The 144,179-nt window shown below is 29.3% G+C and overlaps 3 protein-coding genes across 6 annotated transcripts; 2 read left to right on the top strand and 1 right to left on the bottom strand.

Moving 5' to 3' along the window:
- Positions 1-32,906: 32,906 nt before the first annotated feature.
- LOC136973254 (putative uncharacterized protein DDB_G0274405) lies at positions 32,907-84,233 on the bottom strand. Its single transcript, XM_067267966.1, has 18 exons — positions 84,114-84,233; positions 70,832-70,915; positions 65,391-65,506; positions 65,109-65,211; positions 64,738-64,925; positions 63,344-63,400; positions 63,182-63,256; positions 60,587-60,854; positions 60,358-60,423; positions 59,629-59,691; positions 56,050-56,109; positions 53,120-53,191; positions 51,837-51,893; positions 51,129-51,185; positions 50,961-51,026; positions 50,817-50,873; positions 44,754-44,854; positions 32,907-33,775 (listed from the first exon to the last, which is right to left on the bottom strand). The coding sequence occupies exons 2-17, from the start codon at positions 70,900-70,902 to the stop codon at positions 44,797-44,799; spliced, it is 1,434 nt and encodes a 477-aa protein (XP_067124067.1). The 5' UTR covers positions 70,903-70,915; positions 84,114-84,233; the 3' UTR covers positions 32,907-33,775; positions 44,754-44,796.
- A 2,305-nt stretch (positions 84,234-86,538) lies between these two features.
- LOC136973246 (serine/threonine-protein phosphatase 2A regulatory subunit B'' subunit beta-like) lies at positions 86,539-143,600 on the top strand. Of its 4 annotated transcripts, none has more exons than XM_067267955.1 (18): positions 86,539-86,596; positions 88,219-88,273; positions 88,494-88,633; positions 90,550-90,615; positions 93,801-93,880; positions 108,682-108,720; positions 109,892-110,116; positions 113,497-113,600; positions 117,358-117,460; positions 119,493-119,567; positions 126,167-126,253; positions 127,752-127,908; positions 128,872-128,920; positions 132,778-132,864; positions 135,400-135,544; positions 136,437-136,586; positions 140,019-140,125; positions 142,085-143,600. In XM_067267955.1, exons 3-18 carry the CDS (start codon positions 88,498-88,500, stop codon positions 142,233-142,235), a joined length of 1,761 nt encoding a protein of 586 aa, XP_067124056.1. In that variant the 5' UTR covers positions 86,539-86,596; positions 88,219-88,273; positions 88,494-88,497; the 3' UTR covers positions 142,236-143,600. The 4 variants fall into 4 exon arrangements, with proteins under 4 accessions (XP_067124056.1, XP_067124054.1, XP_067124057.1 ...); XM_067267953.1 differs by having other exon boundaries at positions 132,769-132,864; XM_067267956.1 differs by lacking the exon at positions 108,682-108,720 and having other exon boundaries at positions 132,769-132,864.
- On the top strand, positions 98,811-103,052 carry LOC136973245 (enolase-phosphatase E1-like). The gene has a single exon (XM_067267952.1). The coding sequence runs from the start codon at positions 99,398-99,400 to the stop codon at positions 102,908-102,910; it is 3,513 nt and encodes a 1,170-aa protein (XP_067124053.1). The 5' UTR covers positions 98,811-99,397; the 3' UTR covers positions 102,911-103,052.
- Positions 143,601-144,179: the final 579 nt, after the last annotated feature.

Here is a 144,179-nt window from a genome sequence, read left to right as displayed (position 1 = left end):
GACGCAGTCTTTCTCTTACAAATAAACTGCACTGACACCTCTGCCGTACATCTCGCAAAGTGATGACATGATTTCAAACTTGCACGTTAACAAGCCGCAACACCTGGCAATGTTGCAGATGATTCCCTCCCCCGACAATAGCAGCCAACGGATGGCGATTCAGCAAAAACACGTGCACGGGATAAAATATACTGCTTGCACATGGAAGGAAATATACGAACGAGGTCAGCCTTGTTAACTGTAACTGTTCGCAACGAATGCTTCTCTCGTTTTGCCCATCTAAATGAAGCGAAGGTAAGTATTTGACTTATTCGTTTATAATAATGATAGCGCGAGGGAGTCAATGGCTTCCAGTCATGTTTATTCCAGTACCGGTCTAGAATATTTTAATATAATCTATTTTAATTATTTAAACGTCGTCTATGTGTCATTTTGGAAACGAATTAATTTAGCAGTCGACTGGGAGTGCCTAAGGTCTAGAGATTCAAAAAAAAGTTTGATGGGTGAGGGACGGCAGACTTATCCCCGGGTAGTTTGGCCTGTGACCCCTACCAAAATCACTGTGACCGGACCTCATTCCTCTACAGGTCCCACCCTGTCTCATCTCTCTTCCCATTCATGTTCTCAATAAAGCCAGTCGCGGAACTAGACTGCCATCAATTAGCAGCGAGGTGACAAGTGTCCTGGTCCAACGGCCACAATACTCCCCCGTGTCAAATAGTTTCTATGGGCTCAATTATAACTCCCTCCGTACGGTTCGTTCCGTAAACCTCTATTCATCCGGCTTAATCCCCACACTCTATTCTAACTCCATAGATCATTGGAGATTCTGTATTATTCTGTGGCTATAGAACGTAGCGTGTAAATGCCTCTTCACACCGGGTTGGGTTGAAGAGCGCGGGAAACTTTTGTCGCCGGCATCTGTTTTCCTAGATCTTGACTCGGGCAAACAGCGAACATGTTCGCCTGTTGTTACATCCACTAATACTGGTAAGCTAGTGCGGCCCCTTCCAGAGATGTTGTCAGCTGTGTACACAAAACTGTCGAATAACATCTTTCGGTGTCATTCTAATAGTGATTCGAAGGACAAACATAATAGAGGAACAATCTCGCGTCTTGTTTTTATTAGTACCTGATTATTCGGAAACCAATCCCTCGCAGAAAGCAAATATTTTTTGTTTAAACTCGAGCTAAACACTAGTCAGACTTTGCTTCTTCACTTCCAATATTTTATTTCGGTTAACTCATTTTGCTACTAGTAAGGCCTCGCGGATGATTTTTCGTCGCAGATCTTTGTTTATTGTAAATGAAAGCCAAGCAATCAGCATAAGTAATATATCGCTGAAATGTAATGGATAGTACGAAGTTTGGAGTAAAGTTGCGATGTAATGATGGATGTTAATTACCTGTCACTTGCACTTGGATACACAACTATACAGTTGTAACCAATGATATCACTTGTCAAGATAAATTCAAAATTATTTAAAGTACACAATTCTTATACAGATTCATTTCTTTCGTTTCTCTTACGATGGCAAACAAAATAAATACAGAATTGCGTTTTGTTGTATAAGTTTATTCAATAAATTCTCGTGCACAGAAAAAAATAATCCATTTTCCCATATGAAAAAAAAAATCATTTCGAATCATAATTTCTATTTTGTAAGATAAGTCTGAAAATTATGTTTTAATCGGTTTGTGCTTAGTGATTAATATGGATTAAACCTACAAAAACGCGTATATTAAAAAAAAGAGATGGTATTACATTCTGAAATATTATTTCAGCATAATGATAGTTTATTTATTTATTTATTTTCAAAGAAAAAAAACGTGATGTCTCGTAGACAATATGAACCTCCCCTGGTATAACAATTAGATAACATAACGAATTTTATAACGAATGTAAGGCTTAATTTTCTTTTCTTGAAAGGGTTGACTCTAAATCGATTCTCTGAAAAATTCTGAAAATTCCTAATTTATTAATCGAAGCGAATCGTTTAAGAAAATAAGTTTTAAAAAATATTAAGTTTAAATTTATCAAAGAAGTAATGGTTGATTCTTCCGGAAACATTTCTGCTACATCAACGGCATTGTATAGCTTCTATAGTGTCTGACGGCCGTTGGTTCCGTCTGCAACGGTCGACCACTACAATAGAGCTGCACGTGTCTAGCGAGTCTGTTCTTCCACCAAAATTTATTGTTAGCTCGATACCATGTCATACTGAATCATTTTGGTAGTTGAAAAGATCCGAATAATCGTCAAAAGACTTCTCAGTGTTATCGCGGGAAGCATCACCACCGGAGGACATTGATCATGGAGGGATCAGATCTGCTAACGATAGCTGCTCTTCTCCATACACAACCATCCCACTCCAGACTCCATAATACTATATTTTTTCACGAATTTAACAATACCTTTAATTATCGTTATTCTGTACAAATAAGTATGAATACTAGTAGTTAGATTCGATCAGATAGAGAGTTTTAGTATTCAGAACGCGCTCGTTTGTTCCGGCTTCTGTTACGTCCGGTCGAAAATGGATAATACACTCTTGGTGTATCGAAACGCTTCGTAATAAAAACTAACATACATACACACATTCTGGAAATATGTCGTCTAGAGAAAATTCTCGTATATCTAACAGGGAACCAGACAGACACGAAAACTCCACCTCCTTAACGAAAGTAACACCTGTATTTACAGTCGAGGTTTAGACGCCAGGATCAGAGGTCAGAGGGATGGCCACACTTTTTACTATCTGACAGGTGTGAGTCGTAAAGAAAGGATCAAGTCGAAAGTTCATGGTCTCTCTGGCTATAAAGGGGTTTCCTAGAATCTCGAAAGTAAACGCGCCTTTCTGATAAAACTGCGTCTGCCATCAAAAAATCCTAGCAGGCGAGACTCGAATTGGGAGTTATATGGGACATACAAGTCAGACTATTTATGAAGATTTTCTCTCTATCCGGTTATGTCATCTTCCAGCACAAAACTCGTTTACGTGACGGAACCTAAATCTGATTTCTCGTCACGTTCCGTTGGCACAAACTTTGTCCTGTCAAGTAAGTTTACTTAAAGGCTATATATATTTCTCAACTTTCGCTGGATCGTACAATAAATAAGAAATATGAGGAATATTTTCTTTTAAATAACTCGATTTTATATATATGTATATATATATATATATATGTTTTATATACATTATATTATTCATTATCTGATTATCTGGAAAGAAAGTATTAAAAATGTTTACAGAAATTCAAGAATGTTAAAAGTTTTAATAAATAATTAAAATAATGAAGAAAATAAGAAAGAAAATAAACGTTATATGTTTTAATTCTTCTTTCTGTCTGTCTCGCAAAAGAAATTACAATTTGGGCGGGTGAAAATTCATAAAACTGTCTACAAGATTGTTTATAAACAGTTTTGGAAGATTTACACCATTCCTATTTCCTTAAAGTGACCATCTCGGAGAGATGTTTTCGGACTGCGCAACGACACGTGCTAACAGCCTACGTGACGCAATCCAGGCCCTCTTCCAAGACATGTCACAAGTGAGTGACATACTGATGTTGGTGTTTAGTAATTCCGCTCGTAAACTACTGCAGTCAGTGACTTAAGACAGAGAAGGCTTGCATTCTTCTACATCAAAATACAACATTGGAAGGAGAACAAACTGGGAACACAAAGGTTTTTCAATACTACCGAAACGTATCCGATTGCCACGTCTACTTATCAAATAATATATCTCTTGTATATTTTCGAGTATGACCGCACCTTCGATCGAACATCAAAGAAATAGACGAAGTTATTTACAGTTTTTGTTTTTATTTTCATAAAACGATAATAACACTGAGAACAACTTAGAATATTTGTATTATTAAATTACGCTTTCATTAATGATCATACTGCACAACGAGCAAATGTACAAAATCAATTAAGATATAGGCCTATTAACTTATGCGTACGTTGAGACTAAAATGAGACTTTTATGTTATGAATTGAGAGTTTATGCAAAAAAATAGAACTGTAAATGAGAAATTTCAGTTTAACGCAATTTTCTACATACATTAGCAACTAGTTTTGATTTTTTGCGTAATATGTTATTTTAAATACCGCATTTTTTTCTTTAATTTCTTCTTTTGTTCTGGATTGAGAAGTTACAATTATTAATTAACATTTTCGGATCATTTTAATTATTATATTGTCGTTGTTTTAAATGGGATTTAAATATGTGATCGAGTCAAAACTCAGAGAAAAATGTTGCTTTTTATTGGATCTTTAACTCTCTTAGAAGAGGATAAATTGCCCACTTCTATCTCTTCCTTAACCTATACATTTTTGAGAAGCACAATAAACAATTGCTTAGAACCATACTAAGATAAATATTGAACAAAACATACCAAATTTCACAAGCTTTTATAAGCTTGTGAAATTTGATAGAAAGTTTTCATTTGTAGGGCGAATAAGAGATCTAATTCGATAGTTAAATAGTTTAGTTTCAAAAATGGGTAAAATTATGATAAATGAGCCTTTCACGAAAAAATCTCTTATCCGTGTTAATTATATGTAAAAATTAACATTATTTTTAAGCATTTATTTAGTATTATATATATAGTATATAGTATATATATAAGTATATAGTTTATAGTATATTAACTAGAGACGGGCGCGTACTATCCGCGAATACTCGAATAGTAGAAAGTATTCGAGATTTGATATCTTGACTACTGAGTTAATAAAAAATAAATTCGGATACTACGAATACCTCCAATATCGCGCCGTACGTAGTCACAGTGGCGAATTCAGAAGTTCTCAATCCACTTGTATACGCAACTGCGTACAGACATTACAGCATCTCTGGTTTAATTTGTAACAAGAAAAGAAACAGACTAGATCCTGAATTTTTGTTTTCTTAAATAAAAATAAGCAGATGAAAGAATGAAAACAATTATTTGTTAATCCATTGTTGCTGAGATAATAATACATAAAAAAGCTACTTTAAAACCTCAAAGTTTAAAATTAAAAGGGGGCTTATCACATCAGGACGAGAAAGAATGCATTAGTTAAATGACCAAACTCAAATATTCGATAATAGCTTTATGAGTTTGGTTATTTAGTGATTGTAATCCTTCTCGTCTCGATGTGATAAGCCCTTTTAATTATAGCTGTAACTGTAGACTAACAGTTTGATTTAGGGCTACAAGCATATGGTTTATCGGATCATCTTCAATACAATCGTTGTGCACGCGTTAATAAAAGATTTTATTTAAGCATTTTTACTTTTTGAGTTAGGCATCCTCTTTGAGTACTTCGGGATTCGCTACTGTGACTGTACGTTAGGTTCGATATTGGAGGTGTTCGTAATACAGTATTCGAATTTATTTTTTACAACTCGATATTTGAGATCTTGAATCTGGAAAACTTTCTACTATTTGAGTATTCGAGCATAGTATCCGCCCATCTCTAGTATTTATATTAGATGCACTGCCACAACAACAAGGAAAGACAAAATTGCGGTCGATGAATTCGAATAGCAGCAATTGTTAGTCATTCTTCTTCGTTGTAGAAACTGTCAGCGGGTTTATGACATCTGCAGTAATGTGGTTGGCGGATATCCAAATTAAACGACGGTCGTGCTTCACGTTTAAATGCATGGTGCAATATTATCAATAAGAATACGATTTTCCTCGGGCTGTTATGGGAGCAATTCGAATAAATAACACGTCTGCTATAATTCTAACGTTGTTGTTACATAATTTATATCCGGTTATAAAAAGTACGAGCTTAGATTTTAAGGACGGTGACGTTTAAAAGTTTTATTCTAACATTTACATAAATTATTTTCAGAATGGCTTTAAACGACCATCTCAATTTATGTCAAGCGGGATGAATAGATGGGCGAGTGGGTGCCAACCTAGACCTATCTCAGGTAAGTGTAAAAGTTAGCTACTATTTCGGTAATGCCCCGCCTTAACTCCAGCTCATGCCCTAAAAATCTGAACACCATCTGGTGTTGGAGTTTCTCTACACAGAAGACGGGGATGGCCACGCCAATAGACACACATCAGCTCCGCACAAAAGAAGCAGCAGTTGGCCATTGACTACGCTAAACAATACTCTAGATTGCTTGGGTGGCCGTTTACCGCTCTCAATGAGAGAAATTCCCGATTTATGCTAAAAATGCGTACAATGCGTAATTGTACAAACAGCAATAGAAACTTTAAACATGCCGTGTTAATCAAAAAAATGATATATTAGCGGAGAAAGCAATTTATAATTCGAATCCCAGAACTCGTCGCACGATGCCAATCGAAATTTTGACATTTTTGATATAAATGTCACGTTTTGACGTGGGTTACCGTGATGTTCAGCACTATAAAACGTCACTATGACAACTACTACGTTTTGCAACGACAAGTTGATTGCGGGGTTCAGCAATTTCCTGACATAGATGCCAAAGGAATATTAAAATTTTACTTTTTAACCAACAATATAACAATTTGTTTCGATATTTCCTAAAGTAATCTTCAAGATTTAGTAATCACAAATCTTCAAGATTTAGTCATAAAAGCATTTTAAAAAAATGATCATTAATCAAGTAATATTTCTCGAAATACTTCCGACTAATTACATTTATTTGTATTATATAAGCCTATTTTTTTTATGAATTTTATTTTATATAGTAAGCCCTAATGCTCACGCTAATAATTCACGAAAAAATTTATTATGCTATTTCCGAGTTATAACCTTTTTTTTTTTACTGCATATAACGCGTTTACACAACAAAAATGGCGCATTTTACAGTCTTCGTGTGAAAAGGCCAAGTCTTAAAATGTTTATAGATTTTTATCTGTCTGTTTTAATCTATAAATAATAATCATACAGTGAAATGATATTATTATCTCAGTGGGACCACCTCTTTGTTTTACATCTTATTTGTTATCGGAGATCTATAAAGTAAATTTAATTTTATAACAAGATTTAAAGATATGACAGTAATTAAAATAGGCTATATCAATTAAAATAATTTCAAACATAGAAATATTTATCGCTTTAAAAGCATCTATGAATTTTGTACCATTTACTTAAAAATCAGACTAACTTGGGTCTGTTATCTTTCTAATTCTATGTTGACTTTCAATAGTGTAAAAGAGAAGCCATTGAAGTGAGACCAAACACCGATAGATAAGATCTTTCTATTGGAACTTTGGCTTGGAGCATTGTGGACTATCCACTGTTTCATTGACTGCCACAATGACAAGCTGTGATCCAGACAACTTGTCTCCTACCTTAAGCGGTCCAACAATGGGCAAACCAAAAGAGATGATCCTCAATAAACAACACCATTTTTCATAGAAGTAATGTAAAACTTTCATTTTTTTAAAAAAATGTAAGCTATTCGTAATGTGAAAATTCCAAGCAAGTTTTTATTTTTCAAATCTACATATTTTTATTGTTCGTATAGGTCCTCCTACATTAAAAAATATACGTAGTCTATTCTTTTTTTCATCATATTTATCCTCATAAAATATCATTCTTTATATGTTATCTCTTCTATAAAAATATTAATTTAATTAGTTTTCTACTGGAGCGCAATTAAATCTTGTTATAAAATTATTATTATTATTATTAAAAGTTGAAACTGCAAATTTAAAAATAATAAGATTCGTTATAACTTTTTAGGTTTTGCTTCTTTATAACTCATATTTCCCTTCTAGAAAACACAGTTTCTCATCTAGAAATCTTTCATCTTTCGATAAGTAACACTTTACAGAACATCAAACAAAAACTAGTTTTTCTCGGATTGTCCGGTTATTCTTGTTTTTTTTTTAGAGAATAGTCTTGTTTCTAGATAATTAATTTGTAATGAATTTAAGAAGAAAATTTTAATGATTAGCACCATTGAAAAATTATATAAAGCCTATGTTAAACATAATTTAATTACAATAAACGTTTCGTTATATTACATAGACCTGTAGGTATATTCATGAATTAAAGAAGTTTCTAAATTCGATTTGAATAATTTTCATTATAGAATATTAAAGAAGAAAATTAACAAAAGGCCAATTATTCCAACCATCCGAGGCGTTTGCAACTAATCTGAATCCATACAGAAAAAATGCAACTCAGTTACCTAACATTCACATGTTGATTAATTTATGAGTATTTTACATCTAGATAATCCTAATTAGAATTTTTTACAGCCTTCCATATGTGCTGTCATGTTTATTAATCGCTTGATAAACTATTAACGGGAAATAATATTCTAGTTTGATCCACAATCTTAAATAAAACTAAAAAAAAAACATAATATATCACTGTCATACGATTAATCTGTATTAATAATTCTTTACTTTCGATAATATTAATGAAAGAGATCTTGATAGGTTTCAGAAGATAGATTTTTATAGTTCTATTTTGCATTCCTCCATTGCAATCAGGTTATTACAACAGTTGAATTCAAATTATTCCATTAGTGCGTTCGGTTTAGATTATTATTAGCATACATATCATTTTTCTTTCTTCCAGATTAGGTAACTTATTAGTTTGAATTTAACACGAATAAAATTAAATCGAAACAAAAATTTTGTTAACAACGTTATAAGTAAAGCTTGAAATTTCTCTCCGAATTTGGCAGTAACATGATTTTTGAACGATGGCCAACTTTAGGATTTAAATCAAACTCTCTCAAAGATAGAGCTAATGAAAATAAACACAACCGTCAAGTTTTGCTACTTTATAGACCTATCGACCTATACAACTACTTGGAAGAAGATTTATAGATGTTCTAGCACCGACTTCTGCAGGAAAATAAACGCCCGCACCGCTTAATACAGGATAAAGCCGTAAGAACAGCCGGAACTAGAAAAAATAAATGATTTATTAATGGAGATAAATGGATAAAAATACGAATTTTGTAATCTATACGAAATTGAGATCTTCATTTACCTACTAAATTACATTATAGAAGTAAGACAATTGGCGGATTTTGAAATATCCTGAAAATTTCCGTTTCTATTACAAATCTCTACATTATCTGAATTTTTGCAATATCCTTTTTTGTTATACAATCGGATATAAAACTAGTTTCCCGCAGCTTATCCTGTTTACAAATTTTTCAATTTGTTCTATCCATTAAAACTTTTCCATCTACGTTGTAGATTTAAGAACAAGCTATTTTATAAGTTAGGACGAGGGACGTAATATTTTTTATGAGCGACGAAGCAACAATTATCTCAGTCAATTTTCATCAATATTGCAATGCCACGAAGCAGTATCCATCCGACGGGAAAATTGCTATAAATGTTACGAATAATAAAATTTTTGGTACCTGACTGCAATAACAGGTTTACTTTATGCTTACAAATAAGCACAGATAGGATCATAAAGCAGAACCAATAGAAAATAAGTCTTTTTAAAGACCGACTAATTTCCTCTTTGTATTATCACCGATAAAATTGATGTAACTTTTATTTAGTCCTTAGAAAAATAGAATGACGTGACGTTTTGTTCACTGCCGCAGTCGGTGGGGAGGTGCCAAACTATTGACAATGACAACCCACTGTTTCGGTAGGACTTTCGAGCACATTCTTGAAAATTGGTTGCGGATGTCCCGCAGATCGTTTACAATCGACTTTTAGGGCTGGAAGGATTCCGAAGGGCAGTTTACTTTCAGCCATAACCTCGGATGAAAGAAAGACATAGTGTTCAGTTGGGATGTGGTCATTCTTTACAGTAGGCTCTATTTTGCTCTTTTACTTTACAGAAAACTGACAAAATTGCCGGCTTTTACTCCAGCATCTTTTATCTTTGCATTGGTTCGGGTTTGGTTGCATCAATACTGCATTTCAAAATACAGTAATCGGCGAATTTTATCACCTTTCCTTCGAAGAATTTTGCATATTTATGCAAATGAATTTAACTTAGAAGTAAATATGCAAGTATTTCTTATTAAAAAGTATTTACGACCTACCTACATACACATACCGACTATTGCAAATCATTAAAATAATTTTAATATAGTAGGCTAATTGTAGTTAGTCTTATTTCTATTGGAATACCCTATTATAAATACCCTACTATTAAATATTTCATTTATGCGAGCGATAAGGTGGCTTTTCTTTTTCGCTAGACTTATTAGGCTATATCAACAATAAAAAGGAGGACAAGCTTTAGAAAACTTTTTTATTTCTTTGAGTATGCATTTCGGACAATTATGTCCCTTTTCAACTCTTGTGTTACAACTATATAGGGAAAATTACACACAGGTTAGCATAAATTTATTGTAATGTTACAAATATTGTAAAAGATCATTAGGAGACTTACATGGATTACGAGAGATCCAGGAGTTTGTGACATTAGATAAAATATGGATGGCGATTATTGATTAACAGGTATACGCTAAAATAATGATTAAATTGGAAATGATTTACAAAAGGGAAAAACTAACCTGTATGTAATTTTCCTTATATAGTTGTAACACAAGAAATAAGGGGACATAATTGAAAAGGGACATAATTGTCCGAAATGCATACTCAAAGAAATAAAAAGTTTTTCTAAACCTTGTCCTCCTTTTTATTGATGGTATAATAAGTATAGCGAAAAAGAAAAGCCACTTTAGCGCTCGTATAATTGAACACAAGACTAGACAAGAAGCGTATCGCATAAATATTTCATCTTTCTAAATTTTTATTAAATATTTTATTATAATTTTAAATTGTTTAAGCTCAAATAAAAATTCAAAACATTTTATTATTTTAGGCGGAACTGTAGATGAACTGTTCGGAGTAATTTTCAGCAATCTTCACTAATTCTGAAACATTTCGGAGTGATTCATTGAATCTTTAGTACATCGCATAAAAAATGGTAAGTGAATTTAATGTAACAAGCATGAAGCATTTTCTATTGGTAAAGTTAGAGTGGAAAGTCCCTACAAAATTGGTAAATTTCCTCAATCTGCTTCTTAAATGGTTGACTGCCATTTTTTATTATCTATTAATAGAGTCGATCTTCCTATCCATTTAATAGTGCTATAGGGCTTCCGGACGACTACTTCTTCCGTTCATCCCTCGATAAACATAATTAGAGTGCATTATATTCGTTGCCACAAAAGGGATTTCACGGCTTATTGACTGGAAAGACTTTAATCTGTCCCGACTCGCGACGGAATCGACCGCCAATAGTTCCAATTGTTAAGAGGAATACATCTGCCGCAAAAATTCTCATCAAAATTTACTTTTAAAAACTGAAAAAAATTCATTCTCCGTGCTAAAGGATGCGATTAACTGAAAAGGCACTGAAACACTATCAGGATCGATCGCAAGAGATGCCTGAAGTTAACTGAGTTAGCGTGAATAAAACCGTTGGTTGATAGCTTTAATTATTCAATTTATCACAATTATACTTATTATAAAAGTTTTAAATATTTATTGTAAACCATTATACTTTTTTAAACCATTTTTTAAAACTAGACTTTTTGAAACATTTTAAATGGCTGAGTAATTTCAGATATGATTCTGAATGGTCATTGAATGCAATATAATAAGATTTTACTGGATAGATCTCTATTACAGACGAAAATGACTTTTCAACTCAAGAGTAATCGAATGACGATGAAGCAATTTTTTGACAATGAAACCGGGGAAATCACGTGTTTCCGAATTAGTTTCACATTTTCAAATGAGACATTCAATTAGATGCAAAGGAGAAGGGAACTGCATCTGACCAGCCGAAAACAGGTGGACTACTTAGTTCCGGCTTAGCCAGGAGTTGTCAGTAGGGAACAAACGAAATTTCCTTGTACTCGATGATGAACGATATCACCCGGAGTGGTGCATGAGAAACCTATTCAGCACACAAGATCGAATTGCCATTGCGGCCGCTAATGCAATCGAACACCCGGGGTGACTCAACAATTGACACTTCCGAACGCACCGAATGGCAACCACGCGCCATTTCTTCCAGGTGTGGTCTGCTAAGCACATTTCTTCTCTAATCCCTTCATCAACAACATCTTGGACAGCTACCACCCTCTTTTGACCTCCGCCTAGACCAGCTGATTGGTTTCTCTCTGATCACTTTCTGGATGTAGAATGGGGATTGGTCAGTGAAATGTTTGCCCGCAGCTGATTCTCAGCAGGATAACGATTGATGTGCACGCCAAATATAATGAATGGATCGCTTCGTCTCTGGTTTTATTAATTTGTCATTGCCATCCATAGTTCACTGCTGTTCCGAGGCATTTTCGCGTCCGGCTCCAAAGAAACCAGATTGAATGTACTGCCATCTCTGCTGTCCTTGTTTCTTCCTTATTAAAACAATTATAGCTTTATGCAATGTGACATTAACTCGATTACAAAATAAACAAGTGACCAGTTGATTTACGGTGTTGTTTAGGGAGTAGTGCAGGTCGAGATCTATTCTCTGATATGTAGTTGCTCGAGGGAAGAAGACACGTAAATTTTTTTTTCTTTTCAGTACACGTTTATTGCTATCGGCGTTTCGTTTCGAAATGTATCGAAAAACTATCTCTAGGAAAAACAGAGCTTCATTTATCTCGGACTCGATATGAAGTGATACATGAATAAGATACTGAAAATACACGTTCTATATTAAATATGTTAGCTAGTGACTAAGAAAACCTACCCAGCTTTTGGACCACCTACAGACCTGCTTGAATATAAGAACACGAAGTGGCAGGTCATAAGGCCTCGGAATCCCTTTCTTAATCTTTTCGCCCGCCCTGATATACGGTTTATTCGGGGTGGTCATTGAAAGCGCTTTATAGCTTCATATTATATATATAATATAGTCCAGAAAGAGGGCCTTAGCTTACGTGAGAAGCATTCGATGTTGTACTGCCCTTGAAAGTTAGATTAATTTGAACGTAAAACAATAAGTACCGATTTTTTTTTCCTTCTAGTGGAGAAAATCTTAGTCGTAAATTATAAGCCTTGTGAGTGGATTACTGTAATTCAATAGTTTATCTTTGAAAATAATTCTGTGTTGTAAATTAATTTAATCAGTTTGCATTTTTATTAATAAACTAAAATTTTTCAATTCGTCTACCAGAGTTTGCTATTTGAATAAATCCAAACTATTTTCGAGTTATGACGATGTAACATTAATTTAAGCATTTAATATTAACAATAATTCTAAAAGCTATGCAGTACGTCAACGAATTCGCATTAGAGTAAAAATTAAGTACAGGAGCTAATCAGAGGTTAAAAAAAATTAAATTATAACTGCTTCTTTGCTATTAAATATCAACATATCTCCAAATAATCTACAGATATAGTGGTGATGTTTTTTCGTTAAAATTTCTCGAATTGTTACTTAAGTAAGTACCAGTTTTAATCTTTAATAGTCGAAAATTATGAAAGAATTAACATTCGGAAAGAGCGAGGTTACATTAAAGCATCCAATATTCTTTCCGCCTATTAAGCATTTCGTCGATTTCCTTTCAGGCGACATTTTACATTCTTCTTTTCCAATAAATTTCCACCTCGGAAATCGTTAACGGGGAATAAAACGATCGCCCCACCTTTCCAGCTGTGCGAGATATTTCCTCATATGAGAAGTTTTCTTTCCTCTCAAAATTTGACTCTGTTTGTTCGCCTTTGTATACTTTGTGTTGTAGATTGTGCAGCTCTGCGTGGTCCCATCGAGTCGGGACCGAACAATGCATCTCGAATAAGGAAGGCAGAAATGATTGCTTGCTTCCAATACTCTTTAATTTGTAAGAGCCACGATATTTATATAATAATTACAGTTTTTTAAATGTCTCTTTAATTCGGAATAAAGCCGAAAGACGTGAGATATTACAAAAGCCATCTATTAGATTCTTTAAACGTGATCGAAATGTAATTAATATTTGAGCTTTAATAATAATAGATGCGTGTCGCGAATGTTTTAGTGTTTTTGTTTCATAATAGTTATTAGATGGCCTTTGAGGTCTATGTCTTTCTTCTTCTGTCCTCTGATTTGACGAGAGGTTGGAAATCTGTCACAACGATCCGCCCTGTCTCCCCGCTGTTGATTGATAGAATATCTCCCCTCTAAGAGTTCTTAGATAACTCCTGCCTCATGAAAATAACTTATGCATGTTTGCAATACATTACTAAATGGATATCAATGAATTTTTGTCTATATGTCAGAAAGTTTTAAAACGAAAAAGGAGAGGAGAAAATAGATAGAAATGATTAATGATCAGATTACGTGTTTAATCACGACAATCTGATGGATGGAAAAAAATAAAAAAAATGACTCGATCAAAAAATTACCTCTGCCCAAGATTTATTTGAGTGGGTTAGAGTTAAAAGAACAACTTTCTTTAACGATATTAAATAATTCAATGTTATCTATAGCAGTTCTATGAAATTAAATAGTAATTGCTTTTATTTTCGTTGAACAATATTTATGCTTATTAAATAGTTTTTTGTGGAACAATCCGTCAGAATCTTGAAAATAAATCTCGGGTGGTGATCCAAGCGTGTCATGCAGGCAAATATTGTATACGGCAGCGTCAAGTGGAACTATCTCCACCCTAAATGCATCTGCATCCCTGTCAATAGTTCCCACTTCATTGAATTTCCGAGAAAATCAACAGTTGCTTCAGTGACCGAATGGGGGTGAACAAATATTGTCACCGTACGCTCTTTCACGGCCTTAACGTGGTAGAGGGGATGGGAGAGACCGAGAAAACTGGTACTTTGCCGCTGAATGCAAGGTCAGCCCCAATAGACGCACTGAGGTAGGGACCGAGTGGCAACAAGAAGTAGAAAGAAAGACCCACGGCAGTGTTTCCACTCCATTTAAATTTAGGGCGATTTTTCAGGGTCTGTTGGCCGGGGAGAATGCATCAGTGCAGAGTATACTATGCTATAGTGTGCCTTCTAGGACAATAGTGCGCGGAACGCGCACACCGGGGTCGTCCTCTTCTATCCTGGTGGGGGAAGAGGACAATGGGCCAGGATTTCACACAAGGAACCCAGGTCGTTGAAAAGCCGTCGAGAACACGTTGAAGGATGGGACTCCATGTTATTTCTCGGGCTACAGCTATTTCTGCCCCCGCTGTGGGTCACAGAATAGCCGTTTGCTGCCCTTTCTCTAATATCACTTGCCTCTTTCGTCGATTGTGACCGGTAAACACTTCGGGATGTTTCCCTCGGCTCGTGCCATAAACTCACCGGGAGCAGATATTATTGGGTGACAGTTGTCACGTGGAGAATATTATCGCTGCAGTTGCTCACATAGGACACTTGCCATTACCGAAGTTTTGCATTAAAAGGCTGCCTCCGATATTATATCGCTAACTTTTCTATTTTTCTGCATATCTACTTTTTACATCGCTTTTTAAAATAAATAAGTGTTTCAGACAGCGCAATCCTTTTCAAGATTGCTTTGAAATACGATCAATTAATTAAAAATGTAAACCTATTTGATAATAGGCCTATTATACGTATTTTATAAATGGTACAAAATATATATAATAGCTTATAAAATCAATGAAACTTATAGAAATGTGATATGTTTAATACTAGTCTTAGAGGATGACCCTCCCCCTCTAGAGAAGTTCACTCCTCATTAGCGTGGCTTATCCCAACCGAGAGTTATCTTATGGTCACATTGATGCAGTTGGTTAGTAATGTGCAATCCTGTCAAAATACGATGTAATTGACATTTCGGAGAAACAGTGAAACATTTTAGAAGCGTAGAAAGGAGAAAGGCTGCCACTTGATCACCTCACCTGTCAGTTTGTTTGACGCAGAGGCTCTGCTGTGTTTACCCGCCTCAGTTAACGTTGGGGATCAGGTTCGACTGTCTCTCGTTTTACGAGGAACAGTTAAAACTGTTTATTTTGGGAAATAAGTATTGAGGGGGATTTTGCCTGTCATTCGAGCGATTGTAAGACAACAGTCGACAATAAGCGAACATCCGGCTGATAAAAATTTCCTAGATATTGATAGATGACTGTGATGTGAATAAAAGAAAAGATAATATATAAAGACACTTCTAATTCTTCCGTTGCAGTTTAACATTCGAACGATACTTGACTAATTTAAATAGTATTAATATATTACTTTGTATTCGAATGTTAATGTTATTAAAATCTTGATTCAACGACACGATTTATCAAAATTGCAGCTTAATTTAAGTACTAAAGTTGTTAGTCATATCTGCTTATTTTTTAATATATAACGACAATAAATAAACGATCTTATTCAAAATTTATTCGAAATAGTTTTATAAATAAGATTGTTATATGAATAAAATAAATTTGCTTCCTATCTAGAATAACATTTACTTTATCATTTCATTATATTTTCAGATAAATCCATAAAGAAGACTGGCTCGCGAAGCGATGTATATTTTTGTATTTATTTATCAGAAAATTCCCAGTTCGTAGGAAATCTATCAATTCTCTATATGGAAGTGCACTCGTCACTAGACTGACCAAAAGGAGACTGCATCAGACACGCCTTCAGGCAGGCGGGGGTGGAGCAACTTCAGTTTGAAGTCCTCCATTGGGTTATGGTTGCTTAGCAACCGACATCCATAAGAGGAGGAGGAGATCTTACAAACATTTTATGGAACCGTAAAATGAAAAATATTTATTGCTCAACGAGTTACACAAAGTCTATTTTACATCCGATGGCATAAAATAGCTATTTTGAAAGTGGAGTCGAGTCGCGCATACCGTTCGTGTGTTGTTTCTTTTCCGTCTCAGCAAGACACTACGCGAAACATAAAGAACTTGTTGAACGAATCCGACTTTGAGTAGTTGATGCGGAAACACAAGCTTCCAGACAGAAATCGATCAAGGAAATCTTTTACTCTTCGTAACATTAATTATCGTATAACATAAATATACTCGAAAACATCAACATATAAATTATAGTAATTTAATTAATAAAGAGTGGCTTTATATCTACAGAATTTACATTTTTCTATTTACTTATGGAAAAATTCTAAACTTATAACCTTGTACTGTAGATGTTAATTTTTGTTCAGATAAATAATGAACCACTTAGAGTAAGTAAACAACTTCCATTGTTCTAAGAAAAGATGTCATCAATCGATATATAATTGCATGTAAATGTACAATTAGAAATTGATAAAAGCGGAAGAATCGATGAATTCTCCAGTATCGATTCATATTTACATTAACAGACATATTAATAGGGACTTAAAGTTCTATTAAGTGTTCAATGTAGTGATGAAGTAAATAAACTTAGAGGAAATTTTACCACTTTTTCATCTTTATTAAAATTTTTAAGTATAGATTGTTTTTGTTAAAAAAGTACGGAAATATGACCTTATTTTTTACGTATTATTATATTTTATGTTTATTTTATAACAGTTTTAATAGTCAGTATCATTAGTCTATTTATATAATTCCTTATTAATTAATTCAGGACCAGATTAACTAATTAAGTTTCAGTACAAAATATTTTCATCGAAAACTGTAGGCTTGTGGCTAGATAGACATTAAAGATGAATTTTAGATATTTTTTATAATAATTAAAATAAATTATCTTAAACATTAATCTATTTTTTCATACACATGCAAGAATTGAATTTTCATAAGAATAATGTATTTTCGGTATTAATAAAAAAAGATCATTTCATTTCCAGTTCGTTATAATATTTTTATAAATCATATTATATTAAATATATTTGAAATTAAATACTGATGAATTTTGACTTAAGAAGTTAATTTAAATCCAAAACAATAACTAAGTAAGATAGGCAACAGAAATAATAGATTATATTTCAGGTCCAAAATAGAATCAATGATAGAAGATGATGTCGTTTAGATAGGGTCTTGGATTTTATCCAAGAATTTTGCAAAAAGTTAAGTTTATATATAAATAACAAGCAAAGATTCTCTATGAAATTAGTAGTTTAAATTCGGTGAATGCTTATTATTTATTTTTTAAAGTGAGAATACTTTATAAAAAATAATCATATAAGTCTCAAATATATGAAATTCGAGCATTTAAAACTTTAAAAATTAACTGTAATCTCAACGAATAAATATATTTTTAAATTAATATTAAACATCATAAGGTTTTAATCATTTAGAATGCTCGATATATGCTATATAAAATAAGAACAATGATATATATTATATATCCAGGTATTATTTTGGTAGACGTCATCTCATAGCTGATTAATATACTGCGTTGCTAGAAAATTATTTTTATTTAAATTTTTCAAATCTACTTGTTAGGAGACATTCTAAAATATTATGCTGTCATTAATGTTTGAATTAATTATAATTTATTATCCTCTGAATTTTCTACTAAGGAAATATAAATAACGTGCAATTAGGATAATAGGAAACCTGTCATTTTCCTATTCCAATAGGCCTAATATAGCAATTGAAAAATGAATTATGTCAAAAATTTCAATTATTAGTATATAATTCTGACTCCATGCAATTTATTTATCTTATAGAAATATAACATTTATTATTTTAAGACTTGATAATATATTTAACTTCATTATTTTTAATTTATTACAGTTTAGATTTATCGCTTTTTCATAGTAGAGCCTATGAGAATTATAATATATATATATATATATAATATATATATATTATATATATATATAGAAAGTTCATTTTCTAGTGAACGGTTTTCCATATTATTTAATTAAAATGTTACTTCTTTAGAGATCCTAGTTTCATGTAAGATAATTAGCTTTTTTCTTAAATCTAAAATAAGTTAATAATATTGAAAAATAAACTGTTGTACAAATTAATTGACTCTTGAGAACATCCGTATAATATATCTTTTATCATTCGCTCTTATATTGTGAGATAATGAGGTGAACGGCATGAGAACCTCAAATCGGAGATTTGGTGGACACACGGTGTCGATATTGTATAGAGCGCGTGCGACCAAATTCTATCTAAGATGGTATCGGAGATAGTTTCGCTTCGTTGCTCCTCCAGACAAGAATCGCTTTTAGATGAGAATATGTGAACGACCGAATTTTATCGTCTTGGTATAAAAAAAAATCTTGAGAAAAGTTGATCCGTGTGATTTTTACATGGTCAAAAGGAAAACCTTTGAAAGAACTATAGGCGGCCTAACAAATCTACGTTGATTATTTACTAACAAGAACTCTAATAAATAAGAGGTCGTTAGATGAAAAGACTATAAAGCTTAATAAAATGTCTTTTTGAAATTAGTTTATTAATAATAGATAGAATAAGAGTAACAGTAACCTATGAAAGTTTAGATGTAATTTTATTAAAAATAATTACGCTATTTATAACTTAGATAAACTGGAAATAAATCAACATATTCTGTGTATTATGTGTTTTACAGAGGTAGTAATTACCAAAATCATTTTTATAAAAAACGCATTAACATAGTAGACTACTACATTAATCTTATATGGACCTACAATAATTTCATATTTCAAATAAATTTTAGATATTTTGCTTATTGCAAATAGTTTAGAATCTATTTTTATTAATTATTGAACACGGCAATAAGTAAGTAATTTTTTCAAATATTATAACTATTCAATTAAGAGAAAATTTGATAAATTTCTTAAAATCGAACTGAATATGTTTTATTTAACATTGAACATATTACATAAAATAACTCTAACGTTTGAGATATATAATAAGCTACATTTAATGTAAAAAATTATTAAGTTTATAAATCTGGTTAAATCCCTCTGCAAGCATTCAAAATACTTGATTGTAACTTTAATATCATCCAATTGTTAGCAATAAAATAGAAAAATCTAATAGCAACCTGTATAAATATATTTCATCTAGTTGATAAGTTTGTGTGTAGGCCTAAAGCTCAATACTATTTTAACCCATTCATAAGTACTGTACAGTACTACCTACAATCTGAAAGCAGTTTTCTTCTGAATAAGAATATATTCTTTTTCATAGTCCCTTTTAAACCTAAAAATAATCATGTAACTAATGATAAGGTACAGTAAACATCTTTCAGCAGGATATAGTTTGGTTTCCTCGTGATGTCAGTCAGAACACATGTCGAGATCCTCATGATATTCAATACACACCTTTCCTCAACATGTGGTTAGCGCTATGAAATCCCAGCTGCACATTTGCTGTACAGAATATTAATGAAGAAATAAACCTGGTTGTATCAATATTTGTGTTCATGTAATTTTAATGGTGCGAAAATTATCGGATCCAAATATATTAATGATATATATAATTAGTTTTTCTTTAAAAAACTAATTAAAAAAGACAATTTATTCCTTTATTTATAATTTAGCTTATCATTATTATCTGTTCGAAATAAAAACAATATTTTATGAGAACACTTAATTACAACTTTATTTAATATGCAAATTTTCTGTTGAATTAATATAATTATAAATAAATATAAGTTTTAATTAGGATATTAAACTAGTTAACTATAATTTTCTTCTTCCTGCTAAAAGAAACAAATAATCTCTACATTTCACTTGTAAATATGTACAATAATTATAAATAATTTGCTTTATGTAATTTGTTAACATTTTAAAATAATGTAGTTACTTGAAAGTAATGTTAAATATCCAGCAATTTTTAAAACAATTATGTTGAGCTTTTAAGTTATAAAAAAAAAAAAAATTCAAATCTTATGTAGGATTTATGACAATTTCTTTTAACTATTATGCCTAAAAGTTTAAACAGTTAACATTTTTAATTAAATAATTAGTGAAATTAACATAAACTTCTGGGCTGGATTTAACATGATAATAATTTAATAATGAGATGATTTAACATCTTCAAAATAGAGTTGTTTAAGAAAAAGAGAGAGAGAAGAGATCCTCACGTTCAGCAGGTTCACAGATGTGGACGAAGCTAGTTTTAAACATCCCTAAGTATCAATGAAATCCGATCACACTTTTTATGATATTTGGCTTTTATGATGATTAAGTTCTTAGTTCAAGGAAACGTTTTAAAAAGGAGAAATATCTCTCTTAGTTCATTCCTGATTATGACGGATGATAATTTCTCTAGTCTTAGTAAAATGCGATATGTTTTTAATACTTTCTTAGAAGTCACTACATTATGTAGTTCACAATCAGATCTTTAGTTTATTAAAGCTTATTATATCCAGAGCTACTACTAGTCTGTAATTTATTATAAATATTGAACACTTAATTTTAAAAATGATCTTGTAATTATCGTAATAAATAATGTTTTTAGGCCTATAATTGAAAAGTTTAGAAGAAATAATGATTTTATATAAGTTTTATAAACAGTATGTGACGTGAATATATTAAAAATCAAAATTTCGAAATTTTACATTTTCGCTTTCATCATAAAACCTGGAGGATAAATATTATAACATGATGATGATAATAATAATAATCTCCATCAAATGCATCATTTTAAAGAATAGTTAAAACATGAAAATATATATCTCGATATCAAAAATGAGAGGATGTCTACTTTTTATAAATAATAGCCACTTAATTAAAATTTGATTGAGACGTATTACTGTATCTTTTTCGCACATCCCTGTTTTTCATTAGTCCCTACATTTGTTTTATTAATGAACACTGTTAATACTGATACACGACGATAAAGCAAAAGATACACGAAAAAATACTAAGAGAAAGGTCATTATCATTTACAAAGTCTCTTCTAAACAATATAAACTGAATTAATTCGTTTCCTGTCTGATGAAGCGATACACCTACAGGAAATGTGATATTTCCATTTAATAAAACAATTAAATTCTAATAAATAAAAGAAAACTAACTGTAAAATATATATACACAAAGAAACATTCACGAAAAAAATCAATAATTTTTTTACTAATTAAATTTATTGATGTGAATATTTCTAGGCATAGACTATATATTTTTATTAAAGTTGCGATATTACAGAGAAGTTCAAAAGACTAAGCTAAAGTTATTTTTATTCAGTTTTTAAAAATTTTGTCTCTTGTCACGAATGTCTGTTTTTTTACTAAAAAAAAAGTTAATTGTTAAATAATGAAGCTATTGTGTCACATAAAAAGATTCTGACTTTTTAACCACTCTACACATTACCTTTATCTGTAAAAATTATTTAATTATCTAGCGTTTTCGGCTGTCAAGCACCATCTTCAGATTACGTATAAGAGATACTATAGAACATATAATGGATTACTTAGATTTGAATTCGATCAGAATACACAAATTAGTATATAGAATAAAACATATCGGGACATTGGCTAAATTATTATAAAATAAATATAAAATATACGAATAACATAAGATGAATTTAACGGTTATATAAGAAAATACAAGTACAGTACAGTACAATACAACGATAAATTGACAATGTCGAGTCTCCTTTTAATGCATTTTACACAGTACCATTTATTTACAGCAGGGATCTCAGATTCGATGAGGGCCGTATTAATTATTATTGCCCTAAAGGCCTTTTTTTGCCAGGCCTATGATTTACGTAAACAGAAGTTTTTTTTTCTGTTTTAATCCCAGAAACATTGCGTTTAAGAAAAGAAATCATCACGGGCCGGGTAAGCTTCATAACCGGCCCGCGGGCCGCCATTTTGAGAACGCTGATTTACAGTATATGTTTCCATGGTGAGAAGAAGCATCTTTGTGGTTTAATTAAACGTTCCGTTACTGGTTTTGTTGTGGATTTTAAAAGAATTAAAAACTATTGGCTTTTAATTCTTTAAAAATCTTTGTGGTTGATACAGAAGTTATACATGGTTTAGGCTATATGTTATGTATATATGGCTGACACCTCTGGTTTTTCCTTTTGTTTGGTCTCTACTGTCGTTATATTAAATTCTTACTTCATTGGCTTAATTGGCCCATCAAATTTCTTACTTGCTTAGCCACGCGTAGGCTTAATTAATTAAATTTTTTAGGCCTAATCAAAGTAAAGACAGACGATAATCATACTGCCGATGTCAAAACTTTCATTAAAAATATTACTATTTTATAAGTTTCAATAACTTTTATAATCCCAAAACGATTACTTACATGTTAATGAGTAAAAAACAAGTTAGAAGTAAAGAATAATTACAATATTATACTTACATAAACTTAAAAATTTTCATTTTTCTTGAAAGATTGATTTCTCCATATTTTAAAGAAACATCGTTACCTTGGTAACGGGAGCGATATTTAAACCAATCAGAAAAAAACAGACGATAAACTTTCTATGATCTCGATGTCTGCTTTCGAAAATTACTTAAAATTTTCGCATTTTTAAAAATGAAAATTTAGTTTTCATTTAAGTGTATAATTTTATAAATCTAAATAAAATTTATTAATACATTATTTATTAAATTATTTATGACTAACGATGACAAAAAAAAATTTAATAATCTTTCCCGCCGTTTTTTCGTTTGACTTGCTAGGCCTAGTTTGATATCAAATTTTTAAAATGATATTTGTTTAAACAAATTATTCATTACAATCGCATCTACTTTAACTTTTTAATTATTTATTACACGCTAAAGCCTGCAATTACTGACGAAAATGGTGATATTGGGAAAGTTTGAATGGAAATTTGATAGACTTTTATAGTGAAATGAGTGATTATATAACCAATCCACAATTTTTTAAACGTTTTATTAATCAATAAAATTTAAAAATATCACAGATTCAAAGTTCTCTGTTTTACCATCTTTAATACAATTTAAGTGTTATTTTTGGCGGTAAATAAATTTTAGGAATAAATGCGAAACACAAAGAAAAAAATTAATAAATTGTTGTAGTATTTACTTTACAAACTTATTATTACATCGCTGGTTATAGTAAATACATAAGCTTCACTTTAACAGCACTTTTCGGTAATTGTTTCGATCAATGACGCCAAACTTTTCGATTGGCGGGCCAATTGCGCAAATGCCGTGAATAGACAGGCCACAAAGATTTTGTATATTGTAAATAATATAGGTGTACAATAGGCCTACTTCTATCATTTATAAGGGATGCGACACATTATATACATATTTATTATTTTTTTTAAATGTGTATATTGTCTAAAAAATTAAATTTTTATTCGACTGAATAGCAGTCGAACTAAATTATTCTATTACGTGAAATGCTACCGACAATATCTTAATTAAATGAACATGTCGATATTAGGTTCGTTGGTGTGAATCGGGTAATCATTTTTTTGTTTTTCTTTTCGTGATAAACTAATTGATAAATTCGCATTAGCTAAGTAGAAAAGATTTTGACGTAATTATCTAGAAGAAAAAAGACGAAGTAGGCGGAAAAAATTAAAAATCATACTCGGTAGCAAAAATCAGTAGACCTAAACGGTAATTTTGGATCCTCTTCGCCCGTTTCGCCCACCAACAAGAGCGACACGTGACAGGGAGAACGTGTTTTGCCTGGCAAGTCGAAATCGGGCGAGTAAAAATGCAGGAAAATCGTTCGATTCGCTAAATTGTAGCTTTTCGATTTACTACGGAATAAAAATTAACGAACGGCAGAAAGGTACCGGCAACGCTTTTATTTTTATTAAAGATAAAAAGTATCCTTTCTCACATCTTCTTTTCGTAAGTTATTCCCCATCCAAACCACCGGAACTAAACACCAATTTACTCCCTCTCGTACATTCCGGCGTCTTGTCAGGCAGCCTAACCACAATGGATGACGACAATGAAACTCTGCACGATATCCATCCGAAGAAAGAAATCTGTCCTCCGGAGAAGATTCTTCGCCTGCATACCGCGCGTGGGATCGACAGCTCTAAACCCAATCCTAATGGCCAATAAAAACCAGTTCAAAGACGAACGTCTGGAGAATGACAGCTCATCAAAGACTTCTGTAGCTTGTGGAGCAGTTATAAAAGCCAGACGATCCACCGTTTACGACGTTCCTAAGCACCCACGTGCCAGTAACGCACCCTGAGACTTTGACGTACGACGGCGTTCATTTCCGGCGAGGCGGGGATTGCGTCGTCTACAGAAACACTACCGTTCTCCACTTCATTCGGAGGGAACCACTTTAAATGAAAGTAATCCACTCAATGAGAACAAAAATGATACCTTTCCGCCGAAACGTTCCCCGGGAATGTAATTACATTCGCATTTCTCTACATATTTACCATTCTCCGATTGAATCAAAATCCCCATCTTCTTTATCTAATACTAAACTTTATCATTAAGCAGTTTCGGGCGTAATAATAAGAATATCCGAACCTTTTCCATCCTAAAATTTCTACCAACGTTTAATTACTATCAGCAAAAAAGAAACCGAATTTCGAACAGCCAAGTCAACGTACCAGCTTCTTTCATCTAATCTACTGAAGTGGAAAGATCTTGACATTTCCTCATCAAAACAAATACACGTTATAAATCATCTTATATCACGTATATTTAATACACTTGCATCATTTTCAATTAGTCTTTCGAAACAAGTGTTGGACCGAATTGACACGGAGTTAATAAGTATTGATATTTACAGATAGGCCAAATCAGATAACGGCAAAATGGAGAATTATAACGACTCCTAGATAATAACCGAAGTCATTTATCGTGCCAATTTTTTCTTTTTCTTTTTTTTACCTTGTCGTTTTATATAGTAAAACAGAAGACATCTGCTAGGAATATGGCAATTCATGCAGCAGGTGAATAGCGATGTGACGAGATGAGATGTAAGATAGAGAAACAAATACTAATTCTCACATCCCTACTTGTTTACACAGGTTCGGAACGCAGGAAACAGCAGGATAATTTCCGTTCTCCAGCCCTTTCCTTCCGTTCGCCACACACTACTAATTAACAAGGATAGCTTTCACCTGTCCTGGTGAGACGACAATTATCTGTTGTGTATCCTCCATCCCGTTTCGTATCAGTTCTATTATCTAACCAACTTAAAGAAAAATATGGGAAAACGTTATTTATTATTATTTTTTAATGCCACTTTGTTATTTCATCAAGGATAGTTCAAAGTTCACTCTTTAAGAGTTATTTATTTTCATTAGATTCAAATTAAAAAGAAGCATAAACATTCCGAATTGAAAAAAAAAATATGTACTTAAAATTTCCTTAACCGTCCATCATTCAAAAGTTTCCGTAACCATAAAGACTACTGTCAAAGATCATTAAGAATGTTTTTAGAGTGTGCACGAAAAAAGAAGAAACGTTATCAAAAATATGAATTTGTTATTAAAGTGCATCTTAAATTACAAGCGTTAACAAAGAGCTTTGATGATGACCATAAATTTCCAGAGAAATATTAGAACCGAGCCTATTTAAAAGAAGCATATTGAAAAGTTATATACGATTTTTTAATCTTTTGCTGTAAAAATATGCAGAAATTTCATCATAATATGTTAATAGATATGAAATTTTAATTGGAAGAAAGACTTGCAACAGCTCGAAAATAATAACGAGTCGAAGTTTGTACGCTCTTTAAAATATTTTATTACGTAAATGTCATTAAAAATTCGTTTGAAAAATTACAAAATAGTTTTCTTTGGTAATTAAAAGAAATGTGTAATTGACATTAGAGAGTGCCGCAACTCTTAACTTTTCTCATTCCGAAACCAATTTGGACTGATCATTACCGTATGATAAATAATAATCTCGTAGGAGATTAATTATTTTGTTTAATCTTTGGGTTTTCCATTAACCGACTTTAGCGAGTCTACGGATATTTATTAAAGCTATTTCGGGATGGCAATTCCAATAACAAGGTGAAAAGGTAATTAAACACGGTTTACTCTATATGAGGAAAAAAAACCCCACTTTGCTTCTACACGCCGTTCATACATGAATAACTCGCTCATTTGTAACTTGGATGACCTCCAAGCATAAATAGCAGAATGCCAATTAGGCACTTGTGTACATATCGAAAATTGGCACAATGTCATTAAAATGTTACACGATGTCTACTCCTCCTTATTGGCTACACTCGTCCATGATTAAAGCTAAGGGCGTATTCTGGTCATCGTACTTGATTGGTTATTTTTCTGGTAGAGATTGACGCAACATTTCCTGACGGTAACGATCCACGTGACAACTTTGATTTACACTCCATCAAATAAGGTGAGATACGAGCGACACGTCGAGCAAACAACTTACGTTATACAACCCTCTAATACGTCTCTCGGGATTCTTCTTAATGCAGATACGCCCCTGGCTAGCAACATCGCCTTTAATAAAACAAAGAAATAAAGTAGCGACATAAGTCCCATGAATTTGCGTCAGCGTTTAAATTTAGATAAACTACGTTCGATTCGAAACGTAAATCTCTGTGATTGAGGCATCATTCCCAAAGAGTTATTATAGCTATTTTATCTGTTCAGTTCATTATTTACTTGGCAGGAACAGGTTATCTTCTTTAAGATTCACCGTTTACCATACTAGGTTCTTTTTCTCGGGGACACCATAAACTTACTTTTAAGTTTGGATAGATACGTGGCATCATACTTAATATCGAAAAATATATTATAAACACGATGCAAATTTTTAATATTCATCGATGTTAAGACAAATTAACGAGAGTGATGCGAATTCAAATTTCCGTGACAAGATTTAGCACCTGTAACGTGTAAAGGAGTGGTTGTAAATTAATCAGACACGTGACGCCATTTTTTTTGGGCGCAAAGGCAGCAGATGAAAAATGCAAAATGTATACCACCTGTTAGAATCGATGTCGGATAATATAACGGTATATTTACAGGCAAGAAAAAACAAAGCGAAGAAAAATTTCCTTGGGAATTACCATTGGAAACTAAGGAAAAGATAAACACGTGTCGTTAGATTAAGAAGTCCTTATCTCAAAACATTTACCAATCAAAGTACATCTCGTGTCACATTTTGCACCTGGAAGGACCACACCCACGCCTTATAGTTTGTACCACCTGCACTCCCCATTCAGTGCATCTGCCTTGGAGATTTGTCTGACAAAATCCTATTTTATACGGTTAAACGAGTTGAAAATCAATTTCTGGGGAGCAATTTTAATCGATTTTAAAAGAATATATTTATTAAGGATTATTGTAAGAAAGAGCGACAAGTGGCAGAAGCAAGAAGTTCAAATAGTAAAGTCGTAAATTAACTTAGTTAATAGATCGGTGATAGCAGAAGACACGCGAACCTATAATTTTCTAACCCAACATGCCTGTTAGCGGTAAGTAGACTTCTTAGCTGACGCTAATAGTGATAACAACTGACATAAACATAGCTTAGTTACAATTTCCGCATTAGCTTCAGGTATGGCCGTCAGTGAATGTTTATTCGGGTTGGCACCGACACAAAAGTGACTCAGCCATTCGAAAAATACAATTTTAAATTAGACACCTATATCTTGGACCAGCTACGTGCGGTGTGATTTGCTGGGTAATTGGCATCCGACTGGATTCCTCGGGCCTGTCGATGACAGTCTGGTTGGTGTCCCGCGGTGATGGGCAGATTGGGACAGCTACCTCTGTCCATTGTCGCTGGATGCAGCCGGATATAGACTAACGAGTTTTTGCTAATGGACGGATTCGTGTGCCGATGACAGCTTCGTGTCCAGCTATTGTCGTCTAAGACTGGAAATGTCACCGGAGTGGCCAGGTTTTGTTGCCAGACAATCACAGTTAGATAACAGCTGTTTCTTCTATTTTTCTAAGCGAATCGGCCTTATTGCCCACACAATTCCATCTTTCACAAATGAGAACTTTAACTTTCACCAAAACATACCAAAAACTGGTGCATCGGATTTGCGTTAACGATACGGGTCGTTAGGGTTCTCCTTAATTTTAAGTGGCACGGAATTGAGGTATTCGATGGAGCCGGCCTAAATAAAATCCTAAAAACGCCTATCGTCCATTTCGTAATATATGTAAAAAAACATTCAACTTCATTAAGTACTCCAGGGATTGCATCCCGAAATCAGTCAGCTGTGGAATTAGAGGGAGACGCCTCCATGAATTCGAATGAATTATTAAGAACAACAATATCGTTCGCGTGGAGCGTAGGGAGAGAAAGTATCCCTAGATATTTACTAGCGTATTATGCAGTTTCGCAGATGACAACTTGACATATGTAAATTAAGTTTCGGTTATTACACTTTAGCTTTTAAAATATAGCCATCGATCGTGGTTTAATGTCTCCCGCATTAAAACTTTTACCGGCACACTAGAAAAAAAATCACACTTGAAAATCATACTAGGTGTATTTTTTGGTAAATCCACAATGTCCCGAAGCGATGAATTCGAAGAACTTTCCATCCCACTTGATGAATTATTTGTCCTTTGTCTCGAAGAATCAGAGAATTAAAGGACAACGATTGTATAGGGCAACACTATTAGCCTATCAGTCAGAAAGAGGGACAGGCCCTACCGACCAGGGAGGTTTCGTGATCTTATCGCTTTGCTTGCTGGGTGTCAGAATTGCACGTGCAGATTAACCCCAACATGTACAACAAGATAAAGATAATGCCTCGGGGTTGGCTTTACACCCACACCGTCACGTGACACGAAGAAAGTGTTCTTTTGTCTTGCTGGATTCTGAAGTGGTCACTTCAACAATAGCCAGTAGGTGGGGCATTTGCTTCCAGCGACATCTGTTGGCTGAATTACTAGTGGCTTCTTTTCAAGATTTGTGAGAAGGAATTCCAAATTAAAACTCCTAAAACTACTTAATCTTTCGCGTTTAAACATAACAATAATTCTCTTAACGCACGTATATATATATATTATAATTTATGAACTAGTGAAGAAAACGAGTAACACCATTCTGGAAGAAAGAGAAGAACGAAATACTGCGCATAATTTTTCTTTCCGAATTTAATTACGAATGTTAATTCGGTCAACAGATGCAAACATTAAGCAATTATCATCGAACATTTGCTCATGTCATACAATAGCGGAGGTAAAGCGATGTACCTTATGAATTGCGTAAAAAAAAATATGGCCGTGCCAACAATAGTTCAGACGTTTGGAAAGACTAATGACTACTTACAACTGTCTTAGTTTGCTATGTGTGAGAGTAACCTCGATCAGGGCGTGTCTTTGTTCCATCCCTGTGGATGGCACTGCATCATTAATCTTGTCACCAGAATGAATGTACCTAGAGGTTTGGTTCCGGGAAACTAGGGTTAAAGCGTTTGTGTTAAAGAAGATAGACAGCTGTTGGTCCAACTAAGTTTACGAGCCACACAATTTTCCGAATCGATAATCTTTCTGTACATTCCTAATCCTTTTACACCGATTGTTTTTTGAGACGGATAGCTTCTTTTTATTACATAAAATGACAGTATTTTCCGCCATTTTTTGTTTCGAAATGTAACTATTGCACACCAAAACAATGGGTCTAAAAGATTTCCAACACCATGATATTGCTCGGAATGTGGATTTAGAAACAACAGGTAATTTTAGTAGCAAACTGCATTTCGTTAGGAATAGAATCAAAAGTTCTTATGCTTTTTTTAAAGCAGAGAACGATCTTTTTTTTCAATCATCAATCTCGGGACTGTCTCGAGTCTGTAGACAGCGTGGCGGGCCTCGTCTCCCGCCGGGATACTTAATGAAACGTCTTGCCTCGGGCATACAGCATTGGAACGTAAAGCACGCTATGAAGAAGTCTCCACCAATCAGACGGACAGACGGTGCAACATGCATACCATGTTACCTGTCCTGCCAGACCAGGGTCAAATATTTTACTGGACTCTGCTTTCTTCTTCCTGAGGAACGGCGACATTGTTAGCTCCCTCATACTCCGAGTCGTCATTACACGACACGCTCGTCTGGAGTTTTGCAACTTAAAAATTCCTGGCGTGTTTCGCTCCACCCTTTGTCTTGTTTAAGTACAGATTTACTCACTCCGCATCACTTTAAAAATGCATTTTTCCTCCCTAACGTTCCCTCATTAAATAACGTCCTCATTGCGATGGAAGCAAATTTTGTCCCTTTTTTTTGTTGTTTTTGCAACCATCTCGATCAATCGGGTCGCAAATCGCCTTAATCATTTTAAATTTACCCGAAGCGTTTCCTAAATTCGATTTAAATCCACCCAGCACCGCATATTAATACAAGTGTGGTGCAGACCGCCAATTTCCGATAGAACGTCACAATGGTTGCGGCTATATTGTGGTCATTTATCACCGACATAACGCACTTTATTATACTTCCTTTTCATTAAACATGATTTACTAGATATAGAAGGCTTCGTCTTCTGATGAATGAGACCAACGACGCACCAGCACCCCGCAGATCCGCGTATTAGACGGACATTGTAATTAAATAACTAGCAAAGTCGAACACGTGCCGAGACGTATATTTACAATCGGGTGTTTTGATTAAAATCCTGACGTCATTCGATATATATGACAATGTTTTATCCACGCTTCCAAGGCCGAATGTGTCCCTTCTTGGAAATGGAAAAATCATATTAAAAATCGTTAGAGGGGACGGGTCGAACCACCGTTGCTACTTCTAGTCGAAAATGCTTCTTCTTTTTTAAGGAACCGAAGTTTTTAAAGGGCGGATTACTTTTAATCGCCAGAAGAGAACATCTAAAAATGGAAATATTTTTCGGGATTGTGAACAGAATGCCTCCTCCGACGCTTTAATGTCGAAGACGTAATTGCCAGGCATCTCCCGACCGATCATCAATTTCCAACAGCACTCCGCCCGCTGTCACTTTCACCTGGTCGCCGTGCTTCGTGACAAGACACGTGTAGTGTCTGATAACTTCCTGATGGATTACTCGGGTGACATATTTCTCTAAGTGTAAAAACGGTGCAGGTGCCTTTCTCGATTGACAATTTTTCCCCCAAATGCCAAACAAAAACAATACAAGCCTTTAGCTGTGGACGTTCTTATGGAGCAGACGGGGCTTATCGGCGCGATGAGTAAATAGCCCGGTGTCCTTTTGGTCTCAATGAAGGCCTCGTAGGCGAGTCACGCGTACCACCAGCTGCCGTTACACTTCGGATTGACAGTTAGACAAAAGATATATAAGTCGCGACTTTACCAGGCAAGTCTGAAAGAACGGAAATTGAAATTTTTCCTATTTTCTCCTTCCTGTACAGATGTTTGCCTAGGAAATGTAATAGTTTAATTACTACATACGCAATCGTCTTTTCTAAAATCGCTACTATAACTATTTACGATTTTCACTACTATAAACACCTTACACCGAATTTGAAGAGACTCCGCCCAAAGATGTGAACTTCCTAAGAGAGGTTCTCCCAGGACCATCGGCTCATAAACAGTCGGGGGTCTTCGTGTCTAATCTCGTGACCATCAAAAAATTTCGGACGTCATCTAATGTTTACATTAAATTATTTAACGGGAGAAATAATAATAATTCGACACGTGAGAAAGATGGCTCCATCTAAATTGAATCTGAACCGATAGTTTTAACGGATTATAAGAAAATTCACCAGTAAATGCATACAAAACTTAATACCAGTCTGTGCCCAGATGTTTTTGTTAAGAAATTGACTCCAATCTAAATACAACTAAAATATTAAGTACTGTATTTAAATGTACTCTTGTATTTAATAATTTTCACAGCATTATAATTTTTCTTCTTCCTAAAAAGGTTTATGTTTCACTTATTAAGAAATTGAATATCCGACGGAATAAAATAAATGTCAATACTTTAACCTTTCACCTCGCTTCGTTATAAATTGTCGGCCAATTTCATTTTATTCTACTGCTAATTCGAAGAGACTGGAACGAATTTATACTTAATGAATTTTAAGAAATTAGCTATTTTATAATTTAAAATATGAAATGATAAATTAGTAATATTTCCGAATGATCTATTTACTCCATTTTGTTTTTAGTCATGAAACGTATTTAAATAATAAAACTCTTAGATTCATGTCAATTTCCCGTTCTTACTGTTTAAATAAGTAAAACAAATTATATATAAATTTCACGAAATAATGCAATTTGAATAGTTTAAAATGAGGTTGAATTACATCATTTATTATATTTTAAATTTAATTATTTTTATTTGTCATTTATTAACATAAATGATGAAAATATACAATAATGTATAGCGAAATAATATATTCAACTAAACAAAATTCAATTTTAATCGTTAAACAAGCCAGTATATACAGTATAAGACTGTATATATATATAAAATTTTCATTAATTAATAAAGAATAAATGAATTTTTAGATAATTTAAAAGAATCTTTTGTAATTTTTTTAAATAATTTTTATAATAAAGAACGTTATTGAAAGAAAATCGATATATAGATAACTCTGTCGTAAATCTAATTACATTGCAATTAATTTTAAAAAATTAGTTCTTTATTTAACGATGATAGTGCTGTCTCCTGGACAATAGTTGTACTTGAATGATATAACTGCACTTATTTAATTCATAAAATTCGATCAACGTTTCTAAAATGAGACATATTTTTGGTAGATATAGGATTACATAAAAACAGTGTAAAGTAACACAAAAATGGTACTTTGGACAATTAAAATCTTAAATATGAATCCGGATTTTCATTGACTTTTATTAAAAACACATGTTGGACTTAATTTTTAGGTCAATACGCAGTGAAAGTTAATGATTTTTCTTTTTTTTTACTATGAATTTTGGAATAATACTGTAAAATATGTTACATTTTTCGTACATTGTTACTAGTCTTAACAAGACATTGGTCTAATAGTAATTTTTTAAAGTGGAATCAATGAATCACACCAAGTCTAATTCCTATATTTACAAAAAAGGCAGGTGCAACGTAAAGAAACATTGTGGATATACGATGATGATAATTGATGTTTCTTACTTGCAGTAGAAGTTGATGTTTAGCAATAGTGATATACAGAGTCTTTCTAAAAAAATAAATATACTGTTAGTAAATTATTATTATTATTATTATATATGCAAATACATTAACTAGACTAGCAATAATGTATAAATTATAGGAAATTTTCATTAAATAATTAAATTATTCATTTTTACAGTAAGTTGTTTTTCTTTAGAAATTTCAATGTATTTTAAAATAGATGTAATCAGAATTTTTCTTTTGAATCAATCTACAAATAAAGAAAATTTTAAAATAAATTAAAAGTCACCTCTCTTCCAGTCATAAAAATTATATTTATCGCTTAATATTACAGGATTTTTACTGACAAAAAATTTCAATTCAATACATTTAATAATTGAAAGGAAAAATATGACTAATGAATTATTGCACTTGTTTCAAATATATTTTTAACGGTATTAATGATATTTCTTTTACAATTAATATAATGGAATTAGTATTTATTCAAAATGTCATAAATTAATTTAATATTTTAGTAAACAACTGTTTGGAATTTGTTTAAACCTTCTCCAAATCTATTTAATTATTACAAGTTAATGGATTCGCTTCTATTTTGACTTAATCTTTATTATCTAAAGCGTTTGGACTTAAAATATTGAATCAACTATCCCATGCTGTTTATTTGAAATTTATAGTTTTAGTTTATTATATCAGGTTATGTTAATTTCAAATAAAAAGAAGTGAACGTCAGTTACATGTTCAAGATAACTAATAGTTTATTTCTGTGATCACTGTTAGCCAAACAATGGATTATAAAATGTTAAGAGACTATGCAGAGTGATCCAAAACTTACCTATCAAGATTAATGTTTTGTAGGACAACATATACAGATTTTAATCAAATATCATTCAAATGTCAATTTGGAGTTATTTACATTATAATGATGTATTCAGTACACTTGAATCTAAACTTCAAAGATCTTTGCATTATGGAAGAGACTGGCATGTATATTCACCAGATCCAAATCTTTCTGGCTTCTATTTTATAGATATTTCAAGGATAATGTACTGTACATAAACCAATCCAAAGACTTTGAACATAGTTCAAGTCAAAATATAAAATCTTCACTATTCCAAGGGATGCTCTTTAAAGTGTGATGTCATCAAACTTTGGGATAAGATTACATTGAAAACATAATGAACTTACTAATATAAATGGCTTAAATGAATTGGCATTTGAATGATATTTGAGTAAAATCTGCAAATCTTGTCATTCAGTTGCAGGAAAACATTAAACTTGATTGATAGATTATAAGGCAACTATATAATTATATAAACAATTTTCTCAGTACTAAACTAATTTTTTATTTTTTTAAAATTGAGTTTAGTTAGAAACATTTTCTCTTACGTAAATCAAATATTACAATTGCAAATTATCCCAATTTTCATTTTTATATTTTACTCCTATTTTTTAAATTGCTATACTACTGTAAGTTTTGAACTGATCATACCGTATCAACAGAACATTATACAGTAATAAAATATTTATAGCTTTTGAATTTTGTTAATTTACAAAATATTAATATTGTTTCAAACTATTACAATGGAGGAAAAGGAAACTTTTTAAATGTAAAAACTACAGGATTTTATCGCATACATGCTTTATTGATTGTTATTTGTTACTTAAGTTATTCTTAATGATCAACTGATATTTTTCTCTAATATCAACTTAAAATAAGCAACACTAAAATTATAAATATTACAATAAAATCTGTCCTTCAAAAATCAATTCAAATGTGAAAAATAGACCAATTATATTAATAACTTATCACCATCAGATTGTAAACATAATCTTATGTTTGTTTTAATTTTGAAATATTTAAAATTTTATTTAAAAAAAAAATTCAACTTTTGTATTTATTCTATCAAACATTAAAAAATATATAATGCATATTTCATTAGTGATATAAAATATTCTCTAATCATATCTGGCAGATGTACTCAAACAAGAATTATTGTATTGCATTTCATCTGTATCTGTCAGTTGGCTCCATACCTCCTTTGAATTCCTAATGCAGTTTGAGAATGAATGAAACACCTTTCTCATGTTGCATAATAGAAGATTAAACATAGTTACATAACTTCAAAGAAATAAAATAAACAGATGAAAACTGATTTGGAGAATAAAATTTACAGTTATCCTGCAGAAATGAAGAAAGTTACTGCAATAGTCTTTTGAAATATGGAACTTCTTATGGATGTAAGAACAAATAAAGAAACATTATCAAACAAAACCTGTATGACAAAACTAACAAAAATTCATGCTGATTTGTAATGTTCAGCAACATAAAATATATAAAAGAATTTACCCCATTATCACTTACACATGAGCCATAAAAAATCACCATAAATTTGGATAGTGTTGCCAGTTATCTTAAGGATGCGCACACAGTTGTTTGGCCTGACAAGGCTCAGACCAGTGTGAAAAATCCAGATGCAACATTAAAAACATGTTTAACAAATGACATTCTTGGTGGATACAAGATGGTCTGGTCTAATCAGGTTTCTTGATCAAGAATTCTTATCTAGCATATCATAAAAATAGATGACACACAACAAATATTGTGTATGTCTATAGCAACTTGCCCATGGCACATGACCAACAATAAAAACTATATTTCATATTATATATATATAAAAGTGATTATTTGAAAAAGCTTATGAACCAAAGATATCTAAAAGTTAAATTATTTTCATTCACCTTTCTAACATGTTTGGCTTTAAATAACAGACTTTTAAGCCATATTATAATCAATATTTTGCTATCTTAACAACTTGTATTAATATCGAAACTCTTTTATTATACTGAAACTCTAAAAATAAACAGCGAGTTCCAAATTTATACATTCTTTTATTCTTAGAAAATTAATAGATGGCATTTGTTTCAAGCATGCGGATTCAGTTGAAATGTGCCATACTCAACTGTAAAGTCAACAAATATAATCTTTATAAATGACAAGAAAAAGATCATTTTAATAATTTAATAACAAATTTAAATTCTGCAAGCACACTCAAGCTTTTCGTATTTTATCAGATATGCTGACAAGGAGAAGAAAATGAAACTGGTTGAACATTTTCTATTTACAAGGGGGAACTATTTTAAATTGATTTATTTCACTACTTTTGTTCATGTAATTTGTAAATATCAGTTGCATCATTAGATGCAAAGACATAAAAATATGTTCCTAAGAGTAATTGAGTTCTAGTTTCACTTCCACTGAAACATTTTATTCAATTTATGAACAATGCTTGTACACGTTTTAAGTAATAATGCTTTTTATTCTAATTTAAAAATTAGTCAAATATTAATAAGTAAACAACACTAATTATTATTATTTAATAAAATAGCACACTTACTAAGTCATTTTTGTTCAAAATGACATAAGTATTTAAATTTTTAAAAAATATTTTTTTCTTTCTTTTTTGATTTAATATAAATCAGATATAAAAAGACTTTGCTATACAAAGAGTAATATTTCATTTACATTAATTATTAATAATTAAACAATAATAAAAATACAAGATTAACTTCATAATAATAAACCTTATATTAGGATTTTCAGTATTTTCTGTAAATCTATTAACAGAATAAATTAAATTAAATAATAAAAATATAGAATAATCAAATTTTAGTCTCAAACTGTTGCAATTTGCAAAAGTTTCTTTATAAGTTGCAAACAATTAGAAATTTAAAGTAATCCACTTGAGCTATGCTTCAAAACAAAAATCTATAAGTATGCTGTAACATGCATCTCAATACATGCCTGGAAACATCACTCCAATCAAAATGTGTAGGTAATAAATTTAAGTACACCAAGCATTGACATATAATCATTACTTTGCAGGCTCTCTTTTCACAGTATACAAGTTGACAACTTGTCTAGGCATTGGTGTGATATACAAAATAAAGGTCTTGTGGAATGCTAGCTCATGCTTCTTAAAGTACTGTCTTTAGTCAAGCTTTTTTTTGGGGTTTGTGTTTTCACACCACCTTCTTAAAGACATGCCATAGGTCATTGATTGGATTCTGAGTGTAAGTTTGGGACTCACTCCTTGGACCTGATTTTGACAAAACCACTTAGTGACGGAACTTGCAGTATGCAGATGGCAAGATTTTGTTGGAAGATCATCTCCTTACAAACACACCGAAGGCAGGAAATGCTAGTGAAAAATTGGCTGATAGCACTGTGTATTGACAGTCATTGTACAAAAGTAAATCATCAATGCCAGAATACTCAAAATATCCCCTACAATTGCACCATTGCTGAAAACTTGACTTCTTGCTTTACACCATTTTGGAACCTGATGACTCTGGCCAATATTTCTGTACAGACTGGAAAGAGTGATTTGACAAACCAAATTACTCCACCATTGACTTTTTATTCAAGACAGGTGGTCATGGTCCATGCAAATTGCTTCCTGCACATAATTGACATTAACAAATTAACATTCATACAAGAGAACCATAGTCTTGTTTTGCTGGAAGTTCATTGAGAAACAGGATGATCTATGCATTTGTTCTACAAATGGTATAACTCAATGTAAAATACTGTCTTCCTTGACAATAGTTATGAATGGTCTACCAGGCATGATGGAACCAGTTTCCTAGTAGTGTGTGAGGAATGCTCTGACAGTAGATTTGTTCAAACAATTCCCAAGAAATCAGCTGCATAGCCATTCCACTGCATCATTTCTGGAGAATCTTCTCACAAACCAACAATCCTAACATGTTTATTATTATTTTTCTGAATTCTAAACAACATGGAGACAGCACCCTATTCTATATTGCCCTTTGTTTACATATTGGTGACTGTGCAAATTATAAAGTAGTAAAAAAATTTACATATCAGCTGAGTAATGGCTGTGAATGCAGAGTGCACCTAAGTTTATTACTTCCATAAATTTTTCGCATTCATATTATTGTATGTAATCCAATTGCAAAGGGCCAGTAAAACTGAAATGCATTTTGGAAAGTGTTAAATACACTGAAAATAAAATAAGCCTAGTCCATTAGTTCTAGTAACTATGTTTTTTGTAAATTAATACCTCCATATTTTGAGGAGAATGATGCTTTCAATGCATCAAGTAATTATGTATTCATGCATCAAATACAGTACTTTGCTTATTAAAAAGCTTCATTACAAATTGCAGTTTTGTTTTTCTTTACAACAACTGTGTATAGAATGTGCTTAATTTATTTTTTACAAAAGGCAATGCCATTTGGCATGAAAAATCTTCCCAAAAATAAAATACCACCACAAATACCATCAATAACTAGAATAATGTCCATAACTTCTAAAATTCTGTATCTACATATTCTACATTAATAAAAAATTTACTTGTCTACAAAATAGCTTTTCTACTGAAACCCTATATTTCACACTAATGAGATTTCAGCATGGAAAGTTATTTCTTCATAATAATCATTGACCTCTATCTTTAAAATTTAATTAAATGTAACAAATTAACTTAATGAAGCTCTGTTTCAACTAACACTTTATTACTTTTTAACCAACCTTATTTTCCTTTATATGATGGTGTCACATAAATCATGACAGACTAAGCCGAATCCAGTTTGGCCAGGTTGGAAATGTACATAATCATTTATAGTCCTAATTTAATGCCATTGGACTATTAACTTTTTGTTAAATTGAGAAGCATTTATGAGAAGTTTGAAGACAGTAACTTGCTTGTAATTGTAATGAAAGAAATACTGGCTGAGGAATTTGGGTTTCAAGTTTTACTACACAGATATACAAGTACACATTCTAACTCGAAAGTTAATAATTTTGAGTTTGAAAGGAAATTATGTAGACAAAAAACACTTTGTTTCTAAATTATGTGTGTATTTTTGTCTCTGCATATTGTGTGAATTCACCAACAATGATGCTGTTAAATACAGTACATATTGGCTTTATTAAAAATTGTTTGGCAATATCAGCAATATCTTAGGAAGGATCTTTGTAGTGTTAAGATCACTTCTAATGCACTATCCTACAAAATAGGAGAAAACCAATTATTTTTTAAATCATCATAACATCCTTTAATGAAATTTACATTCTATTTCTTTTTAAAAAGATAATTTTTTGACATCATTAACATTATCACTTATATCTGACCAAAAAAAGTCCATTTAACTATTTAACATCTCAGAACTTAATTAAACAGCCAATTTTTCAATTAATCATTTCAATGATTATTATTTTATTAAATCAGAAACTTGTATATATATAACATATTGTATAGTCATAAATTTGTTTTCTGTAATTTTGCAAAATTTAAAATCAATGTTTTTTATATGCAAGATCAATCTAACATCCTAATATTCAATCATCCTAGCATTATATGCATTGTGCTTTTATGAAGGCTGTTGAATATGAAAATGATTTTTTGTCCTAAGTTAAAGATTAGTTGCACTTTTAATTTAACAGTGTAAGCTGGAATGCTTTCTATTCCCTTTAATTCTAATATAAAAAAAACTTTTTAGACGATGGTTTTTAATAATGTCATATTGACATAGCATTTAATAAAACCACCTACGCCTATTGTTTTCTGGACTGAATAGTACTGCAGATGTTATCTTTTTGAATAACTTAATGCCTTTCTAGATAAGTTTTTCTTACTTCCTAATCATAATTTTCTTTCTCTATGATCTATTAAGTGATTTTGTAAACTTCCATTCTGAACTTTAAAATTCATTTTTGGTGTTATTTTCCTGTTTCAATATTTGTTCCACTTTAAGATTTATACGAAATGAAACAACCAACCCATTAACTGAAATACTATGGCAGCAGGATGTATGCAAAGACACAATTCATCTTGTAGATCATAGTTACCTTGTTTTTATTCTCTTTACTTACAAAAGTGGTGTATGTTAATACAGTATATTTAATGTCAGAATAGCAGATCCTAAATATCATATTGATAAAATTATTAAACTATACTGTCCCGAATCACCTTTTTTTAGAGGTATAAATAGTTTGTTCTTTCAGAAAATTGTAATTAATTTAGGGCATGTTAAAATATTGTATGCAAAACTATCTCACAAACTCAAATAATGTTAAGATGTTAAACAAGTTGACAACGAATGCTACTAATTGTTATATTTATTATTGCTCTCTTTCCTCCTCGTACATAATCCTCTAGTATCAAAACCTATATGAAATACTAACTTTAAATTAAAATCGTTAATCAATTTAGTTCTGACACTAACACATGAATCAATAATTTTATTACTTATTATGAAGCAAAATTCACTGTCTGATTTCATTATAAAGAAAATCAAAATTATATGGTTTGCCTTTTCTTTGCGATGTCCTAGCATTTGAACTAGAATTTATATATCAAATATAATTTATCTTTTTAGTAATCTTTCTTGAAAAACTCATAATGAGAATGGATACAGTTATTTTCTGTAGTTATTATTCTTTTTCAATATTTCTTATCTCTTCTTCAATGTCATTTACACCTAATTTTAACTTTTTAATTTGTACATGACCTTCATATTCTTTCATCTCTTTATGAACTATTATTCTAACTATTTTAAATGAAATTAAACTTATTGTCCTTATAATTCATTTCATCCATAAACTGATATTTTCTTTTTTAAAGTTCATTTCAACATTTTTTACTTATATCTTTCTTTAATGTTTTTCTTTTCTTCTTTTTTTTTTAATCAATAACTACAACTACATTTTAAGAACCTTTCATAGTTTCATTTCCTTTATCAATGATATATCTTACATGAATTAATTAGCAATGCAATCCCTTCATACTAACATAGCTAAATATATATCTTAAGAAGTAAACAGTCACTAAACTATGAGACATACTTTAATGGAGTGTATGAATAGCAGTTACATAACTTTCAAGTTCTCACTCACCTTTAGGAAAGCATAAACAAACAAGAAAATTGCTTGTTCATTGTTGCTTTCCTGAAGACCAGAATGGAAACTTGAGAAAGTACAGCACTTGAAAGTGATGTAACTGTTATTCATATACTCCATTAAAGCATATTCATATCTTAATGATTAGTTGTGGAGTTATAATTTATCAAATAAACAGATACTATTGTAAACTTTTCCTCCATAGTTTATATTTGAGTGCATGTTAAGGCATTAACTTATATCAACTAACAAATAAAGATAATTCCACATAATGTTAATAAACTGACAGCTATGATTAAAAAAAAAAAAAAATCAATTTAACATTGAATTATCACATAAAAAGAAACATTCATATCTTTGCTTACAGATGCAACACTTTCCATTGGATTAAAATTTCCTATTGATATATATGTATAGTATTCATAATGTTATTCACAGATCAATTTAAAGATAAGAATGGAACTAAATCTACTAAAGATGATTTTTATACAATTTAGAAACTTCTTGTTTTTGACAATCTTATTAATTCTGAAATATAGTATAAAGCATAGCATTTATTTAATTTTACACATTATTTTTCTTATTTTCAAAAGGATAAGTAACTTGATTATGAAAAATATCCAGGAAAGGCATATAAAAACACTCCTCTATGTTTTTGGAATAATGCTGGCAAAACTAATATATTTATTAATTATTATCCAAAAGCGTAACTTATTTTTAATTGCTGTTTTAGTCCATTGTTTTTTGTACTTAAGTCAGATTGATTTATTCATTAAAAATAATTATTTTCACCTGAATATTTTCAATAATTTACAAAATTAGAAATATGATTGAATCACTTACTCAAAAAAATGTATATTTTCTGAAAGAATCATTAAATTTAATATATAAATTTATAAAGTAATTCACTCTACATTTATAAAAAAAATTCAACAGTTAGATCAAATGACTTCCAGTATCTCTCCTGAAGCACTATACAACAGATATATAATTGTAACAACATCAGAATAAAAATGCTTTACCGAAACAAAAAATATAAGCAGCTTTCAAGTGCTTTTGAATGCTATAATCATCAATATAATCAAAGACTTGTAAATTTAATCTTACAATCCTGATGTTCAGAGATTCACTACATTTAAAACTTAAAGACTATCAAAATACTTCAAAACTTCAATTTTTTAAATCTTATGATTATTGAAAGCACTGACAATTATTCAGCAACTACCATTATATATAAAAGGATTTCTTTGCTTCAATATAAGTTCTAGCCAATACTCTTGATCCTTACAAGAAAGCAGCATTTGTTTTTCTAATTGATAGATCTTTTAACTAGAACTTCTGGGATTTGGTTAGAAAGAGACCAATTTCGTTGAAAATAACATGTAAAGAAAACTTACCAAAACACAGACAATTCTCCGTTTACTATTTTAACACTCTTCCTATTTATATAATACAGAAAAAAGTAAAAAAACTGAAATCATCTCTGACACTTAAAATTAACTATCTTTAAGGCTTATGCAATACAGAATTGTGTGTTAACTCACTAAAAAGAAGCAAAGTATACAGGATTCCTAGCAGACAAAACAACAACACACTGTAGATGTTAAATTATCTATGTGGTTCTTATGTTGTCCTTAAGAATAAAGGTGTTTGCTAGACATCAAAACAAGTGGCAACAATAGCAATTCTCTATTATAATATAATACTGAAATCCCAGAACCAAAAACTATATAATAACTGTAAAACTGCTGAATCTGTTCAGATATATGGAAGTCATAGTTCTATTCCATTTATAATCATCTGATTCCTGATGTCGAATATATAATACTCAAAAGCACTTTAATCTCATTTAAATTTGTTCCCCTAATGAAACATTTTCATTGTGATTTTCCAATATTTTTGAAGTGATAAGGTTATAAAATTTCTCTATTGAAATTCATTTAAAAAATGTTAAATATAAGCTATTTTCTTGCTTATCAAGCAAAGCCAATTCTAACTAAAGAAGTCTAAGTAATAAAGGTGAAAGTATTTTATTTCCAATATTTGAAGTTTTTTGGTTATTATTATATACTCACATAGTAAATATTTCAAAAAGACTAAAAGAAAATAAAGATGAAATTTATAAACTAAAGGTATCTAACAACTGATCACATCTTTTCAAATACATTTTTAGAATCATGTGAGAAATTTTTTAATTATTGCAGATATTTATTTTATTTATTCATAATTTACAGAGTAATGCTACATAGTATGTGATGACTACTCCTAAAAAACAACTGGTTTGTCCCACAAAAATAATAGTAACAAAATACATTAAAACAATAAAATGCATATACATAATTAAAAATTTATAAAATATATAAAAATTGGTGAACTGCATATAATAGAAAAGTTAAAAATTATAAGATAAATATAGCACATGTATAAATAATATAAGAATTACAGCAGTAAATTATAAAGTATTTTTTTTTTACGTTTAATTTTAAAAAATTAAAATAAAAAATAAAAAGGGTTCCACATTTAAAGTTTCTCCATATTAGTGATTTCGTGATTTAAATTAATTTCTTAGTTTTAATTACCGTATATTTCCACAGATAAGACGATAGTTGAATCATAAAAAAAGACCCCCAAAATCCGGGTTCGTCTTATAGGACAGATACTAAAAAATTAGATTGAAATTTATATAAATTAAAACCATTATAAAAAAACGGACAAACCGTAATTATTTACTTGTAGAAAGTAGAGCATGTCCACAAAATAGAATAACCCATACCACATTTTTGTAAATAGTCAAGGTCATTACCCGAATGCCCGAATCAGTGCAAACGTTTTCAACAATAGCAAGGCAGAAAATAAAATTTGTTCATTCGAAAAATTATAAATAGGACATAATTCCGTATACGCTATACAGTATTATTATCCAGATGATGATCGCTGATCTAAACTAAATTCATAGGCCGTTGATAGTTTGGGGGTCGTCTTATAGGACAGATACATGCTAAAACTATAAAACTTTGACGAAAATTTATACCTAGTCTTATCTGTGGAAATATACAGTATATATTGTGACAGAAATATCAATAATAATTATTTTACTTACTAGTCCAAATTTTTCAAAATTCTTCAAATCACTGCATTTTTAGCTAAGACACAATCGATGTTTCATAACTTGATCTTTCTTCTACAAAATTATCTTCTGGACTATAGAAAATATTTAATTGCAACATAGTTTACAAGTTTATCATTTATTATCATAGAATAAATAATAATCTATAGGATTAAAAACACAGTTAATAATAAAATACAGATTAAAAATTTCAATTAATTATATATAAGATTACACAGACCCACATTTCTGTCAATATAGTGTATAAAATCTGTACATAAGTGACAAAACTTTGACTAAATAAAACCAATTAATCCTTCTATGTATTACTAAACTGAGAAAAGAATATAAATACCCTGTATAGATTAACCCATTAGAGTATAAAAAGTTTCCTATGCAGAATTTTTAAAATTGTTTTATAATTTCTAAAGTATCTGACTTTATATAATTTCATTTTTTGCACCCAAATTGAAATAAAAGAAATATTTACATAATTTATTTATGGTCAATTACAAATAGGCCTATTTATTATTGTAAATAAAATTTCATTTATACTTCTAATCTAATAGGAATGATAATCTTTAAAAAACTTTAAATATAAATCCACATCATTATATACTTTTGATACAAACTTGATTTTCCTTCATAGAAATATTTCTTTTCATTTGACAAGAAATTATCCAATGAATTTTTCCATCAAAGAAGCTGTCTACATTAGGATCACGAGATTGCTTTCGTCTTTCCAATGCTGTTCCATAACATTTCAACAAAGCAGGGTATAAGCTTTTTTAAAACTTGACAAGACTAATATTTCATCATTTGGTGAGACTATACAACAAAGACATTAACTAACAGGCAAAAATTGGCCAGTATCATATCTTTGGATGCATTCTAATTCTGTACTTTTTGACCATCTGATTAATAAAGTTCATCTTTCCCATCGTTTTATTAGATAAACTAAATAGAAACAGCTGTAAAACAACTTTACTTTCTTCATGATTTGTTCTTCTAGAATCTTCGATAATTATTATATACGTAACTAATTTAATTATTTCAATAACAGAAAGCATAAGTGAACAAACATTAATTTATAAACCAGTAGTTGCAAAACAGAAGGGTTTCTAAAACAGCAATGTATTTAAACACAAAATGTCACATTGTGACTGTAATACATGTGATCAGATTTTTGGATGAAAATGATATCACAATAATACAGTGTTTCTCATACTTTTTCTTGCCATTATGAATGTATATATAATGCTATTGGATCAGTAATTATGTGTGGCTACAAATTATGCTTATTTATTACACTTATATATGCTTATCCAGAGTTACTGTATGTAACAAAGTTAGCACAGTAACTCTAAATTACTATTTAAATGACACCTTAATCAACTGTGCCAACATAGTCAAATATTTTTCTGCAGACATTCACTCTTTTCACAGACCAGTGGCTGAGAATCACTGCAATAACCTGAATCACAAAACAAGTTTTCTTGAAAAATGTATACAACAACAAAGGTTCCTATCTTAGGAATTAATGTACAAGAAAAGAATGATGAAAAATATAATGAATATGTTGAAAAGTTGTTGCTAACCTTTTATTGTGATTAATTGCATTTTTAATACATAAATGATCTATAAATAACTTAGAAGAGACCAACCAAATGAAAAAATATTTATATTCCATAAATATGGATTTGAAAAAAACAATGCAATTATTTCAGATCTCATGTTGTAACAGGTTAAATCTGTAATAAAAGAAAATCCCATAGTTTTCAACATATTTTGTATTTAGAATGTCCAAGTTGTTGTAATATATTAACACACATGCGCTGAAGTACTGCATAACATACAATTAAGTGCTATTTGAGATTAGCAAACAAGCTGGAATGACAATAAATAATCATTAAAATTATAATACACTAATCTAAAATTAATATGTATTTGAGTGATTTCAGAGTTTTAAATATTTGAACTGGCAGTACACTCACATATTAACCAAAAATTACAAATTCAATTTGCTCTTTGGGTTAATGTTTCCCCAAATTTATCTAAAATTGAATTATTTAAAATTTTACCAATTACAGGGTGACAATAATTAACCCGTACAAGTTTTTTGTATCATAAATTTATTAAAGAAATGAAAATTAGCAAAACAACAGCATATAACAGTGACAATACTTTACGTATTAATTGGATATTCAGCCAGTTTTAAAGTGGCCTACTTTTGCTTTGATGCAGAGCCCCAAATGCGTTTTGAAATTCTCAGCGATGGGCCGCGCTCTTCTGGAGACAGTTTGTCTCACTCCCAGTGCAAGGATTGCTTCAGCGACTCCAAACTTTCATGGCGCTTAGAACAGACCCTGGCCTCCAAAATGGACCACACACTGTAGTCCATTGGGTTCAGATTCGGCGAGTACGGTGGCCATTCCGCAGACGAGATGAAATCGGGAAAATGAGCCTTGCACACTCCTGAGTCTTCTTCGCCCTGTGTGTCGGCGCCGAGTCCTGCTGAAATGTCCATTTCGCACTGCCAAAATGCTGCTGAGCCCACAGAAGTACCACAGCCTCGAGAATGTCATGGTGGTACACATCTTGATTGATTTTGGCCCCTTGATCGACGAAAACAAGGGGTGTCTTGCCGCTCGCACAAATTCCGCCCCAAACCATGACTGACATTGGATTTTGTGATGTTCGATGACAGCTGAGCGTCCAGGAGCCCCCGCGGACTGCGTCGTTTTGATGGTTGTACGGAGAAAAGCTTCTCGTCTGTGAAGAGAATGCACTCCCATTGTCGACCTGCGGCCCGACGCTTGAGTTAACGGGATCTTTGGAGTCTCACGCACTTGTTTTCATCGGTGAGGAGCTGAATCTTTTGGAACTTGTAGGGCTTGAGTACGAGTTTCTTTTTCGCCATTAACCGCACCAATTTGCGAGTGATTCTGATCTCACGAGCAATTTTTCTCATGGAGACCTTCGCATGTCAGTCAACTCACTTTGTGATGATCTTGCGGTTCCTAGACGTGTTGACAGTGCGCTTTCTTTCACGTCCAGGACGGTCACCATTGTGGCCAAGCTCCTTGAATCGCCGAACTGCATCTGAGACTGTCATTTTTGGAACACCGAACAGACGAACAATTTCACATTGATGCTTTCCTTGCCGCAATAGCTCCAAAATTGCACAACATTTGTTTGACACCATTAAAAAAATAAAGAACTAACCCTTATTACATCGAAAGTATATCTACACGGGCAGGAAATCATGGAGAATTAAACAATATTATGTAAATTGGTGACAGTAAAAAAGTTCAGGTGCAGCATTGCTACAAACTTTGTATGGGTTAATTATTGTCACCCTGTAATGTTATCAACATTTAAAAATACTTTCATTTATAATTCAAATTTTAATTTTAAAAACTCATACAAAACTGCTATAATTCCTTAAAATTTTTACTTTCCTGGATGTTATATATAAACAAAAAAAATGACCCCCTAAGATTTTTAATTTTTGGACTCAGGCCCTTGAAATGTTGAGAAATGCAAAAAAGTCAAGACATTTTTCTGAATATATGGGTATTAGTGTGTGTGCGATGCATGCTTGGGAAGACAATTTTGTTCACCCACTTTAAAGTTTAATAATTCCTTTGCCTTTTGTCAAAAACTTTTGCAAGGAGATTTGTGTATTAGGGAGATTGATGCTGTTAAATTTTGGTGGTTAAACTTCTAGTCCCTCGACCTTGAACTTTAACCACCAAAGTGGAAAGATAGATGGGAATCATGTGTCATATATCAAGTGGGATGGACTTAAGATTTTATTTGTCATTAACATTTACATTTTTTAAATATCCTGAAAATTTGCCATTTTATAATACTTAATAATATAAAAACTCACTGCTTACAGTTAAAAAACAAAATGCTACATAAACACATGAAACATTTCAAAACATGTTTAAAAATAAATGAATTTTTCTTAATGTTACAGAAGCATAATACTGTTTTGAAATTAGCTTATACTTATTTTTAAAAAATAACCCGAGAAATTAAATCATCAATATCCAGCAGAGTAAAACCTCGATTTAAAAGACTAATTTGGGCAAGGACTATTCATTATGTAATAAATATTAGGTTTTCCAAATGCATGTATTAAAAAATTGACAAATTAGTCAGTTTATTTGTTTTTACTTATGTAGATACATTTGTGTAATTAAAATTAAGTATGTATGAGAAGTTTAATTTGACAGAAAAGTTTTCTACATGTATTATTGCTTATGCACTCACTGTAGTTCTGAGAATGTGATAAACAAGTATATGATTAGAATAAAAATAAACAAACATTTTTTAGAAAATACACTTTAATTATATTTAATTAAAAGCGTGACTCGGATGTGAAAAACCTGTTAATTTAATTATTTATAAAAAGTATTTTTAAATTAACATGGTGTTAATTTTCACATATAATATACAAACTGGAAATTTTGTCCATTAAATCAAGATTTTATTGTATTTTAACCTTTGCACAATGTTTTCTGCAAATTTAATCACCATCAGTCTAATCATAAGCTATTAAATTCTGTAACATCAGTTTAAAAATTATTTGAATGTTAAATAGCACGTTTTCCATTTTCTTTCCTTCTTTTCTTTTTTAAACTAACAATAAGATTAAGAATGACAAATATATGCATTTTTAAATATTTATATGATTTATATAAAATTTATTTACATATATCTGTTCTCTCTTTAAAATTTAAAATGTATCATCAAGGATGTCAGATTTATTGTTTTAATAACAATCTATGTAATAACCTAATCAATCAATTCTTTGTAATTAATCTGAATATATAATTCATGCTGATTAATTACAAAGAATTATATATAAATCACAATCAAGATGAATATAATTATTATTTTTTCATTTTATCTCACAATAAAAATGCTGTACAGTTTTAATAAACAAAAACTGCTAGGTTAAGATTATCAAAATAGTTTAATGTGATAAATTTTCAGTTTCAATTTGGACAATCCTCAGCACATATGTAAACTGAAAGCAGATTACTGAAAAAGTATTTATAAAATTACAATATACAGTCTCATGTCAGAAAAATAGAAACAACTCTTATATACAGTAACATCACTTATCACATCTGCAAATTTTAAGATATCTTTTATGCTAATTTGACAACATAGACTAAACAAACAGGAGTAAATTGATTTAAAGTTCTTGATCAACACAAGTAAAAAAAAAAAAAAAAAACTTAAGTAACTTTGATCACGGACACAATAAGTGAAAAATAGGTGAGCTACTCTGAGATGATTACTGCATTAGGTTCAGAAGTGACACTACATAACTGTTTCAAGAGTTTAAAACTACTACATGACACTAATAAAAAATGTGAGAGATGATATCAGTAGATGAAAACCTTACATTGATGTTTGATGTCTTCATCAGCTGTAATCATTGTAATAATGATTGTTATTACAATCCAATCATTCATATCTAGTGTGTCACTAAAGTTAAATTCATGCATAAGGAATGCAACTATGACATTTACCATTACTTTAAATGGTAAAATTTTATTCAAATTATGACATACTTAAAATAAAATCCTTGCATAATTTGATAACCTGTAATTTGGATGTTTGACATTCAAATTCTATTATACAATGTGACAATAGAACCTTCACTATTTATTCAGGTTACAAGTACTTTCATTATTTTTCACAATAATTTTAGAAAAAAATAGTTAGCATATCATTTCTTGTCTTAAATTTTTCCTATTATTAGAATATTAAAATAATAAAAGATAATTATGAACAAACCTCTAAATTCTTCTTTCTGCTTCAATTGGATTTAACAGTAATAAATATGAATTAACATGACTAAAAATTAGCAATAAAAATAGTTCTGTGATTCATTTTTCTCAAACTGTTTTTCTAACAACAACTTGTTTAATTTTTATCATTCTTTAATTAATTCTATTTTGTATTATGCTGTATTGCATTATTTTAAATATATAAAAAATTTAACATAATTCAGAAACAAAATAATATAAATACCTGGCATTTAAATTGTTTTCCATTTTTACATCAGCAGAATCTGTTTCCATTGTTTGCCTGAAGAGAAGGAATAAATTTTCAGTTCTATTTTAGTGCAAAAGGAAAGGGAAAAAATACGATAAAAAAACTAAATTTAAAATCTACCTGGTTATCATCTGCTCTTTCAATTCTTCAACATTTTCATTTTCACATACAGAATTATCATCTGGTCTACAAAATATTTTATGTTTAAAAAATGTTTTCAAATGTCACTAAATTTATTTATTTAGAAAATAACTGATTAAATATCAACACCAAGATATTTTAGCATACCTAATATTCACAATTTCTTCTGTACTTTCTTCTTCAACAGTCTTCTCTTCATGTAAACTTTAAATGAAAAAATACACACATACATTCATTTAATATTCTGAGAGAATACAGCTAAAAATATTTTTATTTATATAATACATAAATTGTATGTTTGAAATCATATATCTAATTACATAAACATAAACAATATACTGTATTTTTCTAAAAATGTAATAATAATAATATAATTAATTCAAATTATTCTTTATGGATTGAATTCATTAAAAATAAATCATTTATACACATTTATAATAGTAATCAAAAGTCAAAGTAACCTGTAAGTGTTCATATACTTAACAAAATAAATAAATAATAATTGATTCATTATTATAAATTATGAACATAAACTTAAAAAAAAAAAAAAATCTATCAGATTATATTAATATCAGTAACAAGTTACTATATGTATTTTATAAGTTAGAACAAAATTAAAAGTTATAAATTAGCTTTATTTTTCTGGGATGCATTTTGTTATGTATTTAAGAAATATATATGTATTAAAAATTTTATATGTTCTAGAATAAAGAGAAAAAATTAAAATCAGAAAATTCTATTTATATCACAGAAACTACAATCATTTGATTAATAAGAATCTTATAAAGTAAATTCTGAGAGATTCATTAGATGTTAAAGAAAGATTAAGCACACAGTAAATTAAAAAATATATACCTGCTATTCATATTTTGATTTACTTCTTCACTTCCATTTGTAAGTTCTGTTTCCAACCTATACAAAACATTAGTATATTTCATATATAAATGTTAAATATATATTTACAACTTATATTGTTTTCTTAAAACACATAATTTAATAATTAAAAGGTAAATAATGATTCTTAGCTGTGCAAGTTTAAGAGCAAAAGAGAAGAGGATTTTTATGAAAACTAAATGTTTAAACAGCAATATTAATTATTCTGTGTTATAACTAACAATGAATTACTTTTATTAAGAACAGCACATAAATATATCAGTGCACCCAGAGTTGAAAGATTGAGATTTTAATTTATATAATAATATATACTATAAAACTTCATTAATACAGCACCCCACAAAAAGTAGACAACAATCTGGAATTATATGTTAATAATTCAGCATGCTAGTATTCCACAAATTGGAATTTGTTTGGCCACTTGGTGCTAAAAATCCTGGGCAAAAATTGTAGTGAAGGTGACATGACAGTGCAGCTGTGCCTATTGCTACACATTGGAAGGCTGACTGTGGAATCAAGAGCTATGTAATCTTAACAAAATGGTTATGTTCTGTATCATGTTCAGATTGATTAAAGAGCATGAATAAACAAATTAGAAGCATGCCTAAAGCAGTGTGTACTTATACAAAATGTATAGTAATGTCTACAAATCTACAAAGTGCAGAAAATACAACAGTAATCCAATATTCAGTTTTATAATACATGTCTTAAATATATTATTTATAAAACTAAATAAAATTTAATTTTTTTCAGAATCTATGATAAACTAGTTTTGCATAATTCATTAGTGTCAAAAAATAATTTATTTTATATATTATCAATACTAAATATTACAGCTGATTATAAAAAGGAATTCTAAAAAAATATTTTGTGGAAAAAAATGGTTAGACGAAGAAAATCTGGTATGTAATTAGATTTGATAAATATCTGATACAAACAAGTGCTTAATTAAATCACTTTGGGAAGAACTGAAATTATGAAACTGATCCATCTTGAATGAGATTTCATCTTTTCTCTATACTATCAAGCTTATGATGATGATGATGATTATTATTATTTTAAATTAAATTTTCTAATATAAAAAAATCTAATATCAAATTGTGACATATTTTTTATTGCAACTTTAAACATAACAGCAAGTCACAATTTTTAAAAAATAATATATACATGTTTAAGAAAAAAAATTGTAAGAAATCTGAAATGAATAATCTATACCTAAAAAGTTACTTTTCTGAAATAAATACCTGTTATTCTCTTCTTGATTAACCTCTTGAACAGCATTATCTTTGACTATGATTGTATTTTCTTGTTCTGACCTTAAATTAGAAAGTAAAACGAAAATTAATTAGTAGTATATTTAATAAATGATTTTACTAGAAATATGAAGTTAATCCACTTAAAACTAAAATTAATTCTGAAAGAAAAAAAGATAAAAAATCCAGCAATGAGTTGCTTAACTTTCCCTGCAACATTTGATGGTACCATCTGATATTTTATTAAAAAACTTTTTATATTTTTAACTATTATAAAATGGCAAAAAGATTAATTTTCAGGATAGGGATGGATTTTATAAAAAATTTTAAATGTTAATAACAAGTAAAATTGTCATTAAGTCTGACCCCTACTGGAGATATGATACACGAAGCCCTTCATCTCCCTACTCCCTTGACCTTTAACCACCAAAATTTAACAGCATTAATGTCCCAATACACAAACCTCCCTGCAAAATTTCAGAAATTTTTGACAAAAAACACAGGAGTTAAGTTTCAAAGAGAGTAAACAAAATTGTGCTGTACAGACACTAACAACCATACATACAGAAAAAACTCCCGATTTTTTTGCATTTCTTGAGGTTTTAAGGTCCTGAATCCAAAAATAAAAAATCTGGGGAATCATTTTTTGACCAATAGTCATACTTTCCCTCTGTTATATACAACAGAGCCAAAAAAGTAAAAATTGCTTTCCATATCAATATCTGAAGGAGTGAGGTGTGTAAACTTCATAACATTGTCACCCATAGAAGAGTTCAACTAGCCAGCCACATTCTTCGTATGGATAATAATAGAATCCCTAAGACAGCCATGAAATGGGTCCCCCTGGTGCCAAACGACCATGCAGATGCCCCAGGAATACTTGGCATAGAACTTTTCTTCAAGATTTGAAGATGCTCAATGTGACATGGGAGGTAGCTGAAGCCCTCACCCAGGGCTGAAATCGATGGAAGATAATTGCTGCCCAGTATGCTACTTAGCATTGGTGGAACCACCACCACCAATATAAATTGCAAATATGATTTATTTCAAGATGCACAATTTTTCTTGGTTGATACCCAATATCTTATTAAAATATAAAATATTATTTCTCTACTATTCACTATATTATTGGACACCCTGTAGTGTCCCATAAATTTGTAAATAGTTTAAAAATTCATAAAAGTTGAAAGAATTGGTATATTTAAATGTGGTTTGTGTAAAAGTTATTCTCACCAAGGGGGATTTTTTTGGATAGAGAAAAAGAAAATATTTCAAATTTTTGTCGATGGAGGATGCTGAATGCAAGAAAATCACTGGAATTGCACAAATCTGAGTCATAAAATGCAGAGTGTACGATTAACAGCTCATTTCCGAATTTTCCCATTACTGGCGATTACACAAACTTCCCGTTTCTTCAAAACATCGTACTAGGGAAACCAATCTGACAGGAGTGATTGGACCTAAATCTTTCTTCATTCTCTTCTGTGTCCTAAACCTTCTTAAAGTTTCAGCTGGTGATTTGTGGCTGAGATAAAACAACTTCACCAACAGTGCTTTATTCACCAATGCCAACATCATAATGAAAACTGTATGTCAGCGGCAGTAACAGGAAAATTCAGAAATGAGCTATTAATCATACAATTAACCCTGCATCACCCTGCATTTTATAAGACTCAGACTTGTGCAATTCCAGTGAATTTTTTGTGTTTAGCGCCCTCTATCGACAAAAATTGAATTATTTTCTTCTTCTCTACCCAAAAAATATCCCTTTTTTGAGAATAACTTTTATGCAAACTGCATTCAAATATACCAATTCTTTCAACTTTTATGAATTTTTAAACTATTTACAAATTTATGGGACACCCTGTATATTGATATATTCATAGTATTTAATAAACTATTTTCAATTATAAAAAGAAATTTAGACATGTTTCAGTATTATTTTTTTTAGTTATTTGATCACATTTTTGTTAAAAATTGTAAAAATACATAATTATCCAAATTAGATAATGTAAAATTTATGCAAAGTATAATTTTGAAAACTTTACGATAAACATAACTAATTTACTAATAGTTGTTAGACTACAATCAAACCTTGGTTTTTGAACATAACTTTTTTCCTAAAAGTTGTTTGAAAACTGATTTGTTCTAAAACCAAAACAAATTTTCCCATAAAAAACAATATAAAAGTAATGTCTTGACCCCCAAAATAAATCCCCCTCTTTTTTAAACATTTTTAGCAGTATTTGATGCATAACAATGTCCACAAATGCAATATAATATTATATTAATAAATTTTTGTTATTTAATTTGACTTAAGCACCTTTAAACAAATTCTTGAATGCTATTTATATTACGTAAATGTCAATTAAAGCAGTTTTCATTAATTAATTTTGCTTAAACTCAACTGCAGTGGATACTGAAAAACAAAAGTAGTATCTTTCCAGCATGCACATTGAAATTTAATTTAAATAGCAATGTCATTGATGATTTGTGCCATGATGTCTAATGGTGCAAGATCTCAGCACCACTAACTTCTGAACAGTAGTCCTGTTGTTGATTAGTTGAGCCTTAGACTCTTTAATGTAGGACGTATAGGGAGTCGACCACCTGTCTCTCTAATCTGTGGCCGGCTCTTGCAAAGTAGTTTGTTCGGTAACATGTTATCATATCGTAACCAAAGCAAATATGAGTTCAAAATTCTATTTGTGAACTGATTTGTTCAAAAAGTGAGTTGTTTGAAAACTGAGGTTTGACTGTTTATTGGAAAAGAAAATGTAAAGATGAATAAACATAAATCATCTCTCTTTACCAGTGTGAAAAATTATTTTCTACTTAAATGACAGCTAAAACTATTATTATACTGAATACAAATTCCTTAATTTAAAACAAATATTGCTATCAAAATTATTATTATATACCTATTAGCATCATCTCCCTCATCATTTACTACTTCAGCTAATTGAGTCTCTTGTTCTGACCTTCAATCAAAAAATAAATAATTAAAATCATACATTTCAAGAATAATTTATTTATTTATTTATTTATTTTTAAATAACACTGATTTAAAGGATTCATATACAATTTTTTTACATAAATCTTTCTATTCTAGTAACAAGAATTAAAATATGCTAATGTTTCTTTCTCAGTGTTATATATAAAATAAAACCACGCTACTCTCAATCTTCATTTAATAAAATGTAACCAATTATTTTAATAGAAAATTTGAAATTTAAAGCAATAAAAAGAATTCATAACAACTTTAATCATAAATTTAACAAATCAAAACAAAAAAATTTATATGGTCAAATTCAAAATTCCTAAATAATGAAAATGCACTAACTTGCAACAACCTCTTATAGTTTATTGTTGAAGTTTGGAGGTGTTTTATCTTTCTTGCAGTTTATCATTATAAATATAATTGTCTTTTTAAAAAATGTTAATTTAAGTTTTTAATTATTAAACATTTTAAAACAAAAAATATTGTGTAATATCAGAAAGATCCACAAATCTTATCACCATCATTTATAATAGAGAAAAACCACCACTTCTATGCTTACAATAAACTTATTTGTAACCTTTAATATAGTATTATTTTTTTATTTTACATAACACACAAATGTTTTTGAATTTCCAATTAAATATTTTGAAACAAATAATGCATTGATAGTATATAATTTTTGTTTTTTTTTATCAATATATGAATATAATTAAGATATAAATTTTGAATTAGAAAAATCAGTTTTACAAAATATACACAACTTTTTAATTTTTATATTAATAAGCTTAAATTTGAAAACAAAAATTTTCATTGGAATTAAAGTAAATTTAAGCATATTTGTTTTGTTAATCACAGATAACTTATATATAAATTTTAAATGAAAGCTAATGATAAAAATAAAAGAAAAAAAACCAGAGAACAATGTAATTCTTTTGTTGTGAAAAATTTCATACAACTTCTGTAATCATGAACAGTTACAAATGTTATAGTCATCTAATATAAAATGATCAAGCAGAACATGGGTAATCTAGAAGGTCGTCTAAATAATTTAATCTTAATAAGAAATTTGAAATCAAGAATACATAAGAGAATTATGTCAATACTTTATATGAGATTTATATTTTATAAAAATCTTTATAATTTTAAATCACAAAATATTTTTCAACCATAAATTTTATAAAACCAAAAAACTTAGAATGTTCATTTCTTAAAATGATTTTACTATTTGATAATAAGTGCTATAAAAAAAGTAACATGATAAGATAAGAGAAGAGCTTTAAGGCAAAATGCATTCTAATGAATGTAACATTATAATAGTGTTTGAAATTCATTTCTTTCTCTAGAATGAAAGATGTCTTAATAGCATTTAAAATTATATTCTGTAAGAAAATTTATAAAAGCATCTTCTACTAGAAATTAAAAGAAAAAAAATGGTTTAACACATTTAATGCAATTGCCTAACATTGAGAATTATTGTATTCAGTATGTATGAGTATAATATACAGTATAATTTTCACATTATTGACAATAATACTGTCTGATGTCAAATCATCATCAAATTATAAATATAATATTAGAATGATACCAGTAACAAATGCTTTGCCAGATTATACATACATATAAATATATTTAAAAGATTTGATTTATCATGATTGTAAGCTGTGACTGTATGTATATCTTTTTAAAAAACTCATTATTCTGATACATTTAATATTGCTGATTTCTACAATATGATATAAGTAGTAAGTAGTCATTCATTGATAAAATGAAAGAGAACTAAATTAATAAAAAAACAATAAATATGAAACCAAAAGTACTGATAAATGTATTAAGAAATTATAATTTATTTTCATTAAATGTATTTTTTTAGTAGTATGTTCATAATTACAAATACAGTAGAGCATCGATTATCCGACCCCTGATGAACCGACCGCGTTCTAGTCGGCAAATTCAAATGTCCGCTAGTGATGTGGCGCTACAATATTTGGTTATGTCTTGGCTACTTTAATATTATTTTTGTTAAATTTTTGCATGTTTTAGCTGGCAGCACTGGCTCAACCATGAAAGGGAGGCTAGTATTTAAACCAGGCCTAATACACTATACTAATAATGTATTTTTTCATACTTTTCAGTTATCTGACCAACCCCAGTTCCCAATTAAGTCGGATAATCGATGCTCTACTGTATATTCAAAATTCTCACAAATGCAAATATAAACTTTAAAAAATAAAATTGTGAAAGAAATAAATGAAAAAAATCTTATATAAATTTAATTATAATAGAAACAAACTTGTCAGTTTATGATACTAAAACAGTAAAAATTTACTGGAAAATATATTGGTAAAGTCAGAGAACCTAAAAGTTGAGTTAAAAAAAAAAGGAAATCCTGTTAAGTACATGACATTTAATCAGATACAATTTTTCAGTTCTTTCTTCCCTACCCGCAACAGTTCTTTGCTTAGGCACAATTTTATTCAGAAAGAAACAGCATCAGTATTTTGTCAAAATTTAATTTATAATCATTTTTCTGTTAATAATATAAATTTAAAAAATAATCTGAAATTGAAAACAATAATGTCAACTCACGATGTTGTTTTTGGAAGTGTTTTTATACTAGAATGGAGGGAATAAGTTCAATAACCAAAATGGCAGGAAGGAGCATTGCTACAACTAGGGCAAAATTGGGCATATTTTCATTTCTAATTATTTTAAATGAAATTAAATAAGTCTCAAAGTGGTGTATAAACATAAAGGTAATTTATACACAAGTATCTTAACAAATTAAAAATAGTGACTGTGTATTAGTGTATTCTGTATATATAAATAATCATCATCAAGATCTAATGTTTTTGAATCATTATTATTATTTATTATGCACAAGATGATGATGATCTAATCAAAAGTTAATTCTGGGTTCAGTCATTATATGGAAAATGACAAATATTAGGTAGCTTTTGCATTAATAGAAATTTTTTCTTTACTAAAGTATGAAAAAATTTGAGACAGAAAGAAATTTTAAAAAGCTTCCTTACTATGTTACAAATATTTAGAGTTGCCACCTTTTAGTAGTCTTTTACTGATTAAGTCTAATGATGTATATTATGTACGATTTGGAAAGTAGTATCAATAAAAGAAATAACAGACTATAATAGCTTAGTTCATATCTGTCACTGATTCTTGCTTTCAACACACAAATCTACATATCTAGAATTATTTTTCAGTTTGTATGTTATGTAAGTTAATATCAGAATTATATATACTATTTCACATAATTAAATATATGTAATAATATATATATATGTATAAAAACATTACTAAAATAAATTAAAGTTGAAATAAGTTAAAACCACAAAAATTTCAATAATTCAATCAAATTAATTTAATAAACAGGAACCAAATAAATTCTAAATGAAGTTATATTAAAAGCTATTCTAAAAAAGCAGAGTACTAAAAAATTGTAGTAGAAAATAATCTTAAAAAACGACGACTTTCTACAAACCTTTCATTAGTGGAATTTTCATTTTGGTCAATATTATTATTACTGCTGTGTCCATTTTCTTCTCTATAGGATAAGAAAAACCTTTTTAATTTTATATATTAAAGAAATCATTAAATAATATAAATGTTATTGAAAAGTTAATTTTAGTTTTTTGTAATTAACTAATAACTAATTTAAAAAAAAATCTTATTGATATCCTGTAATAACAGCTTTTTTACATTTTGTTTACTTTAATAATTATATACTAAAGTTTTATTTTCTACTGAAAAATTTAAATTTTTATATAAATTTATTTAACATAGTAATTACTTCAATAAAGAATGCTATAAAATTATTATTAGAATGTTTTATTTCAGTTAATATTAATACATTAACAAAATAATATTTTGAAATTTTTATGATAATAGACTTTTTGAAAAATCCTATCATCATAAAAATTGGAGGACTTCATTTGGTCACTTGTCTTTATTTTATTCATAAAACAATAAAAATTCCATCCTGCAAAATAGGTTCCATATCTAATCTGAATAATGATTAAAAAATGCTTCAAAAAGTTTGAATTACATATTTCCATGCCACAAAAATTGTTCATTAAAAGACAATTTATATATTATGAGAAGACCAACAGCATATAACTTAGTTATCAAATAAGTTAATTGAATAATTGTTAAAAATTTATGTGATATTTTTTGTAATAATTCAAAAAACAAGAGAATAAACAACACCAACCCTGGTTCACTGTTGACAGGAATACTATCATCTTCAGGTTTAGAAGCAGCTTCTTCAGCTTTTTGTCTGCAAAATTTAATTATTAAAAAAAAAAGCATAATTTGAAAATACAGGTTTATATTTCTTTTTAACTTAAAATTTTATTTGAATTGTGAAAGAATTAAATTTGTTGTTTGTACAATTTATTTTTTTATTTCTAAATTTGATACTGGGGGAAAAAAAACTATACCTTTTAGCTTTTGCTGCTTCAAGATATTTATTTGGTAAGCCAGATTTTAAACAATAATCATTATAACTCTGCCTTGATATTCTTCTAACTTCTTTCCTTAATTCTTTAAAAGCTTCAATATTTGACTTTGATGGCGATCTTTTCATTCGTTTATGTGCTCTAATTTTTTCTTTTAATAATTTCAAAATTGCATCATCAAACCATGGCTTTTTAGCAAACACATGTTTTGGTGCTGCAGAATCTTGAGATTTCTTCTTCTTTTTCTTTCCTAAAAATATAGCACATATTCATTTATATTTCAAATTCTGATTATCTGTAAGTAATTTATTAATTTTTATATAAAGCTAGCCTAAGAACTTTGTTAAGGATGTTTAGTGACGATACTGTAATGGGATTAATTTTGATATGGTTAATTAAATAACTGAGTATAACATTCATCCCAACCAATGATAACACAAGAAATCTTGGTGGATAATTATAATACAAATGAGCAGTTTGCCACACAAACAATAAATATTTATCTGATTTGAATGGATAACTTCTTGTAGCAAGAGACAGAATCAGAAAGTGGAATGGATTAATCCCTGCTCTACTTTCATCTATATCACTTATCAACTATACTTTCAACTATAGTCTATATTTTATTTTATTATTTGATGTCTGTGAAAGCAAATTGACATTAATGTTTTAATAATTTTTCTGAACCGAATTAATCAATGGTAACTAATAGGTCCTTTTTGGGCAGACTTTGTCTTCAATTTTATTAATAATAATAATAATTAATAATCTCCATCAGACAAAAAATTTACAAAGAAAAATCTAAATGTATCGTCACCAGGGTGCAGCTGCCAAATCTACATTTTCCAGCGCTCGTTCTAGTAGATAAAAGCAGAAACACCCCATAGGATGGATGAAAAGCAAGATGTCTGTATGTCACCAGTGCTTTTTAAAGAAACTTTTATAATTTTAATTGGATATATTTATGTTTTTTAAAGGACTTCTTTAACTTCTGGCAGCATGTAGCCTATAAAGAAAGGTCTGTCGCCATGAATGTGTATAGCCTGGAACACAAGAAATAAATGGTGGATCCTTTTGGAAAGACTTTGTCTTCAATTTTATTAATAAGAGGAATTACTTTTATTCCTTAAATGTTCTAGAAAATAGAAAATAATTTCAATTTGAGATATCAATTTATAGAGTTATGGAGAAGCAATTCATAAATATAAGATTTCTGTATAATCATTTAATGTACTGATGTGAGAAAAAAAATGTGAACTCAAATCTAATATCAGAATAAAATTTTAAAAATTACTCATTTAAAAATAATGTTTAAGTAGCTTAAAATGTATATTTTTAAAATTCAAATCAAATAAATTTTAATGTTATAAATCTCAAAAATGTTTGATATAAGATTTCAAAATAACTGATCCATATTCATTTGCCAGAAGAAAATTCTTGTCAACTTGTTATCATAAAATATCAAATAATTAAATAAAACTAAGATTTTAACTGGATAAATGTTTTAACAATTGTACATTTAATTCTGTCTATGAACTTTGGGAAAATCTTCCAAAATAATAAATTCTTTAGCATTTAATATAATTTATTGAATTCCTTTATATGTTAGATTTTTTAACATTAATAATATAACTGAAGTTACTTCATGACAAATATCAAATTGGTAACAACAATGAATTTAAAAACTCTATTTAGAATGAGCATAGAACTATATCAAATTTATATTTTCATTGAAAAAGTTTATTTATTATTAAAATTTTATATATAAATTTAATATCAAAAGTATTTCAATTTCTTGACTTAAATTCTAAAGCCAAGTTATGAGTAAGCATATTCAGGCACAGTCATAAATGAGTAATTTAAGAATTATTAAAAAATATACAGAATGCTCATAATTAAAGTACTATTCAACACTGTCTGAAGCGATATGTAGCAGTCCAAACTCAACTAAAATTACTGTTTCAGGATATGTAGAAGAGATTTCCAAAGAGAAAAATTGTTCCAAAACTCACCACTACAGAAGATGCAACAACTGCAACTAGCAAAAATCTTGACGCAATTTTTTAAGGTGCTGTAATATGAAATGCAGTTACAGCATTAGTATTGTTTTTATTAAACAAGACAGGCATATTCAAGCACAGTCATAACAACTGCTGCTGATCTCCATTAATACAAATGTTATTTCATATGCTATAGGCATTTTATATCTAGAAATTGACAATAGCAATGTGTATTATGCATAAGCTATATATTATTTTTGTCTCATGTGGCACCACAAGTTTTGTAGTGGTAAGTTTTGAAATAGAATTTTTTCCTGTAGAATCTCTTCAATGTTCAGAAACATCAATATAAAAAATTTGGTTAAGTTTGGACTGCTTCATATTCCTTCAGATAGTGCTGAATAGGAATACTTTACAATTACTTGGTACTTTAGATTATTTATTATGTCTTTCCTTAGATGATTTAACCTATACAGTGAATGTTAAAATGAACATAAATCCAGAAAAAAAAAAAAAAAAAGATTATATCAGATAAAATCAACTTTTAAATAATGACAAAAAATGCAAAGAATTTTACCTTGTCTGTTTGCATGAAACTGTTTAGGTGTTCTTGAAAAACGTCCTCTGCCCCGTCCACGATGAGGAAAATTCCCTAAAATTTAAATTTAAAACATACTATTATTTTAATTACTGTTTTTAGTAACTTCATTATTTTAATTTAGATTTAAAAAAGTTGTACCTCTTCTGGAATGAAAAGGACCACCACCTGGTCTGGATGGCATATGGAAAGTATCATCTATCATAACATCAAAAAACAAATTAATTTCAAAGTTATAAAAACATAATTATAAATGAATTCACAAATACAATCAAACCCTATTTATGTTTTTCAAGAAAACTGAGAGAAAGATCATATAAGCAGGGGGAAAAAACATACAAATGGAACTGTTTTTAATTTCTTTCAGAGTGAATATAATCATCATAAAAATACAATGCAGACCAAATTAACACTATAAAACTGAATTTGTATGTGTATCCTTAACAAAAAGTATCAATTTATAATATATATATATAATTAACTCAAAACATACCTAAATCCAGATTAAAAAATTAAAAAAAAAAAAAAAAAAAATCCAGATTAAAAAATTATTACTGAACCTAACATTTTCAATCTTATTTAAAGATCATCAGGTTCTTAAGACAGAACAGAAAATTACTTTACAAATACAAACAATCAAGCAATTCAAATTGTATTGTTTATTGCACAAACAACGGTTGAATATACAAATTAGTTAAAATATCTAAAGAAAATGACCTAAAATAAAAATACTACACAAAATGAATATAAATAAAAAATACATTACATAAATGAGTAAGCATGTAACAAAATAAAAATGATAAATTAAACAAGACAAACTTCAAACAATGCCCTCCACACATGCAACAAGAGCACCATATCTCTACTGTTAATTGCACTCCCTTTACAAAGTGCCTTGTAGATTTAGCATATATCCAAATATTTTAGATGAGATGAGTTGATGCACAATGCAAAAGTGCCCTGTGAAAAAAGACATCAATGTCCCATCAGAAGTAAAAGCCACTAAGGTAGTTGTAGTCAAGCATTTTCTGATTGATTCTTGATGTTCTTTGCTCCTGGTGTGCAGAGATCTACACCTGCCACTAAATATATTCATAGGGGTGATCTATTCTATTGTTGTATAAAAGTATTGAGTAAATGCCTGGAATATGATGTTTCATTGGCAGGATCTTTGTCATTCTTGAGTACAGAGAATACATTCAAGCTTCATTTATACGTATTCAAAAGTTGGAGTATTGTGCTATATCTTTGTAGATTCCATTAACAGTAGTGCAATGCTCCAAGTTTGAACCAATTGTAAGGTAAAAAGACTAAATTTACTCTAACACTAAGTAATCACCTGAACAGAAAAATAAATTTAACTAACTGCATTTAATAATTTTCTTATTAAGAATAAAATTTGATAAGAGTGACTAGCTGTTTTGAAAATTTAAAATTATTAAAAAATGAAAATGTAAATTAAATGAATGAACAGACATAAGTTAATAATTCACTATATCAATAAAATGTAAACTAATACTAAGAGTATTTCTTACTGTAATTATTAAATCCAAAATCAGCATTATAGCCATAATCTTGTGACATATCATATCCATCAGAGAAATTGTTGGAATAATCAAAATTTGTTGCATTCATTCCTCTATAATTGCCATAATCATTGGATGGATTATTATAAGGACCAAAATAGGAATAATCTGTATTATCTGGTCGATATCCCATATATCTGTTAAAAGAAGAGAAATATTTATATTAACAAAATAGCTCAGAACTATTCTTATTAAGTATTCTAAATGCTAAATAAATAAATAGGTATAAAACTTTAATTATAATTTTACGGAATTTAGTTTAAACTCTTGCATTTTTGGATAAATTTAAATTATTTTTCACTTCATAAAAATATTCTCACCTGGTATTTATAGGATATGATACTTCCCACTGATTTCTTGGCATCTGATTCATATTTCCAGAATACATCATATCACCAAATTGAGATGATCGGTCATAAAATCCTGAAGAGGAAATATAATTATTTTTAAATAAAATTATACAATATCTTCAAACTAATGTTATATGCATTTATATATAGAAAAAATGTTAAAGGTAGAAATCACAACATAATTAAAAATTTTATTTCATGGCATAACTTATAATAGATTTAACATTATGAAATTTTATAAACTCAATGTACCTTGGTTAAAATCAAAATTTCCATCACTACTTCCTCCTGCTTCCATATTCTGTGATCTGGGTCCATAACCATTACCACCCATTGTATTTCCTTGTCCAAAGTATCTTCCTCTATTTCTATAAAAGCAAAAATTTAGCTTGAATTTAAGAAAGCAAGTAAACTACAATAAAAATTAGACATTTATTAACTGTGTAACAAACTCATCCAAATGTATTGGTCTATTCGCTTGTGCCAACAATAGATCTGACACCTAGCAGTATTAGAGCAAACTACATAATGGCAGCTGCTATGGGTATAAAGTCTGTGATCTGTTAGAATTAGAAAGTGTTCAACCTACAATGGTAAATAATAAGTATTGCTGTGAATTTGGATGTAAGTCTAAAAATTCATCAAACTCAATACATATGCACACATTCCAAAAAATAAATTACTGCAAAAAGGTGGGAAATAAAACTGAAGTTATCAGTTCAGTTTCACCAATACCTATTTTGCTGAGCTTAAAATTCTTTTATTTTTACAAACATTTTCAACCTATCTAATATAGGCCATCATAAGGTTTAATATTGTAAATGTTCCAAAATGAAACATACCATTTTTGAATATTTTACATATTTAAAATTCAAAAAATAATTTAACTTTATAAAATAATTTGAAGGAAGTGTGTATATTAAATAAATAAAATAAACTCTTTTATAGACCATTCTTGAGTTTTTATAAGAAAAAGAGCACCCAATATCTATAGCTTGCTATGGAATGATAAAGATAGTGTAAAGAAAAAGCTGGGATATATAAAATACCAATTGAAAATCAACAGTTAGGTATCGAAAAAGATTATGTGGGTGTGACTAGAAGAAACCTGGCAGGTATGTCTGTGAGATCATATATACAACATTGACAAACGACACAACATTAGCAATTATGGCACAGACTGAAGGAGCGATTTTAAAATGGAAAGAGGTGAAAGTCATTAAAACGGTAACTCTCCATCCATTGCGCTGGAGATGAAAATTTATAAAAGTAAAATGAAAAGCCATTGCCTAAATGCAAGGATGCTAATGCATTTCCAACAGCATGGAAATATATAATAGAAAAAGTATGGGGCTTAAATACCCTTAAATCATGTTTCTTTCTAGTTAGCTTTGTTTTCTATGTTTTTATTTGTTTATTTTATTTATTTAATATACACACTTCTTTCAATTTACTTTAAAGTTAAATTAGTTTTTTTGAATTTTAAATATGTAAAATATTTGAAAACAGTACATTCCATTTTGGAACATTTATAATATTAAACCTGACAATGGCCTATATTAGATAGGTTGAAAATGTTTGTAAAAATAAAAGAATTTTAAGCTCAGCAAAATTAAGTATTGGTGAAATTGAATTATTTGCTGAGAAAGAAGTAGATATATATGAAGTTATCAGTTTTAGCATTTCTCCTCCTATAAGACATCTTTTTCGATCACCCACATATTCTAAAATGTTGGACACAAATATGGATAAAACATTTTGACTACAGAATAACTACAAAATCAACCAGGATTAATGTTGGACACAAATATGGATAAAACATTTTGACTACAGAGAGAAAAGTTACTAAAAAGACAACACACAAGTAACTCTTGTACGTTGTCAAACACACTATACCCTTTGTGGCAGCCATTTTTGTTGACTCATATGCCACCTATATTTACTGGCATAAGTAAATATATAATACTAAATAACAATCTGTAATAATGTGGTGAATGTTTAATAAGATGATAAGAAAGTCAACACAAGGATTAGTATATATTCCTATCCACAGAATAGAACTAATATTATCAATGTTAAAAACTATGGAAAATTTTCATTGTTGTTATTGTGGAAGATAACAATTTGCTGTCTTTTTGATTTATAAATGTGGTGTGTGTTCTGTAACAAAAAATCAGAATTTTAATTTATTTATTTGAACTATAGTTTAGTGTTAGATTTATGCAAGAGAATCCTTTATTTTTATTTATTTATAGAAACAACGTTCTATCCAGAATTTTTTTGTTGGGTAATCAATAAAAACTGCCGCTTCTTATCAATAACCTTATTCTGTCTTGAACAAGTTTAACATCATCTTTGACACCATAGTTTAAAATCAGTTGATCATTATTTTGGAATTGTTAGTTATTTTAGCCATCTTTTTTTAAGCTAAGTAAATTAGTCTAATATGACTTTTTTTCATGCCACTTATTTAGGGATTTTTATGAATTTTTTGATAAGAGAAGAACTTTCATATGTCTATATGAATATATTTTTTAAAACTGAATTATACATTCAGTTTAAAAAAATGATCATGGATATTATTCTTAGTAATTTTGGGAATGTGGCTATTTGAGTTACATCACAATATTTCCTGGGAGCAGATGCAGAACATGCTGATAATGATAGGAATGTAAGCCAAAGCAATATAAAGTTTAATTGACTCTTATCTATAGAACACCAAAATGTGTACTAATTTGTACTAATATACTTGTAGTAGGAATGTGCTCCATCAACTCAGGAATATAGCCAGAAATTTTTTAGTGTGGGACACCCATGGGAAAATTATACAATGCTGCAGGTAAAGGGGCTTTAAGATCAGTGTAAATTTAAGTCAAATTTTGCAACTTTTCATTATATAAACATGTGCCCTAGTCAAGCAATGTATAGAACAGAATTGACATGCAATTATGGAGACATAAAAACACCTTTAATTATAAATTAAAGTACTAGTACATTCACTTTAGCAACTATTTCAGTCTAATGGACCTATTCTTCTTATGTATCCAGTAATCAATTGCTTTTCGAAAATTAAATGCCTGTACATGTTGTCCTTCTACAACAATTCTCATAATAGCATCTAAAGAAGCCTGGTTTAAGCAATTATTAGTTTTTACAATCTTCATTTGTAAAAAGGTTCTTTCACAAATAGCAGTGTGAAGTGTAATAACTCTGTAGCATTGAGCTATTTTGCACATGTTTGGAAATAAAGTTTTTTAAGTCACATTACAACACAAATATTTCACCAATTACACAGTTGTTTTTTTCTTATGGTGGTCAGTGATGAACTGCTTGAGGTCATTCCACTCTGTTAGTTTCATCAGCATCCAATCCAATTCTGTGACATATTCAATAAATTGCATTCTTTCCAGAATTGTTGTAATTGACATCCACAGGAGAAGAAAGCTTGAACGGGTCAAAAATTTGGAACTGCTTAATAATCTCAGAATTAGATTCATTGAATCTTGAAGCAATATTATTGATGAGATTATTCATGTAATTTGCTCTCACTATTGCAAATTTGAACTTTGATTTATTGGTACATTTAGTAATTGTGATGTCTTTGCTTTCACACATTTGAATAAACTCGCATCAATGTCCAGGACATCTTTATGTATGTCTTTCATCCTTTGTAGTTGTTTGTTGTTGAAAGTAAACACTCATTCACCATTGAAAGATCTCCATCATCATTTGGAGTAATTTAGAAAACCTGTTGATTAGACAAGACCTCACACATCATCAGCATTATGGCAATAAAGCTATATTCAGTAATGAATGAACAGAGTCCTTTAGTTCTCACATCTTTTCTTTCTTCACTTCTCTTTCAAAACTCATTACAACAGCTGAATAAATTTCTTAGAGTCTTAACACTTCACCATAATTTAACCATCTGGTTGAGCTTGGTTCAATAAACTTCAGCACTAGTTCACCTGAATCTCTCTCAGCCCTGCAGTTCTAACTGGGCTGTTATGAAAAAAGTCAAGTAACTGCCTGAGAATGTTTAGAAAAGCTGCTACTTTTGGAAACTTCTAAGCTGCCTGAGATTATGCAAGGTTTAGCCTGTGTCCTGCACAGTGGCTTGTAATTGCTTCTGTTAGATGCTGATTACCCATACTTCTTTGAACTTCCACTTGCCTTTCTGTCACTTTTTTTATAACACCATGCCTGCAACCAGTAAGCACTGGTGCACCATCCAGTTCCACATACTTTGCTATAATTCAAGTTACCTCCTCAATCAATTTGGAAACACATCTTGCAATTATATTTGCATCCAGAAACACATGGACACTGTCAGTAGAACTAGATTCACAATTTGTAAAACATGCCTCCAGCATCACAACTGTATATCAACCAAGATCGACCTTGTTGCCACTACATACAGAAATATGCAGCATGCTTGCCTTTTTGAGACTTCAGAGCGTTTTCATTCTCTCTTTTGGTCAACTTATTACCAGAATTCGTATTCAATTCTGATGTTATCTTCATGTGACAATTGCACAGAATTTGAACTCTCTAACATTTGAGTTTCTAATCCTGTAATTCATTGACCATCTTCCATAGACATTATCAAGACATTTGAGCTGCTTTCACTCTTTTCCCCTGATGTTGATTGGCATTCTTCAACAACTGCACTCGCTGTACTTTTTTTTAACACCTCTGTGATATTGATATATTTTATCTTATGTTTTTGTGGTCATAGCATGATTATTTCAATTATACTTTGCAGACCATTGGGCTCCAAAAACAAAAAGCAATACCGCTGCTCTATCACTGTGAATCGGTTTAAAATCATCACTTACTTTTTCAAGCTGTAATATTTCTAGTAATTATTGCCATTTCCTATATATTGACATATATCATTAGCATTCAATATAATTTTAAAATGTCACCATCTTTGCAAGTTGGTGTTATTTCTACTTGCTCATGTACACAACCAATTCACCATTTTTCCTGTGCTGGCTATCTAGAAGATGGTCACCTGCCATCAAACTTGCTACCAATTACCATCTAGCAGACATTTTAGATTACATTAATCTAATAGCTTCTAAACTGATGCAAAGTTAAAATAAAAAAATCTAGCAATGAGTTGCATAACTTTTCTAGGTGTCATGACATTTTATTTTAAAAATAACTTTTATATTATTAATCATAATAAATAAATAAATTTGTATATGGAACCTACAAGTTTTTTTAATAAAAATTTTCTATATTTTTAATTATTATAAAATGGTAAAAAGCATAATTTTCAGGAAAGAGACAAGTTTTAAAAATAAACTGTAAATGCTAACAACAAATAAAATCTTAATTACATCCGATTCCACATGAGAATATGACGTGTGACACCCCTCTATCTTTCCACCCAAAATTTAATAGCATCACTGCCCCTTATACACAAGTTACCATGCCAAATTTCATATCATCATTGGTATTACTCCATCATGAGATATTAAATGAAATAGATGCCAACACACATGCATACATATCCACAGAAATTTCCCCCTTTTTAATTTTTTGGGGGGTTCAGAGGGTCTAAAAATGCGGAGATCCATTTTGAATACTTATGCATTATTCAATCTATATTGCAACTGAACTCTTTCTCAGTAATTATACTTATATTCATTAAACAATTCCAATGATTACAGAAAATTAATTACCTGTTTTTACCTCCTCTATTTTTTCCACCCCTAGATCCATTCCAAGAGGTTTTATATTCTGTTTCTGCCATCTCTATATAATTTCTAAATAAAAAGTTAATAAGACTTAGCAAATAATGTTGCAAGAATTTTATATAAAAAAAAAGAGTACAAAAATAAATTATAACAATTAATTGATCCATAAAACAAATGGAAAAATATTAGACTAGCTCCTTCATAAGAAATTCTATGTAATATTTTTTACAATGTAATATTTGAATTTCAGGTATAACTTAAAATTGTATTCAAAATTTCAATTTTTAATAAACTTATATAATTAGCTACATTTCTCTAACTCTTTTCCATACAATAAATTCAGTTTTCCTTTTAAATAAATAAATAAATTGAAAATTTTTAACTAGCTTTCATTCTAATTCTTACATTTCCCTTTGAACAAATTATCATCTTTATAATTTTTCCAATTCATATAATTCATATGGCAAAAAAGAAAAATAGTTGAAAATTCATTTACTTCAAATACTGGTTGTATGTATTGAAAACATACAAATATACTCAAAACTAATAAAAGGAATATAATTATTCAATAATTTGAACCACTTCAAACCCTTATATTTAAATGTGTTCAATTGCTTAAAATTCTGTTTGGTATTCATTAAGATATACCACCTGATTATGATTGCTAGAAATGGATAAAAACATTTGTATCATAAAATAGCTTTATTCCTTTTATTGGTTTTGTGTATACAGTGGTGTCTCATATAACGTACTTAATTCGTTCCAGGTGAACGTCCGTTAAGTGAAACGTTCGTTATACGAAACACATTTTCCCATAGAAATACATGTTAAAACATCTAATTCGTTCTGTAGCATAAAATAACTGTACTGTATTGTTTAAAAAAATGAACATGGGGTGCATTCTTTTATTCCTCCGCGTAACTCTGCGTGAGCGACATCCGTTTAAAAATTCTTGCGGAACGTGTTCCTAAATTCCGGTGGAAGTGCGCGCCGCCGAACAGCAAAAACGGCCGCTTGTAGCAGTAGTCTACGGTGGAAAGCAACAAGGCGTCCTCCATGGCTCAGATAGTTTCATTTCCGGGTCCATTATGTGGTTTTATGAATGAAAATTTAGAAATTGTGAAAGCACGAGTTAGCGCACGTGGTGATGTAAATGTCTTTACAAATTTTTTTCGAATGGTAGCCGGCATTCTAATTTTTTTCGTGGCTATTTTGAATGCTCTTTCAACAAATAATCCATTTTATGGTTAAATTTTACAATTGGGACCCTTCTTTTGCCTTTAAAAGCTCATATTTTAGAATTATAGATTCCTCCATCATGATACTATCAATAGTGCAGGCACCGCCATCTTTCTTTCACCGTCGTTCCTAAATGCCTACAAACAGCAGCGCACTCCTGTAGTAGCGGAGATGCAGAGCGACCGCTATTAAAGAACGCACCTATGGAGCAGTCACCAATTATACCGGAAAGTCCGTTGTTTGCAGCCAGTCTGTTGCTCAAGTCACGTAATGGCCAAACAGAAAGCCCGTTGTTTGCAGCGTCCATTATACGAGGCACCACCGTATTTGTGTGTTTGTTTTATAGTTGATAATTCAATATAAATTTATAAGTATATACTATATTAATAAATTTTTATTGAATTATCAACTGTTTTTCTTTTTTGCTATAAGTGGATAATTTAAATTATATTTTGAAGATTAGAAAAGAAAAGAATGGGCCCAGAGTGGGACTTGAACCCACAACTCTTGCAAATCCAGGCTGATTTTTTCTTCCAGAAATTCTAAATAATCTAATTTACCAATAAGCTGAAACAGTTGACAATTGACACTAACACAAACCAACACTGTAATACTTACTCCAGCAGGTAGCATTTAATGTAATTACAGATGTTTCTGCAGCATTAAGAAGCCTTCATCAGGTAAAAAAGCCAGTTCACAGATAGAACAAGGAGAACAAGGATGAACATATTCAAAAATGGAGAAACATTCCAAACAGAATATGGTGCAATTTGAAAATTACAAGATAATGTAAATGACAAAAAACATTAACTACTTTACAGACAATAAATATATCAATTTGAGTAATGTAACTTTTAAAAATAGAAACAAAAATACTAAAAATAATGCAGGAACTGAAGTTAAACAAATGTCTCAGGTTTATGTTGCAATTAGAAAATTACAATGGACATTGCATCAATAACAATAACATTTATTTACCTCAAGCATGGCAATACATTCTATATATCCTTAATTCAAAAGCCTGTAAGACATACATTTAACTTTAGTTCCTACATTATTTTTGTTTTTATTTTTAAAAGTTTTATTATACTATTATAAAAAGTTTTTGAACATGTTCATCTTTGTTCTATTTGTGGAACAGCTTTTTTTTTTTTTTTTTTTATATATGAGGGAGGCTTCTTAATGCTGCCAAAAACATTTGTAATTCCATTAAGTGCTACTTGTTGGATTAGGTATGTATGGTGGTGGTTTGTGTTAGTGTCAATTCTAAATTAACATTAATTGATTATTATTATTAAAATTGTCATGCGATGGCAGCCTAACCATCTACTTTTAGTCAAATTACTTTACATCTAATTATTAAATTAGTCCAATAATACAACAGATCATTTGACATTATTTAAAAACCATATATATATATAAAAAGAAAATATACTTATGATATAAACAATAAGAAATCAGCAAGGTGATATTGAAATCAGTGGCGTGCCGTCATTGGAAGCAGTGGAAGCGCCACTTCCCTTGTATTTTCTAAAATATAAATTTTCATATTTTAATGTACAGGTAACCCCCATATAACATGGGAGTTACGTTCCAAAAAATTGCTGTGTTATGCGAATCCGTGTTATACGAAACAAAGAACTAGTGCGAAAAGGGGGTTAGGTTCCAAGAATTAAAAAAACATGCTGTTAAATCCTTCTTTAAATCGGATTTATTATTCACAAGTCGAAAGGCTGAATGCAGGCAGGCATCGGGGCATACAAAATTACAAATAAAAATAATAATGTACTGAATATTATACTGTAAAAATATAAAATAATTTATATTGTTATTTTAAATTAATTTAAGTAGTAGCCAGGGGCGCCCCTAGTGACCATTTTTGGCATACATTGATAGAATCCATTTTTTGAGCTTTATATAGTAGATTTTTTTCATGGATAAAATACTTATTTATTATTTAAATAAATATTTTACCAGAGGATTATTCATCCTATATGATGATCCCAGCATGAGCATCATCAACTGGTAACAGTTTTTATTACATTTCATGTTGTACTGTACAAGTGTTTTACCTAATTCCCGAACCGTGTTAGAGTGAATCCGTGCTATAGAAGTGCCGTATTACACGAGGGTTACCTGTACTTTGAATTAATTAAAATTACTATTTTATTATAACTGCATTATGTATCTTATTACAAATTTCTATACATGTGAAAAAAACTATAAGATTGCTATTGTATATTTGAATATCAGTAGCGGAATGGAAGTGCTGTATTGTCGAAAAAGGGTCAACTTCCAAGCAGCCAGATTATAGGCATTGGCGCATGCACTTTACAGAGCACCAACCTCACTCAGTTTAGCTGGTGGAAGCTACACACGTATAACGCTTCCAATGTTTCTATCCAGGACTGGTTCTGGGCTGTTAGCCGCCTACCTGTTAGATATTCGGCCGCCCTCAGCCAATTATGTGAATCATGAGTAGATTAGATTTATAACTTAACCCAACTGATAGGAGTTTACTGGCATGTTTTTATGATAGTTCTGTATAGTTGACAGTTTAAAAAAAATTCATTAAAATATTTGATATTTTTATTCCGCTCTCCCATTTTATATTACTTACAGATTTCAATGTTAAACCAGTGATATTATGATTTCGTATGTCCCATATATAAGGAAATGTAGAAAAAAACATGTACAAATCTTGTACAATGTTAAAAATTTAACTGTTACTTTGGCAGCATCATTTACAACTAAATTTAATGAAAGATGCATAAGATACAAAAAAGCTCTAGAATTCATTTCCCTTAAATTTACGATTTATGTATCCATTGTCATAAAAAATTTCTTTCCACTTTTTCCCAAGACTACAAATATCCAAGTACAAAGTAACCGGTTTCAACTTATTTCTACTTAAGAAGTAGTTAAATAATTGAGAGTTAGGGAATTGGGGACATAAATAAAACCTTGCTGGAAGAGCCAGAATTGATATAATCCCCGACAATCAAGGATACCTCGTACTCGGTTAACGTCCTGAATAACCAAAACACCATCTATTAATGTGCAAAAAAAAAGCCGTTTCTCGTCTATTTTGCCAAGCTGTAACCTTGCCACTTCAGACTTCATCTGCTGGTGTCGATGACACAGTCTAGGTCTCCCCACCTGTCTTTCAGACTTGTCAACGCCACTGCCTTGGAGCCACCTTCAATAGAAGATCAAAGAACCTCATCGACTCCCAGGACGTCCAAACAGCTGATTGTCCTAAAGCATACTATTTTGTACATAGTGTAAGTTTATTTTATGTTAAAATAAACTGTTTTTGTTAGATACTTGTCGCCTTTGTCTCCTCCACCACCACTCGCATATGAATGGACCCTACACCATCACTGACAAGTAATTAATTGATTGCCCCTGGAAGTTGGCTTCTTACAAAAACACAGCTTCCCTATCATCAAATGTCACAGCACGCCACTGATTGAAATACGATTGTTTACCAACACACAAAAACAATTTGATGTGATAATGGGATTTAATAATAACTAATAAATTTTTGTATTTATTTAATTCGCTTAAAATGTCAATTGTTCATGATATTCTTACATTCCTAAATGTACAACACTTCAAATTTATTTTTAACAGGCAGCAATTCAAAAAACAATTTCAAAGAAAGAAAAATGCATATTTTAAGTAGAAAATAAATAGCTAATGTGTAAATCCATGTAATTTACAATTACTTTATGTAAAAATTGCATTGATTTGAAAAACCTCACTCATCAAGACAAAAACCAGCAATCTCACAAATATGAGTGAGACATGCTCTCACCAAACCATTAAGTCTCTGATAAATGTTCTGCAAAATTAGTCATAAATCCCTTGAAATCTATAATTTTGATTTTCTTGAAATGAACACTGTCTCTTTGCTGAATAAACATTGATACCAAACTTACCCATATAAACATTATTATTGAAATTTCTGATAAGCACATCATGACCTTCCTTTGTTAAATAAAAGTCATATTAACATATTTAAGTATAATATATATATAATTTTTCAAAAGATCGTGAAATTGCATTTGTAATAATATTGTTTTTCATTTAATTTATAAAAACTTGAGTAACAAACTTCAAAAACTGATATATCCAAATTTAGATCTTTCATTGTTTGAATGTATTGGACTACGGTTTATATTTGCATAAAAGTTATTATAACAAAATTAATTATAATCAATAGTTAATAATTAATTTTCATTTGCTGCTTGCAGATATTAATATAATAATACAAGTGCTGCCTGGGCAAAAAGTAAGAACAATGAACATTAAAATGAAAATTATATTAAGAGTTTGGTTATTTTAGCCTACCATTGTCGTGTTTATCATGAAATCTTAAATTTATTGCTGATGTTTGCAATAAATATCACTTTTAAATACTTGCCAGAAAGTACCACCCTCTAGTTCCTCCACAATTCACTTTCAATCATCATGGTATGAGAAAAAAGATTTGTTTCAGTGTGTTCTACCACCCTTTAAAGTTAGTCTCATAAATTTTGGAAATCCTGTATATAAGAGTATAATAATGCACTGATATAATATATTGATAATTTTTATCAAAGTTATCAGAATTATATAATAATTTAGGCTACAAAACTACAAAGGAATGGAAAAGACTTGATTTGAAATGTTTATATGGGATAGTTGATTTACTATGCAAGATTCAAATCTTGATCAGTTTTTCCTAAAAATAATGAATGCAAACATCAATTAACTTGATTTTTAGATTAACACCAACAATTGCTGAATTATATTGGGCTATATCAATGCTACTATTAATAATTAAATATCAAGTAATTTGGCAAGTTGAGGATTTGAGTCATACTTCAGGACAATTCTTTTCTTCCAGAACCTTCTAAATTAGTTATTAAATATTAATTTAATTATAAATATTAAATTTATCAAGAGATGGCACCTAATGCCTACCTCTAGGCCAAATTATTTGGCATTTAATTATTAATAGAGGCATTAATGTAGCCATATATAGTCCAGCAATCATTTGGCATTAATCTAAAAATAATTAACTTATTTAATTAGCATGGAATCAGCTGATTTTTTAGTGTATAGCTAATAACTTTCAAGTAACATTAACATATTTGTTTTCTCTTAACTTGATACAGAATTCTATCAATAATATAAAAGATTTCACATTAACAATGACATTTTTATATCTAGTTATTTCAATTTTGATCTATTTTCTTACTCATGTAATCAACTCATAAATGCTTTTATTAATCTATAATGAACTTAAAATAACTATTGTTAATAACATTTTATTAAAACGAATAAAGCTGCAATCTTTCTTCTATTCTTAGGTAAAACTAGTGTTGCAAAAAAACTGTAATATATTAAGCAATCAATATATAAATTCTAATTTATTTAGGATGAATTAATTCTTGGGTTTTCAATTAATGAGCAAGTTTTCATTAATAGAAAATCAATTAAAATTTATAACTATAAAAATATTTATTTCAAAAACATTTTTAGCTTTCTTGATGACATCCTCATCTATCGTTTTTCTGAAGTTTCATCTTCGTAATGTATGTCTTTCTTACCACTTTAATTACATATACCGTATTTTACGGACTATAAGACGCATTTTTTTCTTCGAAAAATTGCCTCCAAAATTCAGGTGCGTCTTATAGTCTGTAGCATCTTATATGTATTTTATATGTATTTAAAAAAAAAAAAAAAAAAAATGCTTAAAAATTAAAGTGCGTCTTATAGTCTGTAGCGTCTTATAGTCCGTAAAATACGGTAAATAATTCCAAAATTAAACTTTACAGAATTATTATCTATCAACTTACTTTCACTATTCGAGACATGATATGCCACATTAGAAATTTTTCAATGCCATTTGAGCAATAAAAATATTTTACTATTTCTTAATTATAATTCGAAATGACAATACAATTTTAAAATATTATTCTGTTTGTAAAACAAAACTGAAAAATTAAATATAAAATTATTTCTTCTGTAGTAATTAACCTCTCTAAGGCATATGAAACTATAAACATAACCTTATTAACAAATTTAAAAAAATTGCAGATTTCGAGATCATTCCTTTGATTGACTATTGAACTTTTCAAATAACTGTATTTACGTAACAATAACAGAAAATGAAACATCAAAATCTCTCATTATTTCTAAAGAACTACTTTAAAAGACTCATTTTAGCCTAACAATAGCAAATCAGGATAATCAAAAATGTTCTAAACATAGCAGCAGAATCATTAAATAATTACACAAAAATGAATGGTTTATCTATAAATAAGAAAAAAGAATGACAAACTATATAATAACTCTTTGCAAAAGAATGACGACACATCCCTATACTTACAAGGGAAGGTTGGGAATTACCTATGCCACTTTTTTAATGGCATGTATATCATTTTATAGAGGTCACCTCCCTGATAAATATATTGAAAGTTTTTTTTTCTGCAAAATGATTTGTTTCCATAAAAATTAAAAAAAATTAATCATGATATTTAAAAATAAGGTAAATGTAAGCACACTTTAGCAAAAAGTGGCAATGGTTGAATTGTCTAGCATGTTCATTCTGTGTTTCAATGAGTGGAAGGTTGCAGGTTCAACAAACATTACAAAAAATTTCCCCCATGTAAGTCTTTCATTGTTTCTTCACGTAAATACCTTTATAGATTGTGTAAACACTGTCAGTTTTCTTTAATAAATAAATAATATATTTTTAAAACATGAAAAGCTAAAAGACTTACAGCAATGAAATGTTACCTTTCTGCAAACACTCACTTCAAATTACAGTAAGCAGAAGTTATTCTTTTGTAAAGACAAATGAAAACTATCTCATTGTACTGATCTTAAACTGTATACTTTTCAAAACAGAGAGACTACTATCTGCCAAATTTTGTAGTATTAAACACACAAATGCAAAACAATTAATTAATAAAAATGACAGAAATCAGTCATTACATGCAGTTTAAAGCTTATTATTATGCTTGGGTTAATAAGAAGCATTAACAAAATCTGTAGAGATATTTAGGTGGAAAAAACATGTAAAATATAATTAATATTACAATCTCAATTATACTTATTTTTTAAAATATTTCAACAAAGTGGAAATCTTCTATTTAAAAAATAAACAAAGTTTTCCTAGTTAAAATTATCAATGTAATTTGTGTTCCAACTAGGAAAACTTATCTGTTTTTTATATACAAAATCCTGTTTTATTGAAAGATTTTTAATACATAAACTCAAGTATAATTGAACAGGGATCGCTCAGAAAAATTTTTAAAAATTGCCATGATAGTCTAGACTTAGGCTCTGATTTTATCAAAACTTGTTAGGATTACAGGTGTATGGTGACAAGTAGACAACTTTACAGGTGCAGAATATGTCTGATTGTGCAAATGAGGATCAGGAGAAATTTGTGATGAAAATATTATTATTATTGCAATAGCCACAAAAGTGTTGTAGTAAAATGAGTAGTGTCTGTCTCAGCTAAGCCTGTAGACATTAATTGGAAAAATTCACCAAAACACAGAAGAGAAACAATGTTTTAAAAGTGAACTTTGTTTCTGATCAGTTCAGTCACTTGTTACATTACTGCCTATTTACTATTTATGCATTGCAAATAAGGACAAACAAATCTCATTTACTAAACCACAGTTTCAATTTGTATAAAAAAATGAAAATGGAGCTTTAAAAAACCAAAAAAGAAGATGCAGTTTTATTTTGAAACACTTTTCAATTCACATAAATTTGTAAAGCCTAACAACCACCAAATTACATAGGGCTACTTTTCCATGATTATATTTAATTAATTACTAAATTTAGTAATTAATTAAATATAATTGTGGAAAAGTAGCCCAATGTAATCTGGTGGTTGTTTGGATCTCTTTTCAATACTATTTAAAGGATGAAATGTTGACTCAAATTAAAACAATCAAAACATATCTTAAATCATCATAAAAATATGGTCATGTTTTCAAAAAATAAAATAATAATGAATAAATCAGTCAAAAATGCTAAAAAAGTTTATGCAAGTTTTCTTTTTGCAAAAAATTGGGATATTTTGTAAATACAATGGTGCCTCATATTTTGAATTTAATTCATTCCAGGAGATCATTCAAACTCCGAATCAAAATTTCCCATTAGAAATAACGTAAAGTGAATTAATCCATTCCCAGACCCTGAACAATATCCATTTCAATAAACTTAAACAGCAAACACACCTAGTTTAAGGTAAAAATAACACAACTGATTGGCCTAATAATAAATTACACAAAAATTGTAAATAAAATACATAAATATTGTATAATAAAATAAAAATTGCATTTATTGGTCCCACACCATGGACTTTTGCATCTTAACATAGATGTGTGATTTAATTATAACAGTTGTGAAATTTAACATATTACAGATAATATGAGATTTTATTCTTTGTTTAAAAGCCTACTTTACTTAGCTCTTCAATTAGCTCATTACTTCACACTTTGAATAATATTAAGTTGTAATGGCTTTGGATAAAATACAGTACAAATAGTAAAAAAAATGTGTATTTGCATATGGGAAAGATGCTCCTAAACTTCAAACATATTAAATGTGGTTTAAAAAGTTCCATCCAGGAAATTTTGAACTAAAGAACTTATATACGAGAACACACATGATACAAAACTCACAAAGCACCTAAAAGATGTTGACAAAGCAAAACTGCAAGAAGAAATTGTTAAAAATCGATAAACAGCAAACAATACAGTATAAATAACCAAACACACCAAAAATAAAATGAAAAAAACCCTAAAAACATATGAGCGTAATGCAAGAGTGAAAGATGACTTGAACACACAATAGATTGCATTTACGCTTCCAAGTGCATTTTTACACTATATGCACAGTTCAAACTTCAAAGCATTGATCAAACTGACAAGGGGAAACCCAAAAGGTTGTCATCACCAATTTAGATGAAACTTTGTGGATATGTAGTACTTTACTTGTACTTAAACTCTGCCAAAACTGCAGGAACCACTTATTCATACATTATTAAAAAAATCACAATAAAAGTTTATGTAACTATTAATACCTGCACAGAAGCTTGATTTACATGTTCACAGCTTGGCCTGATTAGTTAAGGCACTGCATGAAGAGTGACTATATGGGTTTGAATCCTGTGTGCGAGAATTTTTTTTGTTTTACATATATAATTTAATCTTACTGCCATTAAATTTTTATGTACAGTTCAATCAATGTTATATCAGGAAAGTCAAAACATTTGTTTGATGCTATACTGCAGAAAAATATAGAGAAATGGACTTCAAATTCATGGTTCATGACACAAGGTCCTACTCAATATTTGGCTAAATACAACATGATTTTGGTGGAACATTCCCCCTACTCAACAGATCTGGCTTCATCAGATTTTGTTTCTCAAGATGGAAAACATCCTAAAGGAAAGACTTTCAAGAATGTGGAAACCATTCAAGAAAATGCAGAGAACACTGAAGGCTATTCTGAAAAATGCTTCCAGCAGTTGCAAACACACTGGGATAAGTGCACCACTTAAAGAGAAAATAATAATGGGCGATAATGATGGTTAACTATTAATAGTTTTAAGGCTTCTGATAGCATGCGATACTAACAATAGTATCGCATTATTTTGCTCAATTTATAATTAATATTTTTTTAATTGCTTTTTAAATTTGTTTGATTTAACACTTTCTGTTCTGTTTTAGCTCAGGAAAAGGGCCAGACATATCTCCCCAGATATGTCTGGCACATATCTCCCCAGATATGTCTGGCCCTTTTCCTCAGCTACTCCTTAAAAATTTTCAAAGTTTTTTGACTTGTCCAGATTTGATCCTGAATCCCCAAGTAGTAGGCCACGTTAACCACTTGGCCATCCAGCCAAATTTGCTTTATTTTAAACAATTAATTTTGAGGAAATTAAATAATTAAAATTGCATGTAATGTTTAAGTTCTAACTACCAAAATTTTTGAAAAAATAATTATCATATAAACAATTAAACAATAGTCATTTGTTTGCTAGTTGGCAACAACTCAGTTTTTAACGTGATCTTTCCTTCCCATGTGGTATGTTGAGGATTGAACTGACTGGAGATGACCAAACTGGCAATGTAGTACTTGTGTGTGATGGGATCAAGTGTTCCTTGAGTGTGTCTTTTCTCTAAGATGGGTAATTTAATTACAAAAAAAAAAAAAGTCGGTTAGACCCGAAGAGGGTTGAGAGACTTATTTTAATGTCAAATTTGACATTACAGGAATGGACAGCCTTCAGGTAATGTGCTGTAAGTTAAAATCGAATTAAACAAAACAAAGAAACATTGTAAACGTAAGTTTTTGTGAATAAAAAGTTTTTTCATTTATTATTATTTTTTGTATACAGAACAATTTATAAGCATATAAACCTAAAAAAAATAAATAAACATTTAATTAAAGTCCATCTTCACAAGATCATATATTACATAATTCGCACTATTTTGCATATAAAATGAGTGTTTTCGAAATTAGTAAATTACACTTTATCCTTGTACTTTAAGTATTGCAATCTTTATTTTCAGATCAGTTTACAGACCTGTAAATTGGCTGAAAATGTTTGTTCTGTGATTAAAGTTATTGCTGGAAAAGTGCAAATGTTTTTTTTTCAATTTGTTGTCAAATCTCGGGTTATTAAAAAAGTTTTTTGAATTGACTACTTTTTAGAAAATTTTTGAGCTAAAAAAGCTAAAAACATCTGGCCCACTGCCATACTCCAGATAAAAAATTGGCACTTAAGTAGTTTGAGTTTGACACCCCTGCTGTACACAGTGAATTTTCGTTCCTGTTATTTAATATTTGATGTGAGGATCCAGTTGTATTATAGTATATGTGACTTATTTAGAATGCAATTATTGCATAATTTGAGAATCCACTACAAAAAAATCACAAAATCTAAACCCCAATAAATATACTAGCATACTAACTATAATTTATATTAATACTAATTTAACAAATAATCTATATAAACCGTACATACTACATACGACACACATACATTATGATGCAAGACTTTAAAGGATTTTCCTAAACTCGTGCTCACTTCAACGTTTCTCAAAAGTTCGTTCCTAAACTAAGCAAGCAAAATCACTGGTTCGTTTGCAGTTCCTTGGAATCCTAACCGCATCGGCAAGACGGTCTGTGCGGCGACGGCAACACACCCGAGACGAGAGAGAGAACAGAAACTTCGGACAAAACCACTCTCACTAATCAGACGGGTTTGGAAAAATCCTCATTTTCAAATACGAAATCAGAAATTAAAGAAATGAAAAAACGAAAACAGAAGCTTTAATTTCGATTTTATTACCATTATGTAATTTCGACTATTAAAATTTTATTTTTGATTTATGATACACGTTTGATGTAATAATCCTTTCAAATTATAATAAAGTAATACAAAATTTTATCTCCAAACTTAACACAAGTCCTATTCGTAACAAAGACATAAACAATAAATAATACATGCATTATTTGTAATAGATAAGATTTAGCCAGATATAACAATCGTTTACGTTTCATTCACGTTTATTTATTCAAAAAAAAATCTCTTTTAAAACCGTAATTAATCAATTAAATTGTTATAAAACTTAATAAATATGCGAAATTGACTATTTAATTCGGAAATCGACAGAAAACAACAGCAAAGCACGTGCAAACATCTTTAACAGCTCACGTGATATTAAATATAAAAAAAAATAAAAAATAAAAAAACCTACCGCCTTTATAATGTTTACATTAAAACGGAATCTTATCTTTTAACGTATTTTATTTTCGTAATAAATCTATAAACCATTACGTATTAATTCAACTTTGTTTTTATTTTCTTAATCTTTCTATTCAATTACGATGTAAAGGCAAATCGAATGTTTTCTGAACAGGTTTTTTTAAAAAAATTTTTACGATAATATTCTCGTCTGGTTGTGGAAATCGTAAATTAGCGTGTATTGATACTCACCCAGCTAAAATATCTTCATGTATTAAATCAAAAAAATATTCAAATGAGAAACAAAAAAGTCTTAACAAACGATCGAGTCCAAGTACGATTAGAGTGCGCGTTCGAATACTGCAGGATTGCCTAGAAAATTATTCGAAAAAATAGCCCAATTTCGAAAAATTGTAAATTTATATTTTTAATATATTTAATTATGTATTTATAATAAATTTAGAAATTAAAATACTTTTTAAACGCGTGGAAAATTTTAATTAAAATTGTAACTTTATTATGTTTTGTTATGAATAACGGATGATGAACGGATGGCCGCGCGGATTAACTCTTTCTGCCTTATGCCTTTTTTTTTTTTTTTTTTTTTTTTTTAATCAAAGCCCATTATGAATTTGGATAGGTATAATGGGGCGGCCGGCTGACGAGAGTCGGAACCTGACATATCCAGCGTAGACTATCCCCGAAAAATTCCTGACCCTGTCCGAATTCGATCATCCCGAATTCCCAGAGCGGCGGTTTGCCATTATGGTAGACTAATGCTTTTATTGCCGCGATCATTCTTCAGTCTCTTCCTCAAACTAAAGAGAATTGCTTAGAACAGGCTTAAAAAATAAAAGAGGTGTTACTTCATGAGCAAGATTTCTCTCCTAGGAATAATACGATTGGTTTTCATTTCTCTTACGAGTCAGATTTACTTTTTGAGCTTATGTGGCAAAATGGAAAGTTGAAGAGAATGGATCTTTTTTATTATGAAAAACTCTACAATAAAATTAAATTTCATTGTAGAGTTTTGTAGATAATTGTAGAAAATTATCTACAAAACTCTACATTGTTATTGTAGAATAATTGTACATAATTGGCAGGATTCGAAAATCTGGTCAATTACAGGTTTTTATTTTATAAATCTAGACAAATTTCATTAGCGTTTACCGGTAATTTCGAATATTCGCTTTCCAGAATGTTTTTGATTCCATCTATCGAAAAAATTTAAATAAGTAACATTCCATTTTAAAAATGGAAGTATTAAATGAATGTTACGGAAGAAATGTAATTGCAGGTTTTATACTGAAAATTGACGGAGTGAATGTGCTGGCAACAATCAGTAAAGGGCTAGACTGAGTCCTTCAAACGACACTCCAAGTTTTCGCTGAAGCTTCTGGTTTGGCTGGCAATTAGTCCAAAGGACTAATTAGTCATTAGTCCTTTATATGTTCTTTTGGACTGATTATCTCAATGCCCCATCATGGCTCCCAAAGAAGGGTATAGTAAGAAACGCATTCATAAGAGGCTAGTAATCTTCGTAAAGAAATATAGTACTACCTGGCCAGAAGACTTATTCTTAATCAGACATGTCGACTGTCATGTCTGACCAAGGATATGTCTTCTGGCTAGACATAGCGACCGCCCATTATTCTCACGATTTAGTTGGCAATTTGGACCATTACGGAATTCGACGCATCTTCCGTGAAGCCAACGTTCCAAGCTTTACATAAATGAGATCGATTGTCAGATTTTGGTACCAACTGAAACAAAAAGTTTATAAAAATGGCTGGGAGGCTGGATCAGTGAAGAAGTTGGAGGACAAGACAAAGGCCAAAGTTTGCCACTTTAAAGCTGACACTCCCAGAGGTTAATGGATCGATTTAAGATTAAAGTTCATATCTGTATCTCCAAAACACTTATTTTAAAGTAAAATAAATAATAAATTTCAAAAGACTTTGAAATTTGTGAATATTTTTAAGATAGCCAACCCGCCCATATATATCCGGTCGCGAAATAAGGAACTTCGATACTGCCATAAAGGATCTAAAATGTCAGAAAATTGAATTTCGGGTTTTCCAAGATAATCAAGTCAAATTATGCAAAACAAATTGAAAAAGTTTATGATTTTCTTTAAAATACGCGAATCTTTAGAAGAATTGTCGAGGTTAACATATACGGCAACGCGATACACGGACGATCTGTCGAAGTGAATGCCTCCTGGGCGGTCTTTTATGGGAAACTAGTCTCTATTTATTTATTTTTATAAATTTTTATCCCCTTTCCCCTCTTCTCCTAGTTTGTCCAAGTTTCCGTAATCCTCCTCTTTGGACGTCCAACGAAACTCAACCCCCTCAAAATCTTTATTACTATATGAATGATAGATACCGGAAGTTTTGTTCTGATATGTCGGGCCGCGTCCCTCACCACCCGGCCTCCCTGTTGTAAGCTTGACTGAACCCACAATGGGCTTGCTAAAAGAGGCCCTCAGGACGGAAAAAGTTTTTTAAAAAAGCATTTTAGGATGTCCATTTTTAAACTATTTATAAAAATCTTAAACTATTGGAAAATAAATTCTGTCTATTAATAATAACATAAACAACGCGTGATAGTTCATTTTATAAAATTGTAATTATAACGCTTTAACTGCCTCTAGTGACCGCGAGTAGAATTAAAATTCCGCTGAAACGCACAAAATTCAAAATAGTAAATAAGCACGTGAGCTATTTTTCTTGGTCAGTTTCATAAACGTACTGTATATTTCACCAATACTACTGTTTTTTTTTTAACTTTTATTAAACTATATTTGAACAAATATCGGATATACTGACTTTTAAGGTTACTTAACTTAAATTTGTATTTTAAAATCTTTTTCAGCCATCTTCAGTTAAGTTTTAAAAATGTCAAAGGAACTGATGACCCCTCCCAAGATATAGCCCCCAAAATTAGCCTATCTGGAATTGTGAGTAAAATTACAGTTTTAAATTACTGCAATTTTTCAGCTTGTTACTCTAGAACATAATTTAAATAGTTTGATCTTTTTAGTTCAAAAGCTGGTGGTTCTATTTTATGTAAGCTGCCCTTAAAGTTTAAAACTCTTTTTAAGTGAAGTTGGCTAAAAATGAGCTGAAAACATTTTAAAAATAAAAATGAAGTTTGGTAACCTTAAAAAGCAGTATGGTCAATATTTGTTCAAGAACAGTGTCATGTTTTACAGTGGCGTAGTGAACATAACTGGTGTCCAGGGCTTGACACTTTATTGGCGCCCCCCTCCAGAAACACATATAGTTTGTCTTGGAGACCATTTGGGTGCCCCTCCGCGAGTGGTGCCCGGTGCATGATACACCCCCTTGCCTCCCCTTGCTACACCACTGATGTTTTATGAATCATAAAGACAGTTATACAATCTTTACAAACTGCAGTTAAATGATAAATATCCTCAGGAATAAAAATTGAATGATTTTTATTCCCGAGGAAGGTCATTCGAATGGCCGAAAACATTCGATTAGTTAATATAAAGCTGCATTTTAAAGGTTTTTTTTGTCGATGTTTGATTACAGTTATACAATGTTTTATGAATTTAATTTTATATTTTGTAATTGCCAAATAATTATTTTCTGTCTTCCTATAAAACCTGTTTATTAAATAAAAGTTTTTGATTTCTTTCCATTTAAATTTTGGCATATAGTAGACACTTGCTAATCTGGCTCTCAATTATGTGACATATCTTCCAATGTGATTGTCTATGTGCTTCCATTTTCTTGAAAATGTTAATCAGGTTATATCTTGTTATCCTGTTTACCCAGATTTCATTTCTGTGTTCAGTATTGTATTTCAGCACTGTATTATTTGCTCACTTGACTCCAAAAGAAATTGGTACCAAAAGGACAAATTATATCATTCATTGCTTTTAGACCTATACACACTTGGTAATAAGGCACCTCTTTATATAAGGAATGGTAGGATAGTAAGAGTTTATAAGAATTGTTGGTTAATGTTACCTATGGTAGCAAACATGGCGGCTCATCTCTGAAACAGTGGGGATGCACGTTCTAACCTAACCTAACCTATTCTAATAAATTACCATAATTATTGCCAACCAAATTATTAGAATAGGTTAGGTTAGGTTAGAACATGCATCCTCACTGTTTCAGAGATGAGCCGCCATGTTCGCTACCATAGGTAACATTAACCGAATTGTTATTTAACAAATTAAAATTAAGAAAAATAAATTAGAAACATACAATACATTTATACAGTATTATAAATGTAGTGTATAAAATTCTTATATCTGTGTGTCTTTTGTTTAATTAACTTTATATTTACATTCGTATTTAAATAATTGTGTATTTTTCAGGGTATCTTTCAGATATAAACTTATTAATTGAAAGAATTAAATAAAACTGATAAGAGTAAGTACTGTATATCCCTATTAATATATTTTCTTTAATCAATACTGCCAATGAGCTGATTCCATGATTAAATATATATATGAGGGTGTACACCACAATGTTGTATGTATTGTGGTGTACACTCTTATATATACATTTACTGTATATCCCTATTATAAAACATATTAATATAATTGTTAAAATGTAACTATAGTTAATGCAAAGTTTTAATTTGATCTAGAATTATGAAGTTGAAACCCAGTATAAAAAGTAAAACAGATGAATTATTTCTTAATTGGATATCCTCAGGACATGTGCAAGAAGTTCTAAATGAGTATCTGTTAAAAGTAATATATAATAAAATACAAAATGGAGATTATGGTAAATATTTTATTTTTGTTTTAATTTATTTAGGCAATGAGTTTTTAAAATTTTTTATGAATTTAAAAAATAATTTTGGTATAGTATGTAGTAATGCAATTATTTTAACAATTGAGCTGCTTGATGGAAAGACAGTATATTCTAAAACTACAAAAAGACAAGTTATTAACAAATTTGAATTTGTGCAACATTGGTCTGTATTCTAAGAAACTTTCACAATTCAGATGCAGGTCCTACAGGTTTGTATCTACATCCACATTAATAAAATGTTGCATATTACAGTGTTGGTGAATTGAAACACAAACCCTTTTTCTCAAAAACATCCTAATGTGAGAGATGCCATTCTTTTCCATCAAGCCCCTTAATTGATAAATTATATTCACAATACAGGTATACCTCGAGTTACGTCGTTTTGAGTTACATCGTTCTCAATTATACGTCGTTTGTCAAAAAAGTATATGGAAAACTAAAAATCAAGTTTAAGGCATTTTATTCGACTTTACATTCGTCCGCCACAAATACTGATGTCGTAATATCACTAGAAAAGCGTTAAAAGCACATAAAATCATATTAAAATATATACATTTACAGTAAATGTTAATATAATCATCATAAATCCTAGAGAACGAAACATGAAAACATCTGTGTTTCTGTCGTCGTTGTCATATTTAGCGGTCTTTAAGTGCTCATTATTGGCGTTTTCCACCGTAGTTTCGACTTATGTCGTAACTACACAAGTAAATTCGACTTACGTCACCTCTCCTGGAACCAATTACTGACGTAAGGCAAGGTATACATGTACAATTTATTTTAGATTGTTAGTAGCCATTGTGCCAATTAAGTGTAAACTGTTGCTATAACATGAACATAAATCTTTATTTTTAAAAAATAATTAATGCATTTTTGAAATAATCGTTTATTATCATAATACAATCTGATAACAATCATAGCAACTGTTGAAGGCACTCTGGAAGTCTTCAATCAAGATGATGTTCAGTCAATTGGTCATTGCCCTCTGGATGCTAAGCACATTTAAAAACATTTGTTTTGAAAATAAGTTTTGATTTTCAGAAATAGAAAACATCAGCAAAGCCAAATTGGATTAAGGGAGATGTTGAATGACTGTGGTTTGTATAGACCCCAAAAATTGTGTAACAAGCAGCCACATGTTGCTTGTTACACGATGCAGCTGGTGCATTATCGTGTGAGTGAAACCAATCATTGTTGACAAATCATTTGCCTTTGTTTTTATAACTTTTTTACATTTTTGAGTATAAAATTGTTCTTCTTCAGGATTCCTTCTATGTGAAATGTTTATTATTATTATTATTATTACTAATAAGTCTTGTAATTTGGTGTTTTACCATACATAATGTCTGTGGTGGATCTGTGATTGTGTGTTTGTGGATAGCGATTATGTCTGAGAAGCATCTGAAAAAGGTAACATATGTTTTCCTAGAATGGGACATTGGGGATCCAAAACATTCTCTATTCCTCTCTTACATAATAAACAGTGTCTGTCCTGAGGTTTGATATTGTCAATATCATCAAATGTTCTGGAGCTGTCTGTTATCACTTGTGCTAGTCTAGTATAAGTACATCATATTATTTTTTAGAATTAAAACTATTTACAAAAAAATAGATAAATTTAAAACTCGCATTTTAATATTGTCTTTTTGAATTTATTTTCAATTAAATAAGTGTATTAAGAAAAATAACATTTGATTTGATATAATGTCAATAATACAGCATTAAAAATATTTCACAATTACTGCATTATAATTTATAGAACTTTCATATATTACTATTTAATTTTTGTGTATTCAAACATAAAATAAATTTATACCAATATATATATATAAAAAATAAATATTGTAAAAATCACATAATTAAAAATAATTTGAATACTTTTATAGAAAAGAAACATGATAGAGGGGAAATTTGTACAGATTTACCAGAAGTTACAAAAAGAAACATTAATAGTAAGTTCAATAATAATCAGTTTTTTAATTTAAGAATAAATTGCTGTAAGCAAGCCTGTGATTGTAAATTAATTCTTAAATTTTTTAAAAGTTTAATTAATTTTTATTGTAGTAAACCTATATACCAGTCATGGCAAATGCGGCTCCTGCTGAAAGTGTTAATTTCTGTTTTTTATTATTATTTTTACAATTTTATTTTTATAATTTTGTGAAAATATGTTTATTAAAAAAAATTCAATATTTGTTTTATATTATATTTATATTATATAATAAAATTGCGTGCCTTACCATACTATTTGCCACGACAGTACAGAACTGTTGCTCCCATGCATTTTGCAAAACCTATATTTTGGCTCCCACTGAACTCTTGCTTGCCCACCCCTGTTATATACAGTACATTGCAGTAGACCTATATACAAGCCTACACACTTACTAGGCCTGTATATTTAAATACATATTTTTACGACTCAAACTTTTATGAAATTTATTAAATTGTTAAGTTATATATTAAAAGATTTTGAATAGGAAAGTAGGAATGAATTTGTTCAATAATTTTATTGACTGTTTTGAGTTTTATTGAGAAGAAAAATTCATATCTTAACAATAGCTTGTTTATTAATATAGCACAATAAAATAAAATATAACATAAAATATGTTAAGTATTTTCAGTTATTTAATTTGTTGTTTTTCTTATAAATTATTCAGTAATTTTGAAATTTACTCTGATATTCTTAAATTATGAAAAGAAAAAATTTATTTCTTTAATCTTATTTTTAATTTTACTTTATTTTTTACTTTAAAATTTTTTCAAATACTTAATAGTTTATTTCTGATAATTTTGAAAAACTACACAAGCTTTAAAGATGATTTTCTAATAGAGATTATGTAAAAATATTTTGGATAATATTTTGATTGTTATTCATTGGAGAAGTTTACATTGATTCGATTTGATTTATAAAGGATTAAATGTTTTTGTGATTTCTAATAAATATTCTCAATTTGTCAAGCCTTTGTACACACATTTTTTGATTTTTGCTTTAAGAGATTTTTTTAATAATGGGCTTGACCAAACTCATAATTAGGTTGCTCAGTGGTAAGGGGCAGGGCCTAATATTATTTACAACAGATCACTCATAAAAAAATTCTTCAGGTTTCTAACCAGGATTTGAACTGGGTTTGTAAAATGGCAGGTTGATGCCTTTATTACCTCAGCTATCTAATCATCAAGTCTTTCTACTTTAAGAATTGTTTTAAATCTTCATAGTTGGATTTTATGAAATTAAATTTCTATTCAAACAAAATTTAATGTTATTTTAATCAAGTCAAAATCATTTTAATTTAAATTTTTCTCCTAGAATTAATAATAATAAAAAAAGTTATAATGATAAATTTATTTACAAAAAAATTTTCTAAAGGATATTTATGTTTCTAATAAATATTTTCTGAATGATGATTTGTTATTTGACTGTAATTCTATAATGAAATTACATGAAAACAGCCAAAATTTCTTTCAGACTTTTAGTTAAGTTTTAGCCAAATTTATCACTTATATATTTTTCTGTTTATCAAATATTACAGTTGCACTTCAATGTAATATAATTATGATTGCAGGATGATAATCAATGAAACTCTAGCATAACTGGCATAAACTGGTGATATAAAAACGTTTTCATTGTAATTACATTACGTATTGCTTTAGCATTTCATGATAATTACAAGTTTGAAAGATAACACAATACAAAAACAAATTTATTTCTGATTTTAACCTTTTAAAGAATGATTTATCCAATTTATTCAATAACTGAAACACATTCAATAACTCGTAAAACTTAAAATTTTTTTAATTGTTATATTTGTATTATCTTTGAAAATATTTCTATATAATAAAACTTATGTTCATGAAAATTGACTTTAATACAGTTCACTCTTACTAATCCAAACAAATTATTTCATAGAATTATTTAGATCGTGAAAAGTTCATATTAAGGGTGTTATATATATAAAGAAAAAACAAGTTAAAACTATCTATCTCTAGTCAAATTTCTTTATATCAAATTTATTTAATTAGCCTTAAAATAGCTTAACAGATAATCCAGCAGATCGGCATTAAAGTTAAAAAGAACGGTAGAACAAATGCATGTATTTTTAAAAAATATTTTAAAATATATATATGTACCAAATAAAGTATATATTAAAATGTATCATCATCAGTATTTTTCAATTCATTGCTCAATGAAGGCCTCTTTAGGGGTTTTCCAACATCTGTAATCTGTAGCTTTTCTTTTCCAAACTACAGCAAATTTTATATTTTATCCACCTATCTGGTATGAGCTTAAACAAACATAACCTGTTAATCTCTAGCAATATATTTCATAAATAACACAAATGTTAACATTTTCAGTCAATTTAACTGACCGTCATAACCTGGATTAAATTTTACAAAATAAATTTAATATAACTTTTTGCAAAAACTATCTGTTATTCTGTTTAATATGTGGTATCGCATACTTTATTTGGTACTTGCATTTATTTGTTATAAGTAAATACAGTACAAAATCATATAAAAGTTACTATTTACTTGGTAAAAATAGAAAAAAACAAAAAATAAAAATTTGCTTTGGATTAATGCAGTTTTAGATGGGTTAAAGTGCTCTAAATTATGTTTAAGCTAAATTTTTATGAGATTTATACAGACAAAATTTTTTTAATGTAAATAATTATCATTTCAAGTGTAAACAAACTTTAACATTTTGTTTATTTAAAAATATTATCATCAATTATTTTAAAATAAATATATAATGAAATATATTTATATATTATATAATATTATACTATATATATATATATATATATAATGAATAATAATACAGTAACTATTTTTAAATGTAAATATATATACATTTAAAAATAAATTTTGGTATTTTATGTAAAAATGTTTTTTTTTTTTTTTAAATAAGTTAATATGCATAATTATAAAAATAAAATGCAATTTTTGCATCCAAAAATTGCATTTGAAAAGGATTAATAAGAATATTTTAATTTTACCCGATGTTATATGGCAGTTGAAGTAGCATTATTTAATTTTTTTCATTTAAACAGAGTTTAAATCAAATTTAAAGTTGTTTTTAGTGTTTATAAAATAGTTTTTAATTTTAAAGTCATTAAATTAAAAATTTTTATTTTAGTTTCAACCACCATTTCCTTTTGTTTTCCACCTATTAAAACTCGTAATGCTGTTGTGTTGGTAAATTCCATAAAAAACAAGGTAAAAACTGTATTAATTATTAAATTTATAGTTGAATATGTTTTATAGAAAACCATTTAAATTTAGGTTTAGAAGTTTTAAGAATAAATGTACAATTATTGAATAAATATTAAACAGTACAGTAAAAATTAATGTTATTTTTGTATATTTTTAAAAACTTAAAATAATTTGAATATACTGTGTTCAAAATAATAATGTAACTATTCCTTTTTATCATCACTATGTCTATTGATATGAAAGATATTGATTTTGGAATATACATGCACTCAATGAATTTCTTCTAAAAGAAAGATAAAAAACATGCAAATAATAGATTTTTTTTTACCTATTTAAATTCCTCCAAATAAAGAAATAAAATTATTAAAGATTTTCTTAATATATAGTTTAAATAAAAACTTTTATAAATTCAAAATTTTGGATAAAATTTGTCTAATTCCTAAGTTTCCCATAAGACAAATATTATTATACTCTTGTGTACTGATGAAATGTATTTTAGATATATAAAAATATTCTCCACCTTGGTCTACAATTCATAGAATATATGATTGAAAATTACTTACTTTTTAAATTGTTTAATTCTTCAAAGATTTAAAAAGTAAATAGTGTGTAATTAATATATTTTTGAGGACAGAAGGAGTATATGTGTGTATGTATTGAAAATGTGTGATGTGAAGTACACACGAATACAATGATAAAAATTTGTCTTGTGGTAAACTTAGGAAATGAAAGAATTTTATCCAAATTTCTGAATTTAATCAAGTAAGTTATTTGTGGAAATAATCTGTAGAAAAAATTTTATATTTTTTATGATGAAAACATTTTTATTTCCATATTTTTCATTTGTTTTATTACTTTAAGCTAAATTCCAAATAAATCAGTAGAAGATTATTGATGTGTGAATTTTTTAAAATAAACATCTGAATAGATTTGTAAATCTGAAAGACATATTTTCATTGTTGAATTATCTGAATCAATGATTAAGTCACTCACAAATTTAGTCCTTAATTTTTGGACTAAATAAATGTTCATTAGATGTAGAATAAGAAATAGATAATAAATATATAATTTTATTTTTTAATTACAGTTAAAAAGAAATAGGATAAACCAATAATTCTCAATCTAAAATCTTCTACTAGAGATTAAAAAACAAATATATTTCTTAGACACAATTCTATATTCACAGAAATAAATTAATTGAATCATAAAAATCAAAGATGGAATTCTGTGTAAGTTCTTTTTTAAAGAATTTATACAAATAAAACATAATCAGTATGATTATGGCCTTGTTACTTATTTAGTAATTTTTCAGTTTTTGAAGTTAAACAAGTCTCTTTGCCAGAGAGGTAATTAAGACAAATAAAATAAATGAGCAATGAGTTGCTCAACTTTCCTGGCGACATTTAAAGTTTTAGTGGTGCCATCTGTTATCATATTTTATTTAAAAAATTTCATATTTTTAACTAATATAAAATGGCAAAAAGCTTAATTTTGAGGGTAGGGATTATCTTTATATAAAAAATTGTAAATGCTGATAATGAGTAAAATTGTCGTTAAGTCCAGTCGTACTGGAGATACACAGAACCCCATTATCTCCTCCTCTTCGACCTTTAACCACCAAAATTGAATAGCATCAGTTCCTTTAATAAACAAATCCTCCTGCAAAATTTCAGAAATTTTCAACAAAAAGCACAGGAGTTATTAAGCTGCAAAGAGAGTGAACAAAATTGTGTCACACATACTAACATCCATACATATAGAAATTACCTCCAATACATCCTGTAAATTTAAGACTGAATTACAATCTAGTTTATTGTTAAAATTTATAAATCCATTAAATCAAGAAAAAAAATGAGATAAATTTCAATGTCATTAATATACTTACTAAACTTCTGAGTTTCACTTCCAGAAATTAAGAAGTGAATGAGTTTCACTTCTTAATTTCTGGAAGTGAAACTCAGAAGTTTAGTAAGTATATTAATGACATTGAAGTTAACATGGTACGGTACACAGGCACACAGTTCAAAAAGTGGAACTTTTTGAACTGTGTACCATACCATGTTTATTTGAATCATATGGAGTTAACTTAGTATATTATTGATCTTACAACTTTATATATTTGGCTAAAATTACAAAAAAAAAAGAAATTTTTTTGTACTATCAAAATAGTTTGAAATTACTACTAATGCATAAATATAGGCCAGATGCCCAAGCGGCCAAGGTTGCTCTGCTCTGGGGACCCGGGTTCGAATCCAGATGGGTCAAGAAAATTCCAGAATTTTTCAGGGGGTGGTCTGTCTGGATATGTCTGGCCCCGTCTCTCACCACCCAGCTGCCCCATTGTGGGCCTGGCAGAACCCATAATGAGCTTGCTAAAGAAAAAAAAGAGGCCCTCTTAGTGCCAGCAGGGCGCAGAAAGAGTTTAAACTCTTTTAAATTATACCCATTAAAGTTTTTTCTGCCCTGAAAGAGGGCAGAAAAAACTTTATAACAACTTTATAATTTTTAAAATATAATTTAAAAATTATATTTTTAAATTATACCATATAAAGTTTTTAAATTTTTAAAAGAATAAATTTAAAAATATGTAATAAGAAAATTTCCTCTTCCTCCTTTTCAGTTACCATAGAGATTCTGATATATTCATAAATACTTCATTAAAATATGTATACCTCAATAAAGTACAGTATTTTTAATTTTGTTAGTTAGGTTTTCAATGCTCAGCTGAAGTTGAGATTATTCTGTATAGAGGAATATTGTTGGAATTACAAAGTTGTATATAAATATTTCCATTAAACTATATTATTTTAAAACATTAGATAACTGATGATAATATTTTCCATTTTTTCATGATAAATAATTTATTCATTTTTTAATATTTAAATTATATTTGACTTTTAGTATTTTATAAATTACAGAATTTTACATTTATTTATTGCTTGAGGAAGTAAGATATTTCTATTATGTTGTGATCACACATCTAGAATTATTGTCAACCACTTATTAGAAAAATACTTAATTTATGCATTTTTATTTATAGTACAAAAACAAAGAAAATGGGAAATTTTGTTTTTTATGTAAAACTTAATAATTATTTGCATAAACTATACGAGAAATTCTGTTTCATAAAAAATTAAAACTTGGTAGGAATTCACTTTATTTTTGGTTTGCAGTTAGTCTTGACATTTGAGATTTTGGCATTATAATTAAAACTGATTTATTTTCTGTATTTAAAATATCATTCTTTTTAAAAATATAAATTTATTTATTTATAATAATGCAAAAGATAAATGTGAAATTTGATAATAAACAGACACAACAAACAAGTAATTGCATTATAACTTACGAAGAAATTGGCAAAAATAAATGGCATTTATATGTTTTTAAAAGCCAATATTTTGCAAACTTTATAAAAAAAAATATAGTTAATTTTAAAAATTATAAATCTTTATATTCAAAGTACTGTATTTAAGAATCCAATCTAAAGAATACTCATGAATAATTACCGGTAATAAAAAGAATTTAATTATAAAAATAAGCAGTTATAATTTAAATACTGAAAAAATATTCTGAAAGAATAAAATATAAGACTTATCTTGTTCTTTTTCTACACCTTTTAGAACACCACAAAGTCATACAGTGTAGCCGACCTTTATTTTGAGGCACTTCACCTCAATATCAAAAACTTGTTAAAATCATACCTATAGCAATGGTACAATGTAAAAGTATATTTTTGGTAAAAAATATTCAGGAGGAATATATAATTAAAAGATTTTTAGTTGTGTATTCCTTCAGAATGAATTTCCAGGTGAAAATCCAGGACAAATTACAATTTTAAAAAAAACAACCAAGGATTTTTTTAAAATTGTACAATTACATCTTGGATTTTTACCAAGATGTAATTGTAAAATTATCATTACAAATTTCATTTATAATTAAAATTTATAGTTAAGTTTATAAGTTTATATATTATAAACTTATACTATACTAGATTATACGGTATAGTTGGAATATGATAAAATTATATATGTTACTCAAATTATATAACGAATACTTTTTATAATACATTCATTACTAATACAATTAGAATAATTTTGCTTTTATCAAAAACCTATCATAAAAAATACTGCTAAAAGTTTAATTATTATATAGCATTGATATATTTTTAATGAATCCGAGGAATCTAATTTATAATTTAAGAATATAAAGTTAAGTTATTGTAGAATATATTGCAAAAATTGAATTTTAAATATATCAAAAACAATGACAAATATTTGAAAATCTTCTTTAAAGGATAAATTTCTAAATGATTTTTAAGTTTTGCTAATTTTTTGTGTATTTTTAACTTCATGTGACCATTAGGATATTATTTTTTTCCCTTAAAGTTTCCTTCCAGATCCTAATCTCTGAATGTTTTTTTTTTCTTTCTTTTTTTGAATTTTCTGTCTTGTAATTAAATATAAGAATTCAATTATTTATGTATAATTGAATTGAATTCATATATAATTCATAATATAAATATGAGAATTTAATTACATATATAATTGAATTTTCACATTTATTATGTATATAATTATAATTTGATTCAATTACTCAGCTGAGTACTAATACTGGTTTAAAAACATTTATTGAAATTAACGTTTTAGAAATATAATTAAAGAATTTATCAGTTAAAAAAAAGCAATTAAAAATTAATTATAATATATTTCTTATATATACACAGGAGCGATAAAATCAATTTTATTTCTTTTTTTATTTAGTTGAAGAACAAATCGTTACTGTTTTATATCACTATTACATAGATAACCTGTATAATGAATTTATATTAAAAAAAAAGAAAAAAATGTATTAAGCATTTTAACATGTTCCAGATATTACACTTGACCCGAGGGCAGGTCAGAGTTTATCTTCAATTTCTGTAATCGCTTCTAACGTGGTCAACAGACGGAAAGATATCTTTGTTGTACCATGTGTTCGTCTTGGCCCAACCGCTCGCCTTAAATGGCTAGTCTAATACGGTTGGCAGTCATTTATGTTCTCAGCTGCTTTAACAGAGCATCGTTGTGACGTCAGTATGTAGCTGTTTTTCTTGCCAGTCATTTCTAACCGCTTTTTAACTCGTACGCTGCGTAGTGTAGTATGCCGAGTAACCGTGTTGTGAATACTTCGCCGGTTCAGTGACTGATTATTATAAAATACCGGACCGTTGGAATCTTTGTATAATATATACAAAATCCTTTTAAAAAAACAGGAGCAGAGAAGGAACATAAATTTAACATTCGAGTGCATCTGTAAACAATAACTGTTAAGAGTTTCGAACTGGAGAAAGTTATCTCCTCGACTCCCGACACCAAACACAGAAAAGGAGAATCCCGTAAGGAAGGTGTCGGGGTATGTGTACACATCAATCCTTCCGCAGAGTACAGACAAACAGGAGTCAAAGCACAGATAAGTAAATTTTCCCATGGAGAAAGTTTTCTTGCCGGTTGGAATCAAAAGTCCGAGGTGAATCCTCAAAATATGGCTATAGTAGAACGTTCGGTTAGAAAGGGTGTAGTAGATCTTATTCCTACTTGCGTTTTCACCTCGAAAAATTCAGAAATATCGCAGTCGACGCGTCTAGAAATAGCTAAAGGAGTTAGTCACATTCAGGACACTTCAAAAGTTCGCAGGGAGGAAAATCAAAGTGGAAACCAAGCGGATGCTTCGAAACGTTTACGTAACGACAGTACAAAGGAGGTGAAAATCGAAAGAGATATTATTGTTAACGCTAATGTGGTGAACAGGAAGGATGTGTCGAATGTTAAACAAACGGATACGGTTTCTAAAACGAAAGATAAAAGTTTACATTCTCCTAATGTTAAGAAATCTTCCACATCTAATAGTATAAACTCCGTTTCTAAGAATAAGGAATCGACGGGAAAAAACCAGGAAGAGAACTCATCTGATAAAGTTGCCGGTGGTAATTGCTCAAGTATCAGGACTAGCATCGCTAGAAACGAAACAGTTAACAACGAAAGCAATTCTTGCAAAGGAACTAAAATTAATTCGGAAGTTTCGAGGAAGAACGTTAAAGACGATAAGAGCTGCACTGGTGATGCGGTTGGTGAAAAAGATGTTAAAACGGGTAGTAGTAAGATTAAACATTCGTCACTTCAAGATGGAGTCAGTGATAATTCGATTATTAAATCACCCGCTGGCATAAATAGCCAGGAAAGAAAGTTAGACAAGGATAAAAGTACTAGTGTTAAATTGAAAGAGAATGCGTGCGATAAAATCGATACCAACGGTCGAGTGTCGGATATAAAAGGAAAGGATGAGATGAAAAATAAAACAAATCCTATCGATAAAGCATTTATTGTTAAGAACAAGGATAATGTTGTAGAGAAGACCGAAGCGTGTGATAAAACGAAAATAAAAACTAAGAACTCCAGCGAAGAAAAGAGTACGCTTTCTAGTGTAAAAGGCGGCAGTATACAAGTCAAAAATAATATTAGCGATAAAATATCTACTTTAGAAAAAATCACGAATAAAAATCCTGCAAAAATGCCGGATAAATCTATTCCTTTGGATAAAGTTTCGATTGCAAGGAGCAAATTTTCTTCGGCCGATAAGTCTCCTTTATCGAGCAAAGTGACAGCCTCTAAAAGTAAAGATAACGAGAAGGATAAAGCAGGCACTAACGACGATCAAACGTCTATAAATAGTAACGCCGTTCATAATAATGTAACTACGAAAGTTGGTGATCAAAGTAAAAATTTTGGTAGTGAAAAAGTCTCTCCCGTTAGAAATAAAGATAATTTAAATGATAAAGTCGACACGACAGAGAAAACATCTGCTAGAATAAATAAGGATAAAGAGGAGAAAAGTGATAAAACATCTGTAGCGAAAATAAAGGATAACTTAAAGGATAAAGGCAGTCGCTTGGACAACTTAACTAACTCGATGAGTAAGGATAATATAAAGGAATCTTTATGTAACAACAATAAAACTACGTCGAAAAATAAAGATAATTCAAACGATAAAGATCCACCTAACGACAAAAAGAGATTAAAGGGGAAAATGAATACGCAGGATGTGGATAGTAGTGGTACCAAAATGTCAACATTAAAAAGTAAAGACATTGTACAGAATAAAATAGATAACAGCGATAAAAGTTCAACGTTGAAAGACAAAGGTAGCGTACAGGAAAAGGTTGCTATCGCTAAATTTTCAGACGAAAAAAGCAAAAATACTGTGGAGGAAAAAGGTAGCAAAATGTCCAACGTGAAAATAAAGGAAGACGTGCGAAATAAAATGGGTTCCGCCGAAAAATCGCCCGTTTCGAAAGAAAAATCGGATCCAGAAAACATAAAAAGTAAGGATTCTTTGCTCGAGAAGAGCAACAAATCCGAAAAAGACGATAAAAATGATTCACAGAAAAAAATTGAAACGAAAGATAAAAAGGGTGAAAAATTGTCCAATTTAAAAAGTGACGAAAATATGGATAAAAGAATTACTGTCGACAAAAAGAAAGGTAAGTGTAACGATCAGGATCGTCTAGCTGCTGCTACTGCTGATAAAACGTCTACTGTAAAAAGCAAGCAAAATATTTTAGATAAATCTGGAAGCTTTGAAAATGCAGTAAAAGGGAAAGAATATATTAAGGATAAAGGCAGTTCTAATGAAAAATCGATTAAAGACAAAGGCGACACACAAAAAGTTAAATCAAACGATAAAGCGTTATCAAAAGGCGGAGACCAGTCTACTGATAAAGTGACGGATAAAAGTAAAGATCACACTCTCAACAAATATAATTCTAATGAAAAACCGCAAAAGGAAGTGAAAGATAAAATGAGTCACACGGAGGAAATATCAGCAAAATTTAGTAGATCTACACAGGAAAAAAATAGTCACGTTAATAAAATGGCAAAATGTAACGATTCTGTACAGGATAAGTGCTGTTTCGAAGAAAAAACAACAAAAGATTCCGTGCTAAACAAAGTGGGTTCTGCCGAAAAAACGGAAGTGAGAAACAAGGATGCTGCGAAGGACGATGTTACCCTTACTGGAAAATTAAAAATCAAGGATAAGGTGGTTAAAGACGATTCTGTAGCGAAAACGGCGACGAAGAGTAAGGAATATTCTACTAATAAATTAAGTAATAAAGATTCCACGAAGGATATTCCCAATTCTAACGTCAGCAGCGCAACGAAAAGTAAGGATACCGAGGTGAAAACAACTACTAATGAGAAACCTTCAGCGGATGTGGATAAAATCGGCACTAAAATTAATATACAGGATAAGTGTGATGTTCAGGATAAAATTGGAACCCGAAATACTGATGATAAATCTATTAAAAAAAGAGAAAGTGACAAGGTATCTTCGGTACAAAGTAACGATGTTCAAGTTAATACGCAGGCAACATCGAAAGTAAAAAAGACAAAGGAAGAAAAGAATGTAGAAGAAAAAAGTTTAAACAAGGATCGTGTCCAAAACGAAACGGGTTTGACGATAAATAAAATATCCAGTATCAAGGATAATTTGCAAAATGTTAAAAGTATCGACGACAACGCATTGACGATAATTTACAGAAGTGACAATTCGGAAGAAAATACCACGAAGAAAACTGGTGTTATAAATCTTTTGACCGATAAGACGTCGGAATGTACGAAGTTCAAAGATTGCCCCGATAAAAATAAAGAATCGCAGCATAAAACACAACAAAACAATTGTGATATCACAAAAACAGACACAGACAGAAATATAAATAAAGACGCCCCAACCAAAATGAAACGAGATGATATCGACGGCGGTTCGAGTGATAATTTAGTGGACGAAACACACAGCGGTCGAATCAAGAACAATAGAGATAATCGCCCTTCCAGTTATCCTAGTATTTATTACAAAAACGAATTCCCAGTCTTACAACAAAGAAGCTTCAGTCAACAAGGATTGTCTTCCGTAGAAACGCCGAATCAACATCACGCGATTGCACCTTATCGGCCGTGGATTATGCCAAATCCAGATTTCAGAACGTCACTCAGTCGATAAAACTGGAAGATATCATCAAGCCCAAGCTCAAGAATAATCAGTTGGTTACGGAATTTAAATCCAAGTGGGAAAACAACGAAGGAACAGAGGGGCAATCACCCATCATCCCTCTACCCAAACTGAATAATCAGAAACACCTAAGAGGTAGATCTCAATCTGTACAATCCGAGAACTCTCACGGTGTTCCCATACGTCCATTTTTAACTAAGGGTTCGGTAGCCGAAAGGGTTTTGTTATTTGAATGTTGCCCAGAAAGGGCATTGGATAGGTCATCGAAATCGAAGTCTCTACTATACAATACTTGGAAGTCCACAACGGGAGACATTCAACACAAAACTCGGGTAGGTGTTTTAGTTTATGTAAGTAACTTTTTTTGTTTTATTGCCTTTCTATACTTAGACCATTTGGGAAGTGCTGACGTGTCTTATTGGATCCGTTTATATCGCGGCTTTCATTCCAGATTTATAAAAGTTCGACCTTTTTTTTTCCTCTCCCCCCTCAGAAACGGAAAAAATCGAATATATAATTATGATTAAATCTACATTTAGTATAAGTATCACCGTTAGGAAACGATTTTTATGGCTTCGGCTCAATTTTTTTAAAATTTTACAACTTTAAGGTCCGTATTGTTTAATTAATAGAGCTTTAAGGTGTGTAGATTATACAAGCTTTAAAATTTTATACCGTTCACTTATACATTGTCGAATTTGTAACGTATTCAGTTCAGAATTTAGCCTTGAGAACGGAACGTTAAGAATTTTCAATTTTAAATTCGTTGTATAAGGGTATCTTATCTATTTATCTCTTGATTTCTAATCATTTCTCTAATTTATATATTATCAACAATTGCCGAAAGAGTACTGTACGTAACTACATAATTGATCGGTAGTTTCCTGTAGTGCGCCGATACGTCCTCGCTCCTATTTTCGATATTTACGTGTGTTAACCTCCTCCCCCCCAAAAAACATTACGCTATATCCAACTAACTCGTTAATTAAACCGAATTAATTCGAAATATTTTATTTAATTTCGTGTTCGTAAATGTTATTTCAGAGTTTCCCCGAGTCCTACCCAGTTTCAGACGAGTGCTCCTCCCACGCTTATTAACGCCAAGAAAATTACTTAATTAAGATAAATGAACGCGTTTGGTAGTGTTTCAGGAACTAATTTGCTAAAAAATGAATACGTTTTGTGGAAATAAATTCGTGTAAACGACCTTTTATTTTCTTCCACGCATTCCGAAAGTCACTTTTCGCCAGTACGATATAAAACGCGCGCGGGATTACAGAGACGTAGACACGTGCTAATTATTGTCAAATTCACGATAACTATTTTTAGATCTCGCCCACAAATCCCAAATTTATCACGGTTGCAATTTTTAAAGTTAAATTAATCACACCGTAATTTTTTTTTTCCACGCCGATACCAACCAAAAATAACACACGAGCTGACGGTTTTCGTTTACCTGTTTCACCCCGTTTGAACTTTATTATTGGTAAAAAGATATCTCTGTATTATAATACCAAGTGTTTCTCGATAAGAGAAAATATAAATAGAAGGCAGTCTCTGCACTTCTCAAGGTTAGTGAACTAGAGTCCACTGACGCACTTATATAGGATGAGAAATCGGTTTTTTGTTCTCTTCCAACATGTGTAAAAGATGTTTCTTGTGGCTTGCGTTTATTCTGAATTAGTTGTTGATTTATGGAAACAACGGAACTTTCATTTTCTTCTATACAACTTTCCTCAAGTAGATCCTATTACTTCTATGAACGTTAGGTCATATCTGTTAATTAATCAGAAAAATCTTTAAACTGTATCCTGAATGTTGTTTATATACCTTCTTAAAGTAAAATACGAAGATGATTAATTGATAAACGACGGGTTAACAGTCAAAATTGATGAATAACGATTTAAATAACTCTTCGTTTTGTTCGAATTTTTCTTGTTCGTTTTTGGTTTCCTGTTATAAAATGCCCAAACTCGAAAGAAGTAACATAGAGGATGTCTATCGGGATATTTTAATCGTAAGTTATATATATATATATTACTTATACAGATCCTAATATGAACTTTAATTACGTAAAGATTTCGGAATAATTTAATTATTTTTTGCTTTTGCAATTGTATTCTTTCGAAATAGTACCGTTTAATTCTTCTGCTATTCTTTCTGTTGCGACTGAATACAATATAGAATTTTTGGCGGGATTCGTATGCATTTTTATATATACATTTTTAATTGCGTGTAATATGATTAAACATAACTGATTTCAAAGTTTTCCATCGCGATTTCTAAATAACCAGACGGCTACGAGTCGAGAGAGAATCGCTTTTGGCTGTGATTCTGGAACTTATACTAAAAATAAACTGTGCCACTTTCCAGGAGTGGTGAAGTCATCTTTGTACAACTTTGTTAGAAAAGTTGAGCATCCTTTTTCTAGCTTTAATCCCCTATTTGTTGACAATGAGTACGGCTCGAGTGTTTTTGTTGTTAGAAACGTAAAACAATGTGTTTAGTCACTCACCAACGTTTGTAAATCGCACGGTTAGATTAGAATTAATCACATTTTAAATTATTTTTATTTTTAAATCTACGTTTGTGTGAACGCTACTACGAATTTCAGACAATGGAAAGCCCTCGTTTTAACGTTTAAACCGATTAAAATACGAACATACCAGCCCTTTGTAGCGCATTATTCATAACGATTATTCAATATTAGTATTGTAGAATTTTTTTTTAGTTTTAAACTTTAGATCCTGGTGTCCGGGAAACACACGTTATTAAGTAGAGCAGGTTTAAGCTCATCTATTGTACAATATTTACGTTTTTTCAAAGAATTTAGGAAGTCCTCGTGCGTTTTTATTTTGTAATCTCTGCCAAAGTCAAACTGATGAAACGTATTACTAGAAATAACTTCCTAGATTGTCTAAATTAGGAAAACGGCTATCTGTTTTTGTTTGTAGCATCTTGCCAATGTTTAATATAAACAAACATCATTTATAAAAAAAATTTTTTTGCTTAGTCGAGTAGAACAAAACCATTAAATCACTGCTTAACCAACCTTACACTGGATGTTATCATCCTAAAATCTAGTAGTTTTGAAACGAAATCAGGTCCAGGTTATGGTGCAAAAAATAAACAGTTTCTAGATTAATTATGATGCTTATCTCTTTAATAAAGTAGAACGAATACGATTGCTGATAGACCTACGCGAAATTAACGATTGTTGAAAGAAGTTACGTTAACATAAGGTATTAATTATCTATGAGATACGCTTCCTTGACCCAAAACAAATTGCCTTCTATCTATACTTTCTTTCCCTTGTCTATTAATATTCATTCACGACAGGAATGTACCGCACGGTAGCAAATTTTCGTAGGTATGCAATGCGCCATTTTCGCTCTTCTCTCTCTATGTTACCAACGTATAATAAATATATACACTGTGTCATTTTACTTAACACCCGTGAAAATTCTCGAACTCGAATTCATCATTTGAAATCACGAAGTACTGTTTTATTTTGCGGTGCAAGAACACAAGTCCGAATATTATTTTTAATTAATACAGTATTGAGAAAATTGAATACAGTTTTTAATGTATTTTTTATTATTATAAATTTTTAAAGAATTTAAAGATTTTTCTAAGTGTAGGAAGCCCTTATAAAGTGTATATTGCGTACTATTGTGTACTATATTTTTTTTATGGCTTTTATTTTCAAAAGCATGCATCGAAACAAAGAATTATTGTTCGAGATTTTTATTTATTTATTTTTAAAGGTTATAGAGTTAATGTATTCATAAGAAGTAAAAAATTTCTTGAAAAACTTACATATTTACGTTGTGCGTAGAGGGGGAAAAAGGAATCAAAAGTACTAATTTTGTCGTATCTAATTATAATTTACTCATTTCATTTTTGAAAATTTGATCTTCGTGTCCTTCTATTTTCAAACTCTTGGTGCAATATATATATTTAAATATTAATTAGGAAAAAACGAATACGTTGTAGAAACTATCTTGGTTTGGATTAGTGATAATTTACGAAATTCTGTACTGTAAAAAAACAAATATTGTACTGTATAGTGTCGACTTAATGTCGTCTACAGAGACGTACGATACAACGTACTGTACTTATTATTTGGTACAGTTTTCAGTTGCAAAACTTTTAAAATATAATTTTAACTTATATTGCAACATAGTTGAATAAACAGTTTGTTTTTCGGTGTTTTAAAATATCAAAATTTTTTAAGTACAGGGTAATTTTGCCATGCTTTCGACTTGACGTTTCAATCGTATACGTGACAACTTACCCTTCCTATAAAGCCCCGTATTTTTATTATACAATAACCTAATTATAGATATTATTTTGCGTATTAAAACATGCTTTATACAATGAATATTACACGCATATTTCCTTTCTAAGAATTGAGAAATGATGTGAAATTCTCCTAGTAACTTACTGTCCATTTATCTTGTCAAAACATTTTTGTTTATAATATGTATCAGGTTTCTCATTGTCGGTTAATTCGTTCGAATAATGACTGACAGGGTATCTGTTATATATCTTTCGAGCTTTGATACCAGTTTATTATTATTATTATTTTTTAATAGCTAGAAAGCCCTGCTTTTATTCAAGTTGACGTAGCGATCTTAATCGAAAACTTTAATGTCGCTAGCGATTTTATAATAATCTCAGTTTTAGTAAATTGGAGTAGGTTTAACAGTCTCATAAAATTTTAGTTAAAAATCTCTAATGTATGCTGAGGAGTTTGTAAATGATGGAAAAGTCTTCCTCTGCCAAGAAATAAGAGAAATGGTCCTTTTGTTTACTGTAGTTTCTGTTGTAATAAAATGTCTATTACCTGAATACCTTTACAATTTATAACATGACTTGGTAATAAATTGACGGAGAAAAAAAAATCTAGAATTTATTTTACCTAAAAAGAATAGCTGAAACGGCAAATATTAAAGCAGTTTAATTATTTATATATATATATATATGCCCATTAACATAAACCATTTTATAGGAGTTCAATGACTGGAATATGTAGTATAAAATTTTCTCCGATTTTTGTATTTTTTTAAATAACAGTAGAAACATTCAAAACTTGAATTTATTTGGCATCTTTTTGTGTATTTTTACGGAATAGTTGGAGCCTTACTCCGCATTGTTGTAACTTTGTATGTTGTTCTACAGTTATGTGCACGCATAGTTTGTTTCTGGCATTATCATCGTCCAATTGCTGATATAACAATTCACAAATCATTTTTACTAATGCTTGTTTTTCTACAGGATTTAATTAATAATCCAGCTTTGTTAATAGTGAAGCACACAGTAACTTGTCTTAACCTTATATAGTAATGAAAGTTTTCATTTTATTTAAATTTAGAAAACAGACTATTTGAGTATATACGAGTTTAAAGTTAGCCTTTTATAGTATCCAAATCTGTATCTTATCTTGAAGAGAAACTTTTGAAACTTGAGGAACTTCTTAATTTTTTCTTGCATTGTCAAAAACCGACCTCTTTCCTTCCATGTACCCAGATTATCTAGATGTTTGAAGGACATTTTGTCTTGCCAAATTTTAAGCTAGAGAAAAAAAGGAAAAAAATTCTCCGCTTATAAATCTTAATTATTCATAAACATTATATATTTATATGTATTTTAATTCTAATATTGCATACTCATTCTAAATTGATATAGAATTAAATATCTTTGAATGTAATCTTCCTTAAACCATATGTAACATTCTTTCTTTCTTTCTTTCTCTTTAGTTTTGGGAGATTACTAGGGAGAAAGGCTCCTCGGCTAGGGTCAGTATTTTTATCTACTTCTAGTTTTTATAATAGAATTCTTCTATACGTTGACAATAAAATTAATTACTATTCTAACAATTTTCTATATTACTTGAATTTACATATATTTAACATTAACTAACATATTTTTTATATGAATTTATCTAATTGTATATTTTGGTATCTGTTTAAATTTAGTTTGATCGTCTATTTTTAATTATTCCCTTGTTAATTCATTTTTCCTGAATTTTTTTTTTGTTTGGTTAAAGTAGTTCAAGGTGATAACAAAATTAAAATGAATTTTCTTGTTGAAAAGTGATGGATTCTATTTAAAATCTGCCGTGTCTTGACTTTTTTTAAATCTGGGTTACATATTTATTCTTTCGCACAAAGAAGAATCTACGTTAACGCTGAACTCAGTGCTAATTATCAGAAATATATGTATTTTCTATAAATTGTGGGCATTAAATATGATAAAGTATTTAAGAAACAATGAGAAATTTTGCACATTTAACAACAATGTATAATCTGAAGCTAAGAATTTTTCATTTACATATGAATAAAATGTTTAACTTGAACATTATTTTGATCACTTAGAATAGCCCAAACTTCCCAATTGATAGTTCAAATTGCATATAACTCGTAGATAGGAAGGCCACAAATATTTTGTATATTCCGAATATATGAAAAGCTGGTTTATTTCTGTCATTTATAAGTGATGTGTCAAATATGTTTATGGGCTGGATAGATGTGTACCGCAGGCCAGATTTGGCTGAGTACACTTTTGGCCCAAACTACAGCCTGTGGGCTATAGTTTGGGCACTACCAACTTAGAAGATAGGTAAAAAATTTTTGTATGAATGCCTACCGTTATTCAGCATTACTAGTAAAAAATGTATCTCAGATATTTTATAATTGATCAACTTTATACAATATTTTTAACTTAATGTAATGCTTGTTTGATATTTGAAATTTTTATTTTTTTTTTTTTTGTAGTACAGAAGTTAATTTCTTAATATTGAAATAAACCTATATATCGATATTGTATCAATAAATACAAGTAAAATGTGTAAAAATAATTTTACTCATAAGTGAAGCCTTTTGACTTTTGAACATACACATGCAGTTATATCTATTTTTAAAGTTCAAAAATTCACATGATTTATACAAATATTTATATTTCTTTCAGTCTATTTACGTTCAAAAAGATAAAGAAAATGTCGAATTAAGCAGAGCAACAGCTTTAAAGATCCAAAAATCAAGCACACCTCGACACATTCCTCAGTTTTTTTATCCTCAAGGTCGACCTTTCCTTCCTGTAGAAATTGAAGCACAATTACAAGAGATCAAAGCAGCATTTTCTGCCTTCAAAGATGAAAAAGTCGAAAAGGAAGAATTTGGAATTATTACCAAAGTAAGTGTAACTGTTATCAAATCAGACTTTTCTTTCCGTATTTTTAATCGTTAGTTTTCAAAAAATTGTGATGTGTTAAAAGACGATTTTTTGAAAAGTTATAAATTAAACTTATCAATTAAGTTATCTTAGATTTAGTCATTTGTTTATATTTTATTTAAGTGTTTGATTAATGTTTTCTCTCCAACTGTTTAACGTTGGAAAAAGATATAAAGCTTAAAATCATCATAAACACTTTTTAAAATTTAATTTTATAACATATATAGTCTACATATACATATATAAGCTATTTTGATGATCCTGAAAATGCATTAATATTCATGCATTCGTGTTAATGTCTTTTAAGATTATTTAAAACCTTATTCTTTTATAGTACATAAACAATAACAGTAAATGTTTTTAATTCTTTAAACATAGTTTTTAAATGTTTCAGTAGATTAAACTTTAATATTGTGCTAGAATTTAAAATATTTTATCATAATAACAATAAATTAATAATATCATAAATAAATAAATAATAGTAAAGGAATCAGTCTGTTGCTCTGGATGGAATCACAGAAATTTACATTGTGATTTGATCTAGATTGTACCAGGTGTACCAGTTAATAATGTGCATTTTGTTCAATAGATGGCTTTACACATATCTTGATATATATTGGATTTGATATGTATGCTATTTTGTTGTATTGACAAGCTTTAAAACATAATATGTCAAATTTTCCGAGCATGCACACTTTCTGAGCAAAACATATGAAGTGGAAAAATGGGTTTCTGAATGGTTTGCCTCAAAACAAAAAAGTTCTATTGGGATAGTATCCACAAATTACCTGAAAGATGGAGGAAATGTGTAGCTAGTGATGGACATTACTTTGAATAAAGCACTTTTTATGTTCTTGAAATTATCATGTTTTCTTTGATTACAAAATCTGCATTATTAACTGGTATGCCTGATATCTCTCACCATCTGTCATTTCATCATCCAGCTGCACTATTATAATTTAATTCATAGTGGATTCAAAAAAGTATTTTAGTGCCCATATATTGGGAAGAATGTTTAAAAAAATGTTATATTAAATTAGAATCATTAATTCTACAGGTGGCTGTAATTAAACATTTCTTATTTGGAGCTTTTGGCTGTCTGATTTAACACTCAGAATATTACCAAATTTAGTAGGTGTAGGAATATTTAGGACAGGGAGAAAGAATCCACAAAAATATTTTAACTTTAAAATCCAATAATGGAAATATGGTGCTATAAAAAGAGAAACAGTATAAGCTACAAGTAAATGAATAACAAAATGAAACATGAAATGAAAGTTTATTTGGCCCAGTTGCAATGAATTTCATTGTGGTCACTTTTTGTAGACTAGAAACCTGCATTTGGCTCACAGTATGCTTGCCAACAGAACATAACAAGTCATGAGAAATGTTTCATACATGCTATGTTATGTTGTCTTTTAAGATTGCCAAGTTAGAGACTCTTTCATCGTATGTTACCTTTGAGATAGCCCTATATTTAAAAATTGCAATTGAGTAATGTTAGGTGATGAGGTGACTATTCAAGCAAGAATAAGCAGCTAATTATTTTTTCTTGGGATAGTAATGCTACAGAAACTGCCACAATGGTCATGCAATTTAGTGTAATAATCTATCTTGCAAAATTGTCTTTTTAAGCCATCATCATACAGTTGTAGAATAATGAAACTAAAGAGTATATTGCTCTTTACAATAAACAATACATTACAAAATATCACTGCTTTTTTTACTGGATTTCCTCCAAAAACAATCATCCCGTTGTAGAGGTTGTAGTAAAATTACACCAATCAGTGATTTTAAGCAAGTACTGGAGATTATAATGCATAGCTTGGGAAATATCTAAAATCCAAATTTGACAGTTCTTTATGTGTACAGTCCCATTTAGACAAAAATAAGCCTGGAGTCCCTTCAAAATGCTTTAAGGTCAGGCATTAGTAACTTCCATTCTTGCCTTGTCCAAAGTCAAATCAAATTACAATACCTGTTCTGAATCTCCTTGTTACATCTGCTGTCAGTGATGATCTTTAATGAGTAAAACTAAATCACTCTGTGAAGAACCTCCACACCATGAAATATGACATATATAGCTTTACTACGTATATCATGTACTGTACAATTAGGTATATCCTGTATGGACCAATGACAATGAAAAAGAAAATTTTTCATCGTTAGGTTTTGAGTGGATATACAAAATGAAGTGTATTTTGTTGTGTACAGTAATTATTTTTACTTTTAATTTTTTTAACATGATATAAATGAAAACATGTTTTGGAGGGGACAATTTTTTTTCTACAAAAATAATGAGGGGCTATATCTTCTTTTCCCATATATTAATTGATGGCCATGACCAGAACCAGTGATATTCATGGAACTGTCAAAAATGGTTGATACAGTTTATGTAACTTCAGCTGGAAAAGGTTTCTGTCCCTCTATCTCTAACTGCCAAGATCCCGTTTTTTTTTTTTTTTTTCAAATTTTTAAATCATTGTTGTAATTGCAGGAATTGAAAGGAGACTTGTCTGCAAGCTTTTATGGCATCTAAAGTTGTGAAGAACTGCTGCTGCATTTACACCCATTTTGGTAAAGATAACTTTACAGTTAATATGTGATTGGGCAAAGTTAAATGCATGTTAGAACAACTATCAGCAAGAATAAATTTAAGATGGTTGACTGTTGTATTTATAGTTCTTGGATATCAGCAAAAAGAAAACAAATCATCTTTATGGAAAGTTTTTTTTCTTTAGGTCAGAACTGGCTCCTACAAGTGAATTTAGGAACAAAATTTTACATGGAATGCTTTTCCCCATTCTCTGAATAGCAAATTTGGTGACATTTTTGATTGTTAAATCAAGCATTCTCTCTCTCTCTCTCTGCATGCCATATCAGAAACTTGATGTCGGCAAGCACCTGGCTCAGGTTAATAAGTGGTTAGTAACGTGCCAAGGTGTATCCTGGGGAAGTTACATCCAGAGTAGTTCCCCGTTGCCTTCTCTGGAGCGTGGTGTTATGGAAGGAGAAAGAATGCCTTCCAGGAGGTCTTGTAAGGGAAACTGGTCCCTATTCGGGCGTTACAAACGTGGAGAAAATCCAGAAAACTCCACGTGGCCAGCCCATCTGAGTGCGGCACAAACCCGCGACCGAACTCCCAGTGTTTAGCAACAGAACCGCTCGGCCACTGGTGGGCAAATCAAGCATTAGAAACCTACAAATAGGAAAAGTTTAAATTATGGCCACCTTGCATTTATATCAGAATTCCTTTTCCACATAGATGATGATAATAAACATATTTAATTACTTTATTTTAAAAATATGTATAAGTATTTAAAATATAATGATTATTGCAGGCATGCAATTTGCCTTTGTACTGGAAAATTCCATTGTTTGAAGCAGTTGTTGGAAGTAGAAAATCATATGTTAGATGCAATATGTTTTTGGAATACTGGAAAAGGTAAGAATGAGAAAAGATTCAAAATTCTATTAAATTTTAACTTTATTCAAAGCAAATTTGAAATTTATTTTTTACTTGAAAACTAGAAATATGGAAATGCTTTTATTTTAGAATTATGATTCTGGTACATGTGTGAACTTTACAATATATAAATAATAAAATGTTTCTTAATAAAATATATAACATATTATTTATTAAGTTTAATTATATAAACAAATTATTAGAATTATATTTTTTAAATAAATCTAAAATTGAATTCTACTTAGAATCACGAATTTACAATAGAAATAAAATTTATATTTAATTTACTTGACTCTAGATTTCCTATTTGAAATGTTTATATAGCTTTACACTTGTTTATGAAAGAGAAAATGCCATACAAATATACACCAACGAAACTCGATAATGCCAAGAGTAATTTATCATAAACTTTTTTCTCCAACTATTTTCATTTATTTAGTTATTTTATTCAATTTAAAACTTTAATTTGTTCATGTGCGTAATTGTTTTTATTTATTACATTGTAATATAATCTAATGAACAAAGTTTAGGAAATATTATGATTAAGGACTATGTATAGTAATATGGTTTGCATAGTTATATGAAATTTTTTTCTTTTTATTGAAGGTTTTTAAGGTTATAACTAGTATCATACATTATTTGGAAAATAGTAGTTTTGACTCAGTTTGAATTACTTATTCTGACTTTTACTCTTATACAAGTTAATTTTAACTCAGTTTTTTTCTAATTTTGACCCATGAAGGTCATAAGGTATTACGAGTTTATAGTTAAATTATGTGATTTCTAATATTTTGTTTGAATGTCAAATATATAAATAAAGTGAATACAATTTTTTACAATTAAATCAAAATGTTCAATATAATTTTATTAAAATTATTATATATTATTTCTTACTGTTTTTATTTAAAAGATTTAAAATATCAGAATACATTTTATATAGATTATCTGCAATACTCTGTAATGTTGGATAAATTTACTTCTCCGTAATTTTGGAAATAATAAGTTTCGTATATTTAAATGTGAAAATAAAATATTAGATTTGTAACTTTTATTATTTTTATTTTTAACTCCTAAAAATATCTTTCCTTGTGATAAATATTATTTCATTATGATAAATTGTTGATTTTAATTGGTAATTTTGAAATTGGAACAAAAGACACTCAGTCTTATTTTAGAATGAATATAAATACTTGGTTATAAGTGTTTGATTATTAAGATTGATGTTTGTAGTTATACTTATTCATCTAATATATAAAAAGTTGTAAATTAAAAATTTTTGGATTATCGACCTCTCAGGATACAGCAGCTCTTCATTGTGACACAAGTAGGAAGACAAACCAAATAAGTGATACATCAGATGGTGCAATATAACTGACGTATCCATCCATTGTTAGCTAAAGTGCTTTTATGTTTGGGATATAAAAATAAATATATGATATATCTGAATGAGCAATATAATGAGGGGTTACTGTCCTTTCTAATTAATTAATTTTCTTATTTATTTCGAAATAAATCAATATTTTAATGGTTCTTACATAAATAAAAAATTCTCTGTATTTCTCAAAACTGGAAACAAGTTATATACAAATATAAATTTGGTTTCAAAAAATATTTTTATTTATTTATACCATTGATTTTTCAGTAAGATTTATCCTAGAAATGATTGTTTATTTGCTGTCAAGTACAGTATACAGCTAATTGGTTAATGTTACCTATGGTAGCGAACATTGCAGCTCGTCTCTGAAACAGTGGGGACGCACGTTCTAACCTAACCTAACCTATTCTAATAAATTATCCTTATTCTAATAATTTGGTTGGCAATAATTATGGTAATTTATTAGAATAAGTTAGGTTAGAACATGCAACCCCACTGTTTCAGAGACGAGCTGCCATGTTTGCTATCATAGGTAACATGCCATAGGTAACCAGCTACCACAGGTTCACTATCATAGATAACCAGCTAATCATATTTACTCTGAACTGCATAGCATCAAATTTTTTGCCATTGCATTTAACAGTATTAAGGGAAAAGATTTGCAACGATTGCTTCAGATTTTTGTTTCTTAATATGAAATAGCTTACTTCCAGTTTTGGAAAGCTTAATTTTATTATAAAAATATCTATTAAAAGTGTTCTTGCAGTTTTTGTATTAAATTAATTAATTTTTATTTTCCCTTTATATATAATAGAGGGAAAGTATGGCAATCAGCCAAAAATGACCCCCTAATATTTTTACATTTTTGAACTTAGGACATCTTGAAACATCAAGAAATGCAAAAAGATTTCAATAATAGTGAGGTTGAAGCTGAAGTTTTAAACACGAAAATGTGTATGTCGGATGTTCGGCGTCGCTTTCCTGTAAGCCTAGAAACTTTACAATGGTGTTTGGAAAGTCAGTGGAATCATGCTCGACATTCCAAACATCATTGCCAAATTTCTAGGCTTACAGGAAAGTGGCGCCGAGCATCTGAAAGTACACGTTTTCGCATTTAAAACTTTGGCCTCAACCTCGCTAATTTCTGTATGGATGTGTGTGTGTGTGGGAGGGCATGATTTTGTTTTGAAGCTTGAAGCTTTATAACTCTTGTGCTTCTTGTCAAAAACTTCTGAAATTTTGCAGGAGGTTTGTATGTTAGGGAGATTGATGCTATTAAATTTTGGTGATTAAAGGTCAAGGTGGTGGAGAGATAATGGGGGTTGTATGTATCTCCAGCAGGTTCAAACTTAATGATAAATTTACTTGTTATTAGCATTTACAATTTTTTATAAAACTCATCTTTACTCTCAAAATTAAGCTTTTGGCCATTTTATAATAGTTAAAAATATAAAAAGTTTTTAAATAATATAGGATAACAGATGGCACCACGAAAATTTTAAATGTTGCTGGTTTATTAATATTATAGGCCAAGTTATTGTATTTGTAATGATGTTTTTGTTAATTTTTTTAATCCTTTCATTTAGAAATTGAATAATTTATAACAATTTTTGAATTGAATTGAATTTATATATAAAGATAAATATTTAATTATTTTATTGATATATTAATTTATTCTTTATTAATTGGATCTCATTAGTAATTAATTTTAATTCACTAATTTAATTGATCAAGAAATAATTTGAAAGTCATAATAATTATTTATATATTAATATTTATAATATACACTCAGTTTTTTAAGATAAATACAATAAAGAGAAATTTTAAAATCTTCTAGATAGTTGATAATGATGTCACATTGCCCATATGAACTTCTATATGACATTACTTCATCAAAAATATATCAGAATTCATTGATTATCTATATTATTAAACTTATTTATTTTTATTATTTTCCAAATTATTAATTGATATCCAATATTAATATAAATTTAAAATTCATTTATTGTCTCTACCATATTTACATTTATGTTCATATCATAAACACGAATATATATGTTATTTATAAGAACAAGGTGAAATGTTTTACCTTTGATGAAGAGTCCGGAAAGTACAAGAGATAACAAAGAACTTTATCAAATTTTATATATTTTTAATATAATTTTAGTAATTAAATACCTGACTTTGGTAATTTAAAAAAAAAGTTGAAAGTAATTACTTTTAATTTTTTAATAGATTTAATACTCTTATATGTCTCAAAATTCAGTATTTGTGCATTATCGGTATTAAACTATAATAATTTTTCACCTTTTTTTTTTATTAATTTATCTCAAGTATTTTATAACGTTTGCATTTTTATAGGTTAGTGTCTATTTGTCATGATGAAGCATCTCAGTTTGTTGCCATTCTTAATCGAGGAAGCAGAAAATATTTACTTCCTGATGATTTCATTGCAATGATACAAGTAAGATTTACAAGATACAGTAATACCTCGAGTTATGTAACACGCAACTTACGTAAATTTGCAGTTACATAAAATGTATCAATAAATCTCAAAAATTGGAAAAAATCTGAGTAGAATAACATGTAATTTTACAAAGACTTATTCTATTTCAAACATTCATTCATCTCTCTCTCTCTCTCTCTCTTCCTTTCTTTCTTTTGCACTGTATTGATTTATTACTTTATTGCTCTGCTAATCCTTTACTTTTCAATTTAATTGTAAGCATGTATGCAAGCATACTGGGCACTCTTTCTCATAGAACAATATTCTTCTACAGTACTGTACAGTACTCAGTGAAGGTTGAGCAGCAAAACAGTACACATATAATAATAAATACAGTATTGAGTTATTAATTACAAAGTTACACTTAAACAATTTACAAATTCAAGTTACGTAAAGGTCTACAGGGCTCATTACTTACGTAACTCGGGGTATTACTGTATACAGAATTTTTTAAAAAATCTATTATACAAGAAAATTCTTAACTAGAAATTAAGCTTTATTATAATTTTATAACAATTATTATTTTTTCATTTTTACTATGATGATACAGATGACAAATTTATGTAATGTAATAAATATAAATTGCATAGAATTTTTGAATAATAATCATTTGTTTTGATGGAAAATGATAGTATTTATTTTTCAAAAGAAAGATGATAAGTTTTAATAAATACATTTTATAATATTTAATGAAAATAGTACATTATAATATATACTTTTTATTCCTGAATTGTAAAAAAACAATTCAAAGATCTTTAAATTATTATTAGAAGAGAGAAGTCCTGTGTCAATTTATCAATAAGTGAAATTACAATCATATTTAAGATCATATATACAGGGTGTATCAGTACAGCGGTTACAAACTTTCAGGAGAGATAGAGTGTATCTAGACGATGGGAAATCACACAGCAGTGCAGGGTCAGAAACACTTTTCTGACGTAGTAGTGATGACGCAAAACACAAGAAAGGAAGGACACGAATAGGGCGAGAAAACACGTTCATTATTCTTAGTACAGCAAAAATGTTGGGACATCTTTGGCTGGTGTACGCGATAGATGTCATTACACCAGCCGAAGACATCCCAGCATTTTTGCTGTACTAAGAATAATAAACGTGTTTTCTCACCCTGTTCGTGTCCTTCCTTTCTTGTGTTTTATGTTGTCACTACCACTCCAGGAAATCATTTCTGACCATGCGTTGCTATGTGATTTCCCATCGTCTAGGTATATTCTATCTCTCCTGAAAGTTTGTAACCGCTGTACTGATACACCCTGTATAATTGTTAACATTATAGAATATATAAATTTTATTATTTATTAATCATTATTAATGTAATCTTTTATGACTGACTTAATTTATTATATATATAGAAAAAAAAATTGATATAAAAAATAATTTGCTTAGAAACTATAAATATATTTACTAAATGATTTTTTTTTAGTAAAGTCTTCATTACTAATACTGTAGTGATATAATTTAATTTGTAACAGCATTGATGCATTTTTATATGTATTTTATCACGCATAATATGAAAATTCTAAGATAAATTATATTTGTAATCTAATAATTATGAATTTATTAGATCGCTTATGTAAAGATTTTAAAGATCTTTTTATTTCACAATGAAAATCATTGAATAAAATTATATCTAATCTGAATATATACAGTTTGAATTTTTTTAAAGTTTTACAACTTTTTTAGAACAAAACATTTTATCTTGTAATAAAAAAAATAATAAATGTGTGTACGTATATGCATGTGTGAGTGTACACATAGAGATAAGTACAGCTAATTTTATAATGTATATAAACTTTTTAAAAGTATCTAATTACATATTAGAAAGAAAACATTTGTTTATTATTTCTGTATATTTTTAATTTTATATCTAGAAAATAAATATTTAATTTTCAAGAAAAATAATTATTCGAATCAAATTTATTCTATATTAATAGTAAAATCACATTTAAGAAATATTTTTAATGTATTACAGGATATAATTGATACTCATCCAGGGTTAACATTTTTAAAAGAAGCTACTGAGTTCCATTCTAGATACATTCATACAGTAAGTATGATTTATTTTGAAAATCTTAAATTTGGAATTGTGAAGTAGTAATGTTTACTTTTAATAGATCTGACTAAATATCACTAAAATAACATGTTGCAAAATATAATGAAATGAAACAATTTGATGGCTTTAATGGAAACCGTGTAATATTAGAATTTGTTACTTATCATTTCATATCTTAAAAAATAATGATGAATAATAATATTACAATATTTTAATTGTTTTAGGGAATTAATCAATATATCTTATCTGCAATTGATAAAAATTTAGTAATGGCCTATTTCTAAATCGTATTTTATAATTATTAGACTGTTAAGTTTTTTGTTATTGTTTCAAATAATTAGAATAAGTGTTTATTGTATTTATATTTAATACAATGATTTTAAATTTCGAGTTAAATTTTTAATTGTACTCTTAGACACTTATGGTTAAAGATATTGTACCCTTAAAAAATTTCTAAAGAGATTTTAAAATTAGAAAAAGTATTTTGATACATATACAGTCGACTTCGCATAAGTCGTCACCCGGATAACTTGACACCATCGGTTAAGTAGTCAGTTTTCTGTGGTCCCGGCCGACTAATAGGCATTAAATGTTAAAAAACTCTGGTTTATTCGACACCATTTAACTCGTCACTACTGGATAAGTCGACTTTTGCTGTCCCACACACTGATAAGTCGTCACCCCCTCCTGAAAAAATGAATTCACTTTGCACGTGTGGTGCTCATTTTTTTTCAGGAGGGGGAGTCAATTTATTTATTAATATATAATTAATGTATTTAATAATATAATAATATAATAATATATTAATAATAATAATAATATATATATATATATAACATATATATATACATATACATATATATATATATATATACATATACATATTAATAAAAATGCCTTAACATTTTATGTATTTTTATGTATAAAATAATAACAGATAAACAAAAAGAAAATATACAATCTACATCAACGTCACAGAATCCAATTTTGCATTTTCTCACACTAGAGGCAATAAGAATCCTTAGACGTTACTTGCCAACAATTGACAATTGCAAAGATGATGTTTTCAAGGCGTTCGTGATCGTTGAAAAAGAAAGTTGAGACAGTTAAGTGCTCAAAACAAACAACACTAAACGAATTTTTCAGTTTTTTATCTACAGAGTAATTGTAAATGGAGGACACAATGTATTGTAAGCCTATACTACTGTATAATGCACTTCTGTATTTTCCTAATTCTATTTTTTTGGTTTTTTTCCAACTTCGCTTTAGTCGTCACATCGGATAACTCAACACATTTCCACTTCCCCTTGGGGTGTTGACTTATGTGGACTCGACTGTAATTGAAAATTGATTAATAGATTATATTTGGAATTTTTACGTTAAGTGATAGTACAAAATAAGTAATTTATTAAATTTTTCACATATACCAGTTAGGGATTGCAATTGCTGGATCCCTCATCCAGCAATCCAGCTGGATCCAGCGCATTCTTCGGCCTGCTGGATCCGCAAATACTCAATTAACTTTCTAAATAATTGTGCAAAAGTCTACGTCGTCGTGTTGCCGCTTTGCTAACTACTAGACTGCTACTAATTACTTACTCACTACTTTACTAACACTAATAATTAAATTACTTATAAATAAACTATACCTTAATCAATTCAACAAAATTTAATAAAATAATAATGTATTCAATCGCTTTTAACGATCTTCTTCAGTTACAAAAAAATACAACATTAACTATAGAACATAAAATGTGTTTGGAATAAATGTAAAAAGAATAGTGCTTAATTACATTCCATTTTTAAACAAGATACATAGATGTACTGCCAGGTCTAATAATTTTCGTATTGTATACCGACGTAATCCCACTGTTTTCAAACTTTTATGAAACGATAAAAAGAAAGAGGATCGGAATTCAACATGGGGTATATATATTCGGTGCCTTTACACAACCAACGTTTCAATTACAAGCTTGTTTATGTGGGTGCAACGATGCGCGGTTTAAAACAAAGGCTCAAGAGCACAAATATACAATCAGTAAGAACCTTGACAACACTGCGCTGCCATCATACGCAAGAGAGAAGGATGTTAACGTTCAATGGGATCAAGCGGCAATTATAAAAACGACGACGAATAGGCAAACAGTCAAACATCTTGAGAGATTGGAAATCTGCAAGGCGCACATGACAACTGGTTGTATAAACCATAGAGATGCGGACTCATTGTCTACCATGTGGAGATCCTTTTACATTAATTAATGTTATTAACGGACAATGCTGGTTTCGTTGGATCTTATATACAGGGTGTTTTTTTTTTAAACTGACGGTACTCAGAGACATCTGTAGAGCAATCTAACAGCCGGACTGTCGCCAAATTTGGAAGAGTGACTAAGGACGACATGGGAAAGAGATTCCGCGAAGAAAAAAGTAGTATCCAAATTTTCCGGTAGGGGTGGATTTGGCGCTGTTGTAGCAAAACAGCTAAAAATCTGCATAAAATCCAGCTGCAATTAACAAACACACGAATGAATAATCAGACAGAGGTTTCAGTGTAATAACGAAAGTTTAATTAATCAGCAAATAACCTTCTCCCTTCTTCAATGTGATCACCCTCCTGCTGGACAACTCATTGCATCCTGAACACCATGTTCTCTATGGCCGAACGTAACATGTCCGCAGGAATGTTCATCACAGTTCGAGAAATGTTGTCCTTCAAAGTCATCAAGTTTGGGACACTATCAAGATAGACCTTGGACTTTAAGTAACCCCACAGGAAAAAGTAACATGGGGTTAGATCCGGGGAGTGAGGCAGCCCATGCAAGTGGAAAAAAGCGACTGATGACCCTTTCTTCAGTGAAGTGCCAGTAGAGGAGGATTTGGCGCTGTTGTAGCGCCAAATCCTCCTCTGCCGGCGAATTTAGGTACTACTTTTTTCTTCGCGGAATCTCTTTTCCATGTCATCCTTAGTCACTCTCCCAAATTTGGCGACAGTCCGGCTGCTAGATTGCTCTACAGATGTTTCTGAGTACCGTCAGTTAAAAAAAAAACACCCTGTATATATTTTTTCCGCTATTTATTTTGTTTATTTATCTATATTTTGTCCGTTTGGGCGTTTTTCGTTAATTTTCATATTTATTCCAAACACATTTTATGTTCTATATTTAATGTTCTATTTTTTTTGTAACCGAGGAAGATTGTTAAAAACGATTGGAAACGTTATTATTTTATTAAATTTTGCTGGATTGATAAAGGTGTAGTTTATTTAACTTATTCTACTTCCAGTACATAGTTTTATATACCTATAAATAACTACAGACTAATATGTAGAGCCTATATATGAAAACTGGTAAGACTGATAGCCACTTAGCCACTGATTATCCGTCCTTACATTATTATAATATATTAATATAAATTAATCAGTAGAATTATCTTTGCTATTATTTAACTTAAAGATTACATTATAATTATAATCTAACTAAACATTTAAAGTTAATTATCTCTATCTCAAATGTTAAACCGAACCAAAGTTAAGTTTACTACCTAAATGTGTAAGAAGTTTTACTGATTTAATACCAGTCTAAATAATAAAAGCTTTTTAAGTATTTTTAAAAAATGTTTTATTTCATTAAAAAAACATAAATTGCAGGATAGATAGATAGACAGATAACACTTTATTGCACCAAAAATACATCCATGCTGGATCCGCGCTGGATCCAGCTGGAATGATTTCAATCCAGCAAAAATCCAGCTGGATTCAAAACACTGCTGGATTGCAATCCCTAATACCAGTTTATTATCCCAAACATTTAAATTTACAAATAGATAAAAGTGTAAAATGGTCAGTAGAAGAAAAATACAAAAATCTAAACATATTTTCAAGTGAAAACTAAACATCCTTGCAATATACTTTCATTCTGTTTACAGATTTCTGAAATGCTAAGTTAAGTCTTATGCTCTGTCAAAAATATTTTGTTTTGATTTTTGATGAGACTGTTTCGTCTCTAAAATTGTGCTGTTGTCAACGGCTGCACACCTTACAGGTATGAAGGAGTACATGTCTGGAGTTGCAATTTGTCATAGAGTATTTGGTTCCAAAATCATGCGCACATAAAATAAACCAGACTTGTAGGTAGTCAGGGGACCGAGAACCGGGTCAAAAGAAAATACGAAATGCTGAGACTGTTTCTACAAACAGACGCGAGTGTGAGATTTGCACATGCATTGCTCGTGCTCTCCAAGACATAGTCTCATCCCAAAAATGGCTTCGCCATTTTACTTGTTATATTTATAGTTAGTTTCATTTCTTTTTTATAATTCAATTTTTTTTCTCATATTTTATAATTCTTGTTTTTGTTACTTTAAGTATTTTAATATTTATATTTTATAATAAGCATTATTTTTGCTGTAATTTTAACATACTATGAAATTTTTAATTATTAATATTTGTGAAAATATTGTAATGATAAAATGTCTCAGTGCTCACACATCAATGAAGAACTTTTGAAATTTGAACGTTATAATGATATGCTATGAAAAAATAAGTATTAATTGCCTGAATCAGAAATAATATAATTAAATAACTTAAATTTGTAATTGGATATTTTGATGTTTTAAGTGTTCCAATTCTGGTATTCAAACACGTGAAGACTTAAAACTACAGTTAAACCAGATGCTTATATTTACTATATGACTTGATACTTTAACAGAAATAAAAGCATCTGGTTTAATTGCAGTCTTCACCTATTTGAATGTCAAAATTGGAACACTTAAAACACCAAAGTGTCAGATTACAGATTTAATTTATTTAATTAACTACTCTGCAGTGACCGACAGATATATCCATCAAGGGCGATCATGTGGCACTTGTGAATGATGGCTATATCTGCAAAATTCTTTTGCGGATATCCGCAAAACTACCTAAAACTAAACTACCTAAAACTACCGGATAACCTAAAACTACCCGATAACTACCTAAAACTACCCGATAACTACCTAAAACTATCTAAAACTACCGGATAACCTAAAACTACCTAAAACTACCACGGAAAAAAAATTTACATAAAAAAGGAATTATGTGACAATAAAAAAGACTTTACTTTACTAGACATAACTGTTTACAAAATCTTTTTCCAAAATGGTAATGAGAAAAAACGCATGGGAAAATACTTAAAAAATTTCCCACATTTATTCTCCACTACATAAGGATAACACCATACCTGACTAACCCACTGCAGAAAGGTTAAGAAAAAATAAGTTTTTTCTTACTTTGTTATGTTTTTTTATTTACTTTTTATACATTTTTATATCAGAAGATGGTTATTTAATCTTATATATAAATACTATGTTTATATTTTCATAATAAATTACTTTATATTTATTTCAAAAGAGAAAATATCCTATGTTGGATTTTGATTATATTTTATTATTTTTTAAACCATTCTGTATAATAGACTTATATCTACAACTTAATACTTATATTTACTACAGAAACTGCAAATTTTCATGCACTTTATCATTTTATTTTTTCATATTTACTTTGATTTATTCATTAAAGTTAAAAAATATATTCTCTGTAAAGATTTTGATGTAACTTAAAATATGCATTTAAAATGTGATAATTTAATATCATTTTAATTAAAATTATAATTAATAAGTTTATAAATTCATTTTTTTAAAATTATCTTTACATTATTTGTAAAAATGCATTTCCAAGATGTATTTTGAAACATAAATGTATTATTAAAAAGATTTAAAATAAAAGAATTAAATGTTTTACATATTTTTTATGCTAACAGAAAACACAGTTTTTAATGCTATTGAACTTTTATTTCAGATTATCCTCATTTTTAAACACAGAACTGTTAATAGCTCTTCTAATGACTAGAAATTTTATTAAAATTTATACATCTTTAAAAATTTCTTAAAAATTAAAAATATATACAGGTACTCCTCACTTTATGACAGAGTTCTGTTCCAACAACTACATCATTAAGTGAATTGGTCAATAAGCAAGGAGCTTGCGCCAGGAATATAGGATCGTTGTAAAATTACACAAATTATGCAACAAACTTCAAATTTATTCATAAAAAGACTATTATAGTGTACTATAAGACTATTATAGTATGCTTAGTGCGCATGTCACCATTCGCCACTGACCGACACTCAAGCTGAGAAAAGGGATTCCCCGAATTGCAGGTCGAAACTCGATTGGTCGTAAGTGCAAGTGGTCATTAAGCAGATAGGTCATAAAGTGAGGAGTACCTGTATAAAATTAACCAGAAAAACTTTTAACATTTTGCCTTTTAAGAATGAGAATTAGCAAAAACAAAAAGAATATTTTTTGTCATTATTGGTGTAAAAGAATATTATAAAGAAGTTAATGTTTTATGTTCGCTTTTTTCATTTATTTAAAAAGTTTTGTTTTAGAAATGTTTCTTGTTCCATTACATTAATCGTCTTCCTTTTCTATTGATTTTTCTAATTTTCTTATATGATAGAAAACACTATGCAAAAGCCATTGTTACATTTTCAGAACATAATATAGTAATAAATGTTTATATTCCTTACTAATTAGTTAAAATTATTTATTTTAGGTCATTTCAAGGATATATTATTGTGTAAATAGATCATGGAGCGGAAAAATTAATATTGCAGAATTAAGGAAAAGCAACTTTTTACAAGTAAATTTACTTTTTATTTCTGTATAATGTTAGACATTCCTTATATTTATTTTATAATTATTTTTGATATATCAAAATTTGACAAGGGAGAAATTTTTAAATTCATAAAAACAGTTTGTATCATAATTAAATAACATAAATTATAGTAATGGATTTATTAATTTTTTCATCATAATTTCCTACATTATGAAATGGTTTGGTTAGCATTGTATGCATAATAATGCTTACAAGAATAATTAGCCAAATGAGAAAAACCTCAAAAATCAAATTTTCAGGTATAGATTTGACACCCTGATGCTATTAATAATTTATGTAAAGACATGGTAATCTATTTGAGACTTTAAGCTATTCTGAGCTATATTTTTGTCTCACTTCTACTTGAAACTTAATTAAATTTAATTTTACAATTGAAAAATTTTAATCATTAGGAAAACTTGAGATATTGATTACATTAATTAATACAATTAATTAACAGTCACGATTTCAGATATAAAAATGAATGAAATTTTAATTAGAAAATGGTTATTGAAAGCTTATAAAGAGAATTATTATAAAAATTATTTTAAAATATTAGTCGTCATTCATTTAAAACCAAATATTTTTTATACATATTAATATGTGAGGTCATCGAACCGCGTTTATCAACAGGATGTCAGAGTCCATCCAAAGCGTGACTGAGTGCGTTTGGCACAGAGACAATTTCCACAGTTACAAGAAATTAACCCGATTTATTATAACAAAAAAAATATCTTACAACAATAATACACTTTAAACGAGTGGCAGAGCCAAATCTTCTGGGTCCTTTGTTCCTGATGATGGAGGTCAAAAGAAGAAAGTTCTCTAATGTTTTAGCAGGAGTTGATGGCTCCGGGGCATAGCGAGGAAGTTCAAAGAGGACACTTAGTTCGCAACAAGAATAATCCTTTCGAGGCAGGTGCAACACATCCAAAAGCACAAGAGAGAAGCCCCTGTTTTTGCCAAATTAGGATTTTTATAAGTTTTTTCCTGGTTTCGGATTGAACATTCCAATAGGTTGATTCATACTCACCTCCACTTTCTAATTGATCCTCACTCGTTACAAAATGTAATGAGATCGGATCATGGGATGAGTCAACACCGACTGACAATTCGATCCCTATCGAAGATGTTCGATCTTAGGACTTACATTATTCTTCTATTGTTTTAAGATGAGATTCTCTCTTTTCTGACAATTCCGTCAAACATGTCCTTATATGGACATGAAGTTTACACCCTTTTCTTAAATCATTTTATAAATTTTTTTCCTACAAAATTTTTTTTATTTTTATTTTTAGTGTGGTTCCTGCCCACTTCCAGAGCCCCACAAATATATAATTATATTATTAGAATATTTTAAGAAACACCCTATTAATTAAGATCTTGTGAATTTATGAGTTTTTCAAATAAAATGATTAGAATACCAAATTTGCATTTATTATTGTTATTTATATTTATTGTTTTTTGATATTTAATATTTTAGGTTTTGGCATTATTAGAAAAAGAAGAAGATATTAATCAGATCACAGATTATTTTTCATATGAACATTTTTATGTTATTTATTGTAAATTTTGGGAACTGGATAAAGACCATGATCTCTTTATAGATAAATACGATCTTCAGAGACATAATGAAGGAGGTAATATATCAATTTTAATTTTTACGCTCAATTTAATATTTTTACAATATTTATCTCTTGAATGGATATAGAGTACTTATATCAATATAATACAACATTATTTATTTAAAAATTCTATTTAATTAAGAAAGGCTACAAATGAAATTCCGTCAATAGCGAGGTTGAGGCCGAAGTTTTAAAAGCAAAAACGTGTATGTTGGATGTTCGGCGCTGTTTTCCTGTAAGCCTAGAAGTTTGACAATGGCATTTGGAATGTCAAGCATGATTCCACTGACTTTCCAAACACCATTGTCAAACTTCTAGGCTTACAGGAAAGCAGTACTGAACATCCGACGTACACGTTTTCACGTTTAAAACTTCGGCCTCAACCTCACTAATATCTATGCATATTATAATGTTTTTTCTATTCTCACATTTCTTTAATTTATTTGAATAGTTGCACTACTGACAATAGATTAGATAGAAACTGATTAAAGCAGAATTTTTCAGTATAAAAACAACTAAATTCTAAATCATAATCACATTTCAAGGGTTTTGAGTTTTTTCTGTGTATTGTATATATATTTAATTTTCAATATCTTTGAAACATGAAACACTTAAGAACTGTTTCTCCATCAACATGAGTTGTAACAGTTTAACTGTTTTTTTTTTTTTTTGCATTAATAAAACCATAACCCTTTATAAAATGGAAACCATCACATTCCATTTTAGGTAGAATGTACTGTATTAAATACAATATAAAGTAAATAAATAATAATCATTATTATTCACATCAGATATTGTCATTAAGATTTTTTCAAATAAATTATCAAATATGTAATGATTATAGAGAATTTAAAATTCCAAAACAAGCAGTTTTATAACATGAATTACATTTTATCCAAAATTATATTTATATACAATAATAATAATTATTATTATTTATTATTAAAATAAGATATTGACAAAATATGTGAATTTCAGCTATTTCGTCAAAAATGATTGACCGAATATTTTCTGGTGCCGTGACTCAGTAAGTTTTTATTTTATATTTAATTTTATTTTTATTAGAATACAATAATTTAAATAAAATTTTCAAATATTATTTAAAAACATAGTAAATTTGTATTTAAAATTTTTATTGTGAAATTTAAATTACTGTATAATTGGAAATTAACATTATTTCTATATAAAAAGTTGAAATATAATTATTTCATTCATATTACAATATAAATTTAGATATCTTAGGAACCTGAATTATTTTTGAACTTAGTTCATGTATGTCTATTTGTTTTATAAATATGGTACAAAATAACAATTTCAGATTTTCCATTTCAAAAATTAATAGATAGTTACTGAAATATTTAAAAATATTACTATTTTTAATAAAAATTAGTTCCGCTTATAAGTTGTGTGTGTATGAATTACAATATGAAGTTGTTTTTGAAATACAGTTTCAGTTAAACAATTTTTTTTGTAATTTTAAATTAGTAGATAGCTAATGATTGGTAAATACTTTTTATACTGCGACAATTTAACTGATATATAGAGACAGCGAGATGACTGAAGCATTAAAGGCATCAGCCTGTCATTCTGGGGACATAGAACAAGTCTAAGTGAGAAATTCCAGGAATTTTTTATAGGTGGTCAGCCCTGAATATGTTGAGCTCTGTTTCACCATTTGGCCATCTCCAATGAGGATCTGGCCAAACTGTGATGGGCACGATTAAAAGGCCCTCTTAGTGCTTGCAGGGTGGAAAGATTGAAAATAAAACTGATACATAGCTTAGACAAATAATTGTTTAAATTTAATAGAATTTTAGAGAAAATGTGCAATTGGCAAATTAAAATTTATACATTTTATGAAAAAAGAAAAAATGGATTTTATAGAAATAATGCTTACTTATTAAAAATCGTTTCTTTAAATTTTTTATTATATGTATTTTCTTTGAGTAAAATATAAGAAAAATTGTTTGTTTTTAAATAATTGGATGATTAATTTAATATTTCTTAGTCAACTAGAAATTATAATTATTTTGCCAAATTTCAAACATGGGAAAGATAGCTACTAATTATCCACCTTTAGGAAACCACCCCATAGCTACTCTAAGAGAATTTCAAGCTAGTTTCTCAAAAATTTGTAATTTTAATCATTAATTTTTTGTTTTTTGACATTTAATAAAAAATAATTTCTTTAGTCACTAAGCTTTTCTCTTACTTCGAATTACTTTTACTTGAAAAACCTTATCCCTTATCTTAGGTTAAATACTACTACTAAACTGGAGAAACACTAAACTTATGTAATACACAAAAACTCAAGCAAACTCAAGTAAAGTCAAATATTTACACTGTAGAACAAATGTTTTCAGTGTTCTTAAGCCCCCCATATTTAGGTTCTAAATTCTTTCAAAAGTAGAATAATGCTTGTAAAGAATGTTTTAATTTCTATAAATAAAATGCAGAAGCAATCTTTCAGGGGTATACTTTGTACCAATAACATAACGGAATAGGAAAGTGGCTACAGTACATAGGGGCTATTACAAAACCTTTGTATTGTCAGGGCTTGTGGACTGTCAAAATTAAGATCTGAAAGTTTTAGGTAGGGATCCTGCTACCAGATGTGTATTATCAGATACACCTCTGATTTAGACTCGATAGAAAATGGAGATATGTAAGGCACGAGGGTAAGAGTCACTCCGAAATCTAAGAATGAGCCTCTCAGGAGGGTAAATGAAAAATCAATTAAATCAACTTAAGACTAAAAAGGAAAATTTAATACAAAACCAAACATATTACTAAAATTAAGTTTAAAATTGATATTAAAGACAAAGTCTGTCTATAACAATATGCTTGTATCTGGATAGACAAAGTCTATTTCAGAAGTTAACCTATTTCTATATTATTAAACCTGGGGTACCTAGCAGGGGGTATCCAAACTTCATGACTCACAACATACTAGGAAAAGAGCTGTTGTCTTCTCTTCAAAGACCTTCTGTCTTCTCTTTGGTCCCTTATTCTTATTCTTTTCCTTATCTCTTTTTTTTTTGCTGTTCTATTTCCTCCAGATTTGACATACTCCTCTGGTGCAGTTCTCTACTATTGAGTTGGCTCCCTTTTCTAGGATTTGACTGTCTTTCGGGATGTTGTGTTTAATCTTCTCTCCTCTCTTTTTTTTTCTCTCACTTTCTGCTTTTTCTTCCTCTGTATTTTTCATCATTCCCTTTTGTTTAATTCTTTTTTCTGACCAATTATTTTATTCTGGAGGAAGTTGAGATAATGAGAAATAAGCTTGTTTGATTATTTTTAGTCCTCCTTCTCTCTTGTCTAATATGAATTATGTGTGTCCACATGATATGGACAAAGTAACAACTGTTCCTAATACTATTGAAAAAGGAGGAAACAGCAGTCATCTTGTTAAAACTAGATTTAAATATTGTATTGGTCACTAGATGGTACCTTGTAACCCCTTTGTACTTAATCTCCATTTTGTAGAATAAAACTCTCTTTTGTTGTTTGGACTTCGATGTGTGGGTGTTTTATTGTTTTCTTTGTTCAATCATGCTCTGATTACACTTTCATCACATCCCCTTTGTCTTTTCCTTTGAATGTTGTGAGATTAGCAATAATTAATTGATAATTTTTTAACTCTAATTTGTTTCTCTTAATTCTCTTTAATTGGTATTGCTAAAAGTTTAAAAGGGGTCCCTAAAATCGGAAAAATATGAAAAATTCTTTTACAACATTGCTTGATACATAAACAATCCTGGTGTCAAATTCACACATCTAAGAGATGCGGATGCAAAGGGCATCTTGTCCAATAGCTACCATTTGTTTGATGAACAACTGTTATATATATTTTTTTTGTCCAATAGCTATCGTACAGAACAAAATATATATATATAACAAATACATATATACTTTAAAATAAGTTGGTTAAAATTAAAATTACACAAGAATAATGTTAATAATAATTCAAGTATATATATATGACAATAATGATGACCAAAAATGATTAGGGGGAAAAGGTGGGTCTCACATTATAAATGCCTCCAAGAGCATTTAACATTAATAAAAATGCAACAAACTACAACTACTACTGCTTTATCTACTCTACCCTTAGAGACAGACAACCATACACATCTAGACCAGGCAAACTTATACACAATTCAAGTAACAAAGTTTACATGACAGTTAGAAAAATTTGAAATTTACAAGACAGCAAGGGAAGAATCAGTATCAACTATTAATACAGTAATTCCCTGGCCTTATTCAAGATTCAAAAAATTACACTGCAAGATCAGACACATCATCAGCACAAACAAACCAATCAGGACTTATAAAATGCTGAATTTTAAAGATTCCAACACACATGGTGTTCTGTTTGTAGAAATTAAAACATTCTTTACAAGCATTGTTCTACATTTGAAAGAGTTTAGATCCTGAAGATGGGGGCTTAAGACCACTGAAAACATTTGTTCTACAGTGTAAATATTTGACTTTACAGGTGGAGTTAACCTTATCTCAGAAATGACATTCATCATTCTTATTATCCAAATCAATGTAATTCTAATTGTAAAGTTTTTTTATCTTAATTTATTTATTTATGTTTAGTATTTAATATTAACGATAACATGAAAGATTTTTTTATAATTTTCAGCTGTTATTTCTTAGAATTAAAAACATTAGGATTTTTTATTAGTTTTAAATTTAAAGATATTTTTCAAATTGTTAACTCATCAATATAATTTACTATTATTACACTATTGCATTTGGATTTAGAATTACTTTAAATCTTATCATTAAAAATTAAAAAAGTAAAAAATTTAAAATAGGTTATCAAGGTTAACGACATTTTATTTACTATATAATTAATTTTATAAGTTTTTTTAGGGAAGCTGTACATAAGAAAGGAAAAATGAGCTATACAGACTTTGTATGGTTTTTATTGTCAGAAGAAGACAAGAGACATCCTAGGAGGTATATCTAAATTTACTTATTTTATAATTACAGAAAAATATATTCATTGATATGAAACTTTTAACATAAACTTAAAGAAAAAGAATTACCATTTCAGAAGATTTCTTTATTTTTTAATTTGAAACATTTAAAATTAATTAATAAATTTTAGAAAATTATCTATTATCAGACCTGTGTTAAATTCATTATTGGATATTTTTGTACATAAATTTTTGAGAAAACTATAAAGAATAAGCTCTCTTAAATGATAATATAATGCAGTTATATTTCTCAGTTTAAAATTTATAATAATCGATAGAATTAAAAAAACAAAATCCATTCTAAATTAAAAATTGTTACAATACAGTTTAAATGAAAGACTTTTCTTTTTCCTTCTTCTTTTGGATTCAAACTTTCATTTTTCTGTTGTTTAATTACTGTATTACATTTCTTTTCTGTTCAACCCTTGTCCGGATAAGCTGTTTTTATAATACAAACAGATAAGGTGAATCAAGTGGTCTTAATTGTTTGGAGTGATATACATTCTTCTTTTATACTATTGTTATTCTGTACCACATTATTAGTACAAAACATTTTTTTTTATTAATCCTTTGAATTACAATATGCCAATAAATTTTATTTGAACTTATTTTTAATGTATGGCATATAAGCATTTTCTGAATGTTGAATGCATAATGTGTCATTGCATATATATCAAAATGTTGCTTTTGCATTAGAGATTTGTTCGTAGGGCACATGAAGCACCGTTTTTTATTTTGTGGTGGTTCTCCACTAGAACAGTGTATTGGAGCTAACTTTTCTTTCCTACATTGCTGTGATCTTATACAGTATTTTATCATCAAATCTAATGCACCACAAAGACACTTGAATGATCAGTGCCCTATAATAGCTCTGAAATAGGAGAAACGTAAACAGAACTCCACAAAACTTTTTAACTTTTGTTATTGAGTTTCAGACATATTGCAGTAAGAAGAAATTCAAAGATGGTTAGATTTATATTATGTGAAGTAGTTTTCATTGGTGGTCTTAGATAACGGTTACTATATACTCATATAGATTCCTGGTTTGTAAACCGAATGTATAAAAGTATATCAGAAGCTACAAATAAGTGAAAACTCAAGTATGTCGACAACTTTTCTCCTGGTTGAAGTGTGACTAGTTGGTATGTGTAAAGCACTTTTTATAATATTACATAACTGAGATTTCTTTTGCTGAATTAGAATGTAAGACCATGTGAATCCACCATATACCCAAACCTTGATCATCCTTTACAAATTCAAAAGCAATTATATTGTCTGGAACATTTGATAAATCCAATTTGTGTTAGACTCCTCATAATTTTATTATTCAACATTGTCAAATACAGTTGGTTCATTATTACTGAGGTTATGTATAAGTTCTTAATCAAACAAAACACAATGTCAAGACATTTTAACAATTGAGGTAGATATCATCTCAAACAAAATATATTTCAAGTTACTTGCTGAAAATACTTATGTAATTTTTCAGCAAGTAACTTAAACTTCAGTAATTCACTAAAAGCAAGAAGTAGCACCTTAAAACAACAACAATTGGAGTCTGCATAATGCTTTTTGCTGTCTCAATAAGAGAAATATGCATCTGATACAGTGAGTCTATCAGACTCATGTTATCTGTTTGAAGATGTATTTATTTTAAATTATACTGTTTTAGGCCATTGTACACAAAATGCATTATTATTATTCTAGAATAAAGTTTTGTAAACATAAATTGACAAATGCATAAAGCAGCAAGTAGTAATCTTAAATAAAAAAAAAAATATGAAAATTAATACATTGAAATGAGTCTGACAGACTCACCTTATCTGGCTTAATATGTTTATTATCTTTTATTATTTTATTTATGATAACATGCTATTAAAATGCAATAAAAAATAATATAGTAGTGGAAAATACATACAAATAAAATTCAGAAGAAAGAAACAAAATAAGTAAGATTATGTGTACAATATCATAATTTAATAAAAAAGATATATTAATATTTAACTGCGCAACACTGGGATGTAAATAAAACTTACCAATGACTCACTAACCAATTAACCGGTGTGAATAACGTTTAAGTGACGAATGTTTTCGTTACCCCTTCAGGTCAATTCTTTAATTTTTGTTAATTCACTTTCTTCGGGTCAATTATTAATTTCTTATTTTTTCCAGCTCACAATGTAGTAATATTTTAAAATAGCAGACTGTTATTATGTCCACTTTGTTTAATACTGTTATTACATTTATTGAAATGAGTATTGTTTAGGGTCTGAAAATGGATTAATTTGCTTTCCATTATTTCAAATGGAAAAAATTGATTTGGACTTGTTATGGCTACATGGAATGAATTAAATTTGAAATACAAGTCACCACTGTATTCAAAATTAACTTATAATTTATGTAAAAGTTAATTTTGTAAATTTTGTTATGAATTACTAATAACAACTTTTGAAATGCATAGAATTATATTATTACATATATTGTTATAATTACAACATATGTATTTTTTTATTAGCATTGAATACTGGTTCCGTTGTATGGACTTAGATGGAGATGGTTATTTGTCAATGTATGAAATGGAATATTTTTATGAAGAACAACTGCAAAGAATGGAAGTATTGGGAATTGAAACATTGCCATTCAAAGATTGCTTATGTCAGGTATGTAAAAAGAACGGCATTGATTATTTTGATATCTTGATTTTAATGCAATTTAATTACCAGATTACATCAGGCTACTTTCCACAATTATATTTAATTTGTCACTAGGAGGAGGTGTTAGATGCCATTTCTTATTAAATTTATAATTATAATTAAATTTAGAATATTCTAGAAGAAAAGAATTGACCTGAAATGGAACTTGAACCTGCAAATCCCACTTACTGTGTGGATGTGTTGCCAGTTATGCTACCCAAGCTTCCAGTCTGATCTCTTCTTCCAGACATTTTTAAATATGATATAATCATCCTCAGTTATATACAGTGCCGACTGGAGACACCTTCAGCACCCCTATAAACTCCTACTCATCAAACTTGATGAGTAGGAGTTTATAGGGGTGCTGAAGGCATCGCAGTTGGCACCATATGTAACTGAGGATGATTATATCATATTTTAAAATGTCTGGAAGAAATCATACTGGAGCTTAGGCAGCATAACTGGCAACGCATCCATACAGTAAGCAGGAGTTGCAGATTTGAGTCCCATTTCGGGCCAATTCTTTTTTCCAGAATATTGTAAATTATTTAATAAATATTAAGTATTAAATTTAATCAGAAATGGCACATAATGCCTCCTCCTAGTGAGCAAATTATTTAGTAATTAATTAAATATAATCATGGAAAATTATCCCAATGCAATCCAGTCATTGTTTGGCTTTACAAATTTATTGGGCTTTGTGATGTTTGTTTATGCAATTTAATTGGCATAATGTCAATTAATACTCTTAATCTTTGTATAATATTTGAAATATTTATATTTTATATTAATAATAACTTTATTTAGTGCTTGTTATTTTTTCTAAATTTCTAATATTTAATCTATATTTTTAATTTAGATGTTAGATATGATTAGACCTAAAGTGCCTGGATGTATTTCTTTATCAGATTTAAAATCATGCAAAATGACTCCATTATTTTTTGATACTTTCTTCAATCTTGAAAAATATTTGGACCATGAACAGAGAGATCCTTTTGCTTCGCAACGAGTAAGTGTTTTGTGTTTGTTGTTGTCAAAATTATTTTGAAAGATAAAATTAAAACATTTAAAAATATGTGAATTTCAAACATAACCAAATTATATTTGCATCTAATTCAATTTTTACATGAATTTAATGTTATCAAGAATTTTAAATATTTCTTACAGAAGTTGTTGCTTATCTAGAACTAAGTACAGTATTTGTATTAATGTTTATATAGTATCATGATGCCAAGTTGCCAAAGATATTTATTGTTATGATTATAAGACACACACTTTTTCTGCATTTTAATTTCTGAAACCTGAATGCATATTACATTTGTGTCAAAAGAAACTTGTTAGATTGACAGATTCATAAGAGTGTGTTGTGGCATATTCATCATTACTTTGACAGCAAAACAAACAAATAATTTCATTCATGTGCAATGAAACTATTTGCTTGTTTTGTTGTCATTTCAGTTACATGCATTAATGATGTGTTGAATTTAACTATAATTTAAATGTCTTCAAAAAATTACATTATGATGTAGTACAATCCTGTTCAGCTAATTTGTAGCAAAGTTCAAAAATGGAACTGGCATACTGCCAGTCTGAATGTTATACTCTCAACTATTAAACTGATGAAGAGAGAGAGGAAGGAATGAACAGTTGTCCACATAAATATACAAAGTATGGATATCATATGTTGTGCTATTTATTTATTAAGTCAATCTATTCAGATTCAGTTCTTAATGAGAGGAATTGCACTTTCTTTCTCTATTTTCATGAAATTGGGTGTATATGATATCATTGTAATTTGGATGCATTTTTCCAAATGACATCAATCTTGCAATGCTCCTGTAATTGTATTTAATATAATTTATGTATGAGAAAACCAAATGAAAAAAACTGGTCAGTTTGGAAACTTACAAACTTATGTGAGGACACTGATTCAGTCCAAAAATAGTCAAAATTTACATCAGGACGACAAGCAGAGCAGATCAGAAAAATCATATGTGGTTTGGACACTGAGCCAGGATTGCCATTTACAAAAGAATCCATTTATTCGAATAAAGACATGATTATATTAAAATTTCTTTCTGTGTCTTCTATAAATAGATTCAGTTCTTAATATTGGTCTAAAGAAAGAATCCAGAGAGGGTCCAAATGTTGTTGGTTTAGGTTGACGATAAGTCCTTCAATGATTGATGGCTTATGAGTCGATGGCCTGGAACGCACTTTGTCTGGAGGAACTTTGGATCTGGTGGGAACTTGGGTTGGCTGAGTTGTGTTTGTCCACAGTTGGCCATTTGGGAAACACAACACAGGAAACTTAAATTTTTAATATGACTGAAACGTATCCTGAGAGACAATTGATTGGCTAGAGAGGTTGGATCTGGGATGAGAACTTTTTATGATTTAAATCCTCAGAAATGAAACTTGGATCTTAGAGAAAGTATTTTGATCTTGGGGAAGAACCTCACGTTCTTGAGACATGAGTTTTTAAAGGGTTCTCTCCTCAATTCCACATTCCGATTGATCAATGATATTCCTTGTCACTTTCCAATTGGTCCATCCTTGTCTCCAGATGAAAATTCTAGACCTTTCAGATCGCAGGAGAGGTCAACATTAACGTTCAACCTGATGCCATTTCCATATTAGTATTTATCAAACTTTGAAACTCTTTCTTGTAACTCAAGCTTTTTTGTTTACCTTTTTGACATCAAGAATTTTATAATTGTCTTCATGAGACATTAAACAATAATATAGTGAAATGATTTATTTAATTAAATAACTTTGTCATTTTTTTATTTGAAAGGTGGGAGTTTAACTGCCCCATCAAACACTCATTAGCTTTTCAACATGTAATTTCGAATTTAGTCCTGGACTGTTTTATCTGGCTGGTGGTCTGGAAAAACTATCATATGCTCCAGATTCAAATTAGTCCGTCAATTGTGTAGAGCTGATATAATATTTAAACAAATGTTATGTGTATGCATTGAAATAATGTGATAGGGCATAAATTAATGCACATTACATTTATTTATTTTAGAATTGTAGGTAATTCTATGAACAAATTTATAAATTAGTGCTGTTGCAGGTTAATAAAAAATTGTGCACTCTTTCAATTTTAAATTGTCAGTACTTCTCACAATCAATGATAATTTAAAATTGAATTGAAATACAGTAACTTATGAAAAGAAGAATGAGAAGAAAAGATGATTTACTTGAATATATTAGTAGTAAAATTATTTAAATTTAAAATTAAGTATTTTAATCTTTGTTTCCCAGGTATGTTTAATATTTAAACATTCGTAAGTATAATGTGAAATGATTAACAAAGATTTAAACAATTACAAATTATTAACATAGATACATATTTATACAATTTGTATATTAAAATGTAATTGCTAGATTTTTCAGGCTATATATATATATAGGCTAGTAACCAATTAGATAAACTAAGTAGAGCCTGAAAAATCTTGTGATTAGAAATTCGTATATAACAAAGACATATCTGATAATTTTGTGAATTCTTGATTTCTTCTTTTTTCTAATACATTTAGTTTTTTAGTTATAAATTACAGAAAATAAAGAAATAAATGATAGTTGCTTATTATAGTACTATATTATCTTATATTTAAAGAAACAAATTTACATATAAGGTTTTATTTTAATTGATGTAAACTATGTAGAATGTTTTTATGAAATGTAAATTACAGTAGAGCGTCATTTATCCGAAAGCCGATCAACCGAAAGCTTTCCAGTCGGACTGTGTCATGCTGAATCGAACGTTTTTGATACTAGATTAACTTCTAAAGTATAATTTTTTTGTTTTTGTATTTTTCAATATATTTATTTTGTTTGTACAAAATAAAGAAATAATTTTTAACGATACAATAGCCTCGATTATTATTATAAAAATTTTCGTTCGGCTTAAAATCGACAGGCTTAAAATCGACAAAAATTCAACGTGAAGCGACACGCAAATCGAAGAAATTTCAACATCGGATAGGTTAATATAATTTTTTGGATAACCAATTATGTACGGGAAAAAAAAGTTATCCGAACAACCCCAGTCCCAAATTGATTCAGATAAACGACGCTCTACTGTATAAACAATAAAAAAATATAGCTACTAGTATTAAGTAAAAGTTCTAGTATTTGTAGTTTAACTGTGACATGCATTAAAGGTTAGCCTGTAATTTTAAAAGTTTCTGTTCTGTTACTAGTAAGGATACATTTGGAATAATAAGCAAAATTTAAAATGTACAAAAAAATTGCATAGTATTTTTAAATGTGAACAATGTTAGATTTTTCAGTTGTTTTTTGTGAATATGTTCTGTTTTAGTACAATTTTATATTAACATTGAAGCACAGAATTATTTTGATGGAATAAATAAATACACACACATACACACACTATTACTGAAATTATATGTATCTATATTAATTCTATTAGGAACAAGATTCAGATAGCTGTGAAATGACTGATTGGGATCGTTATGCTACAGAAGAATATGAGTTACTTGTTGCTGAGGAAGGTACAAGTGATCAAGCAGATGATCTGTAAGTAATATTTAAATAATTGATATAATCTTATTATTGTAATTTTATGGAAAAAATGATTCTAAAATAAAACTACACCATAAATAAACTATAGTATTATTTATTTGTTAAATTTTGCTTCTACTTATTTGTAAACTCATAAAATTTTATAACAATATTAAGGAATAAAATACATAATTTATAATTAAGTGAATAAAAAAATATACTTCTTTTTATCTTGTTAAAGACAGACCATTATAGTAAAATAAAAAAAAAACAGACAAACAGTAAGATTATAATCTTATTGCTTGTCTGTTTTTTTTAATTTAGCATCATTATTAGTAAATTCATTGAAATAATGATAAGTTCTGCATGATCTTTCCAAATAATCTAATCCTATTACATTTTTCTTTCTTAACAATTAATTTTATTAGCTTTTGTTATTTATAAACAATATAATAAGGATGTGTGTCTGTGTACAAGCCAGACTATAACCTTTGAAAATAAAAGCATCTGTATGTAATACAATCTTGATCAAATTTCAGAAAGGGAAAAATATGTTTTAATTTCAGAGAGGAAAATATATTTATTTGAAACTTTTGTAAGAATTTAATGAAAATTACATAGAGAAATAAATTGAGTATCTGATGTGCTTTCATTTCGCTATCTCAGTGTTTCAAAACATGCATATTCCCTAAGAACTCTCTAAGGATACTTGAAGAGTTCTGAGGGGATGAAGAAACATACAGTCATTAAAATTTAGTGATTTTTTAAATTCCATTCCATGATCAAAATATGTTAATGTCATTTTGCCTATAAATTAGCAATGAATAGCTTTGTCAGAGAAGAGAAAGTTCCGAAATACCTTTTTCCTTCTGCTCATGTCTATGTGAAAGTGCATTTTCTACATTTGTAGATCTAAAAACAAACAAAAGAAATTATCTTGTTGATGATGAAATTAAGAAACTTTCATTAAAATATTTTTAGAGTTTCATATTTGTGCTATGTACTGTATATGTATATGTTTGATAATTTGTTACAATATTGATGTTAAAAGTTGTAGCAGATTAACTATTAGACTGAGTAGACTTAAGATTAGGGACCTGGAAGGGAAGGCCCATGAGCAAAAAGAAAACATGGTTCAGTTGAATGTGCAGAAAGTGTTTTAATTGAATATGCATGTGAGTATTTTGATGATATTTCAATACTTTGCACTTAACAATGAGCAAAGAGAAACTTAGTCAACTGGCTCTCATTGAATCGGATACGCTTTGCTCTGTTGATTTACATTCTATTATTGACACTTTTGTAACCTAAAAACATATAGACAATTTTTAAAATATAAATATAAAGAAAATAAAAATAAATGAATAAAACAGCTATAGTTGATTCATATAATGTATTTTATTACAAAATTATATCATTTTTCTATGTGTAATGTATAATAAGTATTTAATGTAATTTAATGTCACTTTATTATATTCAACAAAGAATAACAGGAAGAGGTGTCTTATAAAGCCTAGCCTAGTGTTCCGAGTGATAGTTAATCTGTTACAAGTTAAAAGTACATTTATTTTATTCTTATTCATGTTTAAATATTTCCAATTACCCTTATCTAAAAGGGTACTCCATACTTATGAAAAGTTCAAAACGTGTACACATATGCCAAAACTTTGTGAAACACTGCTCTAATCTAATTATTATTTAGTCAATTTAAAAAAATTTGATTTAATTGAAAAATGACATAGAAATAAATATGAATCTTTTTTCTAACTTAAAAAGTCTATAATATTAAGATAAAATACAGAAAACAAATATTTAATATTTAAGATTCTATAATAAAATTAAAAGTAATGTGTTTTCTTTTACTCTTGAATTATGTTTATAAATATTTTTTTATTTAAATATCAAATTGGTTCTTCTCCCATTTGATTTGCTATATACTTCGTGTTTTAATTCTATTTATATATTTTATGTCAGAATATACGAAGACTATGATCAAGACGACGAATTATCAAATATCCATAAAATAAACGGGTCAAGCATCGTTCAACGTAGTAGTTCTGCTGCAAATAATGTAAACATTGACGACGACGACGATTTTTCAGATTCTGACGTTACCTATTACTAAAATGTATTATGAAATTACAAAATTACAGCGAGGTAATTATCTATAGTATTTTTCATTTATCGATTTTACTTATAATATATTGATTTTATAAATTAATTTAGGATGCGAATACAATGCCGTAATGTAAGATGGGTAGAGGAATGCATAAGCCTATGAATGGAATTGAGTCATTCCATAAAGAGTAAACAGGCAGCAAATAATATTTGCATACTTCTATACTTCTTAATTAGTAAAAATTTATTGTTAAAGGTACTCATTACTAATTTTTACTTTAACTTATTTTGTATAAATAATATTTTTATTGTTGTTGTTATTTTATACAGAATATGTTAAATTAAGCTATATAAATTGTCAGTAATTAAACACATGCCAAAGATACTTTGTATATATCCCAATAACAAAAGCCGCAGCAATTTATAGATTCATATTGTAAAATAGACGTGTACGATCGAGAAAACATACATATGATTTAAGCTGAAATTTCATCTGTTAATAATGTATATGACTTTCTTTACACAGACAATGAAAAATTCTATTTTTACATCAATAGTATACAGCAAATGTTGTATTTTGTACTGTTTATTCAACAGTCTTTTATATTTTTGAATTTGTGATACGAAAACTGCATACAATGTATATAGTGTACATAGTTTGTTTTGTTTTGATGTAATATTCATAATTTGTTCAATGAATGACATTGAAAGAATTTATTTATATTAATCTACAAGTAGTTTGTGTAATTTATCTATTTATAGCAATTTTATTTGTTTGTACTTGATTATATTACAAATTGTATTTCACGAGAATAATTTTTTAACGTCATAATTTATTTTATATTTGTTGTCGTTTATCTACGAGAAATCTGTGTCGTGTTTACATTGTATCCGAAAGTTAAATTATTTTCGGTAAAATTCTTTAATCTGTTTACTGCTTGCAAGTCGACACTTAGTACCTGTAATATATGAAATTTCTTCAGTTGTAGTAAATAAATATTTTATTAAAATGGAAATCGTAAACTGTGTGCAGAAATAGATTATGGTATTTTATTACAACTTTTGTGTTCTTTTATATTTTATGTTGAAAAATGAGGTTTGTTTGAATATAAAATAGCATTTTCTTGTTTTGTCAACTATCAAATGAATTTTTTTTCATTTTTATGTCAACAAAATGAAATGTAAATGGTATTTCTAATGTATCATTTAAAGTATTGCAGATAAAATTTGTATTAATTTGTTAGGAATGCTGTTCTTTTGAGTGATGAAATAACTCAAAATTAGTGACATTTCCCTTCCATGGAGGGAGTATAATATGGATAGAGTACTTGTATATGTTGTAATAAATTATGAAAAGTTTTTGTTTTCAGAATTGTTTATATTTTCTTGTTATTAACAAAATAAAAGTTGTGTTTCAGCTACTTCATCGATAAAAATTGTTTAAACACAATTTGAAGATGGACACGTTATCATCTTTTTTTATATAATAAGTACTGTTTAACATCAAAATTTTGTTAAAGCAATTTTAGACAGGGAGGAGCCTGCAGAGAAAGATACAATTAACCATAACAACTCTGCTATTGTGTTTATATATCTTTCTCATGCCATAAGAAAAACAAATAATAATTTGAAATTTTCTTTATTGTTTTTCTTCTAATTATATATACAGGGTGTTTATAATTAAAGTTGCTGTATAGAGTCTGTTCTCATTGACGTATTTTGATGAATCTTGGTATCAATACGTTATGTGGACCATAGGGAAAAGGAAAATGCAAAAAAGGTAATTAGTTCAAATTTCTACCACTAGGTGAAAAAGTGGAGCATGAAGAAACAAGAAACACAAAATGGAAACACGCAAAATGTTTTTATTTATGACATTAGAACAAATGTGCAATCCATTTGCGTCAATCACATGTTCAAAATGCCTTACAGCGTGTTCAACAGTAGCCCC

This window comes from Centruroides vittatus, unplaced genomic scaffold (assembly GCF_030686945.1).
Source record: "Centruroides vittatus isolate TY-2023 unplaced genomic scaffold, ASM3068694v2 contig_3125, whole genome shotgun sequence".
NCBI classification, from domain to species: Eukaryota; Metazoa; Arthropoda; class Arachnida; order Scorpiones; family Buthidae; genus Centruroides; species Centruroides vittatus.
This window is presented reverse-complemented; position numbering and strand designations above follow the sequence as displayed.

What these genes read in the sequence shown, in the direction of transcription:
- LOC136973254 (XM_067267966.1), bottom strand. Translation starts at nt 70,902, where the DNA reads ATGGCAGAAACAGAATATAAAACCTCTTGGAATGGATCTAGGGGTGGA. An exon ending in AATAGAGGAGGTAAAAACAG is followed by an intron (nt 65,507 to 70,831) that starts GTAATTAATTTT and finishes TTGCTTTTATAG; the next exon opens with AAATAGAGGAAGATACTTTG. An exon ending in GAAAATTCCACTAATGAAAG is followed by an intron (nt 56,110 to 59,628) that starts GTTTGTAGAAAG and finishes TTTTGATTGAAG; the next exon opens with GTCAGAACAAGAGACTCAAT.
- LOC136973246 (XM_067267953.1), top strand. Translation starts at nt 88,498, where the DNA reads ATGAAGTTGAAACCCAGTATAAAAAGTAAAACAGATGAATTATTTCTT. An exon ending in TACAAAAAGAAACATTAATA is followed by an intron (nt 90,616 to 93,800) that starts GTAAGTTCAATA and finishes TTTTTATTTTAG; the next exon opens with TTTCAACCACCATTTCCTTT. An exon ending in TCAAAGATTGCTTATGTCAG is followed by an intron (nt 135,545 to 136,436) that starts GTATGTAAAAAG and finishes TTTTTAATTTAG; the next exon opens with ATGTTAGATATGATTAGACC.
- LOC136973245 (XM_067267952.1), top strand. Translation starts at nt 99,398, where the DNA reads ATGGCTATAGTAGAACGTTCGGTTAGAAAGGGTGTAGTAGATCTTATT.